Source organism: Cyprinus carpio, chromosome B1 (assembly GCF_018340385.1).
Source record: "Cyprinus carpio isolate SPL01 chromosome B1, ASM1834038v1, whole genome shotgun sequence".
Taxonomy (NCBI): Eukaryota; Metazoa; Chordata; class Actinopteri; order Cypriniformes; family Cyprinidae; genus Cyprinus; species Cyprinus carpio.
In genome coordinates this window covers 6,025,472-6,169,650 of record NC_056597.1, presented here as the reverse complement: position 1 = coordinate 6,169,650, position 144,179 = coordinate 6,025,472, and the positions used below count along the sequence as shown (strand labels likewise).

At 36.8% G+C, this 144,179-nt stretch overlaps 2 protein-coding genes across 2 annotated transcripts; both read right to left on the bottom strand.

Annotated features, from left to right (window-relative positions):
- Window positions 1–43,983: 43,983 nt before the first annotated feature.
- On the bottom strand, window positions 43,984–128,582 carry LOC109102000 (transmembrane protein FAM155A-like). Its single transcript, XM_042716347.1, has 3 exons — window positions 127,272–128,582; window positions 52,693–52,864; window positions 43,984–48,923 (listed from the first exon to the last, which is right to left on the bottom strand). The coding sequence occupies exons 1-3, from the start codon at window positions 127,956–127,958 to the stop codon at window positions 48,643–48,645; spliced, it is 1,140 nt and encodes a 379-aa protein (XP_042572281.1). The 5' UTR covers window positions 127,959–128,582; the 3' UTR covers window positions 43,984–48,642.
- A 5,841-nt stretch (window positions 128,583–134,423) lies between these two features.
- Window positions 134,424–138,517, bottom strand: lig4 (ligase IV, DNA, ATP-dependent). The gene is made up of 2 exons (XM_042716346.1): window positions 138,303–138,517; window positions 134,424–137,432 (listed from the first exon to the last, which is right to left on the bottom strand). Exon 2 carries the CDS (start codon window positions 137,418–137,420, stop codon window positions 134,688–134,690), a length of 2,733 nt encoding a protein of 910 aa, XP_042572280.1. The 5' UTR covers window positions 137,421–137,432; window positions 138,303–138,517; the 3' UTR covers window positions 134,424–134,687.
- Between the last annotated feature and the right edge of the window lie 5,662 nt (window positions 138,518–144,179).

Below are 144,179 nucleotides of genomic sequence, written 5' to 3'. Positions count from 1 at the left end.
TAGTGAGAAGGCAAGTGCTGATGATGGGTTTGCACTGGGTTTTGCTAGGGGTGTATCTTTGGTAAAATTGAAAATACTCCACTCAGAAGGACAGTTAGGCCTAATATTGGTTCCCCTTTTTTGTAACTGGTATGAAGTTGGTGATAAAGCCCAATGTTAAGGTACCCCCTTGTTTCAGAGGGGATGGATCTTACAAATTAACAGTACATGAGTGGGAGGAACTCCTGGATGTTTATCTGAGGAAGAGAGGTGTTCTCTTAGCTGAAAAAGCTTATAAAATTATGTCATACTTAATGGGCAGATCCAAAGATATAATAAAGATTACTCTTCATAGCAATCCTTCACTGCAGCCAAAAAAAAAAATGTTGTCACAGACATACTCAAGCAGCATTTCAGCGACTTGACATATTCTTATATGCCACTTGCTGATTTTTATGGTACCTTCCCTGTTGCGTGAGAGAATGCCATGGAATATTGTATTCGGCTCAATAAAGATGTAGATATAGCAGATGAGTGTTTGAGGAGACAGGGTCGAAGTATTGAAGATCCCAACCTTGAAGTGACGATGTTTGTTAAACATTGCCCTGACCAATCTCTTTCTGCCATCTTAAAGTTTAAAATTGCGGACAAGTGGACAGCTGCCGAAATACAAGAACATCTTGATGAATATCAATCTGAGAGAAGACCACAAATGAAGTCACAGGCTAACCATTCTGCCTTTGTGAAGACTGTAGCCGCTAATGCCCAAGCACCAAATTTAGATAATGGAACATTTAGGAATGAGCTGAAAGTGTCAGCAGATCAAGGTTTGTTGCCAGTTACACCATCAGTTCAGACAAGTGACAGTTGCACTCAGTTCCTTGTCAGTTTGCTCGATTGTGTGCTGAAACAAAACATGCAAGCCCCCTCTGTACCCGCAGAGTCCTTTAGGCATGAGAATGCAAGAAGGAAGTATTCTAAAGTGTGCAGAGCCATGAACCATTCTATAGTAGCACATTGCAGAAGAGAAGGTTTGTGCTTGTCTTGTTTTGAACATGGACACAGGAAGAGAGAGTGCCCAAATTGGAATAATCAGCAAAGTCTGGAGGTAAACTATTCGTCAAGTGGAGCTGGTCCGTTAAACAATTAGACCCACATTTGGTGAGGGGATGTGTGGGTGAAGATGAAACCCTCGTAAGTGACCTGGAAAACCAGTATGAGAATGCATGCCATACAGCATTTGATGGTACTTGCATGATATACACAAACAATATGCAGAAAATAAAGGCTTTTAATGATTTATTCTATACTTTTAAAGATTGTAAATGACCAGTTTCACTTGAGAGGAATGCTTGATGGAATGCTCCATGTCTTGTACCCTAAGTGAGGCAGCTGAACAAAAGTTGTTGGCTGAAAATGCTGTTTTGGAAAAAAATTACTTCCTGAGAACATCATCATTTTTATGAGTGTTTGGGGGCAGGACTGCACAACCAAAATGTTTGTATGATTTCACTATGAAAGTGTATGACATCAGCTGTCGAGTTCCAATTCTTGTTGTTCCAGGGCAACATGATGACTTCATTCTTGGAACTAACCTGATAAAGCACATTGTGAGCCAAATGAAGAACACTGATGAGTATTGAGACTTCATATCACAAAGTGCTACACAGTTACCACCAGAGGGTGAATTTTTTGGATATTTTTTGGATGTGATGTCGAATCTCACATGCTGGCGACATGATGAGATCCCTCGCAAGAGCGGAACAGTAAAGCTCCAGCATGCTGTTACTCTTGCTGCTAGACAAGAGCTTTTAGTGTGGGGAAGACTGCCTTGCAATATTCCATTGTCCCTTGGGTGCACCATTCTGGTTGAACCAACAACCTCCAAGACTATGCCAAGAAACATCATGGTAGCTTGGGTGATATATTCTTTGTGGGGTGATTGGTAGGTACCTATGAAGATAACCAATTTATCAGACCAACCTGTCACATTAAGAAAAAATCATAAATTGGCAGATGTTTCACCTTGTCTGGCTGTAGAGTATATTACGGTCTTGCAGGGCACTGGAAAGATACAGGAGGTTCGTTCAGAGACACAGGCTACTCTAGACTGTGCTTCAAATTTGAGACTGCAAGATGTTGGGTTAGGCGAAATCGACACTGATCTCTGCAAAGTAACTGATGCATCCAAAGAGAAAATTGTACAGTTAATGGTGAATTACAATTATATGTTTTCTAAACATTCTCTAGATTGTGGTGAAGCTAAAGAATTTAAACACTGTATCCGACCTACAGGTGAGAGGCCTTCCCGACTGCCATATCGTAGGATCCCTCCTGCTCATTACAAGAAGGTGTGCCAAGTGTTAACTGAAATGGAGGAGCAAGGCATAATTAGAAAATCTGTCAGCGAATATGTTTAGCAGTTTGCTCTGCTATTTGTATGATTTACTTGTGTTTGTGCCTACGGAGGAAGAGGCTTGACCTTGAGTGCATCACAGAAAAAGTGTCCTGCTCACAGGCTCGAGTTTCTGGCTTTGAAGTGGAGTGTGTGCGAAAAGTTCAGCCACTTGCTCAAAGGGCAGACTTTTACAGTTTGAACTGACAACAGTCCACTTATGTACATCATGTCTAAGCCAAAACTTGCCTGTGAACAAAAGTGGGTCTCAAAACTTACTTTTTTGACATTAAACATATCACAGGAACCAAGAATGTGGTGGCTGATACTTTAAGCAGAGATCCGTTTGCGAGAACAGTTAGTCACAGACTCATGAATGTGAGTTACAACCATCTGTACTGAAAACCTGAAGCTGGTGCCATTAGGGAAGAAGGTATACAGGATGTATTTCATTTTAAAGTTGAGTGCCACAAGATCAATGATCGCGTGGGATGTCAGTAGGGCTGCAACAAATGATTATTCTGATAATCGATCAATCTAACGATTATTAGATCAATTAATTGACTAATCATCGATTATTTCGCTGATTAATCAGTAGACATTTGATTATTCAGCTTTTGCAATTAGTTAAAATATTGAGTTATACATATTTTGACAAATAAATTAATCACTTCAGCTTTTGAAAGTCATATTATGTAATTACAATTATACAATAAATTTATACAAATAAATATATTTGCACACAAACTGAGATCTTATTCTTATTCTCCATTTAATTAGCTATATGAGAAAATAGCTGAATGACACATCATTCTGCCTAAAATCTCTTTTTGTAAGTCATATTTATAAGAAACAAAATAAGGTTAAGTGATAAGAAGTTTTATTTTTGGATAAACTAGTGTAGTGCACAGACTATAATCATTGGAAAATTGCTGTTTTATGTTTTTTTTGCACCGGCAATGATACTGTTAATGTGGGGAGTTCAGGACCCGGAAGAGAGAGACGAGCGAGTTAGTCAGGCTGGTGCAGCTGTAAACAGTTGTTCTGCATTCTAATTAAATGTGAATACACAGAAAATCTTTTGTCTGTCATTCTTTAGACATTACACTGGTGTCAGAAGTGGGATGTCAGAGTGCGAATTGGAACGCATCCTGCGTGATCTGAATGGTCTCATCAAGGAGATGTGAGACAAGGTGTGGAGCCAGACTGTTGTTAAGCTGCCCAGGTTTGATGGATCTGTGCCACCTGAGCCCTATTTTGCGCAAGTGCAGCTGGCAGCCTGGCGAGCTGAATGGCGTAAAGAGGATTCACCGGCTCAGCTGGCACTAGCACTGGAAGAGCCAGTATTACAAGTGGTGCCTGATCTTACTCTGGCAGAGCAGAGAGACTATGCGACTCTTACAGGGGCACTTGAACAGTGGTTCGCGGCACAGGACACAGCAGAGCTAAGATGGGAGCAACTGGCCATTAGATGGAGGAAAGAAGGAGCGAGTGTGGGTGCTTTGGCCACTGATGTGTGGTTCTATGTGTGGCGAGGATACCCACAGTGCGCTGCAAATGCACAGGAAGAGCTGGCTCTCCATGCATTCCTGCAAGCCCTGCTTCCAGAGAAGCTGAGACAGCATGTTCGATTATCTGTCCCCCGAACCCTGACTCAAGCACTGGCAGAGGAAGAGTGAGCGGAGACTGTATTCCTGACGGCCCAAGCAGAGTGTGCTGATGTCGACGATTCTGAAGGGATATGTCGTATGGGTGATCTTATGCAACAAGACGAGGGCAGGGAGCGGCTCCTGAACCGGCGAAGGTGCTTAGAGCAAAAGATCCAGGAGATGGAAAGGGCTGGAGTAATCAAGCCATCTAAGAGCCCGTGGGCAGCCCCAGCTGTACTTGTCAAAAAGAAGGACTCCTCCTGGCCATTTTGCGCGGACTATTGTCGCTTAAACTTGGTCACGAGAAAAGACTCTTATCCGTTACCACAAATCGATGAGACTTTGGACTATATCGTGGGGTCTAGCTGGTTTAGCTCCCTTGACCTCCTGGGTCCTGGGTACCTTAGGGTTAGGAGTCAAACTCTCTAACCATTAGACCACAACTTCCCCCTGTGTTACCCACTGAAAGGTGACTGCGAAGTGGTCAACTGCCAAAATTGTCGAAAGCAGGAAGATCAGGAAAAGGCTGCAGACGAAGTGGTAGTGTGGCAGGTAGATGGAGGGGAGGGGGCCTGTGACCCGCTGGAAACTCATGAGTTGTGGTGGCAGCAGGAAGCAGATCCTGCCCTATAGAAACTACACGAGTGGCTAGATGCAGGTCAGTGGCCAGAGCGGTAGGAGACTGTAGCACTTGGACTGGAAGTGAAAGCCTATTACTTCCAGTGGGCCACTCTTACCCTCCATGATGGTCTGCTTTACTGTCAGTAGCAGACATCCGACGGCGAAACCACCTTACTGCAACTGCTAGTGCCCCGTTCCTTGGGGTGTCAGGTTCTACGTCTAATGCACGGTTCAGTGGGGACCCTGTAGAGATTGAGAAGCCAGTTCGATTGGCCAGGATGCCGGGTGGACATTAAGCTGTATGCCCACTGCTGTGATGCATGCACAGACAAGAAGGGACCTACGCAGCGACCTCATGCCCCACTGCAACAGTACCTGGTTGGGGCCCCCATAGAGCATGTGAGAGTCGACATCCTGGGCCCCTTCCCAGTCTCAGAGGCTGGTAACCGTTACATCCTAATTGCCATGGACAACTTCAATAAGTGGCCGGAGGCATACGCAATACCTGACCAGAGCGTAGCCACCATGGCAGAGAAACTGCTGGCGGAGATGTTCTGCAGATTCGAAGCCCCTGATGAGATCCACAGTGATCAGAGACGCAATTTTGAGGCTGAAGTGTTCCAAGAAGTGTGTCGCCTCCTGGGGATACACAAGACACGCACAACTCCCCTCCATCCACAGAGTGATGGACTGGTGGAATGCTTCAACCATACCCTGACCACCCAGCTAGCTATCCTAACCAGTGAGCACCAGTATGACTGGGACCAACACATACACCTGGCACTCTGGGCCTACCGAATGGCAGTTCAAGAGTCTACAGGGTGCACACCGGCTGCCCTTATGTTCGGCCGGGAACTACGAACACTGGTGGAATTAGTTTTTGGCCCCCCACCCAAACCAGAGATTCCTGGGATTACAGGGGTTGGAGTATTTGCAAAAGCTGTGGAATAGACTCCATGTATTACATGAGGGAGCCCGGGACCGACAGGGAGCTGCATCAGCCAAGGAGAAACGGGCGTACGATGTCCACAGTAACAACAGAGACTTTGCTGCTGGGGACAGAGTTTGGGTTTACTCCCCTAAAACGAAAAAGGGTTATTCTCCGAAGCTCTACAGTCACTGGCAAGGCTCATGTGAGGTGATGGCCAAGATTTCTGATGTTGTGTACCGGGTCAAGCTGGGAGGACGATGACGGCGAACAATAGTGCCCCATCGTGATCAGCTTGTCCTGTACCATCCCATGGTCGTGGAACACTCTGACAAGGACCCAGAGGAGGAGGTACCACAGGCAAGCCAGATACCACACAAAGCCTATTCCCCAGCTAGTCCACCTTCTATGGCGGGGGAAGGACGGCCTCAGCGACAGCCGAGACCACCAAGATCCTTAAGAGACTACTACTGTGGAACTGCTCATATATAAGTGCGGATGAAGGACTAGAGCTTTTGCAATCAGAGATTATCGCCCGCTACTGAGTTCTTTAATGGACACTGGGACAGTTGTCTCGTAAGGGAGGGGTAGTGTAGCGCACAGACTTTATAACCATTGGAAAATTGCTATTATATGTTTTTTTGCACAGGCAATGATAGTGTTAATGCAGGGAGTTCAGGACCTGGAAGAGAGAGATGAGCGAGTTAGTCAGGCTGGTGTAGCTGTAAAAGGTTGTTCTGCATTCTAATTAAAGGTGAAAACACAGAAAGTCTTTTGTCTGTCATTCTTCAGACATTACACTATTTTATTCACAACATAATCTCTCTTAAAATACCTTATAGGGTTATGATAATCAAAACACCAAGCTTTGATCTCTGCAAACCAAACTATAACTTTAATGAAACTTTTTCTTTCTTCCACTAATAAAAAGATTTTATCATAAGCTAGCTCCACACTGGAGAGTGCTTTATCACAGAAAATCAAGTTGTAATTCTAGCTGAAAGCGACACTGACACTGGTTTTCATGTTTAATACTGTAAAGCTGCTTGATTTAAGGCTATCTATTGCATAAAGTACTATATAAATAAACATGGCGTGACTGGACTTTACTGAAGTACCGAACTGCAAAGCTCATGCAAACATTCACATCGCTGTAATCAGATGCGTTTTAAACTGCTGCTTTCTCACCGCTGTCAGTTTTGATGTGTTTGTTTTGTTATTGAGAGGAAAGCACAGTTTATATTTACATATTCATCGAAACGCCACTCAGCAGCCTCAGGTTTGGCTGCGTTTGTTCCATGCTCTGAACTGAAGCGCCGTGTCTTCTTCTCTTGAATTGTATCAGGAGAGCTGAATTACAGTCTTGTGCTACAGCGCCACACTGGTCAAATCGCATTACTGCAGGCTTTTACTTTAGGTCATACGAGATCAAACGAGTACTCGACAACAAAAACATTTGTAGACAATTTTTTATTGTCGATGTTGTCGATAATGTCGACTTAATGTTTCAGCCCTAGATGTCAGTCGAGTTATGTGCAGCCATGTGACTTAGTAGCCTTCAAGACACTTTGCCAGGTTCAAGATGACTAGGAAACAGCAACATTTACATGGGCTGTCCAGTTGGTGTAGTCAGTTTAACAGGTTGCAGCTGCTAACCAAGTCTCCCTGCTCGGGCTTTCTCATGATGAGCTGCAAAGTAGTCAAGAACAGGACGTTACCATTTCGTAATTCGTAAAAGGCGCACTTCTAGACAAGAGAGAGAAAAGTTTGACTGTAGGGCTCTGGCACTTATAAAGCAGTGGGATCATCTGAAAGTCCAGGATGGGGTTTTGTATAAACCCATTAGTGACCATGCACCCAGTTAGCAGGCAGAAATGCCACCAGTATGTTCTCCCTCAAAGTATGATGGAAAAGGCCTTAACCAGTCTTCATAATCTTGCTGGTCACCAAGGACAGGCTACAACAATTCACTTGGCAAGACAGCACTTCTTCTGGCCCAAGATGGAATGTGAGATCAGAGAATATGTCAAGTGTTGCAGGAGGTTAATAAATTAGAAACAAACAAACAGATAATTATAAAAAATAAATGAAAATGAATATATTCATAGGTATATTATTTTTGCTTTACACTACAGTAGGGAAATTACAATACTTCTTTCCTTTTTCTTCACTTGGAAAAGATATTTTTGAATTTGAACTGCCTTTAAACTGCTAGCTCTCAGCTATTCATACTATACTTTTAAGCTTTTATTTTGACGGAAATGGCAGTAGAGCTTTTATTTTGAAGGAAAACTCCAGGTTCAGTAAAAACAGGCTTACAAAAACACGTGTGCACTTCACTTTGAAACGCGCAGCGAAAACAGACTTGATGAAAGGATTAAGCCATGTTGTGCTTTCGGTTTTAGTTCATTTTACAGATACTGTGCCAAAGCACAATGGCCCAAAACACAACTTTAAAGACCTTTTAAGTTAGAATAAGAAATTTAAATATATTTCTATCCTTTCATATCATCATGTGACCACTATCGAGACATCTCGATATAACAATGTTAATAATAGGTGTGTTCGACTTCATGCAGCGCTGCGCAGACCTATCGGCAAGAGTTGCCGCTTGCAGTCGGGAGCGGAATTGAAAGCGGAGACATCAAGTTGGACATTTTCTGCTCTCGCGGTGTTTGCATACTCTATCACAGATGAAGTGAATAACATGCAATATTTGTCAAATACACTGACATTTCAGAAACATTTTCATGAGCAAAAGAAACACTTTTTATATACTGCTTGATACTGCGTGATCTGTTCAAGAATAAAGTTCAACATAAACATATACTATTTAAATACTAATAAAGTGGGGGTATATATGCTTTTATCAGTGTTTTTTATTATTATTAAATGTGAAAAAAAAAAAAAAAAAAAAAACATTTACTGTTCTAAAAACAGATTTGTGAGCAGTATTGTAAATGAAGCTGTTAGAAACACTCATCATTGTTGTCAGGTGGTGAATTTGGCCAATCGTGAAACAGCTGTGTCGTCATCAGCGCGATGAGTCAGCCTGCTGCTCTCGAAAAGCTACCGCGGTACTTTGATGCCACATGGACAAAATTTCTAACTGGCATGCACTGCTTCAAGCTAACCGCTGATCGGTCTGCACAGCGTCTCATGAAGTCAAACGCACCTAATATCGTTACATCCCTAATACCATATGAACCATATGTTCCTGTGGCTCAGTGGTGATGCACTGCATCAGCAATGCAAGAGGTTGTGGGTTCAATTCCCAGGGAAGACACATACTGATAAAAAAAAAAAAAATGTATAGCCTGAATGCACTTTAAGTCGCTTTGGATAAAAGCGTCTGCTAAATGCATAAATGAAAATGGAAAAAATGACTGAATGCATCATGAAAATAAAAAAGAAAAGTACCACAAGCCCCCATGAAACACTTTGACTACAACTTCATGTACAGTGTGATAAGAGATTCTCAACAATCATGACAGTAGTACATTGTGTTGAAAAATGTAGTTTTTAAGTTTTAATTTTTTTCTCTTCTCTTCAGAAGGTATTTATTTATACAGTGCCATTTTCTGTCAACTAGAAAGCAAGTTTAGTATATTAACAACAGCACGTTTAAACTATAGATTTTATTTGTTTTGTTGATATTGCTACAAAGCTGAACTTGCTTTCTAGTTGACACTCTTGTTCACTGATATTATACTGTACAAGTATAAAATGATAAGGAAATAATTAAATAAACATCTTTTTGTTCTGGGTTTATTGAGGTTTGAGAGATACAAGCTCTACAGCTCTAAGTTTTTAGGACTTCTGAATGTAGCACATGAGACATATGAACAGAGATGGGAGCATGCAAATTTGATGAGCCGTTATGAATTGCAGTGAGGTGACACCTGTGCCCAGATTCAAAGAGAGAGGCCTGCTATGGAGCTAATATTGAGAAACACTTTGTAAATATGGGAAAGAGTGCCTTTTTTGTTTGTTTCTTACAGTTTTCAGTAAAAGTGAACTTACCATTCACAGCCCCCATTTCCTTCTACAGATACAGCCAGTTGTATCACAGCATAGTATAAACAGATCCTATCAGCAAGTCACCCCCTAATCAGTTTTGGCTTGTTAAATTAATTTATCAGTAATTGTCAGTGTGGTTAGCAGTATACATAATTCACAGAGTGTCAAGTTTCAGTGTTCAGGCACAGGTTTTATTTTTTATTATTTGGTGCCACCCAAGTTTATCTCATTTACCTTTTCAGTATAACACCCTTGTGTGGCACACATGCAGGATGTGTTGTGTTCAAAAGCAGATTCTTTGTTTTTACTCATTTTGTCATCATATGTATTTGCATACCTCTGCGCATCCTTTTGTTTGTGCAGACAGGATACATCATCAGTGCTAGGGATGGGCGATACCACTTATTTTGTCTACGATATGATACAGATACTTTTAAAGTCAAGTATCGTTGATATCGATACCAATACGGTACTTCTAAACTGAACTTTTAAATTAGGAAATGTATTAAATTACTAAGAGTAAAATTGGTAATGATAACCACTTAACTTTATATTTGAAACGCATTTTAACATTCAATAAGCCTTAATTGCAACTTACTAAGTTATATATATATATATATATATATATATATATATATATATATATATATATATATATATATATAAAACATGGTTCATTTTTATAAGTGACTGATCAAGAACATGATCAGTATTATCTTTCAATGTTCAGTTTAAATAAATGTAATTGCACAAACTATGTAGGCTACAATTTTAATTTCGTTTATTGTGAAATAGCTATAGACAGAGCAAGAATGGTAGGCAAACATCAACAACCTGATCTTCCTTCCTGGTTTTGTAATACTTTTACTAACTGTGCTATAAAGTTTTCTCACTGGTGAATGACACATGATGACACATGATCTGCATGCATATATGCGTTCAAGGGGTGTGGCTTTGGACGGCAATTTGTAGGGAGGTTGGGATGTACGCTTTCAGTGCTATCAGGCTAAAGTTAGCATTTTCCAAGATCTCCTACTGCACCTTTAAAGAACTTTCTGTAGGCAGTTTGTCAAGTTGTCAGTTACATTTCATTTATTTATTTTCCTCATAATAGCCTATTAACACTCATGTTATCTCTAACATGAAGTGAAGTAAAAGTAGTGAACAAACACACACACACACACACACACACACTGTTAACACACCCAAAGCAGTGGGCAGCCATTTCTTTGTGCAACATTTTTTGTCATTGGGGGTGTGGTGCCTTGCTCAAGGGTCTCACCTCAGCCGTGGTATTGAAGGTTTAAGAGAGCACTGTACATTCACCCGCACCCCCCACCCCCCGCCCCCCGCCCCCCAAACTTAAAGGATTAGATCATTTCCAGAATAAAAATTTCCTAATGTCATACAAGATCTTGATGTCTTTCTTTCATCAGTCAAAAATAAATTAATTTCTCCATATAGTGGACTTCAGTGGGACCCAAAGGGTTGAAGGACCAAACTGCAGTTTCAGTGCAGCTTCAAAGTGCTCTACAGGATCTCAGCTGAGGAATAAGGGTCATATCTAGCAAAATGATGGGTCATTTTCTAAAACAAATAAAACTGTATACTTTTCAACCAAAAATGCTTGCACTAGCTCTGCAATGCAACTTTACACATTACTTAATCATGTTGGAAAAGTCATGTGTGAGGTAGGTGTAAGTACCCACCCAGTTTACAAAGCAAATGTGCAAAGAAAGTCAAACGCCCATTACAAAAAAAGGTAACACAACGATATTGGATGATTTTGAAGTTGGAGGAGAAAATGAGATGGAGTTTTTCTTTGGAGTTTACCTTTTTGAACTGGAGTACACAGATGAAGAACTAACAATGTGTACTTTCCAATATGATTACGTAATGTCACAGACATTTTTCAGCATTTGTGGTTAAGAAATATATAAATTTTTATTTTTAGAAAAAATCTATATATATATTTTAGTGTTTGTTTCGCTTGATAAGACACTTATTCCTTGGCTGGGATTGTGTAGAGCCATTTGAAGCTGCATTGAAACTTCAGTTTCGACCTTCAACCCGTTGGCTCCAATTGAAGTCCATACTGAGAAAAATCCTGAAATGTTTTCCTCAAAAACCTTAATTTCTTTTCAACTGAAGAAAAAAAGCCATGAACAATTTGGATGACATGGGGGTGAGTAAATTGTCAGGAAATGTTTATTCTGGAACTGAACGAATCCTTTAATATACACATGCAAAGAGACATACTTACAGACAAGATATTATTTATTCAAACACATACCCAGTTCACACAAGTTTTCTCTCTCTCACTTTTCTTATAAATATTGCAAACTGTTTAGATGTACCTCATGCAGTTACATTGTTTTAATTTCACACAATTAAGAGATTAAAGTGGTGTAAGTGTCAGTAGACAGAGTGGTCATCATCTCGCTCAAAGGCCGTTTTGACATTTTTCAATCAGCTTTCAAGTAAGGTCCTCTGTTCAAAAACAGTGACTCACTGTACTATTTCTGTCCTGACCTTCAGAGCAATTCAAAGTTCCCATATCTTTTTGAAGTATTCATGGTCACAGGTTGTCAGTCATGATGTTATGTTTCTATAGGCTTGAACGTAATGGAAAATAATGATGGGTAGAAAAACGTAATTTCTTTAGAAAGACATTCTTTACACTTTTAGGAACTTCAGTTATCAATATCTAGAGTCAGTGTCCTCAATGTAACCTGACCGTCATGCTCAGATATAATTGCACATAAATCAACCAGTGGTCTTTGAATAATAATGGCTAAAATACTTAATGATTGATGCTAAATTATGCACACTGTTCAATGACTTATGACCGATAATGAATACAGCAGTCAACACTGTCAATCACTATATTCCTCATGCAGCTTAAGATGAATTGCCAGTCTGTCACCTATTGTTCAACTAATGAGGTCTCTGTTTCCTTTTATCTCATTAAAGACATGCACAGTGAAATTGCAAACAATGCAGAGAACAAAGGTTTTGTGTCTTTCCCCAGCTTGTGCTGCGCTGTCATTAGGAGTTCATACACTGAACAGCAGGATAAGTAATCAATTGGTTTTGAATTTTAACTATATGCATGGGTCTCCTAACAAGGAACCCTCGATGTATTTGTAAATTTATTAATTAAATGTACTACAGTGATGTGTGTTTGAGGGATAGTGTGCTCACTTTGAGAACTATACGTAAAGCATTTAAAAGTACCATTGTTTCTTGAAAGATATTGGGAATTTCATTGTTTCCACATGTTTTAAGATTCATATAGGCCTATTTATCTTTGTGATTGATAGTGATAGGCAAAAATGTAATTCTTATGAGCGCAGATTTGTGAACTTTGCAAATTTATTTAAAAAGAAAAAGAAAATAAATAATTATGCCCTTTTCTTGGACACTTGAAATTTAGCTCAGGAACTTTACAATATTGCTTGCAGATTTTACTACACTTCGAGAAGAGTGTACCTGTGGCCAATTCATTTGAATGGGTTGGAAAGGCACACACAACTGTCAATAAAAGGTCTAAAAGCTAAAAAATGCATTTAGCAAAAAAACAAGCCCTGAGGTCAAAAGAACTGCCTGTAGTACTCAGAGACAGGATTGTGTCAAGACACAGATTTGTGCAAAAGTGCAGAAGAAAAAAAAATGCTGCATTGAAGGCTTTATCCTTAATGGAAGAAGTTTCAAACAACCAGGACTCTTACTAGAGCTGGCCTCTTCACCAAAATGAGCAATTGATGAAGAAGGACTTTGATTAGAGTGGTGACCAAGAAGCTTATGGTCACTCTGGTTGAGTTCCATGATCATATATGAAGATGGGGGAAACTTACAAAAGAACAAACATCACTGCAACACTTCACCGATCTGGGCTTTATGGCAGAGTGGCCAGACTCAATCCTCTTTTCAGTGAAGATGAAAACAACCCACTTGGGGGAAAAGCACCTAAAGTACTCTCAGACTGTGAGAAACAAGATTCTCTGGTCTGATGAACCTCAATTCCAAGCATCGTGTCCAAGCATACCGTCCCAATGGTAAAACATTGTAGTTGTCAGGTAGCATCATGCTGTGAGGATGTTTTTCAGCGGCAGGAACTGGGTGACTCTTCAGAGTAGAAGAAATGCTCAATGCAGCAAAAATATAGAGATATCTTTAATGAAAACCTGGTTCAGAGCATTCAGAACCTCAGACTAGGTAGAATGGTTCACCTTAATATAAAACTGCAACATAGCAAAATGTGAAAAATCAGGAATCATATACAGTATATTTGTTTATATATCATGCATCCCAGGACCAAAATCATTAATGACCTGAAAGGTGATTTACCTTTTATGGTAACTAAAATGGTCTCATCACCACAAATACTCCAAATAAATTAAGTTAAATACAGAAGTGCATGTCCTTTTACTGTAGAAATACTTTTCCTAGATCAGCGGTTCTCAATTCCAGTCCTCGCGACCCCCTTTGTCTCATTTATCGCTTCAGATGTTTGTTCTATTCAAACGTGAGTGCCCTGCGAAGTGGACATCACAGGATATTCCGTCATGATTCCAGTTCGAAGTGAACGTATATGTTCCATTCAAAGTGCATTGAAGTGTGCGAGACGTGAATTTAAATTGTATTTATTTACAGAGGTATATGATATCACACTTCTCCGTGTGTGCAGATGTTGCGCAGCGCAAATCCATGAATGGATGTTCTGAAGTATAGTAAACTTCAACAGATTTCTCCTGCTCAGGGAGTAGGGAGCAATGAACACTGTGTAGATGTTCATGCACGGAGCTCACTTCTAACGAGCTGATTATCTGAATCGGGTGTGTTAACAAAGAGAGACATACAAAATGTGCAGAGCAGGGGGTCACGAGGACTGGAATTGAGATTGTTAGATTGTTGCTTGAAACTGTCCTATAGCTTAAACAAAGCCTATCTTAAGTTTTTAATTTAATGTTAGCAGTAAATCTTGTTTGGCTTCTCAAGAAGCTAAAACCAGTTTTGACTACATGGCTGCTGGTAATGTGAGCCAAAACAAATGCATCTTTTCATTGGCACAATAAGAATTCTCTTTTAAAATGATTTCCCATTGCTGTCCTTATTAGATGTAAACCCCATTCTGTGAATCTAAAAATGGCATCTAGTGTGCATGAATAATGATGAAACAATCATCAAACTGGAACTAAGATGCCCTGTGATAGTTCTGAGTCAGCCAAGATAACAGTGCAACCCCCAGCCTCCAGCATTTGGATTTCTCTTCTTTTAACTTTTCATCAGCATCTCATTTCTCCATCTCATACATCTCTGTTCTCTCCCGTATTTGCACCAGTTTCCCTTTAGCAGGGTTTTTGGCAATATCAGGTTGCTGTGGTAACTGTTTCATATCTTCACAGTGTGTATTCTAAAAAACACCCCTGCTAGGCTGGGTATCCCTCTATTGAGGGACATTTGGAACTCAATACGACATTCATGTGAATCTGTTATTCTATAGGAGGGGTGCTGATGTTGCTGTCTTGAGTCACTGTGACTCACACAAACAGGATGTCCAGTCTGATGTTCATTACGAATGGCTTTGTGCTGTGGTAACACCATCTGAACAGTGAATCTTGAGGGAGACATCTTCTAGAGTTAGAATAACAGTCTGAGTGAGTAAGTTGTCTGTGGGCTAATGGGGACAACAAACTGCAGGGAAACATTAGACAATACATCATCTAGTCCACCGAGGCCATCCAACACATGGAGAGACTATAATTGCATGGACAGCTGGACACAGTAAACAATGACCATGCGTTGTATGTTTGTGAACAGAGACCAATTTATGGAGCTGAGATTCAAACAAATAAGCTAAATTCAACATTGTGTCACAATACAAATCCAAGACATCTGCATCATCACTCACATCACACATGAATGACACGTGTGGTTATCCTATGATTTATGATGAGCTTGATTTTTTCTGCCCCCTTTAGAATTAGACAGCCATGATCCATGAAATCCGATAATAATTAATTTATCTCCAGCTAAGATGAATTACATATGAGTGTTGCTTGCAGCATTGAGAGTTGCAATTGATTTTAAATTATGGCTGTGTGTTTCCTTCCACAAACAATGTGCTCTGGTTTAATATTTAATGACTGTAATTGAGGGAATTCCTGTGAAAATGGATGATTTCATTAGTTTTTGTTCAATGGCTCATGCAGAAAGTTTTTTAATGTCTATGTTATCGTCTATATATAAGAGATATATCAGTGATAATGTGAGGCAATTTTTACTTTTGTCTCTTCTGAGTAAAATTTTGACAGATGTAAATGAAATATAGCTACCTTTATTTTTAAGGTTTTTGTTATCAATAATAATAAGTGAGAAATAAATCTATGAGAGAGAGAAAAAAAGAGGAAGAAAATGGATTGATCAGTAACTTCCACACTCTGCATGAAAACTTCGAAAAGCACCTAATGTAATAGCATGATTTTATTACAGTTAATCCTAAGGTTAAAACTAGTGGCAATGTAAATGTTAGACTACCAACATGTTTAAAATGATAAAACATGTTTGTTTTGTTTGCTGTGACAAATAAAGGTGATTAAGCCTCTTCTATAAATGAATGTGTTTTAGTTGTTTAAATTTATGTTTACGTTGATTCAGTGATATAAAATAATATTTTTGGCAAAGTCAAAAGAATAGTTCACCCAAAAATGAAAATTCTTTCATCATTTACTGTATGAGTTTTTTTCTTCTGATGATTGGTAACCAAACAGCTGATGGTAGCCATTAACTTCCACAGAATGAATGAATGAATAGATAGATAGATAGATAGATAGATAGATAGATAGATAGATAGATAGATAGATAGATAGATAGATAGATAGATAGATAGATAGATAGATAGATAGATAGATAGATAGAATACAATACAATAGAATAGAATACAATACAATACAATACAATACAGTACAGTACTATGAAAGTCAGTGAGTACCGTCAACTGTTTGGATACCAACATTCTTCAAAATATCTTCTTTTGTGTTCAGCAGAAGAAAGAAACTCATACAGCTTTGAAACAAGTGGAGGGTGAGTAAGAAAGAATTTTTGGGCGAACTATCCCTTTAATTTGGATTAACTTAAAGGGATAGTTCACCCAAAAATGAAAATTATGTCATTAATGACTCACCCTCATGTCGTTCCAAACCAGTGAGACCTCCGTTCATCTTCGGAACACAGTATAAGATATTTTAGATTTAGTCCGAGAGCTTTCTGTCCCTCCATTGAGAATGTATGTACGGTATACTGTCCACGTCCAGAAAGGTAATAAAAACATCTTCAAAGTAGTCCATGTGACATCAGAGGGTCCGTTAGAATTTTTTGAAGCATCGAAAATACATTTTGGTCCAAAAATATCAAAAACTACGACTTTATTCAGCATTGTCTTCTCTTCTGGGTCTGTTGTGAGCGCGTTCACAACACTGCAGTTTAGTGATATCCGGTTCGCGAACGAATCACTCGATGTAACCGGATCTTCTTGAACCAGTTCACCAAATCGAACTGAATCGTTTGAAATGGTTCGCGTCAACAAATGACTTAAGCTGTTAACTTTTTTAACATGGCTGACACTCCCTCTGAGTTCAAATAAACCAATATCCCGGGGTAATTCATTTACTCAAACAGTACACTGACTGAACTGCTGTGAAGAGAGACTGAAGATGAACACCGAGCCGAGCCAAATAAAGAAAGAAACATTGATTCGTTCGCTAACCGGATATCACTAAACTGCAGTGTTGTGAACGCGCTCACAACAGACCCGGGAGAGAAGTCAATGCTGAATAAAGTCGTAGTTTTTGATATTTTTGGACCAAAATGTATTTTCGATGCTTCAAAAAATTCTAACGGACCCTCTGATGTCACATGGACTACTTTGAAGATGTTTTTATTTCCTTTCTGGACGTGGACAGTATACCGTACATACATTCTCAATGGAGGGACAGAAAGCTCTTGGACTAAATCTAAAATATCTTAAACTGTGTTCCGAAGATGAACGGAGGTCTTACGGGTTTGGAACGACATGAGGGTGAGTCATTAATGACATAATTTTCATTTTTGGGTGAACTATCCCTTTAATTCAGATTTTTTGACCAGTTGATTAAGACTTTTAGGTTACCATCTTCTTTCAGTGTAGCTTTCATCAGACTTGTACTTTTTTCTTATTGCCTTCATTTTGTGAAAAGTATCTAGTATAGTACAATACTTCAGGATTAAGATTGTGTTAATCATTCATGACATCATTTTTTACCTGAATAAATGTGCTTTGCCGCAACAGTGATTAAGCCTTTAATATAAAAAAGTACTGTGGCCACCAACAAAATTATTATTATTATTATTATTTTTTTTTTATTTTTTTTTTTGTGTGTGTGTGTGTGTGTAAAACATGCTTAGCTCTATTCCCTTGAGCTTCTCCTCTTCCCAGCCTGATAAAATGATGAATACCTCCTGCTTATATGATCACATGACAGAAAATATGCCTGGATACAAAGGGTGAGGCACTTACCTTAAGGTTCATCCTTCCTTACTCTCCATTTGACATGCATAAATAGTTATTTTATGCAATATTTCCAATAAAAAATATAAATATAATGGAAGTAAATCTTTTATTACTTCAGTGGCTGTCTTCACCCCAACCAACAGTCTGCCCTTACAGATGAATGGAAGCATTTTCTCATTGCCATCCTGAGATATAAATGGCCTCAATGTAATCCCTCCCAGCAACAGCTCTTCGCAACACTGGGTTCCACATTATAGAGGCTCAGAACACCATGCACATGTCTCTTCTTAATTAAAAAGTCAACTAAGGTCTAATGGGGGTTATTCCAGTTTGCATGTGCAATTGCATCCACCTCACAAGTACATTCTGATGCTATAGTTAGTAAATTATCCATGAGACAGTGTGCAGCAGGGGCGTTTCCTCCGAGGAGGCAAGTGGCAAAATGAATCCATATTAAAAACATAAAGCACAAATATTACTAATTATGCCATTAAAAGTATAAAAGTCACTCGTTTTTATAAAGTAACACTGTCCAACAGCGACACCCACAGGTAAAGTTACTGCAGAGGCTTGCCTCCCTTCAGTCCATAGACTTACAACAGAGACCCCTTAGCCTGCCATGACTTCTTTGGGTTGTAATTGAGAATGAATGTGGGAAAGTCATGTGAGAGGAGGCAATGCGCTATAATTGGATATGATCGGTTATGATTGAATGTGATTGGTTCATGTGATAAATCCCGCCTCTTGTTCAAGCTCTCTGCCTGAATGAAGAAAATGATGGTGTTATTGACTAATTATAAAGTAAGTAAATAACTCTACCGCTTAGATACCACTACTTTGTGTCACGTCAATAAGGTGTCATTTAATGTGTTAATTGACATGAACAAACAATGAATGTTTATTACAATATTTATTAATATTTGTTTACATTGTAATACAAATACTGTTGTTCATTTTTAGTTCATGTTAGTTTCCAGTGCATAAACTAATGTTAACAAACACAACTTTTGTTGAAATTAATATTAACTAAGATTAATAAATGCTGTAAAAGTAGGCTATTGTTTATTCATGTTAACTAAAGTAGTTAACTGATGAAACATTATTGTAAATTGTTTCCAAAATACTGTTCAAATTGTTACTGCCTTTAGTTATTATTTTGGAATAAATATAAAAATGGATAAAACACTATGAAATGTATAATTAGTATTAAAATATTAAATAAACTAAATAATAATATTAATAAAATACAAAATAGAATTATATTTGTTCTCTTTTTTATGTAATATTTATTTAACCAGGAAAATGTGACAACATTAAGTGTAACAGGGACACACACACACACACACATATATATGTATGTATGTATGTATGTATTTATATATGTATGTATGTATGTATATAACTGCCTCCTCATTTTAAAACACCACTGGTGTGCAGTTACCATGGAGTCATGGTAGGAAGTGATATTTACACTTATTTACACAGGCTTGTTATGACAGACTCTTTGACACTAGCTAACTCACAAGGGGACACCCTTTGAAAAATGATGTGTTAAAATAATAAATAACCCATACTAGCCAAATACTGTAGATTTGTATTATTACCGCACTTCTTTTGAGCTAAAATTTTGGATAATTTACACCGATTTAGAAATCTTGCACTTAGTGGAATTTGTTCATTTTGAAATGCTCCTGTTTACATTGAGACCTCTGAGTTATGGTTTCTTAAGATTGAGCATCCTTGTAAATAGACTGTAGCCAAAAGCTCTTTTGAATTATTCAACAGGCGCATCTTAAAGAAGGACTTTGCTTATGCATTCACCTCTATGTGAATGTCAGAGTCTCCTCTGTCTCTGGTCTGTTATCTCCATTCTTCCTGGTGAATTATGCTCTGGATGAAGCACTGAGGAAAACTGCTCTGCCCAATTTGGAGGGCTAAATTTAAACAGTCAGGGTTCTGTCTGAATTGTTCTTCATTCATAGCATGACAGTTTAATAAATCCCTTTTAGTTCAGTTCCCTCCTCTGACTTCAGAGCAGCATTGTTCAGACTTCAGAGATTCACCGTAGCTTTGCTATCAAAACTATTAATTTGTTGTATGGGAAGTTTTGCATAATAGAACATATTCATCAAAGACACATTTGTATCATAATTCATCATTTCAAGATAAAGAGAAACATCTCTTTGGGTAGCACTTAACTAATTGCTTAAGTCTCTCTCTTCTTTTCTCTGTTCCACTTCTGATCTTGCTTGCATACTAATCTAGCTCATACCTGAAACTTGGCATTCAGTACTCCAAATATTGTTGGTTCTTATGAGAAATTGCTTGGGATCTTACTCAGTTGTAAATTGCTTGGAATAAAAGCATCTGCTAAATGAATAATGTTGCAAAACAGAATGTTAAATTGTATAACGCTGGCTAGAATTGGTAATATCCATGCAGTCGGATGGTGAGAGACTTACTTGAAATCTTAAGCCCTACTTATTTTTTTATAATGTCACTTTCCCTGAGTGTGTCTGGAATGTGAAGTCATGATAAAAAAAATCTGCACTATTCTTCACTTAGAGAGTGATAACAGAAACTCTCCTGCTATGATGCCTAAATAACCTCAATGAATTGAATTTTTTTAAATACATTCGTGTACACACACAGATAGAGACATGGTCTCTAAATGACTATCAAAGCAATACAGTGCCATCTTCAGGGCAATTCTAAGTAGTAACATTACTAAGACACTTGTTTGCCAGATAAAATGTGGCACATTTTAAATATATATCTAGTATGTGAAGTCATGGATTGAATGTTCAGATCAAGCTGTTTATTTTTGTGATTGGATTGTAGTGTTTATTAATCAAATATATATCTTTTTTGTACAAACACTAATATAACATGTTTGATACTACTGGATAAAATGTTATTAAGACCTAAATGTAGCATTTCACCAAATGTCTAAAAGTATAAATGCACACTCCAAATCAGAGAGCAAGCTGGAGAGCACACTGAAAACCTGTTCTGTGGTTCAGGTTTAACAGCTCTCTGAGGCTTCCCAGATGAGCCTGGAAACAGCTTTAAAGTCATTTTCAAGCAATTGGTAGTCAATCACTCAACTCTGCTTTAGGGTTTATATATATATATATATATATATATATATATATACATATATATATATATATATATATATATATATATATATATATATATACTGCACAAGACTACAAAGATATGGTTGTGCTGTTTCAACCAGCAGACACTTAAGGAAAACCAGCATAAAAACACAGTAAAACAGTTTGAAGTCTTATATTGGACTAAGTCAACCTTCAATTAATTCACCTATCTATATTTTGCAGTGGCTTTTATTGTAGTCCATTGGTGTGTTTTAGATACACATACCCATTTCTCTCTTGTTCCATCCTGTGGCCACACATGCTTTAAGGACATTTGTCTGATCCAGCTGTCAGCATTGGACAACCCTGTGTGCCTGATGAAACCTGGATAGTCACTATGTGGCACTGTCAGTCTGACTCGTTGGTCATTCCTAGGTTTGATGGATGAGCAAAAGGAGGTGTAGGGAGAAGAGTTAGAGCAGGGTCATACATGAGTCAGGATGCGCTTGCTAAATGCATTTGATTCACATGTCATTGTGTGTTTGTGGTACTGCTTCAACCTTGCAACATTCAGCATGCAGCTATGCTTACATGCATAGTTATTTGAGTGAAGATTAATTGTTTTTATTTTTTAATGATATAAGTAGAAAAAAATTAATGTCAAATATGAAGGTATTGACATTTTCTTGCAGCACATTTTGCACAATGATTATCCTAAATGAAGGTTTTGAAGAAGAGCTTCTCAGTTACAAAGATACAGGCCTTGTGACATTTATTTCTAGTAGCTCCATAGATTCAAGTCTTTTTATCCTCACCCACACAACTGGGCACAGTGTTTGAAGTGTAGCTGTTTAACTTAAACAACACTGGCACTACACCCTTTTACCAAACCCCCTGACCCTCTGATTTACCATTCAAGATGATCGGGGCGAAATGTCTGCTGCAGACCTTTGTGTGAAAACTTAATGTCCTATTAAATTTCAAAGAAACTGTACGCAACAGAGTTCAGGATATTTTTAGTCATGACTGTGAAAATGTCAGGATGTGAAAATCTTCTTGCAGACACAGATTTTATGTTGTGTCTTGGGAATAAGGTATTACAGGTAACTATATTCACTAATAACAATAGGAAATTGGATTTGCCAGTCCATTCAGTTTCTTGTATTCTCTAGTCTATTTGTTTGATAGTAGCCTACACACATTCAGTTTCTATTTAGATTTTGTAAGGTTTATTATATTAAGAATTATGCTTCCCTAAAAACCGTGGCATGCAACATATTCACAGAATTATTCTCAGCACAGGGCACCACCAGATATTCTCTTAATAAAGGAAGAGATGCCAACTTGGACATATCTATCACTGCAGAAAGCAATGATCAACCTGGATAATATGCAGCAAGTTAATTATGTAATGTCCTTGATGTCAATTAAAATGTCATTTAAAAGTTCATAATTGTATTTTTGATAGAATATATTTACATTATTTAAAGTTCAAAAACACATTGTTTTTCTTCTCTACCATTTAGAGTGCGTATTAGAAATGTAACACCCCTTACCATAATCAGGTTTCAAATCCAGAGTCTTCATGAGCATCTAGCTATGGCATTGGTATCTAACTAATGATTTTGTCCATGTAATGTTTTTTTCTTTTGTTGTTGTTTTTTTGTTTGTTTGTTTGTTTTGTTTTGTTTTTGCCCTCTCAGCAAAAATCACATTATGCAGATATGTAACATGGTGACGATGTTAAGTCATGGAAATAATGGCAAGGGCTACAAACCAGGATGTTACGCAAGAATGTTTTAGGTTTCGATCAAACAATTAAATATATGTAAATGTTTTTGTAATTTCAGACGCATCTGAAATGTGTCATACCATTCATATTACCTAAGAAGTTAAATACATTACAAAATTGCGTGCTTTCAAGGACGCACATTTAATAGCCTACATGGGCAATGTAAGATTGCTTCCCGTCAGATTGTCCTACCAGGGTTTACTGTGCATGTGCACATCAATATTGCATAATTTTTCTCATGCTGAACAACACATAATTACTGTATTTGCATTACTTTAATGCCTGTTTGTTCTGCACCGTATGCAGTTCATAAGCAGCACGGACCCATTGTGCTTTCACACAGGATGCGTTTGCAGTCCACTATACTGATCCACGGCTGTTTAGGCCACAAACACAACATTTATCCATTATTTTGATTTCAAATCAAAATGCTGTTACTGAAAAAGCTTTTTCGGCATTGTAATCCTCCTTTATCATGGTATTATTCATGCATTTGACTTCTAGGTTTGTATAATAAGTTGCTCAAGCAAGTGGCAACACACCAGCCACCATAGTCCAATGTTTACCGGGAGCCAGAGCGACTGACATCTTAGCAAATTTAAAAGTGCTGGCTAATGCTAAACGTAAATACAGTAAGATTGTTATTCATGCCGGCGCTAATGATGTTCGACTTCGCCAGTCGGAGATCACTAAAAATAACATTAAAGAGGTGTGTGAACTTACAAGCATGATGTCAGACACTATAATATGCTCTGGTCCCCTCCCTGCTTACCGTGGTGATGAGATGCATAGCAGATTGTCATCACTCAATGGCTGGATGTCTAAGTGGTGTCCGCAGAATAACATAGGTTTCATAGACACTTGGATGAGCTTTTGGGGCAGACCTGACCTGTTGAAAAGAGATGGTCTTCATCCCTTCTAGGGTGTTGCCACTCTTCTCTGTAGAAGTATGGCACATAGTCTTAGAGTTTGTACTTGACTAACTGGGGCCCAGGTCAGGGAGCAGACAGACTGGCTAAACTGACTGTCTGCTAGCCGCCTCGCGTCACAGAAGTCAGTTAATTCTCAGCACATAGATATCACACTATAGAGACTGTGTCTGTTCCCTGGGCTAGAAAATACAAAAAACGTCCAAACTAATTTAAGAGCAACAATTTAACTGAGGTTCAACAAATAAAAAACAGATGCGATACGGATAAACAAATGATAAAGCTTAGCTTATTGAATATCAGGTTCCTTTCTACGAAAGCACTTTTTGTAAATAATATGATCATTGATCATAATCTAGATGCACTCTGTTTGACAGAAACCTGGCTTAAACCTGATGATTACATTATTTTAAATGAGTCTACACCCCAAGATTACTGTTATAAACATGAGCCATGTGCAAAAGGTAAAGGGGGAGGTGTTGCTTCAATTTATAACAATGTTTTCAGGATTTCTCAGAGGGCAGGCTTCAAGTATAACTCATCTGAAGTATTGGTGCTTCATATAACATTATCCAGAGAAACAAATGTTAAAGATAAATCCCCTGTGATGTTTGTACTGGCTACTGTATACAGGCCACCAGGGCACCATACAGGCTTTATTAAAGAGTTTGCTGATTTTACATCTGAGTTAGTGCTGGCTGCAGATAAAGTTTTAATTGTTTGTGATTTTAATATCCATGTTGATAATGAAAAAGATGCATTGGGATCAGCATTTATAGACATTCTGAACTCTATTGGGGTTAGACAACACATTCCTCTCATTCCTACTCATTGTCGAAATCATACTCTAGATTTAATACTGTCACATGGAATTGATGTTGATGGTGTTGAAATTATGCAGCCAAGCGATGATATCTCAGATCATTATTTAGTTTTGTGCAAACTTCATATAGCTAAAACTGTAAATTCTACTTCTTGTTACAAGTATGGTAGAACCATCACTTCTACCACAAAAGACTGCTTTGTAAGTAATCTTCCTGATGTAACCCAATTCCTTAGCATATCCAAAACCTCAGAACAACTTGATGATGTAACAGAAACTATGGACTCTCTCTTTTTTAGCATTTTAAATACAATTGCTCCTTTACGCTTAAGATAAGGTTAAGGAAAACAGTCTGGCACCATGGTATGATGAGCTCACTCGCACCCTAAATAGAGCAGCCCGGAAAATGGAGCGCAACTGGAGGAAAACAAAACAAGAGGTATTTCGTATTGCTTGGCAGGAAAGTAATATATCCTACAGAAAAGCATTAAAAACTGCTAGATCTGATTACTTTTCGTCTCTTTTAGAAGAAAACACAAACATAATCCCAGGTATTTATTCAATACAGTGGCTAAATTAACGAAAAATAAAAGCATCAACAAGAGTTGACATTTCCCAACATCACAGCAGTAATGACTTTATGAACTACTTTACTTCTAAGATCTATACTATTAGAGAAAAAATTGTAGCCATGCAGCCGTCAGCTACAGTATCACATCAGACAGTGCACTATAGATCCCCTGAGGAACAGTTCCACTCATTCTCTACTATAGGAGAGGAAGAATTGTATAAACTTGTTAAATCATCTAAACCAACAACATGTGTGTTAGACCCTATTCCATCTAACTTCCTAAAAGAGGTGCTTCCAGAAGTTAGTGTGCATTAGCATGGTTTAAATTGTACTTATATGACCGCCATCAGTTCGTAGCAGTGAATCAAATGTGCATTATAATTCTTTAGCTTGGGTTAAACTAATTAATTTTACTTGGCTGGAACAGCAGCTATGCTAATTATGTCTCTATTTGTTTCTCTGCTTTGCCTTTACACAAGCTCCAGTCTGGATCCAGAACACCTGAGAAGAGATGATGCCAACCCCTCAGAGGACCTCAGATGATGCTAACCCAGAGACAACATACAGAACTACCACATTTTGCTATAAGTTTGATTGCATAATTGCTGTTAATAGTGTTAATCGTCTGTTTGTTAACGTCTTTTATTGATTTTCTGAACATTTCTGCTATATGCACATGAACTGACAGTCATCACTGATAAGCTACTACTAAATATTGTAGAAACTTAATTTTCTGTAAGGTTGCTTTGCAATGATTTGTATCGTAAAAAGCGCTATACAAATAAACTTGAATTGATTTGAATTTAATCTTGATTTGTGTTGAGTTGTATTGTATGTAGAGGTTTCATTTTGGAGTACCTCAAGGCTCAGTACTAGGGCCGTTACTCTTCACCCTTTACATGTTACCCTTGGGAAATATCATCAGGAAACACGGTGTTAGCTTTCACTGTTATGCTGATGATACTCAGCTCTATATTTCTTTGCGGCCCGGCGAAACATACCAATTAAAAAAACTAACGGAATGCATAGTCGATATAAAAAACTGGATGACGAGTAATTTCTTACTGCTAAATTTTGAAAAAACAGAGGTGTTAATTATAGGACCTAAAAGCTCTGCATGTAATAACCTAGAATGCTGTCTAAGATTTGATGGCTGCTCTGTCAATTCTTCGTCATCAGTTAGGAACCTAGGTGTGCTATTTGATAGCAACTTTTCCTTAGAAAGCCACGTTTCTAGCATTTGTAAAACTGCATTTTTCCATCTCAAAAATATATCTAAATTATGGCCTATGCTCTCAATGTCAAATGCAGAAATGTTAATCCATGCGTTTATGACCTCAAGGTTAGATTATTGTAATGCTTTATTGGGTGGTTGTTCTCCACGCTTAATAAACAAACTCCAGCTAGTCCAAAATGCAGCAGCTAGAGTTCTTACTAGAACCAGGAAGTATGATCATATTAGCCCGGTTCTGTCAACACTGCACTGGCTCCCTATCAAACATTGTATAGATTTTAAAATCTTGCTTATTACTTATAAAGCCCTGAATGGTTTAGCACCTCAGTATTTGAATGAGCTCTTGTTACATTATAGTCCTCCACGTCCGCTCCGTTCTCAAAACTCTGGCAATTTGATAATACCTAGAATATCAAAGTCAACTGCGGGTGGCAGATCCTTTTTCTATTTAGCGCCTAAACTCTGGAATAACCTACCTAACATTGTTCGGGAGGCAGACACACTCTTGCAGTTTAAATCTAGATTAAAGACCCATCTCTTTAACCTGGTTTACACATAGCACACTAATACGCTTCTAATATCCAAATCCATTAAAGGATTTTTAGGCTGCATTAATTAGTTAAACCGGAACCGGGAACACTTCCCATAACACCCGGTGTACTTGCTACATCATTAGAAGAATGGCATCTATGCTAATATTAGTCTGTTTCTCTCTTATTCCGAGGTCACCATAGCCACCAGATCCAGTCTGTATCCAAGTCAGAGGGCCACTGCAGTCACCCGGATCCAGTATGTATCCAGCCCAGATGGTGGATCAGCACCTAGAAAGGACCTCTACAGCCCTGAAAGACAGCGGAGACCAGGACAACTAGATCCCCAGAGACAGAGCCCCTGTGAAGACCTTGTCTCAGACGACCACCGGGACAAGACCACAGGAAACAGATGATTCTTCTGCACAATCTGACTTTGCTGCAGCCTGGAATTGAACTGCTGGTTTCGTCTGGTCAGAGGAGAACTGGCCCCCCAACTGAGCCTGGTTTCTCATAAGGTTTTTTTCTAAATTTACATTTACATTTACATTTACATTTACACATTTAGCAGACACTTTTTACAGTGCATTCAGGCAGACATTTTTTTTTTTTTTTTACCTAACGTTTCTCCATTCTGTCACCAATGGAGTTTTGGTTCCTTGCCGCTGTCGCCTCTGGCTTGCTTAGTTGGGGACACTTCATTTACAGTGATATCGCTGACTTGATTGCAAATTATTGCACAGATACAATTTAAACTGAACTGAGCTGCATGATGACATCACTGAATTCAATAATGAACTGCCTTTAACTGTCATTTTGCATTATTGACACACTGTTTTCCTAATTAATATTGTTCAGTTGCTTTGACGCAATCTTTTTTAAAGCGCTATATAAATAAAGGTGACTTGACTTGACATTTAAACACAACATATAGCCTACATTTCTGAGAAGGGTCTGGCTGCAGACTTGCACTTGCATTCTCAGACTTGCATTCTCAGACTTGCACTCTCAGACACTTGCGGTTCCGCTAGTGACATCCGTCTTTTTTATTTTGTTCTATTTATTGATTACTTTTTATTTGAATCTCTCATCATTTTACAACAGTAGCCAGGTGGTGAAGACAAGAAAAAAGAAACAAAATTACGAAGTCACTTGCACTCTCAGCTACCTGCGACGTCACTTGCAATCGACACAAATCATATGTGTTGCCAGTGGAGACAAGACGCTGTGGTGATTAAACGATTAAAACTAATTTAGTACCGTAACGTACAGGGTCCTGCAAGAAAAAGGCAAGACCCGCAAATCCGCGGCCACAGAACAGCAGAATATGAACGCAATGCACAAAGTCTCTCGTTAAGCGTTTCATTTCCCCCCCGTAGAAAATCATTATAAATAAAAAACATAGCTTAATGGACAAAGACAAAGAAATAAAAGAGCTGTAGACAGTTATTCTATATGGAAAAACACTTAACGCGAAACTTTGCATGTTGCATTTATTCTGGGCTCACCTGGTTGCCTGTACATATTGTTTATGTATATTTTAATAATGAAGAGGAGCATATTGAGTTTCTTCTTTATCTTCTTAGTCTATTATTATGCCACATTATGTCATGTTTTGCGCCTGTTTTGCCATGTTTTATACATTATTCGTTTTATTAAGAAACTATATTGAATTTGATATTTGAATAGCATCTTAATACATTAAGCCATATTAAGTGTTTATGTTTTCTACGGGAGGAAAACGCTTAATGAGAGACTTTGCGCATTGCATTCATATTCTGCTGTTTTGTGGCCACAGATTTGCGGGTCTTTTTTTTTTCTTGCCGGACCCCTGTACGTGATGTTACTAATTTTGTTTTAATCGTTTAATCACCACAGCGTCTTGTCTCCATTGGCAACATGCACAATTTGTGTTGGTTGCAAGTGACATCGCAGGTAGCTGAGAGTGCAAGTGGCGATTGCAAGTGACTTCGTAATTTAGTTTCTTTTTTCTTGTCTTCAACACCTGGCTACTGTTGTAAAATGTTGAGAGATTCAAACAAAAAATAAATAGAACAAAATATAAAATAAAGACTGCAAGTAATGTCACTACCGGAAGTGCAAGTGTCTGAGAGTGCAAGTCTGAGAGTGCAAGTCTGAGAATGCAAGTCTGAGAGTGCAAGTGCAAGTCTGCAGCCAGACCCTTTTGACATTTCTTGTAAAAAGTAGGCTATCACAAATATTTGAGACAAGAGATTGAGCAGCTGGCTGTCTGGTGCAGTCTTAACAACCTGGAGCTGAACACGCTCAAAACAGTGGAGATGATAGTGGACTTAAGGAGAAACCCCCCTGCACTCCCCCCCCACTCACCATCATAGACAGCACTGTGACTGCAGTGGAGTCATTCAGATTCCTGGGAACCACCATTTCTCAGGACCTGAAGTGGGACAATCCCATTGACTCCATTGTTAAAAAGGCCCAACAAAGGTTGTACTTCTTTTGCCAGCTGAGGAAGTTTAACCTGCCACAGGAGCTGCTAAAACAGTTCTACTCGGCCATCATTGAGTCTGTCCTGTGCACTTCAATAACTGTCTGGTTGGGTTTAGCTACAAAATCAGACATAAGAAGACTACAGAGAACGGTTCAGACTGCTGAAAGGATTATTGGTGCTCCCCTGCCCACCCTTCAAGAACTGTATACATCCAGAGTGAGGAAAGGGCTCAGAAAATCACTCTGGATGCACCATATCCAATTTATCTACTTTTTTGCCATCTAGCCGGCGTTTCAGAGCAGCAAATACCAGGACAGCCAGGCACAAGAACAGTTTCTTCCCCCAGGCAATCTACCTCATGAACAGTTAAATGTTCCCCACTTATGCAATAAAAATGTGCAATAACCTTATATTTATTTGTTACCACCTCCATCCTAGTACATCCCTGCATCTCACTCTATTCTATTCCATTATCATCCATAGCACAACTGTTTATACAATTTATTTATTTTTTGATTTATTTTTCAATATTTGTCTATTTATATTTACCTTTGTGTATTTTTTTTATTTATTTTTTTTGTCTGTGTTGTTACTGTCTCTGTGTACTGGAAGCTTATGTCACTAAAACAAATTCCTTGTATGCGCAATCATTCTTGGCAATAAAGCTCTTTCTGATTCTGATTCTGATTCTGTTTCTGATATTTAAAATTAAAACTCTCCACTGACAGAAACAGTCAGCTCTCATGCCTTTTCTTTTGCATTTAAATCTTTATTACAAGCAATCCCGCGGGTCTTAAAGAACTTTGTTTTTCTACCACCACATGTGCATCTATTATGTTGCCTCGATTATCTAAAAGTGCACTTTTCCTTGTTTTAAACCTAGACAAAAGGCCATGTGTTGACTGTAGACTTTTATTATATCAATTTACTGTGAAATTACTAAATTTCTGTGAAACAGGTGTAAGGGTATGTTTAGTGTTGGGGTAGGTATACATGTTTATAAACCACAATTTGATAGGTAGTATTTTCTGTTGTCGTATTGTGCTACTGTACTTACTGTTTTAATGGGGGGGGGGTGTAGCACAAATCATTAGAACACTGGACGACAAGAGCCACACCACACTGCACCCAGTTCAAGACAGCGGTCCAAATCAGTTAATATTAGTTCACTTCAGGAATTAACAAATTTGCTTCAATGAGTTTTCACTGTGTTTAACAGAACAGTGCAAACGGAAAGAAAAAGCGCTATCTATATTAACTCTCTATATACAGACAGAAAGACGAAAGTGCTGAAAGATGCACAATAAACAATCTTCTAGCATAGGATGAAGTCAGTATGTACATTAACAATAATTTGGGACAAATATAATGTGATTTTATGGTAAACTATGTGAGTGGTGCTCTGTGGTGTAGCAGGATTTGGAACACCATCCAGCGTAGGCTTTAACTTTAACTTTTGTTAAACTTCCTGTTTATGTAGTAGTGGAGGCTCGTGGGTTTTAAAATAGAGGAGGCACACTAATTGTTTAGGTCTAGGGATCCCTATTGAATATTATTATTATTTGCTTAACCACTTTAAAATGGCTTTTTGGTTGCTTTTAGTCAGAACACGTAAAAAAAAAAAAAAGACACACATACAGCAAGATAATATAATTTAATTTACCTGGCCTATCACTTGAAGTAAACGTCCATTCCTTCTTAAAAATCTGTTAAAAGAGAGCTGCCTGTTGTGCTATTAAATTAAGCCGACTGCTGTAGCCTATATTCAGCTTAGGCATGTTCTCCATTTATTTTTAATTTGTATATATACTGTTTGAATGACAGCTTGAATCTGCTGGCAGTCAAATATTCAATATCGCTACTCATCATAAGTACTTGGTACATTATCAGCACAGCGCGAGATGTTCACTAATATCAGGTAATTTAAGTCTCTATGGTGATTGGTTGATATACCAGAAGGGAGGCTAGCCTCCCCTACGAGGTTTCTTTTCTCAATACTCCTCAGCACTGAAAGTGAACAGTCGATGCTGATTGGCTATTTTTTTTTTACCAACAGAGGCACGAGAGCTAGGCTCTCCCCCGGCCTCCCCCTCCCCTTCTCTATCATCTAGCGGTTGTAATACATCAGCAGATTCGGCACATTCGTGATAGAAAAGCAGTGCTTTCTAACTTCAGTAACATGTTATGGTATTACAGCTGTGAAATTACAAACAAAAATACACATTCTGAGACATGAACTGAAATGAATTCTGGTTTTTAATAAGATTAAATTGTCCTCCTCCCATTTTCATCTCAAAATTTTGGGGAAGCTGTGCCTCCCCTGCCTCCCCCAATGAACCGGCACTGTTTTGTAGGGTCTCTGCTGTTATGTCCCCACCAATGTCAAAAGCAAACCTACGCCCTTGGTTTGGAGAGACAAACTCCCTTTGTGCTTTGTAACTTTAAAGATCATTTACATGCGCAAACAACTATAGGCCTATTACACACTAAAGGAAAGATAAAATGTAAAAAATGCACAATAGGTCCAGTTTTAATGCTTTCAAAGCATTACAGCTGAAAGTCATTGTTTCCAGATATTGTAGTGTCACAAAATGAATCCTTCCTCTTACCTCCAGTTAATACCAGTTAAGCTCAGTTAAGTGGTTTTCAAACCTTTTTTTTTAGCCCACCCATGGTGTTAGTGTTGCTGTTGAAGGGGAGCAGAGAGTTCACAATTTAGTAGCAATGCTGTCCGCTGAAGCTGTGCTATACCTTCTATGGCCACGTACAAAGTTTCAGGGGTGACAACTGGATATAAATACTGAAGCATATCCCCTAAATTCATGTGTGTATGAAAAAGAAAGCATTCTCAAAATTGCGATTATTGACACCGATGTAACTAGACCAATGGTTTGTCATCTTGTGTGTTTGGTATCTGCTATTTTTGTCCAAAGTAATATTACAGCAACCAAAGACTCGTTATGTTCAGCAATTGTATCTAAACCATCGTAGGCAAAGCCACTGTGCTTTGTTTAAAAGTTTGCTTTGTAATGCTTATTAATCATGGTTGGGCTCAGCTCAGAAAGTGATCCAGTTTTTAGAGTTAACAAAATAGGTGCAGGTTATGATATTTTGGTATGTGGCTTATTGCCAAGATAACGCGTTTGAATTTAAGTTTATTATGGGCTTCTTATTTTTTTCTCAGTAAAATCTAGCACCGCTGATGTGCACAAGATTAATTACTAAAAGGTGAACTGCAAACAAATTTATCTGCAGTTTGTATGACAAAATGGCATTCGGTGCAAAGGCAGAGAATCAACTAGTATATTATGTCAAGTTGGTTTAAGTTTATTCAGCATTAGTTTGATTCCTGAAATTGAAGAACAATGTCACAGATTCATGTTTATTACTATACATATGCTTTGAAGCAGTCTATATAAAATGCTATATATGTAGAAATGTGACTTACCTGTAAAACTGAGGCATCTCCTCCACTGACTTACCTTAAATCAGCATGGCTCCTTGTCTCCTTGTTGGTTATGCATTTTAGCTTAACCTTGGAGTCCACCCTCTGAAGAAAAGCAAAAACAGATATTTAAATTTGCTGAATTTTTTTATAACATTACTCTTTTGCTGTACTTCTGATCCATTAAATGCGGCTTTAGTGAGCATACACATTTTCTTTTCAAAAACATCAAAACACTGCTGATTCCAAACTTTTGAGTGGTAGTGTATAGTATCATAATAAAAGTAGTTCTGCTTTTTTTCTTAAAAGGGTATAAGGGTATGCCATCTTTTATCTTGCCTCAGGCACCACCAGATTCTAGGACTCCCCTACCCCCAAATTCCTAATTTAAACCTGTATAAACACAAGTACAAGTAATCCATTATGATATTGTGGTGTTCATATGTGCTTATCTGGTAAATTCATTCATTCTCACATGATTTTCAGTCAGCATACAATGCAACTGAAAATGTTTCTTTTCTTTTTTCTTTTTTTAAATATATTAAGTAATTCATAAACGTTGTTCATTAGTAAGTTTACATATACAGTGTTGGGGAGTAACTAGTTACATGTAATGGAGTTACATAATTTAAATACAAAATAAATGTAACTGTAATCTGTTACAGTTACTGAGAAAAATGTGTAGTTAAATTAGTTGCTTATGAAAATGTTAACGATTACAAAGGGGTTACATCTGAATATTTTCAGACACACGCACATGCACATTTGATTGCTTTTATTTGGATCTAAAAGACATTACAAAGAAAACAATATCCAAATACTTTGGGAAGGGTCTTTTGCAAGGTGATAGATCTACAATTCATGGCTCACATACTTGTACAGGTTCTTCCATTTATAATACTCAACACATTAAGTATAAACAAAACATCTCCGTCTCCATATTTGCATGCTCCCTATGGTGGCTGAAACAGAGCAGAATTTTGCAAGCCTTTTTGCTTCCTTTTTTTGCACGCACGCGCACACACACACACACACACACACACACACACACACACACACACACACACACACACACACACACACACACAAACAAAGATTTCATTGATTTATTTCCAAAACTAGGAACCAGAATAGGACAAATGGTTTTTCTATAACTGTCTTATTTCCTGTTTGGGTTTATGTAGATTATATCCTTTATTTAGTTTTTATGTTTTTTTAATTATTATTACATTGCATTGTTAGATGCCAGTGTTACTGTCATATGCAACAGTTTTGATTTCAAAAACAGTATCATAGCTATTAAACTATATCTTGTTATGATTTTAAATCTGTATTTAACCTCAATATGATCTCAAAGTAAAAAGAGGTGCTTAGTCTGATTTTGTGGTGGCTGTGCTTTAAAGAAAAAACTTTTATAATCTTAATTCGAGTGATTTAAGGATTTTAAAAGTCTGAGAGTAATAAGTGTTGAGTACTACTGTAAGGTTAACACTGCTTGGTTTAAAGTTTTTTTTTTTTATTGCTTAGGCACTAAAATTGATACTTGAGGCCCACTTAGTGGACCATTCAGTCTTACAGCATACCTAATCTTTAGACCAAGTCTGCAAAACTATAAGCACATTACATGCTTTAAACTCGGTTTGATATTGTAAAACAAACTTTTATCAAAGCTCCAAACACAGTTTTCTACATTACACACATCATTCGAAACTAACAGCACTTTTGATTATTTTTGGAAACACTGCCATTTTAATGCGACACTCATTTACTGATGACCTACAGTACACACAGTGATCATGTGTGAAAACACTTATACATCATTTGTTCACTTAATAATCAAAAGTTGTTTTTGTTTTTTTAGAAAGAAATTACAAACCCGATTCCAAAAAAGTTGGGACACTGTACAAATTGTGAGTAAAAATGGAATGGAATAATTTACAAATCTCATAAACTTATATTTTATTTACAATAGAATATAGATAACATATCAAATGTTGAAAGTGAGACATTTTGAAATGTCATGCCAAATATTGTCTCATTTTGGGTTTCATGAGAGCTACACATTCCAAAAAAAGTTGGGACAGGTAGCAATAAGAGGCCGGAAAAGTTAAATGTACATATAAGGAACAGCTGGAGGACCAATTTGCAACTTATGAGGTCAATTGGCAACATGACTGGGTATAAAAAGAGCCTCTCAGAGTGGCAGTGTCTCTAAGAAGTCAAGATGGGCAGAGGATCACCAATTCCCCCAATGCTGCGGCGAAAAATAGTGGAGCAATATCAGAAAGGAGTTTCTCAGAGAAAAATTGCAAAGATTTTGAAGTTATCATCATCTACAGTGCATAATATCATCTAAAGATTCAGAGAATCTGGAACAATCTCTGTGCGTAAGGGTCAAGGCCAGAAAATCATACTGGATGCCCGTGATCTTCAGGCCCCTTAGACGGCACTGCATCATATACAGGAACACTACTGTAATGGAAATCACAACATGGGCTCAGGAATACTTCCAGAAAACATTGTCGGTGAACACAATCCACCGTTGCCAGCTAAAACTCTATAGGTAGAAAAAAGAAGCCATATCTAAACATGATCCAGAAGTGCATGCGTTTTCTCTGGGCCAAGGCTCATTTAAAATGGACTGTGGCAAAGTGGAAAACTGTTCTGTGGTCAGACGAATCAAAATTTGAAGTTCTTTTTGGAAAACTGGGACGCCATGTCATCTTGACTAAAGAGGACAAGGACAACCCAAGTTGTTATCAGCGTCTGTTCAGAAGCCTGCATCTCTGATGGTATGGGGTTGCATGAGTGCATGTGGCATGGGCAGCTTACACATCCAGAAAGTCACCATCAATGCTGAAAGGTATATCCAAGTTCTAGAACAACATATGCTCCCATCCAGACGTCGTCTCTTTCAGGGAAGACCTTGCATTTTCCAACATGACAATGCCAGAGCACATACTGCATCAATTACAACATCATGGCTGCGTAGAAGAAGGATCCGAGTACTGAAATGGCCAGCCTGCAGTCCAGATCTTTCACCCATAGAAAACATTTGGCACATCATAAAGAGGAAGATGCAACAAAAAATACCTAAGACAGTTGAGCAACTAGAAGCCTGTATTAGACAAGAATGGGACAACATTCCTATTTCTAAACTTGAGCAACTTGTCTCCTCAGTCCCCAGACGTTTGCAGACTGTTATAAAAAGAAGAGGGGATGCCACACAGTGGTAAACATGGCCTTGTCCCAACTTTTTTGAGATGTGTTGATGCCATGAAATTTAAAATCAACTTATTTTTCCCTTAAAATAATATGTTTTCTCAGTTTAAATGTCATCTATGTTGTATTCTGAATAAGATATTGAAATTTGAAACTTCCACATCATTGCATTCTGTTTTTATTCACAATTTGTACAGTGTCCCAACTTTTTTGGAATCAGGTTTGTATTTTTACCCCTTGCATTTTTGTTTACATTGTATCTATATTGTACAAAGTGCTTTATAAATAAAGCTGACTTTCTGACTTGGCTTTTATGCATATAGAGTGTGTATATGTATATATGTATAGATACACACCTTGAATATGCATCTGTGTTGTATGCATGTTCATTATCTATCTATCTATCTATCTATCTATCTATCTATCTATCTATCTATCTATCTATCTATCTATCTATCTATCTATCTATCTATCTATCTATCTATCTATCAAGCCAAGTCACTTCATTTCTGTAGTGCTTTATACAATATAGACTGTTTTACAGCAGCTTCTGAATAGTATCAAATACACATTCTGCTGTAAAGCAGCTCTAACAAGTCAATGGTGTCATTCTACAGCTCAAGTCAGTTGAGTATTGATTCAGTTCAGTTGTATAACTGTAAAATTCATCAGTCATACATACTGTATATACAGTATACAGTGTATATGTGCATATGCATGTACAGCATGTGTGAATGCTATGACAAACTGTGCTCCACTGCACTCTGAACAAGCAAAAGACACACAAGAGTAGTGTTCTACATTTTTCACATCTGCGTGTAGTTTGGCGTGTATGTGGCTAATTATTTTATGTTTGTGTGTAGAGTTACTATGCAAAAAATAAAATGTTTAGAAAAGTTAAAACAGTTTTCAAAGAAGTGTTTGCATTTGAAAGATGTGTGTGACATTTTGTATGTTGTGTGTGTGTTTTGTTGCTTTGGGTGTAGAGTTTTGAGAAATGTAGCCATAGTTTCAAAAACTGTAAATGTTTGAAAATGAATAACAGTTGAAAACATTCATTAGAAATTTAGGAAAGTAATCAAAAAGTAATTAAATGTAATCAGTTACATTACTTTAATAAAGTAATTGAAATAATTACACTATTACATTTTAAATAGAGTAACTTGTAATCTGTATCCATTACATTTTCAAAGTAACCTTCACAACACTGCAAATATAGGCTATCAGCAAAAGAATGCAAAGTACAGGTGTGCACATTGAAAACCTAAGCCGGGCTCAGGTGCAGGACTAAAAAAGCAATAAACAAAAAAGGATAGATGTCTGCAAACTGAAATTACAGCTCCAGAAAATGTATTATTAAAACAGCGCAAAGTTTCAATCAGTCAGGTCTGTCTTCGAGTGCCTTTTTTATATACAGTATATCACCACCCCTAATACAGCAGTAGTCACCATGGGTTCATTCTGTTTTACAGTTTTGTTTTCTTCTCTTGCATTGCAGCAATTTAGTGATGAGGATTAAGACACTGGAAATTGCCATGCATATATATTTCTATATTTTCATCAAACATGAAATGGACCCATGGTTGCCGAACTGCTTGGTTCTTTTATGAGACCATTGCAAATTTAAATGTTTTGAGACAACCTTTTCTTATACAGGGCTCTTATAAGGGGCTCTATTTTCATTAACAGATATTTGGAAGATGGTGTGTAGAGCATGTCAGAGTTACCTTAAATCCCTAAGGCTACTGTTAGTTTTTCAGGTGTATGACCTAATTGTAGAAGGTAAATGATGCGATGCAGTGCTAACATTTGTTCTGCATGCTTAAGTTTACCAAGAGTGAGAATCATTTACCATGCTTTACACACCTGTCTTAGCAAATGTTTGCTCAGCAGGTTTTATGTAGGAAATTTGACTGTTTGATGTGTTTTGTTTTCTTAAAATGGAATGTTTTTCATTAAGTGTATACTCCCTACAGGTTCCACTATGTTCAGGGGATTCAAACACTTGATGCAACAGCAACAACTGACTTGTGAATTTCTGCACAAGAAAGTTGGAAGTCTACATTCAATCACCACATCATGGTTTAAATTTGTAATTTGTTAAACTGATGGTGTTACAACTTACCCTGTGGCATTTTACACTGTGTTCAAATTGTGTCAGAACCTTCAACCTGTATGCTTCAATATTTCAGGAAATAATAAAAATTAATACATCACCCTGCTCAATTAAAATTACATATTAAAAACTTAGAGAATTAACACTTACTAAATTCTTAAGATTTTATTATTGCACTATTATATAGTCATTGGGTAAAAGGCATGCTTTAGGAAACTAAGTTGGGTTCAATTCTTACGCTGAAATAAATGATTCATTTTTGTGTGTCGTAAATGCAACTGGTCAGTACAAATGTAAACAAGGGAATAAGCCTAATGTAAGAATTTTTTTGTCAATTTTTAGTTACATTTCTGTGACTTTTTTCTTATTGGTAATCCCCCATATTAAAATTAGCTTTTCCTCCCCACACACTGTGATAATGTATAATTAATGATAATGTAAAAAGTCATACACACAAATTCGATCAATGGATTTTAAATGATCAAGCCTTCTTGTGCTCTCAAAATGCCCACCTCTCTGCCTTTTACTCACCTGTGGCTAAAAAATGTTCCTCTTACACTAAAGACATGTGCTGACATCTAGTGGACAAAAAAACGAATGACGATACGTTTTTCTGCACAGAGCACAGTACTTAAATGTCACATTTCACATGCTTTATTTTTAAGAAATAGTTCAATCACATATGTCACCTGTAAACTCTCACTCACATCACAAAAATACCTATCATAAAAAGTTCATGTGACTCTATTCAAAGTCTTCTAAAACTATACCCTAGCTGTCATGTAACCTACAGACTGAAATGTATACTGAATTAACAGTCTTTTGAAGTCTTTTCTGTAACTGGATCATGATTTTTTTTTTTTTTTTTTTTTTTTTTTTTGACAAAGCAGTATTTTACACTAATTTATAATTTTTCTTACCTGTTGGAAACCTAATGGCATTTTCTGTCTAGATTTTACAACAGTGAAACAGCTCTCTGCAAACTGTGGATGTTTTAGTATCTTCGTTTTACTTAATTTTAGTACTGCAGGGGTGCAGAAAGTTCCTGGAGTGCCACAGCCCTGCAAAGTTTAGCTTCAAACCTAATGAAACTAACCTGATCCAACTAATCATGTCCTCTATGATTTTGGCCTCTACGATTTTGTGCTGTCACAGATGAAAGATGTCAGAAATTTAGGATGACCATTCACGGTGTGTTTGCAGGTACAACCTATACCAACTAGTCAATAAAAATGCAACATCAAATGACGTATTGATCAACACAACATGGTGCTAAAGCTTAAATAAGATGAAGGCGAAAAGAAGGAATAATGGTATGTGGAAACCACAATTGCCAAAGCATGCTTCATCTTGCTCTATTTATTTATAGCGCATGCTGATGAAATTTTATTCTTGCATATAAAAGTGCATGCTCATGATGTTTATTCTTATATACTTACTTGCATCATAGCCTACAATTCAATAAGTTTCATCACCTACATACGTGTTGTATAAAAGTTTATTAAATCAATGTCCCACCCTGTGATTTGTAATGATCTTACAAGACTTCTGAAATTGCACTGTCTGTAGAAGATATTAGGGTATGTGTGTAGTCACGGTACACCCCTCTCGTGATTTTTATCTATTGGCATTATATGGTTCATATTGCAATTACAGAAAAAACTTAATCACTATTCAACAGGCCAAATCTTTCTTTGTCCTGCTTATTCAAGGTGTCCTTCAAGGCTCTGTTCAAGGCACACTTCTTTTTAATATCTGCATGCTCCTACATTATCCTCATTATAGCTACTATGCTGATAACCTTTAACACTATATACTGTACCGTATGCGATCATTCTGTTACAGTCCTTCCTTTCTTTCAGACAATGCCAATATTCACAATTCAACAGAATTAATTTTAAAAAGTCTTGCAATTCAAACCACCATCCCTTAAATAAAATCTTATCAGTGCTTTATTTGTTGTCATAATTGATCCTTATATTACATTTAAGGCATGTATACCTGAATTAAAACTGCAGAATGACACACCTGTCTGCTTTTTTAGGTCCTTTGATTTCAAACTGCTTGCACAAGATTCTCAATGGGTGGTGGATCATTTAGTATTATGGCACCTAAACTCTGAAAATCACTATCACAGAGTCTTCATAACACCTTCATCATCTCTTCCTTTAATTAAAGAATCTCAGATGAAAACATTTATTTTCTCTCAGTATTATCTGCCTTCTATAACTACAAATTGTAATTGTACTATTAGTGTTTTATGTGCTTTCTCTGTGAAGTAAGTTTGAGCACTGCAGAAAAAGCATATGTATTGTCATATGTTTACCTCAAATTTTTTTGACAGTAGTATTGTTTTTCCTATTTTTACCCACAACAGTGTGGCATGACCATTATGGAGTGATATAAACATGTTTCATGCATAATAAAAGCCGAAGGCGATCTAAAGTCCAAATATGCCTTACAAAAGTAATAAAAGGTGATGTTCCAGGAAAACCCTATGGACAAAGGCCTTGAGTTGTCGCTGTACCTGAATATAAGAAATATGTTCTTTGACTGATTAAACATAAAAAAAAATAAAAAATACAGGTTTGCAACAATATATGGTTAATCTGTGTTATTTAAGCCATTTCAGGTATTGTCATAAGAGTAAATTACATTTACAATGCAATGATAATCAACATAGTATTCATCACAGTAGAGAATGCTATAAATAATATATTGATTCATTCTGTGAGATACTAAGAAGCCAATACGATTTATAAAGGCACCTCATTATTAGTTTATTAAGATGTTTGGCCAGTGATGCTTTTTCAAATGCATAAGTATCCCAAACTAACAGGCCTTGCAGAATTGGAGCAGCATGTTTGATCAGGGTTTGAGGTAAACTTTGGCCTGGAGTTGAGGAAATCAAATTGGGCTGTGACTGGACTGTGAAACATCTGCAACGCACCTCAAGTAACTCACAGCCTTGCTTGCCAGCCGTTGCTCTGCCACTCTTCTACCAATTCCTGGCTACTTGGTTCTCTTCCTCTCATTGGCCTCCTCGATACGGTCCTCACAGGGAACTGTGAGTTCTAGGTGGATGATTTGATAGGAGGCTTTTGAAATCAGAACCATGTCTGGCCTTAGCAATAATATGGCAACAGTTTCTGGAGAATTCAATTCCTTCCCCAGGTCAACTTGCAGCTCCCAGTCCTGTACAATTGATAGCAAGCCAGAGAAAGTGTTCCTGGCAACTGGTGTTACCTTCTCCCCTGTCTTGACAAAAGTTATGGTCTTTTTTACTGGGTTTACGTGCTTGCAAAGGGTGATCCCACTAGAAATGGTGTCTGCGATGGCCTTCAAAACTTCATCATGATGCCAGTGATAGCTCCCCTCACACAGGGCTCTTTAACAGCTGGTAAAAATCTGGTCAAAAGTCCCTCTCATCAGGCAAGCTGGTGACTCTGTCTTCCCCCAGCCGAATAAGTTGGAAAGGCTTGGTAGTATGTTGTAGACAGTGTGGATTAAGAATTTTATTTAGTGGGGTTTAGATGTCCAGAGCTAGCCCAAGTGACTTTGCGCTGTACTACTTGTTCCAACCTTGTCCAGGCTGCCAGCTGCCGCATCCGAACCATCTTCTTGGCCTGAACTTCTGGGGCTTGAGTCACTTGGAAGTTCTGAGCACTGTCAGGCCTTTCTACTCCTGTGTCTCACCCAGCATAGTTTCTAAGCACTGTGACTCTTGCATCATCTACATGCATTTCAAACTTCAGGCCATGCGGGTTCTTGCACACCTTTCCACACAAAAATTCCACACTTGTTGTCAAATATTCATTGCCAAGTGTCTGCATCCTTTGGTCTGTCAGTGTGGGATCCTCTTGCACTCTTCCACACTTTGACACTTTCATTGATGTTTCAAAACTTTCAAACATTAACACTTTTAGATCAGGGGACCTGGGGACCACGGCTCTTCACATTTTGTGTGTCTCCTTTATTTAAGACACCTTAATCAGATAATCAGCTTATTAAACACACTGAGTGTGTCAGATAAAAGAGATGTATAAAATGTACAGAGCAGTGGTTCCCCAGGACCAGTATCAAAAACGACTGTTAAGGCATATTTAACTTACATCAAACCAGTTCAAGACCTTCAGAACTTCATCTATCTATCTATCTATCTATCTATATATATATATATATATATATATATATATATATATATATATATATATATATATATATATATATTAGTAGCAAAGTCTTAGTCTAGGACATTTTTAACAACATGTTAAATCATGCTAGCAATATGGTAAAACATGATAAAGCATGGTGGCAATGTGTTGAATCATGTTTTAAAGCATGTTAGTAATATGCTAATCCATGTTAGCATCAAGCTAAAACATATTTAAAAACATGTTAGCAACAGCTAAAACATGTTAGCTATGTGCTAAAATGATAACATGCTAGTTCATGTTAGCAAAGTGTTAAAACATTAGCAACATGATAAAACATGTTAATGTATTAAAACATGCCAGAAAGATGCTAGCAACATGCTAATTCATGCTAGCAAAGGGTAAGCATGTTAGAAACATGCTAGCAACATGTTAAAACATGATAGAAAGATGCCAATAAAAAGACCCTCTGAAGATACTAGCAACATAATGCAAAATCATGCTAACAACATGCTAAAAACATGTTAATTTATGCCAACAAGCTACGCAATATCGCATTCATAATCGCAGATGAATCGCCTTTGATTATGAACGTGATATTGCGTAGCTTGTCATGATCTACGGCTCTGTGTATTAAATGCCGCTCCATTTGAAAGCAGGTGATGGAGATTTACAACTAATTACAGAACTGGCTTAACTGACAAGATGCGCATGATAATGCCAAGAGATTTATCGTGCAGCCCTAGTGGTAACCATGATAACAACATCCTAATTCATGCAAAATGCAACATCCAATTCATGCAACATCCTAATTCATAGCAAAATGTTGAACATGCTAAAAGACACTAGCAATATATTAGCAACATGTAAACCATGGTAGTAACATGCTCACTCATGCTAGCAACAGCTAAAACACGTTAGCTGTGTTATCAACATAATTCATGCTATATGTCAAACATGCTAGAAACATGTTACCAACATGCAATTTAGTGCTAACAACATGCTAAATCATGATAGTTAGTGCTAGCAACATGCTAATTCATGCAAGTCCACATCTGTAGTCAATTTGAGAGTAAAGAAAAGCATATACAGGCAACACAAAATTAATGTAAATGGCTCCTGACAATGTAGGCCTACTTTGAGGTCTTATGAAGTGACATAATCAGACTGTGCAAGAAACTGAATATTATTTACAACATTATTACCTTGAATCCATAGCCTTATGGAAACGGTCCTGAGTATGTTAACAAGAGTATGTGGTGGCAAATTTTCAGCAAATTTTTGGAACTGCCAATTTTCATTTTTGGGTAAACTATCCCTTTAAGGCAGTGACTTAGAGTCCTAGATAAGTTGATTATACAAACCAAATTTTGTGATATTACACCAAAGCATTTGCATACTTTCTCTTGTTAGTTTGCAGATAATCTTTAAAAAAACACACATACAGCAGTTTCATAATAGTTTATATCTCTATTTATTTTCCCTTAGAACAGAACTTTAATAAATGCAGCTGTATTTTCATCTTACCTTCAAAAAAGGTCATGACCAGTGAGACTGATTTATAAATATTAATCAAAGTCTTTGTGTAAAAAAAAATCAAAGAAAATTGTTGAACTAAAGCATCTATTGTATGACAATATGACACTGTAATAATAACTGTTATTTCTATATACTGTATGTCTGTCCATTTCTATGCTTGTAAACCGCAGGTTCCAGTTGCAACCTTTCCAGAGGAGGAGAGCATTCATTGTGTAAATCATACTTTTTGACAAGTGGTCAACAGTCGATTAAAATCTTGATAAACATGACCAACAAAAGTGTCTGAACAACAGAAACAACAACAAAAGCACAGAAAAACCTTAAAGAGGACAGGCTACATTCAAATAAATCTTAAAATTTATATTAGAATAACCAGTTTTCGACAAAGATGGGATGAGGATCGGTTATGTGACTTTTGACACTATGGAAATAAATCCAGGGGAACAAGAGAGATATCTGGGAAATACTGATGGATTCTAGATGGTAAACGGGATCTTATACAGCGAGGCCAGATTCAGGGTTAGATTATATATGAAATGTCTTTGACTTTACAATGGAAATACAGTATAGTGACAGAGAATACATTTGGGATAACTGAAAAAAGGAAATCTCTGATGCTGAAGTCAGCATGAAACAGGTTGGTAATTAACAAATGCCCTACAGCATCAGATGGACTACAATATGTTCTATGCAGCTCTTCCAAGCTGGACATTCATACAATTTCATAGTCTCTTGATAATCTGTGATCATTCATAGCCTGATATTTTCAATTAAATATATGATCTCATTGTATAATCCTATGCAAAGGCAAAACACAGTAACTACAGCAATACTGAGACTGAAATGGCTTGTTTTTTATTTATTTAATGTTAGTATTTTATTGTAACTGTTTTGATATCAATTCAAACTCTATTTTCTATGATTTTTTGAACAGCCAAACCCGTATCTTCTATCATAGTAGACCCAGTTTCAGTTATAACTCTGTTGCTGTGTGTTGCCTTTGCATTACAATGTAAATAATAATGATCATTTAAGAGTTGGTGTTGTCTTCACCTAGTGTAATAGATATTGTGTTGTTATGTTAATATTATACTGGGAAAGTGTAGATGTGTCTCGATCTCTAGATGTAGTGCCCGCAAACTCTGTTAGAGGGCACACCATCCTGTACCTTTTACCATTCTCCCTGGACTCAATTTCCCATAATTCTTTGCCCGGACTTATCGTCAACTGCAATCACCTGCTCTCATCACCTCATCAGTCTCACACCATAAGAATAGCACACATACAAGCTCACATCACTGGTGATTGAATGTTTTTCAATTTGATCTAGAACAGAGTCCAATGCAGTCTTTATTCAGTAAGGCATAGTCACACAGGCAGGGTCTAGTAGCAGCAAACAGTTATGTCCAAGGCAGAGGCAAAAGAGTAGCGGTGGGCAAAGCGAGGCTTCATGAAACACTGAAACAGTCGAGGCAAATGTGCAGAGGCTTCGAAACAATTCGACACCCATCTCTACGGTGACACCGAGTGGTCATTAACTCCACTTTTATACTTTGTGGAAGTTAGGTTAAGACAGAGGTGCGATTGTGTGGTTTGTTCCCAACCCTGTCGATCAAGAGCAGATTCAGATCTCGAAACACTTGTGAAATGCCCTGATGCTTTGAATCGCCTAAGTCACGTGTCATGGGTGTTTCGAATCACACTTCGGAGCAGTGTTTCAAACATCTGTGCTTCAGGATCTCGACATCGTGTCGAAACATCAGTTTCACATCAGCCATCCCTACAAAAGAGTAATCCAGACAACGGGCAATGGTGAGGGCAGACACCAAACAATCAGAATCAATGAAACAGTCCAGGGTCAAAAACACTAAGGCAAGTTAAAACTAGGAAACTTGGAAAACAAGGAACACATAGGAAACTTCGAAAACATTCAATAACCAGCGATGTTAGCTCTTGTGTGCGTTATTCTTATGGTGTGAGATTGATGAGGTGATGAGTCCAGGGCGAATAGTAAAAGGTACAGAATGAGATGCCCTCTAGCACAGCTCACGGGCACCCCAGCAAGAGATTGTGACAAGATGAGCTTTTAAATCAGTGGTGCTCATGTGTTCATCACTCATCTGAATAGTGTGATAAAACAAATACATTAAAATAAAAGGAAAGAAAACAAAATGTTATGCAAGACTTTGTCATGCTGTTCTTTGTATGTTCAATATATATATCTATTACACTGGATGAAGGCATAACGTTTCCACTGAATGATCATTACAATTTAACAAAGTCATCTGTGAAAATTGACATCCTTTAAGTTAGCATTGTACATCATTTGATAGTGAAAAATTAAGAAATTAAGACACTAATGAACAAATTTATGTGGAATAAATGGACACATGTTCTCAAAAACAACTTAGAAACACTGACAGAGAAGATTTAGAGTAAAACCAAGAACATTTAATCACTTGCACAGTTAAATTTACTCTAAAGCAGAGACATACAGAATGTATGTTTTTGGACAATGGCTTTAAAACAGAGAACCAGGGGACCTGTGCATAAAATAGTGCTTGTGTTGCTTTATATGTTTTAATTAACAAGACATCTCTGTTTGACTTTAGAGATTCTGCAATTTTAAGTTTCCAGTTTTGTGAAGTGTAGTATATTATTGTATATTGATATTTCTCAAATTAGCCTATACACACACACACAAAAAAAAATAGTATTCGAAAAGGGGCATTTACTGGTAGTTTCCCCTAAGAATTGTACACCTGGGCCATTGTCACCAGTCACTCTGTGCATCTCTGCTCTTGAGTAATTTGAATTTAACTTTACAAGAATTCATTTAGCGGTAGTGAATTTACTCTTTAAACACACAAGAAAATAATGACCAAAGGAAAGTGTTGAATGCACAGTATACAAGGATAGTCAGAAAATAAGGTCCTGACAAAGGCAAAACAACACATAATCCCTATTAGCCATTACACTCAAACACTGAAGACAACAACCACACAGAAGGAGAAATGTAGAATAAGCCCTTAACTCCTTCTCCTCACACTACTATTTGCTAAGCCCTTTACACAATAGATAGTTATTTCTGACAGGGAAATGATGGTAAAATTACAGTGTAATTGTGTATTATTATGATGGAGCAGCACATTCTGTTCAGCTATTTCAATTCCATTCACACATGAACTGTGGTAGTTAACCTTAGTTAAACCAGCTTCACATATAAACTGTTAAATGAACGCATTCAAATTGTCATGCAATGAGTAAAGATATAAACATTGTTGATGCTAAGAATTACATGAGGACCACATACTGAAAAACTGATGCTTCCACAGAACATCTAAGATGCAATTAATGCAGAAAGGCTGAAGGGTTTAGCACATTATTAAATGAATAAAGTGCATAATAAAGTAGTATCATGTATGAAAATACTTATCATCCTCCTCCTTTACAGTTGTGTGCCAAAGCCCTGTTCATTTGATGATTTTGACCTGTTGTAGACTATATTTGTATTTAAATGAGTACCAACACAATGGGGTCTTTACACTCTGGAGTCTATACACTCTCAGAAAAGAAAAAAAAAAAGTAAAAAAGCTGTCACTAGGACCGTATCCCTAATAGGTTCATATCATTATCTTAAAGGTACATATTAGTACCTTTTGAAAGGGTACAGTGACAGCTTATGTGATTATGTACTTATGTTGTTGTTTTTTTATTTATTTTTTCTGAGCATGTACAAATCATAGTAAGTCATGTACATGATATGGAGATGAAGATGTTGGAATAAACAGAACTATCTCATGGTAGTTAAGATAAACTGCAGTAAACTCATACAGTTCATACAGTTAGGGGACTAATCATAATTTTCTAATATAATGCGAGGTGGCTGTATCTGTTTCTTAGGAGGTGGAGAAGAAAATTGCTGCTTTGATTTTGAGGCTTTGAGTACATCTAAGATAAAAAATAAAAAAAAAATTATTCAGGATGAAAATGAATGCATTTTAAAGAAACATGAATCTGTAGCCTGTATCCTGTCTGAATGGTGCTGATGACTTTGTGGTGTGACACTCACTCTCAAAATACACTAAATACTGGCACGCAACATATAAAGAGAGAATTTGACAAGACCATGGAACCTCAAGTCACTTTCCAGGTTGCTCCGAAACCACTGAACAGAAGTCAAAACCATCTTGAAGTGAAAATAACAGCTGAAACTAAAAGGGAAAAGTTAGATAATCTCCTAGTGCAAAGTGAAATGACATTTTGTGTGTGTGTGTGTGTGTGTCAATGTGTGTTCCAGAAGAGAGTGAGAAGTCTCTGTGGGGGCATGTTCTGGCTCTTCATATTATGTGTATCTTTTGTCCCATGTCTTGTTCGCTGTTTTCCCCAAACCCCACAAAGTGCTGATGACAAGTGTGGTTAAATGTTCTCTGGTTGAGACTGTTAGCATCACTTAGAGCCGGTACACTCAACTTCTCTCTGAGTGCTGGGCTTCTTTACTGACAAGCCCGAAGTGAGATGTGTTGGAGCATGCGGATACGCTAGAGCTGTCCAGCCCAGCATCGTCCAATCACTCTTCTCTAGGGGCGTTGTCGTCCAGTGGAAATATGGCGGTCAGGCAGGTCGAGTTCTGATTGGCCGTCATGGTAGCCACAGTGTGGAGAAGAACTAGGACCAGCAAGCAAAGTTTCAGCCGGCCCTGCCCGTGCCGCGGAGCCCCCGGGGAGGTCACGGATGTGTGCTGGCAGGAAGGGTGAGTTCTTTTTAAAGTGCCACGGGAGCGGTTCTTGGACTTCTGGTCCCACCGCACATCACAGCACTCTGGCTCCTGGTTGATGTTTGGTTTGATCCCTGGGGTGTATGCAAAAACACACATCAGTGTTTTATTTGGAAAATTCTTGAGTTCTGGCAAGATTTTCTCAAAGTTATGAACCTTCGTTCAAAGTTAACATGCCAAAAATGTTGGGACAAAAATAGTTATACAGTACATCATTTATGGACATTTTTTTCTGAAACATTTTTATTCGGATGTTAGTCTAACATTTTATTAACTAGTTTCAAGAAGTTCAGACAACATTCAAAAGTAATGTTCCCTAATTTAACATTCCCTTATTGGTTTTGCTATATACATATTTTTGTTCACTGGTGTTGCCCTAAAAATATTACTTTAAACACTAAGATATTTGTATAAACTGAATATGCATAAAATTGTATGATTAACTATTCCATCTTGCATTAAAAAGTCTTTGGATTAAAAGGTCTGTCCATAAAAATGCATGTTAAAGGCATTTTGTTTGGTTTGTGAAAGGTTTTAATAGGCACTAACTGCTTCATCATAAGCTAAAAAATTAAAGAAGGTTTTTAAAGCTGTTTGAAGACTTCACCATGTGAAGTGTTTGTACGTGCTTTGAAAAGCATTGGGCTGTTTCATCATGAATTAAAGAAAAGTATAAGGCTGCAGTGTTAAATACAAAGATGTTTCTGTGTGCTCATTAATTGCTTTCCATGCACTGACATTCCTGTGACATTGTATGCAAATTAAAGCTGAATATAAGCAGAAATAAATGGTCAGCTCATAAGTAATTAGGGAAGATAAAAGAAGTTCCACATAACTAATTGTAAGGCCAAGATGCTCACACTTGAGAAAAGGCTAGTTTAGTGCTAATGTAGTACATTAACTATTTGTATGCATACGTCTTTGGTTCAACCTCAAAAATCAGCTTCAAAAATGCTGTCACTGCTAATATTGTTGGCACCTATATGCTGAATATCTTTTCCTCATTTAAATACAATCTGCTAAATGATGTATATTGTCACGAATCTGGTCTATGAACTTCCGTTCACTCACCACCCGAGCTCATCCGCTCACTACATGGACTTTTACACTACACAGACCATTACACTCTACTCTGGAATACATTTCCCATCATCCATTGTGCTGATTACACACAGCTGTAACCAATCACACGCTCACCTGAAAGCTATTACACACACTATAAAACACCCACCCAGAGCCTGCTCAAGTAGCCGAGTATTGTTTAGTGTTTATCACTGTTTAGTTCATAGCTACTTTACGGAGCCTGCTCTATCTTTCCTAGTTTATTCATAGTCTTGACTTGCCTGTTTTTTTCCTGTGTTTTGATTCTCGCCTGTGTATTTCGGATTACCCCCTTTGTCTTGTCGTTTGGACTCTATTTGCCCCTGACTGGATTATTGCTGTGTACCTGGATACTCTTTGCCTTGCCCTGTTGGATATTGTTCACCGTCGATTAACCCACGCCTGTTTATTGGACTGCTTATTTGTTTTGGCCGTGCCATACCTGTTCGCTGGTGTTTCGACCCTGCCTGTGTTTGTGACCACATCTTTTAATAAAAAGCTTGCATATGGATCAGCATGTCTCTCGTCTCATCAGCTCCATTACATATAAAATGTTGATTATTAATATTATTATTATCTTTAAACTATTCATTGATTACAATATTATTATTGATTATTGATGATTATAAGAGATTAGGGTGATGTACATGAAGTGCTCACTAGATTGTTATGCGGCATACAGAAATGTGATAAATGGAATATTGCCTTATATCAATATTGCGTGAGAATTTAGTGATATTGCAAAGTATGTTGCTTATAAGGCCATATATAATTTTTATATATACATTCTCTAGTTGAAGATGTTTATAACATCAAATATCATAGTAAAAAAATTATATGTACATACTGTATGTTATATATATATAATATACTGTACTGTATATGATGATCGTTTATACGTAGCAACCATATACAGGTGCATCTCAATAAATTAGAATGTCGTGGAAAAGTTAATTTGTTTTATTAATTTGATTCTAATTGTGTTAGTATTGTTTTATTTATATTTATTTGTTTAAGTAATTAAGTAGTTTAAGTCTTTGTTTCTTTTAATTGTGATGATTTGGGCTCACATTTAACAAAAACCCACCAATTCACTATCTCGACAAATTAGAATATGGTGACATGCCAATCTACTAATCAACTCAAAACACCTGCAAAGATTTCCTGAGCCTTCAAAATGGTATCTCAGTTTGATTCACTAGGCTACACAATCATGGGGAAGACTACTGATCTGACAGTTGTCCAGAAGACAATCATTGACACCCTTCACAAGGAGGGTAAGCCACAAACATTCATTGCCAAAGAAGCTGGCTGTTCACAGAGTGCTGTATCCAAGCATGTTAACAGAAAGTTGAGTGAAAGGAAAAAGTGTGGAAGAAAAAGATGCACAACCAACCGAGAGAACCGCAGCCTTATGAGGATTGTCTAGCAAAATCGATTCAAGAATTTGAGTGAACTTTACAAGGAATGGACTGAGGCTGGGGTCCAGGCATCAAGAGCCACCACATACAGACGTGTCAAGGAATTTGGCTACAGTTGTCGTATTCCTCTTGTTAAGCCACTCCTGAGTCATCTTACCTGGGCTAAGGAGAAGAAGAACTGGACTGTTGCCCAGTGGTCCAAAGTCCTCTTTTCAGATGAGAGCAAGTTTTGTATTTCATTTGGAAACAAGGTCCTAGAGTCTGGAGGAAGGGTGGAGAAGCTCATAGCAAGTTGCTTGAAGTCCAGTGTTAGGTTTCCACAGTCTGTGATGATTTGGGGTGCAATGTCATCTGCTGTTGTTGGTCTATTGTGTTTTTTGAAAACCAAAGTCACTGCACCCGTTTACCAAGAAATTTTGGAGCACTTCATGCTTCCTTCTGTTGACTAGCTTTTTGAATATGTTGATTTCATTTTCCAGCGGGATTTGGCACCTGCCCACACTGTCAAAAGCACCAAAAGTTGGTTAAATGACCATGATGTTGGTATGCTTGACTGGCCAGCAAACTCACCAGACCTGAACCCCATAGAGAATCTATCAAGTATTGTCAAGAGGAAAATGAGAAACAAGAGACCAAAAAATGCAGATGAGCTAAAGGCCACTGTCAAAGAAACCTGGACTTCCATCCCACCTCAGCAGTGCCACAAACTGATCACCTCCATGTTACGCCGAATTGAGGCAGTAATTAAAGCAAAAGGGGCCCCTACCAAGTATTGAGTACATGTATAGTAAATGAACATACTTTCCAGAAGGCCAACAATTCACTAAAAAGGTTTATTTTTTATTTTTTATTGGTCTTATGAAGTATTCTAATTTGTTGAGATGTGAATTGGTGGGTTTTTGTTAAATGTGAGCCAAAATCATCACAATTAAAGAACCAAAGACTTAAACTACTTCGGTCTGTGTGCATTGAATTTATTTAATACACAAGTTTCACAATTTGAGTTGAATTACTGAAATAAATGAACTTTTCTATGACATTCTAATTTATTGAGATGCACCTGTTTGTTTTAGGATGGTTTCAGTAATTGTCCAACAGATGTCACTAAAAAGCTGTATGATAATCCAAATAGCATGTTTCATTTCAGTATTTCCAATGTATTTAATTTAAAGAAGTGCTGAAATTATAATGAGAATTGAACAAGCTCTGCTCTATGAAACAATAACATGATTTTTAAATTATTTAAATCAAACTACACAAACTGTCACAAACTACAATCCAGTTCTGGCTATGTGGAGTTCACAAATATTTGTATACCAACCTGCACATATAAAACTGGGAGTTCCACCATGTATAAGGTCATCATTGTCAGGCAATATGAACGGACACCTCTGCTGGACCTCAAGACAGTACTGTTCACAGGGAATCTTATGACTGCAACCTGACTGAGGACTCTGGAAATACTGAGCGCAGAGCCAGGGCCTGTAGACAGTCTGTAGAGAGAGCAAGAAAGAAACAAACAAATAAATGAATGCAAACCATTAAACTTTTCAACTCCTGTGGGTCGGATTTCACACATTTTGGAAAGTTGGAAATGTTTTCCACTCTTACTCTTATGAATCACTGATGAAATCATCAGGGAGAAATAGGGCAAATGTCAAGATTTTCAGTGAATAACAACCTAAATTTTGGTCTCCTACTCGTACAAAGCTCTCATGTTCATCCTTCAAAAGACTTAAAATAGATGTAAAATAGAGTTTTACGATACTGCCATGGTTCTTTTTGAAGCTTAAAACCTCGGTCCCCATTGAAAGAGCATTGAAATGAGCAATAAACTCTTGAGTGACTGACTTCACTGTCACTACAGTGCCATAACAAGTGTCATTTTTTATTTCATATACCATTCAGTGACACTTTATAGCAAAGGATTTAAACCAATATCACTATCAATCAATTGTGCAGTACTCAAAGTGACCAGCAGATGGGAGAGTTGCTAAGCTCTCCACTTCAGACCTGTTTGCAGATTCATTTGTCTCACAGTTGCCTGTGCTGCCTCAGTGACATACACAGAGGCCCAACCAGGTCACAAAGACCTCATAAAAATGCTGCTGCTTTATGATGTACCTTTGACTGTCTAACCAAATATGCCTACTGCAACATCACTGTGACAAAATGATAATATTATACTATATATGAAGTGAATCAGTAGCAGAATAGTGCAGTGGGCAGTGCAAGGGGCGGGCAGAAGACTCCACGGCGCTATAAGAATAGACTTTGCTCATTTATTTTGCCCTACATAGCACACAGCACAGCCTGCTGTTGAGGAAAGGGAAGATGCCAGAGCATCCACGAGTGTGTGTGTGTTGAAAAAGAGAACAGGAGGCATAGAAAACCAGGTCGTCATTAGCACTGTCTGGCTGTCAGAGAATCCAGTACTGCAGTCTGATTTGTGAAGGCTGGTTTCTAAGAGGATTCTCTCTTCCTCTCTCTCTTCTTAAAAAGTCTTTAAAAACAAGACATCTGTAACAGAATAACAGGAAATGACACGCCATTGAGGGTTGCTGACCCCCATCTCACCCATCGCATGCCAGATGGAAGCGAAAAACAAATGTTTAGTTACTGTAAATCTAGAGCTGTCACATCATAAATTTGCACTTACTGTACGTGTTTAGGAAGAAAGCTTCCTGTGACAGGCGTAACTCAACGTATGAGCCAAAGATAAAATAATAATAATAATAATAAATACATTAAAAAGGTTCAAAATTTCAGTAAAAACGGCGCTGGATTTTCTCCCACATAGGCCCACCACAGCTACAAACAGTTGCTACTATCTCACAATATTACAGTAATCCTATTGCATTTATGGCAGATAACATCACAAAAACCATGGTGACCCTGTTCACAGTTCAGTGAGCTACAGTACAACCAGAACTCAAGAAATGGATCAGTCTCATTCAAGAACAAATTGTTCAGATTGGTTTTAAAGGGATAGTTCATCCAAAATCATTCATCTTTAAAACTCAAGTGAAGATATTTTTAATGAAACCTATGAGATTTCTTTCTCTCCACTGAAAATCCATTCCACCAAAACCTTCAAGTATCAAAACATTCATAAGAACATCTTAAAGCAATCCATACAAATCAAGCTGTTTAATAAGTCTTCTGAAGAGACACTGAATAATTTGCACTGAATAAAGACACTATTGGCTTCTGCTTACAGCTGAAGGGAATGCTTTTCATGATTTATTAACTTTGGAACATTGACCCAGTTATTATTTATTACTTATAATAACTGAATTAAAATTAACTAAAATGAGCTGAATAACGACACTAACATCATCTATAGACCTGAATTATAGTTGAATTGAGTTTGTTTCATAACTGATGAACATGACAGTTACTGAGCTAAACAGAATCAACATTGAAATGTATTGATTTGAATGACACTACTGTCTTCTGTAGAGCTGATTATAGCTGAACTGAACTCATTTGATAATAGATTATATTGATTATAAGTTATTGAACTGATCTGAATCAACGCTGATCTGAATTGAGCTGAATAATAACACTACTGCCTTCTGTCTAGCTGCTTTACTGTACATCTGAAACTGAATTGCTAAATTCTGCAACATTAACATTGTTATTAAGAGGCTTGTTGTATAAAGTGATATATAAATGTGATTTTACTTGACGATGTAATGATGAACAGATTTAATTAAGACTTTTATTCACATATTAACACTGATCAACACACATACAGCTCATCAAATATGTAAAAAGAAGTTCAAACCTAATGGAAGCTGAATTAAAATTTGTATACTGTATATAGAATCAGAAAATACCAATTTGCTACATAAAGTTATAGCGTAGTAATGGCATCCTTAGCATCTGAGATTTTATGTTGTGTGGTTTTTTGTTTTTTTGGCAGTCAGGTCTGCTAGGGCATTTTTGTTATTGTTATTGCAAGAGTGACATGCCACACCCAAGATGGCGGAGCTTTCTGCTGAAGGCCAACTTCTACATATGATGTTTCTATATTATACTGATTTTAATTTATATATTTAATTTATTATACATACCTCATCTCTTGACATTAGTTACAAAAGACAAAGATATCTAGTTTCACCAGAATCCTGTTTTTTTGATGTTTTGAACAAGGGAATGCATGGACATATGAAGAGCGGAGGAACTACAGTCACTCACAGCCTCGTTTTTATTGCTGTCAGAAATTAAATATGCCACTTTACCCTGACTAGGGACTACTGCATTAAAAAGAGCAACAATTAAATTCTTTAAATTAAAAACCATCAACACAGCATTTCTGCAGCTGTGAGATAAAAGTTCTAGGGCTATGAAAAATTTGTGAATCCTCCCACATCATCAGGTCAAAAGGTTAAAGCGTGCAATACCTTCAGGCATTTAGATGGTAAAGAGTGCTATGAGTATCCACCGCAATGCTTCAAGGGATTTCTTATGACCATATGGCCATGAGCCAAGGTTAAGGGTTATGCAGTCATTATCAGGAAAGGCATGGTCATGCAAGTGAACAGCATCAGTGGTGGATTTGAAAAGAAAAATGAATGCTATGAAAGAGGAAGTTGTTCTTTTTTTCATCAAGGAACTGTGGTTCTGTCAAGCTTAACAAGCATGACGGAATTGCAAATTTGACCCATATAAAAGAGACAGAAAAAAATGAACTATTTTGTATGAATAAGCAGCACACTACCTGTACAATACTTGGTGTATATTATGTTGACCTTGTAGACCTTGCAAGTATTATTCATTGACTAACAGAAAGGCATTAATTCAATTTGCAAACAAAATTTTATCTGCAGTGCTATTTAGAACTGAGCATTAGCTGTCAAAACCATATGTTCAATATTCTAATTAAATTATACAGTTTTCAAGAATTCTCCAAGAATTCTAGTACAGTATAGTACAAAAAAATCTATTTCCTTCAAAAACATGAAGAGGTAAAAAAAAAAAAAAAAGAGCATGTTATTTACAAAGCATTAACACTGAAAATGCAATCAGATGACACTCGACAAGCCCTTGCTCTTTGTTACTGCCAATCCAAGCAGAGAACATCGTTTAAATTAGTAATTTTTATACTTTTTTTTTTTTTCCAAATAAGGGTGTCCCCAAAAGGAGGTGTTCAGAGATTATGTTTTGGGAGTACAAATTTGTCCTCAAAATATAGGCATACACACACACACATACTTGCATTTGAACTCTCCATAGGCGTAATGGTTTTTATACTGTACAAACTGTATTTTCTATCGCCCTACACCAACCCTACACCTAAATCTACCCCTTACTAAAAACTACTTTCAATTTTTGAATTTCATAAAACACCGTTTTGTGTGTTTTTTTATGCCTTTTGTTTTACAGGGACACAGGAAGTGTCCTCATAAACCATGTTTACGTTGTAGTACCCATGTCATTATTTACATTTGTGTTCTCATAAACCATATATACCAGAACACACACAAACATTCCTTACTCCCGGAAATAACACTTTACAAAAATGTTTCATTTATCTAAATCCCTTCATTTAGTAACATGATGTGTGTGTGTGTGTGTGTGTGTGTGTGTGTGTGTGTGTGTGTGTGTGTGTGTGTGTGTGTGTGTGTGTGTGTGTGTGTGTGTCTTGTGCAAGCTTACATCTGGGTCTGTCTCTGCACACTCACATGTCCAATCAAACTTCATTAACCATGAGTTTCTCATTAATGATTCAAATCTAATTAAAGTGCTTCCGAGGATCATTATAATGCATCAATGGTAACTAATTACATGGAAAAAAAGACTTGCCACATTATTGCAGAACACGATTAGATTAAGAAACCTGGAGTTTGTGCAATACTGGGTGTGATTCTGAACCAATGATTGTGTAAGTTAACATCCAGAGATAGTCATGTATGTAAAATCAGCAACAGATGGACTTAAAGGTCATGTTAAAGTACTGTAGTTTATCCTATTCCAGTTATGTAAATGTAATGTAAAATCCAGTGTAGGCCAACAAAAATAACAAAATCAGTTAATTATTACTTTGGCTAATCAGATTTTCCACATCCTGTCCAGTACTGTCCTTTAATTTGAGCGATGACAGCTACTGTGCTTGATACTGGCAGCCAGTCACTGCTTTGCTGACCATGGTTGTAAGTATCGATACATCTGCCTTTTCCAATGAGAATTCACAGTAATCTCAGACAACATAATTTTGATGCTTCAATCAAATTCACAAATGCATTTGAATAGCCAAATTTGCCAGAGATGAATTATGATTAGAAGATCTAAGATTTGTCACATAATATCAAATGGGGCCCTGGAGGACCCACAGCAGTGCATATTTTGTATGACCTCCTTATTTAATACACCTGATTCAAATCATAGCAGAGAGTGGTACTGAACTGAGTCTGTCAGATAAGACAGACACAATGTGCTGTGCTGTGGGTCCCCAGGTGATATGCAATACACAGTGAGCAAAAAAAAAGGTTATAAATAGAAAGTTTATTATATAAAGCATATATGTTTTGTCAAAGTTTGTTTGTTTTAACTTATAAAACATCGATTTTGTATGTATATACTTATATATATATACATGATTGTGTGTGTGTATATATTGCACATTAAATATCATTTACAGAGAATGCTGACTTACAACCCCCAGTAAGCAATATAAAAGTCACAATGAGGAGGAGAAAACCTCCCTCTTTTTCTTTCAAATATTTACATTAGGCCCTATATGTCCTCATATACTCAGGTCAAAAACCCCTTCCTGCTCTATAAAATATTTGAAATTGATGACAGTATTATTTAATCACTTGCTTGCAGTTAAAAGCTCTGTTGTCATTACTGTGATGTTTTGCACAATACACATCCCTGCAATTAAAACCAGTAGTTGTACTGCTCAAAAACCTCTTGAACAACACCAGCACTGTCAAATCACCTGACATAACAAACCGACCACGTGAAACTACAGAGGTGACAAAATAAGAGAAACATATATCTTAGGGCAGGCACTTTTGTTGTTGCAAGAACAGCTTCACTGTGCCTTGGCATTGATCTACAGGTCTCTGGAACTCTGCTGGAGAGTTGGAACACCAATCTTCCAACAAATAGAGCTATATTCCCTCATTTTATTTTTTATGTTGACAGAGAATATTGTCTAACATGTCTGCATGCACAACACAAAGACCTGACTAATAGGGGTCGACCGATACATGTTTTTCAGGGCCAATTCCGATACTGATTATTACAGATCAAGTAGAACGATAACCAATATTTAGAACCAATATATATGTCTGATGTAATAATTTAGATTAATGTCAAAATTAAGAATAACAAAATTATTTAAGGTACATTTTAAATCATTGTTTTACAATCTTTTTTTTCATGCTTTAAAGAAGTACACTTATTTGTGTTGTGTGGACTAACATATAAAAGCAGATAATATTATGATTTTAACTGTAGTGTGCTATTCAATGTTATTTTTAAAGTTAATGTTTTAAATATTCTAACATGCAACTTCGTCATTACAAATTTGTAATTATAAATATATGTAAACACATGATATAAAATAAATGAAATTAAAATATATTTTAGTTTACCATAAATGATTGTCAGTAATTTTATAATGCTAATTTAAACTTAAAACTTTTTCTTTTAATTGTAATTAAAATGCAAATAATTGTCCAAAAACCTGACATTCAGATTGCAGTTAGGTATACTTTTTAAAAATATATTTCTGTAATAAGGGAATAGCGGACAAGGGTGTATAGTGTATATAATGTAACCTGTTTGAACACAGTCATTGCATTGTATTATATTGTAATTCTGTTTGGTGCAGAAATTAAATGCTTCACCTCTAACATAATTATTGAACAGCATGCCTGAATGCATAATATAATTCAGATCTATATTATAAACTGTAAAATTAGATTGTCCTCACCGTGAGCTAATGTTTACAGCTGTATGAGCCAGTAAGACTTAGTTGTTTTTACTGTAAAAGAACATAATAACACTGTTGTTCACCTTGTTCATGCCTGTCCACTGAGGCCTTGCTCTGATTAATAAAAAAAGAGAACCTTTTTCTAGAGCTAATTGTATTTATAGTTTTGGTTGCTGGCATGACATGACTAACAACACCTGACATGCCATGCTTGTTTAGATCTACTAATCAGGATGATGTTTTTTTCTGCCCCCTTGAAGCCAGATGAAGCAACATGTTAATGACATTTGTTGTGTGTCCTTGGCTCTCCAGATGTGAGCAGTGCTAGCAGCAGACATCTGCGCTGCTGACTCATGCTGCAGCCCCGGGTGCTGTCAAAAAATTGGCTGGCAATAACACACACCTCTCGCTGAATATTTAGAGCGGCGAGGCTAAGCTTCTTGCTATGTTCTCAAAATAGTGACTTTGAGTGAATTTGTGTCCTTCTGCAACCTGCACTTGCATACTGCACACTGTCAAGGGTTACCAAAATGTCACCAGCATCACTTTTCTCTGAATGCCTAATAAACAATGGCACCCTCCCACATTTCGATAGTGACTGTTCGCAAATCAAACAAACAAGCTAGTTGTGAAATTTCCCTCCTCTCAACCTGTCAGTCTTGGATCTGCATATATATTTTCAAGCCAAAAATGTGAAGATAAAGGTTAAAGACTAGATTCAAAGAACTGTTAAATGGTAGCGAGCTTCAAAGAGCGTCTGTGTTGTTTAACAGAGAATTTCTTCAATTAGGCCTTAATAAATACCAAAGATCAAAGCCCTATATTTTTTCCTTGTTTCGACTTTGAAGCATTAGCAATGACGACTGTATCTTTCTCTAAACGTTTTGAGAATATTCAACAGTTTGATAATGTCTCAATTATATGAATTGTAATTACATTTTGACACTTTGCATAAAGCTGAAAAATATTGTTCAAGGACACAACAGCAGTGTAGGTAGAACTTTAAAATGGATTTGTGAATTTCAAAAGCATCCACTTTCATGATCGCAACTGCTTCTCTAAGCTTTGATCATGGCACTCTTTCAATTTAGGCAGTTCAGTCTAGTGCTGCATCAGGTCAACACACCTCAAATAAGCAAAGTATAGTATTTCACTATTTATCAGAGATGTATTTTGTCTCAAGCACTGTAAATGTGTTCCCACAGATCCCAGCTGAGTTGCTTCTCGAGCTAAACAAAATGTTCGAGAGGTGGTATTCACATGGTGTTTTCCTTATGAATTTCAATTAGGCAGTGGTGTACAGGACAGCAGGCATTACCCAAATACTGCCTTAATGCTCTGTTTTATGTCTCTCAGTCTACCACATGGACAACCCTACTGGCTCTAATTGGATTTGATACCAATGCTGCTTGAAATCTCTCCATTTCACTGTTTGTCTTAACACTCACAAAGCCCTCAAGGATGAAAATGAACAAAAGCCCAAAGCCGAGTGACTAAAACAGTTAAAGTCAAGCTAAAATCATCACAGGACCTTCTGGAGACCTTCACTCTTTTAATATGTAATTGGTAAGACATCTACTGCAATGTAACATTATATTACTGATTTACATGTTGCTTGCAAAAAGTTGTTTTTTGGAACCAGATGGTGTAGAATCTAACTGGACCATGATAACCAGCCAAACCATGACACAAAATCTATAATACAATATGGCTATGGCAGCTGATGATGAAGATTTTTGAGGTTTAATGTACCACAGATTTTTTGTTTAGTCAAATAATACAGAGACTATGACATAGGACCAATATATCAAGAGTGATATTATCATTTTATGTTACCAAAAAGCAATATATAATTTTCACATACGTTACATTTTCTAGGCAGATATACATTTATAACATATATAACATCCTCATAGGAAAACTAGCATATGTACATAAATAAATTTTTTGTGATTTTTTTTTTTTTTGGTTTTGTTTTTGTATGTCATATAATTATATTAAAATTATATATATAATAATATGTATGTGTATGTTTTTTTTTTGATTTTTTAAATGCATATCTATCTTTTATATTTTCTCATATAATATCCACATGTATTGCATGTTTTATGATGTATGTATGTACATGAAATATATCCAAAAAGTATCACATACATAAACATACATATTTGTATGGTTTAGATATTTATGTATATATATGAAGGGTTCATATGTGTTTTTACCTCTTAACTATATATTACACATTTGGAATTTAAATATATGTGCATATCACATTTGCGTATGGGGTGGCCACGAGACATATGTTCTTTGTCATAAAAATAACACATTATATGACACATAATGTCATGACACGCAGTCAAACTGAAGTGGCTGTAACAAGATAATCACATGAAAGACATAGTAGAAGATTGATGCTTGCCAAATGCATCTGTAAAATGAGATAACATGCTGTCTTATAGTGGAGCTTAATGTCCCAATTTGTAGCTCCAGTCATTTTTCTGTAAACAACCGCTGCATTTCAATATTTAATTGGTGCCAATTATTTGCCTGCTTATTTATTAATCTGGAAGCTGCTTATGTGTTTCGGCTGTGGGCCGAGATTCACAACTGGAGTGAAGAAATACAAGCCATCTGCCAAAGAGCATCTCTTTCTATCTCTTTTTCCAGCAAACACATATATACATTGTGGCGGAAGAAGACGCTGCCCACACGGGAGTGCTACCTTCCTCAACCAGGCTCCATACGGTCGGAGTGGGTGGGGCAGGGATTCCTCTCCAGGCAGCTCTCCCTCTCGAACCACGCTGGGACAGAGAAACCGGGTTTTAGTCGACTGCCTCAACCAACCACAGGGTAAATAACAATAGAAGTAACGTAATTTAACCGTTTTGTGGCTGGGAGACCATCTCTGTCATTACTCTCCGTCGCGGTCAAGGTTCCCACAAACTTTTGCGAGCAAGAGGGGATTATGTCATCAGGTGTTGCCCAACTGTGTTGTCTTGGCTCCACTTTGCCCGCATTCTCCACCAATGTGGAGGGAGGAGCAAACGACAGACACAGTGGGTGTGGTGTCAGGCCTCTGAGAGGCTTTTATTAACAGAAAATAACTTAAAAACAGGGAATAAAACTGTCAAAAGGGAAAGGGTATTCAAAATAAACAGGGGATCTGGTGTCCTCGGCATGCTGCGGGGTTCGTGAAAGTGGGGCATTGTTCGGTGAAGGAAGGGTCCTGGTAATCCCTCTTAGTCCGGGGCACAAGGGGCGGTGACTTCTTTTGAGTGCCTTCATCTTCCATGGCCCACAGCGCTTCCCGGGGATAAACAGCCTGGCATCCTGGCCCGTCAGCCATATAACGGGTGCGGCTCTCGGCCTGACAATGGGTCCAGCAGCTCACAGCTCTGGCGGTGCAGGAGTCCCTCTACGCACCCTTCGTGGACCCACGAGGACACCAGCTTGCATGCACGGGGAAGAGACCGGTCTCCCGAGGAGAGGCACACTCGCCATTTAACAGGCCGCCGGTGTTGAGGCTTCAGGTGTGCCTCATCACACACCGCCAGCCCTGGCTATTTCAGCGCCCCTCCTCTCTCACGCACCTACTTCTGTCGGGAGCCTGGCGAATGGCAGCGATTAAGGGATGGGGTGATGCTGATAATTGGGGGGGGGGGGCTGGCAGCCGACTCGCCACAACGTACAAAGACATTCAAACATCCAAAAATAAATGGTGGATTACATTATGCTTTGGCCACTTTGATTCATCAAATGTGTGTTGGAAAAAGCATTAAGCATTTGTGAGAGAAGGAACAGGACATAAATAGAGAAACCAAAAGATTATTTACTTCCTTTTGAAGTTTTCTTTTAAAAATACATTGCCATCTCTTGAGTTTAAGGTATTTAATGTATTCTATTTTATGTAATGCTTTAAACACACGATACATTTATTTAATAAGTACAGTACTTGAGAAATCCTGAAATATTTGTTTTAATAGAGGAGCTCAAGGTGTATTACAAGGAAATGTTTCAGAACCAGTGAACAGCTTTTACTGATAATGAGCAGCCTGTTTTTGAGGGCATCATATACAACCTCATTATACACCCCACAATAAAGGGTAAACAAATCTTCCTGTGGTTTTGTAACTGTCACTTAGGGTTTATTTGTAAATATGGTGCAAATATGGTCTTCATCATAATTGGTTATTTTTCTGCTGGTTTGCCACATGAATGAATGAATAAACCTTTTTTTTTTACCTGGAATAAATTTGAGCAGTCATTCATTAACGCACAAAGAGAACAAAAACAACAACTGTTAAACCTTTATAAGACACCCACTTTTGACTAGCTTACAAACTGATAAAAAAACAAACAAACAAAAAACATTCTAAACCATCGCTGGCAGATCGGCCACAGATGACTCCTGCTCTGACAGAACTGCATCTTCATTTCACAGCCTGACGTGATGTCTGTGTGGATTGCCTCATCACTATGGTTTCAGCCAATTGAGGATGCAGTGATGCATACACCTCACACTAATGACATCAGCAGCTCATTAAAGAAGAATTAGCCACATTCCACGAGCAGACAGGCACACATCCATGGAAAAACAAAGTTGTCTATTGATCACAACATAAACTCATATAGGAACTATGCACACTTACATACTCTAAAACATACATGATAACACACAAGTGTTTCTTAATCTTGTGCTTTTTCTCTTTTGTTTTGTCTTCTGTCCTGTTGCTTATGAGTTCCTGTTCTTCACATTTGCATTTAGATTGAAAAGCAGAGCCCATGACTCCCCCACTCTCTCGTGAGCATGTAAGTGTGTGAGTGTTACTCTCCTTGGGTCCCAGACATGCTCACACGTGCTGTTTTCTTGAAAGCAGTCTTCTAGGAATAAGGAGTTGGGTGTGCATCTTGAAACTTGCTGCCACCCTCCCATCTCCGTCTCATTCTTTTTCACCCATCCAGGGGGACCAGAAGTGTTCACGCTGTTTGCCAAGAGGGAAGAAAAAAGATTGTTGTGCATAGACTTTTCTGCTTTTCCTGACAAGCTTCGACATGTGTATTAGTGCTATGTTAATTGACTAGCAGTATTGAATAATAATTAAAGAATTACAGAATTTCACTGAAAATGCCTGTATGAATGTTACTGTGTACCTTCCTGCAATTAAGCAATTGCATTATTTTTGTTCCACACACACACAAATTAAATATATATTGCTAACATACATAACACTACATATCAAAATTAATCATATTGACATGTATTATCTAATATATGCTCTTATCCTAAAGCTGTCACAAACAAGCCAGGAGGAATGCAGGTAAACAGAAGGGTTTATTGACGCTGCAGATATGGAGAGGACTGAAGGCAGGTGAATATGAGTGGATATTGAAAGTTCTGGGGTTCTTAGCTCTTGATAATCATGGCTTGGTTTGTTGCCGGAATCCTGGGGATGAACGGGTGCTGTGGAGAATCGGGGTCACGGAAGACGTTGGGGAATACTGAAGGTAAGGAAACAACAGGTAAGTAAACAAGTAAGGAGTCTGGTATAGTTCAGGGTAGTGAACGGTAGACCGGACAGTGGAATACTGAGTGGATAGAGAAGATATAGCAGGCTTGACAAGTAAGTGCAGGTGATTAGAATTTAGGTGATTAGGATCTGTTGTGTGTCGAAGGAGGTGACTGTGCTGATGTTAGTGACTGATGTTTCTCTGACATTACCCCCTCCTCCAGGGGTGGCTCCTGATGCCCCCATGCGGCGACGAGGGCGACCGCGACTTCGGGGTGCGGGATGGTCTGGACGCTTGCAGTGGAATTCTTCCAGCAGTGATGGGTCCAGTATATCGTCGCGGGTCACCCAGGACCTTTCCTCTAGTCCGTATCCTTCCCAGTTGACTTGATATTGCAACCAGCCACCCCGTCACCACGAATCCAAGATGTCCTTCACCTGGTACACTGAGAGCTGGTCCAGAATCTCTGGAGGAGGGGGTGCTTCCGGCTCGGTGGATCCTGAGGAGGAGGAAGAACAGGGTTTGAGGAGTGAGATAAGGAATGAGGGGTGAATTTGGTACCTGGCTGGAAGCTGAAGAAGGTAGGTGACTTTGTTGATCTGCCTCTGTATCGGGAACGGACCAATATAGCGGGGACAGGGCAGGCGGAGGCGCAGATCCTTGGTGGACAGCCAGACAAGCTCTACAGGCTGGTAGGTTGGAGTATTGGTACGCCTGGCATCTGCGAAGATCTTATGCATCTGCACTGCTTGTTGGAGAACGACGTGAGCCAAGTCCCACACTCTCTCGCTCTCTTAGAACCAGTGGTCCACAGCTGGAACCTCTGAGGGCTCTTCTGTCCATGGGAAAAGTGGGGGCTGGTAGCAAACTAGGAACCTTTAGGCTTCTCGGAAGTACTGGAGATTCTTATGATCCGTGATCACAGAGAAAGGATGGTGGGCTCCCTCCAGCCAGTGACGCCACTCCTCCAGGGCTAATTTGATGGCAAGTAGTTATCGTAATTCTTTTAATTCTGCTCCGCTGGGGTCAGGTTTCTGGAGAAGTAAGTGCAAGGATGGAAGATTGGAGGTTCACCACATTGCTGCGACAGCACGGCCCCAATGCCGGTGGTAGAGGCATCAACTTCCACTACAAACGGTACCTGGGGATCCGGATGATGAAGGATGGGGGCCGTGCTGAAGGGCTCTTTGAGCTGGTCGAATGCTTTGTGGGCAAGGCTGTTCCAGGACAGGGATTTGTGTTTGCCTCGTAGCAGGGAAATAAGAGGAGCCGTGAGCATGCTGAAATTCTTCACAAACCGTTGATAGAAGTTTGCGAATCCCAGAAATCTCTGCAGTTCCTTCACCGACTGTGGAAGCGGCCATTCCCTGATGGCCTTAAACTTCCCCTGGTCCATCTGGATACCTTCCTGACTGATGACATATCCGAGGAACTGGACTGAGAAGCAATGGAATTCGCACTTCTCCAATTTCAGATACAGCTGGTGTTGACGGAGCTTCTGGAGGACCTGCGTGATGTGGTGGAGATGTTCGGCCAGGTTCCGGGAGTAGATGAGAATATCATCACTGTAGATGATCCCAAACTTATTGAGGAACTCCTAGAACACCTTGTTCTTGAAGCCTTGGAAGACAGACGGTGAGTTTGACAGGCCATACGGCATGACCTGGTATTCAAAGTGGCCTGCGGGGGTGATGAACGGCGTCTTCCACTCGTCGCCTTCCCGGATTCGAACGGGGTCTTACATACTCTGCAGGTCCAGTTTGGAGAAGATGCAGCTGGGACCAGGGGAAGTGGATTTGGCAGCTTCACCGTCTGGGAATTCAGCATGCAATAGTCTATGCACGACATACAAACCCCTGTCCATCTTGCCCACACAGAAGAAACTCAAGGCTGCCGGGGAAGTGGATGGATGGATGAAGCCTTGCTTAACCCTCTGGAGTCTAAGGGTATTTTTGGGGCCTGGAGAAGTGTTTGTCATGCCCTGACATTTGTGCTTTTTTCAGTTTCTTATAAATATCTAAATGGCTAAAGTCTAATCTCACTGTAATCAGCACAAACTAGGCTATAATAATATGTGAGCAGCATGTATGTACATGATTGTGTTTTTGAGAAAAAAAATGTTATGCATGGTTAGTGAAAAACTAAAAATGTTAAATCACTTGAAAAAGGCAATAAAACACATATAGAAAAATTGGGTTCCCAGGAATTTTGAGAACTGGAGCTTGTAGCCTAGAATTTTTTTTTTCTAAATGATGTGAAAATCATCTTGTTTTACTCACTTACAGAAAACAATATATTGATTTAAATTTTCTAAGACACCTTTTTGTTGGTAAAAGTCATATGCGAGTAGGCGTCAACTATCATGAATTCACACCTGAGAAGACAAAGGCCTGCATAATGGAGCTGCATAATGAGCCATTCAGTCAGCTGTGTCACTGAGAGGGATGAGTTACAAGAAAGAATGTGAGGACAAAATAAATCTATATAATTTTATGTTTTGTAGTTATTTAGAATATATTTTAATTATCCCACAACATAATAAATTTCCTACTGTATATTAAAACTTAATTTTTGATTAGTAATATTTTTTGCTGATAACCCCGAAAAGAACTTAAATTACACTTTCAGTTTTTGATCGTACAGATAAGTGCAATACATCAATCGAATCTGTAAAGGGTCTACTTTTTTTTGTATACAGACATAATAACAACTAAACTTTGTGCACTTATAAAATAAAGATAACAAACAAGGAGTGCTGTCTGCAGCCTTTGTCTGCGCTGATCTTCAGATACAAATGCGTCATTAAAATGAACTGTAACTCAGTGAATACTCAACGAAGAGACATGAGAGATATATCTATAGAAAGCCTGACATGTCTACTTTTAAACTAAACAAGTGCTGCTGAAAACAAATATTTTGTGATAAAGTAATCCATAAGAAAACAACGCGATGTCCGTTTTCACGTCTCACTTCATTATCTTCTAATGCGACCACGCCCCCGCGCCGAGCGCGCTTTTTGAGATTCAAATGTTTCACTGAAGCGCGCGGCTTTTGAATACGCCCCACACAACAGAAGACACGCAACGCAGCGAGACTGTTCTTCAAGTTTTTATTATTTTACTGTTTGCTTCGCGATGGGAGGAATAAGACATAATTCACCCCAAAAAGATGTGATGTGGTTGAGGAATTTGAGATTTGGATTTCCTCAGAAAAAAGAATGACGCACTTTATTCAGCAGAGATCATAAACATGAGTAAGTCTCTTTTTATTGATTTATATACTTGTACTAGTTTTCACATAACGTGTAAACATTTTACTAGTTGACTTTTTCCAAATACTTTTTCCAAACTATAATTCCTGACTAAATGTATAATCAAGTGAAATATTATGAAGTTTCAATAACAATATACACTACTATACCATTCAAAAGCTTGATGTAAATAATAAAAGTACCAATAAATGTAACTGTAAACAAATGTAACAATCATTGCTGTTCTTTCAATTTATCCCCCCTAAAAAACCTAAAAAAAAATATTCTCAGCTCTTTTCAACATTAATAATAATAATAATAATAATAATAATAATAATAATAATAATAATAATGATAATAATAACAATAAATGTTTTTTTTGTAGAAAATAAGATTGTTAAAAGGATTTCTTAAGGATTGTGTGACTGGAGTAATGATGCAAAAAATTCAGTTTGAAAGTCAGCTTTGATTTTTTCCTAATAAACTGTTTAACTGCACTCACAAGTGAATATTAAATTATGTTGTGGGATAATTAAATATATTCTAAATAAACTACAAACACAAACATAAAATTATATAGATTTATTTTGTCCTCACATTCTTTCTTGTAACTCATCCCTCTCAGTGACACAGGTGACTGAATGGCTCATTATGCAGCTCATTATGCAGGCCTTTGTCTTCTCAGGTGTGAATTCATGATAGTTGACGCCTACTCGCATATGACTTTTACCAACCAAAAGTGTCTTAGAAAATTTAAATCAATATATTGTTTTCTGTAAGTGAGTAAACAAGATGATTTTCACATCATTTAGAAAAAAAAAATTCTAGGCTACAAGCTCCAGTTCTCAAAATATCTGGGAACCAATTTTCTGTATGTGTTTTATTGCCCTATTCAAGTGATTTAACATTTTTAGTTTTTCACTAACCACGCATAACAGTTTTTTTTTCTCAAAAAACACAATCATGTACATACATGCTGCTCACATATTATTATAGCCTAGTTTGTGCTGATTACAGTGAGATTAGACTTCAGCCATTTAGATATTTATAAGAAACTGAAAAAAGCACAAATGTCAGGGCATGACAAACACTTCTCCAGGCCCCAAAAATACCCTTAGACTCCAGAGGGGTAATATTCACTTGTGAGTGCAGTTAAACAGTTTATTAGGAAAAATCAAAGCTGACTTTCAAACTGAATTTTTTGCATCATTACTCTCCAGTCACACAATCCTTCAGAAATCCTTTTAACAATATTATTTTCTACAAAAAAACATTTATTGTTATTATTATTATTATTATTATTATAAATCTATTATTATTAATGTTGAAAAAAAGAGCTGAGAATTTTTTTAGGTTTTTTTAGGGGGGATAAATTGAAAGAACAGCAATGATTGTTACATTTGTTACAGTTACATTTATTGTTACATTTATATTATTTACATCAAGCTTTTGAATGGTATAGTAGTGTATATTGTTATTGAAACTTGATAATATTTCACTTGATTATACATTTAGTCAGTAATTATAGTTTGGAAAAAGTCTTTGGAAAAAGTCTAACTAGTAAAATGTTTAATTGTTATTTTTTCAATTGGTTAAAGTATATAAATAAATAAAAAGAGACTTACTCATGTTTATGAACTCTGCTGAATAAACGTGCTTCATTCTTTTTTCTGAGGAAATCCAAATCTCAAATCCTCAACCACATGACATCTTTTTGGGGTTGATTTATGTCTTATTCCTCTCATCGCGAAGCAAACAGTAAAATAATAAAAAACTTGAAGAACAGTCTCTCCGCTGCGTTGTCTTCTGTTGTGTGGGCGTATTCAAAAGCCGCGCGCTTCAGTAATGAAACATTTGAATCTCAAAAGCGCGCTCGGCGCGGGGGGCGTGGTCGCATTAGAGATAATGAAGGGAGACGTGAAAAACGGACATCGCGTTGTTTTCATATGGATACTTTATCACAGAATATTTGTGTTTTCAGCAGCACTTGTTTAGTTTAAAAGTAGACATGTCCAGGCTTTCTATAGATATCTCTCTCATGTCTCTTCGTTGATTATTCACTGAGTTACAGTTCATTTTAATGACGCATTTGTATCTGAAGATCAGCGCAGACAAAGGCTGCAGACAGCACTCCTTGTTTGTTATCTTTATTTTATAAATGCACAAAGTTTTGTTGTTATTATGTCTGTATACAAAAAAAAAAGTAGACCCTTTACAGATTCGATTGATGTATTGCACTTATCTGTACGATCAAAACTGAAAGTGTAATTTAAGTTCTTTTCGGGGTTATCAGGAGAAAATACCCCAAAACGCGTATACGCGTTAATCGACTCCAGAGGGTTAAGAGCCTCCTGGATGTAATCCTCCATGGTCTTGCGCTCGGGGATGGACAGGGGGTATACTCTACCCGTAGGGAGTTTAGCCCCAGGCAGCAAGTCAATGGCAGAGTCCCATGGCTGCCTGCTTACTAAAGACATCCTGGAATGCCGCATAGTCAGATGGGACGGTGGGTGTTTCTTGAGGCTCAGGACTTTCAGCTAGGGTGGAAGCAACTTGTGCCTTGATGGGACATGTAAGCGGTACTGGTAGAGTGATGAGACAGTTCCTATGGCATGACTCGCTCCAGCGAGTGATCTCACAGGGATCCCATCTGACTTCTGGAGAGTGGAGAGTGAGCCAGGGGCGTCCCAGGATGATATCCACTGTGGATCCCTCTGTGGGTCCCTCTAGTACCAGGAAGGACTATCCCGCCCCCTCACCCAAGATGAGTGTGAAAATAGATCTTAATTATGAAATATAATGGTTAATTTAAAAAATATATTTGCCAAATGCATAGGCTTTCTAGCAATAATATGATTCTACTATAGCAATAATTTAGGACAGTGTTTCACAAAGTCGCATTTTAATTGTTACTCTGACACAAATTCCCACGCAAGCGGTGCAACTAAGAAAGCAGCACTAAGTAAGCTATGATGAAATATTTGTTTTCATGTTTAATAGAGGGCTAGATGATCGTATAGTTTGTTAATTATTTTGCTGTATTGTTATTGTTTGTTGTTGTTCAAGTTGTTCTAACTTAAAATGATGCATCTGTTAAATGGGTCGCGATGAATGTATTATGTCAGGGAATTGGTTGCAATGAGCTTGTGTTTCACTGTAAAGCAGGCACAATTAAGTATTTCTGGTGGTCACGGTGGTATCACTTGTCTATATTTGTGGTAAAACTGCTGCCTTAAACTGCTCACATTTTTATTTCCTGGATGTCAGATTTGGTGGCTATGTGATTTTGTTTTATTCAATACTCTGCCATCTGTAAGTAGCTAAGTAGCTTTTAATAGGTTAACTCACTCATTCCACTGCTGTACTTTTACATTATATTTCAAAGTAAATGCGCAACCCGACGTCTTGAATGCTGCGCTCTCGTCTCAGGTCTTTAGCAGCTTCTCGCGCATAATTCTCATGCATACATCATTCTAAAACACGGCGCTAAAGTTCAAAGAAATTCAGCTTCTAAAACACGTCTCTAGACCTTGCACTTAAAAAAAACTTCCAATGACTTGCCCCGTGACCAAATCTCTATTTGAACCCTGTATTCTAATAGTTGTAGTAATATCGGCCCGACAAATACGTGAATGGGCCCCAAAAGGTTTTTTTTTTTTTTACTTTTACTCTGTGCTATGTCATCGCCCCCTTTCATCACCTCAGTCGCCCCCTCATCAGTGCTGCACTGGCGCCGGTTCTGCTGACAACCACTGCAAGATGTGAGCGGCTCGTTGCATGAAACTTTCTAGTCTGATGTTGTCATCGTAGATGGCCATTTGAGTGTGAATGAGAGGATCCAAACCTTGACGGTAGGATCTAAGCAGCTTCATTTCAGCTTCATTTCAGCCACTAGTCGACGCTAGTGTACGAAATTGTAGTGTGTCACTGGTGGTGGATGAGCCTTGACACAGGTGCAGAAGTTGGTCAGACATGAAAAAGTTCTCCAGTAGCAGAGCCAAACACTTCCTTGAAATGATTAATGAAAGTATCATATGAATTGATTATGGTACCGCTCAATACAGTGGCTTAATTAATGAAAAATAAAGCATCAACAGGTGTTGACATTTCCCAACAGCACAGCAGTAATGACTTTATGAACTACTTTACTTCCAAGAGCGATACTAGTAGAGATAAAATTGTAACCATGCAGCTGTCAGCTACAGTATCACATCAGATAGTGTGCTATAGATCACCTGAGGAACAATTCCACTCAATCTCTACTATAGGAGAGGAAGAATTGTATAAACTTGTTAAATCATCTAAATCAACAGCATGTATGTTAAACCCTATTCCATCTAAGCTCCTAAAAGAGATGCTTCTAGACGTAATAGATCCTCTTCTGACTATTATTAATTTGTCATTGTCATTAGGATATGTCCCCAAAGCCTTCAAACTGGCTGTTTTTAAGCCTCTCATCAAAAAACCACAACTTGACCCCAAAGAACTAGTTTATTACAGACCGATCTCGAATCTCCCTTTTCTGTCCAAGATTCCTTCTTAAAGAAAAATGGTATCTGTGAGGATTTCCAGTCAGAATTTAGACCGTATCATAGTACTGAGACTGCTCTAATTAGAGTTACAAATGACCTGCTCTTATCATCTGATCGTGGTTATATCTCTCTATTAGTGCTATTGGATTTTAGCGCTGTGTTCGACACTATTGACCTCAACATTCTTTTGAATAGACTAGAAAACTTTGTTGGTATTAATGGAAGTGCATTAGCATGGTTCAAATCATACTTATATGACCACCATCGATTCGTAGCAGTGAATGAAGAGGTATCATATAGATCACAAATGCAGTACGGAGTACCCCAAGGCTCAGTACTAGGGCCGTTACTCTTCACACTTTACATGTTACCCTTGGGAGATATCATCAGGAAACACGGTGTTAGCTTTTACTGTTATGCTGATGATACTCAGCTCTATATTTCTTTGTGGCCTGGCGCAACATACCAATTTGTAAAACTAATGGAATGAATAGTCTATATACAAAACTGGATGATGAGCAATTTCATATAAATTGCTATATAAATTAAGGTGACTTGACTTGACTGTTAGCGTTCCATATTGCTCGGGCCCATTCCAGTGCTTTGTCGTTTAGGAGGGAAATTAAGAAGGCTACCTTTGAACGTTCCGTAGTGAATTTCTGCGGCTGCATCTCAATAAATAGAGCCACTTGCAGAAGGAAGCCGCCACACTCAGTAGCGTCACCAGCATATGAAGCAGGTAGGGCCATGGGACTTACAGAGGCAGATGGTGGGGTAATTACTGGCGTGAGAGAGGCCCGGAGGGTGTTGACCAGTTCCTCCAGGACCTCAGCGGTTGATGGAAGACAGGGATCCATGGAGGTGTTGGCTCCTGGTCCAGTCTTCTGTCACAAACAAGCCAGAGACACGATGAATGCAGGTAAACAGAAGGGTTTATTGACAATGCAGATATGGAGAGGACTGAAGGCAGATGATTATGAGTGGATATAGAAAGTTCTGGGGTTCTTAGCTCTTGATAATCGTGAGTTGGTTTGTTTGCCGGAATCCTGGGGATGAATGGGTGCTGTGGAGAATCGGGATCGCGGAGACATCGGAGAATACTGAAGGTAAGGAAACAACAGGAAAGTAAACAGGTAAGGAGTCTGTTATAGTTCAGGGTCATGAACGGTAGACCAGACAGTGGAATACTCAGTGGAGTGAGAAGATATAGCAGGCTTGATTAGTGATTGCAGGTGCAGGTGATTAGAATTCGGGTGATTGGGATCTGTTGTGTGTCGAAGGAGGTGACTGTGATGTTTCGCTGCATTTAAATATCTGTCAATATTATCAACTTACAGGTAATATCGCTTTAATATATATAGGCCAATATATGTCATATATTACATTTATATTACATCTGTCATATATAACATTTTCATATGGGAAATGGTCACTAGTGGCTTTCCTTCTGAAATTCAAAGGATTTTAATGTGTGACCATGATGTAGCCTGAGATAATTTAAGAGATGTGGTTCAGTGGGGGATTTATGAAAAGGCTGAGTCATGTTGCTAAACATGGAAGTGATGATGGCAAATCTGGAGTGGAACCAACCATACTCATTGAGGTTTAATTTTATTATGTTCTTCATAGCTGCAGACTACTAAATACTGAAGTGATCTTAGAGAAAGTGCTCACAAATTAGATCTTTTTGTCATGGAGTCTCAACGTCAGTCATTATTACATCATTAAAAGTGCACAGGATGGAAAGTTGCTACTAGTTACAAATGTTAAGAGAGTAACTATGTCACTGGTTTTTGAATGAAAATTCTTAAAATTAACTATAAATAATGATTTTATTTTTCACTTAAAAACGGAGGTGCATACAATCAATGAGGCCTACAACAAATCAGTTCCAAAAAGAAATACTAAAGCTGTTGTAACTGAAAGAAAAGATAACATAGTATGAAAAAAAAATACTATGGAAGTCAATGGCTAAGAGCAACTGGTTACCATCATTCTTTAAAATGACTTATTTTGTGTTCCACAGAAGGAAGAAATTCATACTCGTTTGGAACAACTTGAGGGTGAGTAAATTACGGAACTTTAATTCTTGTGAACTATTGTATAACAGTCTATGAAAATAGTACCATATTTTCACCCACACAGTACAATTGCCTGCATATCAGTTGTTCTGGTTTAAACAAACTGATATTTAGTTGTTGTTTTTTTAACTACTATTACTACTTTTTCATAAAGTGAATAAAAACATACAGGGCATTTTACAACATTATAAAAGCAATTACATTTAATATAAGATGACCTGATTTGTGAAATGAAAACTTGGGAAATTTCCTAGTTAAGTCGTCAAAATACCAGTGAAATGTCATTTAATCTTCAAGTGAAAAAACACAAACAATACATTTTCTTACAATTATTATTACACAACTATATATTATAATTAATAATACATTATGATGCCTTTTCACAAAATTCAACCAAAAATCTAACTATGAAAAAAGGTAAATACTAACTACAAATAGCAAACAGATAAAAGCACTTTTAAAAGCATGACATTTTCAGATGGTATTTTACATTTGTGCTTATATGAATAAATGTTAAATCCTTAATTAGGCTAATTAGTTAGCATTTTAGGTTCATTTTGAGCACAAAGTACTTGCTTACTGCAAATATAATTGTTGCAAGTGTAATTGTTTAGTTGATTACTTTTTATTATGCATAGATAATGGGGTGTAATTTAACCCAGGTTGTGTAGTTAGGATTTATACTGATTTACACATACTGGTAAAAAAAAATTTTTTTTTAAAAATGTATAGCCTGAATGCACTGTAAGTCACTTTGGATAAAAGTGTCCACTAAATGCATAAATGTAAATATAAATTTATGTGTGAAGTACTCCTTTGTGATAACAGAACTTTTGAAAACATCTAAAATTCTATGTATGTGACTACCGATACTGGTATTTCTTTTTATAATTGATTATAATAGTTCTTTTTATAATTGATTATAATAGTACATGACCAATCGCTCTTTAGCAGGCAAGGGAAAGAAAGACACAGTGGTTCAGTGCCAGAATCACTGAATCTTTTTATATTTTTACAGTTTACTGTAAGTGTAAATACACTGCTATCTAACCATTTTAGTATACATACCATTTAAAAGAGCTATATGTAGAATTCAGAAAGTCTTGTTTTTAGCAACACTGATGGCTGTCAAATGACTTGCAACCAGCAAATTTTTCGCTCATGTTTGCGCACACGTAACGTACAAGAGACTGATTCAGTGCCATGATATACAGTACTCACTGTGAAGTTCTTTTTTGTTCTCTGCTTAGAAGTACAAAGAAGTTAGAAATATCATTGCAGTGATATTCTGTTAAATAACATACAGACATCTCCCACACTGCTGAGAGTGGCATTTAGATGAATATGTAAATACAGTATGTGCTGCACACTTTCCTCTCAATAACAAAATAAACATACAAGAATGCAATACAATGGTGTGAAAACAGCAGTTAAGAAAGCATCTGATCATAGTGATGTGAAAAAATACAGTGTTATAATTTGATTTTAAAAATATCTGAGACTACAGATTATATATATCTGGGTATTGCATGAACCATGATATTACAGTGCAGAATAGCTTTTTGTTATTAACCCGAACATTGTATAAGAATTTGTTTCATGTGTCAGAAAGAAAGAGAGGCTCTCTTGAGTGTACATAAATGTCACATCCTTTTGATTTCCCCAGCAAAATCGACCCGAGTCCTTCATATAAAAATCAATACATGAATATTTTTACATATACTGTAGCCCCTTTAACTGCCATTAATGTTAATTTATTGGTTTCCTTAGGTTAGAGCATAATACTGTGTGTGTGTACAGTGTGTTTTCACTGTTTAGCTATAGTGTCAGTGTGAATTCTCTTCCACAGCACCTGCTAACTTCAGCTTGGGCATCTCCAGTCTTGGCTGATTTCAAGGACCCGTTAATTAAATCTCCGTCCTGCAGGAGTGTATCCTCAGTGATGGCAGGTTTATCCCCCAATGTGGAACAGACAGGAAGCAATACAGAGAAATGCTAGAGGATGGAGAAATTGGGAGGCAGCCAAACAAGACAGACTCCTGCTGCTAGATCTATAACGGTAATTTAGAAAGAACAATCATGTCTCCTTGAGCCATTCTAGGCACACATACCCTTAGTGACAGATCAGAATGTTAACACACACATACACACGCAGAGAGGAAAGAAAAATTAGACCACACACAAATACTCTGAAGATTTCAAAGGACACTTAGAGAGGGACTATGCCAAAAGACAGAGGGATTTATTGTTGTCAATGAGTGAGCTCTAAACACACTAATATACCATTAAAGTGAAAATTCTGTCACCACTTTTATATTGCAGAACTCAAAAGAAGATATTCTGAGGAATCTTCACACAGATTATTTCCACACAACAAAAAATCATAGATGTTGCAAAAACTTTTGAACAGAATGATGTGTAGCCTATTTTGGTTGGCAAATTTTTTGTGATTTACATAAATATTGGAAATTGGAAAAGTTGCTGCTTAAGTTTTTATAATAGCAATTAGCAAATATACTCCAGAATGTTATGAAGAGTGATCAGATGAATTGCATAGTTCTTCTTTGCCATGAAAATTAACTTAATCCCAAAAAAACCTTTCCACTGCATTTCATTGTTGTCATTAAAGGACCTGCTGAGTTCATTTCAGTAATCATCTTGTTAACTCAGGTGAGAATGTTGTTGAGCACAAGGCTGGAGATCATTATGTCAGGCTGATTGGGTTAGAATGCCAGACTTGACATGTTAAAAGGAGGGTGATGCTTGAAATCATTGTTCTTCCATTGTTAACCATGGTGACCTGCAAAGAAACGCGTGCAGCCATCATTGCGTTGCATAAAAATGGCTTCACAGGCAAGGATATTGTGGCTACTAAGATTGCACCTAAATCAACAATTTATAGGTTCATCAAGAACTTCAAGGAAAGAGGTTCAATTCTTGTAAGAAGGCTTCAGGGCGTCCAAGAAAGTCCAGCAAGTGCCAGGATCGTCTCCTAAAGAGGATTCAGCTGCTGGATCGGAGTGCCACCAGTGCAGAGCTTGCTCAGGAATGGCAGCAGACAGGTGTGAGCGCATCTGCACGCACAGTGAGGCGAAGACTTTTGGAAGATGGCCTGGTGTCAAGAAGGGCAGCAAAGAAGCCACTTCTCTCCAACAAAAACATCAGGGACAGATTGACCTTCTGCAGAAAGTATAGTGAATGGACTGTTGAGGACTGGGGCAAAGTCGTATTCTCAGATGAAGCCCCTTTCCGATTGTTTGGGGCATCTGGAAAAAGGCTTGTCCGGAGAAGAAAAGGTGAGCGCTACCATCAGTCCTGTGTCATGCCAACAGTAAAGCATCCTGACACCATTCATGTGTGGGGTTGCTTCTCATCCAAGGGAGTGGGCTCACTCACAATTCTGCCCAAAAACACAGCCATGAATAAAGAATGGTACCAAAACACCCTCCAACAGCAACTTCTTCCAACAATCCAACAACAGTTTGGTGAAGAACAATGCATTTTCCAGCACGATGGAGCACCGTGCCATAAGCCAAAAGTGATAACTAAGTGGCTCTGGGACCAGAATGTTGAAATCTTGGGTCCATGGCCTGGAAACTCCCCAGATCTTAATCCCATTGAGAACTTGTGGTGAATCCTCAAGAGGCGGGTGGACAAACACAAAACCCACTAATTCTGACAAACTCCAAGAAGTTATTATGAAAGAATGAGTTGCTATCAGTCAGGATTTGGCCCAGAAGTTGATTGAGAGCATGCCCAGTCGAATTGCTGAGGTCCTGAAAAAGGAAGGGCCAACACTGCAAATACTGACTCTTTGGATAAATGTCATGTAATTGTCGATAAAAGCCTTTGAAACGTATGAAGTGCTTGTAATTATATTTCAGTACATCACAGAAACAACTGAAACAAAGATCTAAAAGCAGTTTAGCAGCAAACTTTTTGAAAACTAATATTTATGTAATTCTCAAAACTTTTGGCCACGACTGTACATTTTTCTTACTTTGCCTAAATATCATTTTTTTTTTTTTTTTTTTTTTTTTTTTTAGTACTGCCTTTCAGAGGCTACAGAAGATACTTACATTACCCTGGTCTTCAAATTCAAAAAGTTTTCACCTTCCGGCTCTTAATGCATCGCTTTTCCTTCACAGTGTTCAAATTGGGATCTGTAATATTTTCTAATGTTTTAAAAGAATTCCCTTCTGCTCAGCAAGGCTGCATTTATTTGCATGCCTGATTTAAGAAGGGGGTCTCAAAAATGGCCACAAAATATTATTTTAGTAACTTATTAATCTGCTAGAATGTTAAAAAAATGTTCAGTGTTTAAGTACTTTTAAATTGTTTTGTATTAGTGTACAATGTTTAAAAATAATAAATTATTTTATGTAGTGTCCACTTCATTCAATACTGGAGACATCCATATGTTATTTGACATATTTAAACTTTTTTTTTTTTTTTTTTTAAAGTAACGCAATAGTTACTTTCCCTGGTAATTGTTTTTTAATGATGTAACTCAGTTACTAACTCAGTTTCTATTTGTGAGAAGTAACTAGAAACTATAACTAATTACTTTTTTAAAGTCTGGTCACTACTATTGCACTATAATGCGGCTTCTTGCAACTTTTAACAATAGATTTACACTTCAAATTAGGTAGTCTGTCATCAATGACAATAGCTTATTGGAAAAGGATGAAAAATGCCCTTCATTGTGTTTGCACTAATAAATGCTGCTGCCTGCCAGCTGTAATGACCAATAAAACGTTGTTACATATTTTTTTCTATATCATCATAAATATCATTATCGCACATATTCTTGAAATAAAGAGATATATTATTTTGCGGCTATATGGCCACCCCTAAATTCAACTATTATTTTCTCTTGTGGACTATATGTAATCATCATCTATATATTATGGGGTGTAACAGTACACATATAAATTTTCAGAAATTCCAATATCATATCATTATTATAATATTTGTATGTTGCAGCCTATTCTGGCCTATATGAGGCTCTTATAAGCTATGGAAATACAACACCAAATAAATCACACTTTAAATAAATCACAACTTTGGGTTAAAGGGGTGGTCTACCGGCTTTTTCGAAGGCTTGATTGTGTTCATGGGTTGCACTGAACATGTTCGTGCTTCATTTTAAAAAAAAATACATTATTTTTCACATATTTTACCTTTATTCTACACCGCTTTTCCATTCTTCTAAAAACGGTCTGTTGATTTCCTGGTTCCTCTCTCAGAAATTTGCAATGGGCTCAGATTGGTTAGCTGGCCCATTGTGTTGTGGTTTCAGCCCGAGTCAGACCCAGAGAACATGAAGAGGATCGAGCAGAAAATATGCAAGTGCGAGTTTTACAGATAAGTATGAATTCGCATTTTGCTAAATGGCTAGTGGAGCCAAACAGTGTTGCCCTTTGTTTACATCCTTGCTACGACATAAAATGGCCCCACCCCCCACTATTGAGGGCTCCCGGGGGAAGGGTTTATGTAAATTTCAGGGTTTGTGATGTCACTAACCCAGGAAGTAGTTCATTGTAGTCACTACAAGCTGTTTGTTGTAGGCCTTACAAAGCGAATTCTGTAAAAGACAGTTTCTCCCTTTGCACTCAACTTTGAGTGGCATAACTTTGCAGATGTTGTTTATGCTCAAACACATTACAGACTAAGTAAAGTTGAAAAAGTGAAATAGTAATCTATCACCCCTTGAAAGTGACTTTCAAACTATACATTTTACCATTGTATGTATTGTATGTGTGTTCCATGGAAGCCACTTCGAGCTGAGGAACATACTGTAACAACATGGAACATACAGATGTGCTCTAAGATGTGTCTTCAAAGTTTGACACAAGCCATTTGTCATAAGCCGCCCTCTCAAATCTCTATTATCAATGCTATAAACCTCAAATACTTTCACAAATCCAGCAACCTTTTCTTAGAAGCACACTTTATAACCATTTCCTAAATTCTAAAAAAACGTAAAAATATTAAACTGTCTACATGGTGATTCAGACTAAAGAATGACAAGGGGTCCAATTCTTCAGTTTATTTTTAAACTGTTTTCGATTCTTCTCATTATATTCCAATGTTTCCAAATAGGATGTCCTCATACACAGTCCAGAAAATGCACTGACCACAGAAACACCCCTGGGTCATCATCATTACTTAAAGACAAACTAAAGTCGTGGCCTATTGGTTGGAGAGTTTGATTCCTAACCCTAAGGTTGTGGGTTCGAATCTTGGGCTGGCAATACCACAATTGAGATGCCCTTGAGCAAGACACCGAACCTCCAACTGGCACCGCAGCATAAATGGCTACCCACTGCTCTGTTGGTGTTCACTGCTGTGTGTGTGCACTTTGGATGGGTTAAATGCATGGCACAAATTCTGAGTATGGGTCACCATACTTGGCTGTATGTCACGTCACTTTCACTTTCTGTCACTTTTAAAGAAGTCTAAATAATTACACTCTAAAAAAATTAAAAATAAATAAATAAATGGTTTTAAATCTAGGGATGCATTCAGATTAAGTTCTCTTAACTATTGTCATAATAATTGTATGAAATAACACTACTTTGTCAATTTGAATTTCTTTATCACTAAATGTAAAGTGCCTCAAAACTCATTTATTGTTTTGTTTCTTTTTTTAGCTGTATATATAGTCATGTAAGACGCAGATTATGTAAAATGAACTGTTTTTATCATTACTTTATATTTATAAACCTATAAGAGCTGTGTTTGAGTTTGGGGATACATGACGTATGAAATGGACGTTTGCAAAGACTGTTTAAAAACATGTTTTATTTTTGAAGTTTCATTAGGTAACACAGAATCAGAATCAGAAAGCGCTTTATTGCCAAGTATGCTTGTGCATACAAGGAATTTGTTTTAGTGACATAAGCTTCCAGTACACAGAGACAACAACAACACACAGAGAAAAAAAAATGCAAATAAATAATTTTTATGAACAGTTGTGCTATAGATCATAATGGAATAGAATAGAGTAAGATGCAGAGATGTACTTGGATGAAGGGGTAACAAATAAATATAAGGATATTGCACATTTCTTAGCTGGCAAATAGAGTACAACCTTTGTTTGGGCCTTTTTAACAATGGAGTCAATGTGATTGTCCCACTTCAGGTCCTGATGTGGTGGTTCCCAGGAATCTGAGTGACTCCACTGCAGCCACAGTGCTGTTCATGATGGTGAGTGGGGGGAGTGCAGTGGGGTTTCACCTGAAGTCCACGGTCATCACCACTGTTTTTAGAGTGTTCAGCTCCAGGCTGTTAAGACTGCACCAGACAGCCAGCTGCTCAACCTCTTGTCCGTAAGTAGACTCGTCACCGTCATGCATGAGGCCGATGACTGTAGTGTCGTCTGTAAACTTCAGGAGCTTGACAGAGGGGTCTTTAGAGGTGCAGTCGTTGGTGTACAGGGAGAAGAGCAGTGGGGAGAGAACACATCCCTGAGGAGCTCCAGTGTTGGCGGAGCAGCTGTTGGACATGAATTTCCCCAGTCTCACTAGGTGTTGCCTGTCTGTCAGAAAGCTGGTGATCCACTGACAGATAGAGCTAGGAAAAGAGAGCTGGGTCAGTCTGGTCTGGATGGCTGTTGGGATGATGGTGTTGAAAGCCAAACTAAAGTCCACAAACAGGATCCTCACATAAGTCCCTGTTTTGTCCAGATGTTGCAGGATGATCCCATGTTGATTGCATCATCCACGGACCTGTTTGCTCGGTAAGCAAACTGCAGGGGGTCCAGTAAGGGTCCAGTGATGTCCTTCAGATAAGCCAGAACCAGTTTTTCAAACGACTTCATGACAACAGACGTTAGAGCCACAGGTCTGTAGTCGTTAAGTCCTGTAATCTTGGGTTTCTCTGGAACAGGGATGATGGTGGAGCTTTGAAGCAGGAAGGCACTTCACACAACTCCAGAGATCTGTTGAAGATCTGTGAAAAGATGGGGGCCAGCTGGTCAGCACAGGTTTTCAAACAGGCTGGTGTAACGCCATCTGGGCCTGGTGCTTTTCTTCTTTTGTTCTTCCTGAAGACCTGGCGCACATCGCACAGGTGGTGTTGAGAGGGGGATTGCAGCAGGTGTTAATAGTTGTGTAGGGAGCTGGTCAGAATGGGTGTGGGGTGTTTCAAATCTACAATAAAACTCATTCAGGTCGTTAGCAAGTCGTTGATTTCCCTTAGTGCAGGGGGATGGTGTCTTGTAGTTAGTGATGGCTCTCAGTCCTTTCCACACTGAAGTTGAGTCGTTGGAAGTAAACTGGTCTTCCAACGTTTTAGCGTAGTTCTTTTTAGCCGCTCTAATCTCTTTATTCAGTGTGTTCCTGGCCTGATTGTACAAGACTCTGTCCCCATTTCTGTAGGTATCCTCTTTGGCCTGACGAAGATGTTTGAGTTTTGTTGTAAACCATGGCTTATCATTGTTGAATGTTAGATAAGTCCTGGTAGGAATACATATATCCTCACAAAAACTAATATAGGATGTTACAGTAGGTGAGGTCAAAACAAGCTTGTAAATCCTGCTCTGTTTCGTTGGTCCATCTCTTTACAGTCTTTACTACAGGTTTAGCAGATTTAAGTTTCTGCCTGTTGGTTGGTATATGATGAACCAGGCAGTGATCAGACAGTCCCAGAGCTGCTTGTAGAACAGAGTGATATGCATCCTTTATTGTGGTGTTACAGTGATCCAATATATTACTGTCTCTGGTGGGACATGTAACATGCTGTCTGTATTTTGGCAGTTCACGGGAGAAATTGGCTTAAAGAATGATTAAAACAGAGTCCGGGTGTTGTTGTTCTGTCTCCGTGATCTGATCAGTGAGTTTTTTTTATGAAGGGATTATTTTTTGTTGTTGAGGGGTGTTGTAAATAATCAGAATGATGGACGTGTGAATCTCGCGGCGAGTAGAATGGCTTGCAGTTAATGAAGAGTGTTTCAAGATCTGAACAACACATCTTCTTTAACATAGTTACATCTGTACACCACCGTTCATTGATGTAAAAGCAAGTCCCGCCGATTTCCCTGTTGATTCTGTCACGATCTGCTCTAAACAGCTGAAAGTCCGGCAGATGGAGCGCGCTGTTTGGAATCCCTTACCAAAAAGTAGTATACTTCAAGTTTATTTTATTAAGTATACTTAAGTAAAGTTCAAGTATATTTAGACTTTTTGTAAGTATAAGTCAAGTATACTTAAATGTCATTTTAAGTATATTTCTGAGAAGTACATAAAGCCCATTTCTGAGAAGTACATAAAAAGTAAACTAAAAGCATACTTTCCTATTTTTAGTTTAAAAGAAGTATACTAATAGCACACTTGAATAAACTTCTTTTTCGTAAGTGATGGCATCATTCAGCCAGGTTTCCGTGAAACACAGAGCAGCAGAGTGTGAGAAATCCTTATTTGTCCGAGAGAGCAGAAGGATTTCGTCCGTTTTGTTGGATAGAGAGCGGAGATTTGCCAGATGGATGCTAGGCAATGGCGTTAGAAATCTGCGCTTCCTGAGTCTGACGAGCGCACCAGCTCGCTTCCCCCATCTGCGCTTCTTGAGGCGTTTGATCAGCGCCGCTGCTCCACCGACAACAACGTTCAGTAAACGTCTCTTCCTCAGTATCCGAATAATTGAAATCCGGTAAAAGATTTTGTGGTGTGTTTTGCCGAATGTTCAGCAGTTCATCCCTGGTGAAACTGATTGTGTTTGACAAACAAAAAACTGGAAAAACAAACAAATACAGTACAAACACTGGAGAGCCAAGCACTGAAGCAGCCGTGTGCGGCGCCATCGAGAGCAAGCTAACAGAAACTGCATACACTAACAGAAACTGCATACACCAACTTTAATTCATGCTGCAATGCATGCTGGGAACTCACAAATGCTTAACATGTCAGCAATATGAAATTCTTTGCTGAGACAACTTTAATTATATTGGGAATTATTATGGGAACTGATCTGTTATGGGTTTTTATTAAGGAAAATTTCTTAGCATTTGCCTATAGTAGTAGGAAAAAGTCAAACGATTTTGCAATGTTAAAAGTTCTGAATATATTACTATGGAAATATTCACAGGTTATTAGCATTTACATGCAGCTCCTATTTTCAGAGGGAGAGACGTTCTTTCTGTGAAGAGCTCCAGACCCAGCTGTGTGGGTGGGTGGGTGTGTGTGTGAGAGCACTGGAGAGAGAGAGGAGATGATGTGTTAGAGCTGGATTGAGTTATGGGATGGGGTGGCAGGAAACAGGCCGTCGTGTTAGATTAGATAAGTCTCTTTTTACACATATAGAGCCTGCTCTGTCTCAGGCTATTATACCAAGGGAATTATTAGAGCTATAAACAAGGAACTTCTGGAGTCCGGGACCAGAGAATGACCTCGTATGAAGAGCTACAGAAGGTCTGGTTGGACAGATACTGTACATTAACTGAAAAGAGACAGTAACATATACTAGAGAAAGAGATCACTGTGTGTTTTAACAGGAATCATATATTGTGGGAAACACTGAATCAGTTCATCGTAATCTCATGCAAAGTGAATGCATACATAACACTGCAAGCCTAATGTGAAAACAATGGCACTGTGTAGGGTTTTAGAGACACATGTGTTCATCCCATTACAAGGTTTACTAATGCCACAGCCTGTCAGAGTGACTGTAAATATGAACTTCAAAAGAAACACTAGCTTGGCCCTAGAGTAATCAGATTTTCTAACGATTTTTTATTATTATTATTTCTATTATTATTTTTTTATTGTGTACTAAAAAATAATTTTGATAAATTTTAATGGAACTGAATTATTAATCGATTCTATAAAGACAAATCAGGACAAAACTATTTAGCATTTATTATTTAATACTTTTAAGTTAAATACCCTTATACTACGGGGCCGTTGAATGCTTGAATCTGATTGGCTGACGAACGTTCTGAGGTGTGCAATTATTTTCTGGGAAACGCACGCGAACGTAGCTCCAGGCAGCTCTCTTGACCGCATTACAGTTCCATATGACTTCGCACATTAAAACTATAATAACGATCATGGTTTGCACAAAAAGGTGTTGTCAGCGCTGCCCTGATGATTTTATCAGTTAGCCTATACAGTGTAGCAAATTAAAGGCTACACATGATATTTCTCACTAGAGATGTAATAACAGCGCTGTTTAGAGACGCTGCAGCAGAAGAGTGTTTAGAGACGCACAGAGGTACAGTACATTAGCCTGATTCACACAATCTCTCTCTCTCTCTCTCTCTCTCTCTCTCTCTCTCTGTGTGTGTGTGTGTGTCTCTGTCGCTCTCGATCTCTTTCTAATAACTTCATTAATAACTGCATTAGAATGCTATCAACGTCTCAAGCCTCCGTTACCGTTATTGTTTAAAACAATGTTTTGGTACTAGCAAAAGAGGCATTGGATGAGATGCGGAAGAAATAGTCCTACCCACAATAGTACAAAAACCGGATGAATCCCTTTAAATAAATCATTGGATCGATGTCTTGAGGTGTGGTAACCGTATTATAAGCGGAATAATTGACTCCGGGCTGTTGGATTATTAGAAAAATAATGCACACCCGAGGTCTAACTCCGCTTCGCGTCGTGGCCGCATCACCACCTCGAGTGTGCATTATTTTTCTAATAGTTCAACAGCCTACTTATAGGATATTTATTAAAATACAGTTTAATTTTATGGCTGACTTTGTTTTTTTTAGATGGCTTATCAAAGCTAATTGAGTTATCCAGCCAAAGGCAGTGTTGTTTTCTGTCTTGTATATTTTTGTTAATATTCCCTAATTACTAATTATGTACTGTATATATAATAGTTAAAGGCCTGTGATGAATGGAATTTGCAAATGCCTTTTGTTTTATTTTCATGTTGGTTATTAAAACAGCATAAATTTGATTTTGGACTTTATTTGCTCCAGACGACTGTGTATGGTGAATGGGAGAATAATGATTTAGTTTTTAAATAGTGGTAAATTTTCATCAAATATACAGTATCAGTTTATGGCAGACTGGCCAATTTAACAGAGCTAAGAAACTTGTTCAGTGTATATTTTAAATGGGGTAACTATTTAATTTAAATATACTGAAAAACACTAATTTAAAGATACTAAAAACACATGTATAGTAATTGTTGAAATTTAAATTTATATTTGTTTTACATATTTACAAAATTAGAAATAAATATTTTTTTGATTTTATAATTTTTATTATTTTATTTTATGAATTCTATTATTTATTATATATAAAAAACAAGTTGAACTTGATAAAAAATAATAATAAATAAACAGATGTATACTTTATATGGCAACTTGTGTAATCCTATTGTAGTATTTAATTTCCTGTTCTATTACTAATAACAGAAAAGCAAATGCTATAATTCTATTTTCTACTTTATATGTTTAGTAGTTTTGTCTTATAAACTGTTATTCAGAGACAGTAAAATAATGAAGACAGAAGACTGGAGTTTTGGCAATATAATGTATAGGTCGACCAATACTGACAACTTGAAAATGTACTGTAATGTGTAATAAAATGTAATGAAATCAATGAAATGCACATTACTTTTTTTTTACTTTCGTAGTCACAAAGCATCAGCTCCCGAAGCAGTATAAGTTATTTTGAGATCTTTGATTGTTTAGACCTTTGGAAGGAAGGAAGAAAATTTAGAGACTGGACTTCTTGGAACCTTAATTAAATAACCTGAAGCTAAAACAATAACTACTTCCGAATCCTCCACAACTACACTGTTTATCGCCATGTGAGCACAAGTAGATATACCTGAATAAACAATAAGAAAATGAGATCACAGAGAGGGGGTCGGTCCCAAACATCCCCAATACCTTCTCACATATGCCACCTCATTTTCTGATTCAGTGATCTCTAAAGTCAACACTGATTATGCCTTTTGGAGGGCAACAACCCCAGATAAATTAAAGAATATACAAAGACAGAAAGAGTCACACACACAAACACATTCACTAATTACAAAGAAGAGGAGAGCAGGGGTGCTGCAAATCATTTCTTCACCCCCTGAGTCACTGCTACCCCTAATAAAGTGACAGAACACACACAGAGCACTGTAGCATGTCTGCGCCAATTCAGACAAAATACTACTTGAGAAATGTGTGACAACCTTTCCTGCAAACAATGATTCACCTCTAACAGGATGTGACATTCTACAGAGTAGTTTCTTCTCAGCACCTGAGCACAGGCTGATGTGGGCTGCAAAGGTCATTTTATCAAGTTGTTATTCATCTTGTAATATTTAATAAAGATTTTAGTAAAAGCATTGCATTTAGATATAGAGGTCACTTTATTGTTGATATGTGGTCTCACATGCATTGGTGCATGATGGGAATGATTCTTAGAGGCTTCATTTTTTTAGGAACAGAGGTTGCGAAATATTCAAAATGGAAAATTGGTTTCCTTTCAATTCATGAGCTGAATTGAACTGGACACCCTAGGAGGATGAATCCAAAATTGAACTGACAGGCAGATGAATTTACTGAACTGTAATGTAAAGATTTGAACCCAATGGACAAATGAATATACACAGCCAATTAAACATGATAATTTTAATATACACTTTAATGTTTATGAGTTATAGCCAGAATTCTTTTTTCTTCTGTAACACAGTTATGTCATAATTATTCAACCCCATTCAACGCTGCTGCTTTTAAGTAACTTGTATGGTATGGTATGATAGAAAAATTGTGTTAAAATACGATTAGGCCTTTGGAGACTCTATAACAAAACTAAAGATGAGTAGTAGTCTAAAGAGCTCTCACAAAGGCTATAGAAAACAAATTGTTGTATTATATTAAAAAGTATATGGCTATAAAGAGATGGAGTGATGTGACCTACCTGGAACTTTTTGGAACCATGGATCAGTGGTATGTCTGGTGCAAAAAAGGCAAAGCTTATGAGCAGAAGAACACCATTTCTATGGTCAAGCATGGAAGTAAACCTGTCCTGTTATGGGGGTGTTTTGCAATCTTGACTGTATGAAGGACATTATGGTTTCCTTAAAGTATCAGGCCATTTTGGCAAAGATTATGATGCCTTCACTTTAGAGACTAAAGCTGGATGATCAATGGATCATCACTTTCCTGCAGGACAGTCATCCCAAAGTATACATTCATATCTACTTAAGCTTGGCACAAGGATTGGTCATAGAATGTTCTTGAGTGGTCTGTTTAATCCTCAGATTTAAATCTCATTGAAAATATTTAGTTGAACATGAAGAAAGCAATGACAATCTGAAAAACAAAAATTATCAGTGATCTGGAAGCTTTTCCAAGTGAGGAATGGACCAAGTAGACAGAAGCTTCTAAACACTTACAGGCAGCGTTTATTGAAACTTCTAATGAATAAAAGGGGGCAGTCATGGCCTAATGGTTAGAGAACCTGACTTGTAACCCAAAGGTTGTGGTTATGTGTGTGGTTACTACTCACTGCTGTGTGTGTGCAAAGCACTAATTACTAGTATAGTTCACCACTTGGCCACACGTCACTTCACTCAGTCACTAAAAGATTTGCACTTAATTTTACTTTTGGGGGTTGAGTAATTTTGTACATGAATGTTTAAAGGCAATTTTATCAACTTTACACTCTCAGAATCACTCAAATGTGCATTACAAATCTTTCTAAATAGTTTACTTATGATATCCACATTAACACCTAAAAATAGTAATTAAATTAGTAGTTAATAAATTAATAATAAATTAATAATTCAGCACAAATTTTATTAATATGGCATTCAATTAAGGAACTTTACATTTGCAGTTGTTAAACTGTTAACATATATTTGTAATTTGTCTTTCAAAAAAGGTGTATTTCCAAGTAAAATTAAATACGCTAAAGTCATTCCATTATACAGTCGTGGCCAAAAGTTTTGAGAATTACATAAATATTGGAAATTGGAAAAGTTGCTGCTTAAGTTTTTATAATAGCAATTTGCATATACTCCAGAATGTTATGAAGAGTGATCAGATGAATTGCATAGTCCTTCTTTGCCATGAAAATTAACTTAATCCCAAAAAAAAACCTTTCCACTGCATTTCATTGCTGTCATTAAAGGACCTGCTGAGATCATTTCAGTAATCATCTTGTTAACTCAGGTGAGAATGTTGATGAGCACAAGGCTGGAGATCATTATGTCAGGCTGATTGGGTTAGAATGGCAGACTTGACATGTGAAAAGGAGGGTGATGCTTGAAATCATTGTTCTTCCATTGTTAACCATGGTGACCTGCAAAGAAACGCGTGCAGCCATCATTGCGTTGCATAAAAATGGGTTTAACAGGCAAGGATATTGTGGATAATAAGATTGCACCTAAATCAACAATTTATAGGTTCATCAAGAACTTCAAGGAAAGAGGTTCAATTCTTGTAAAGAAGGCTTCAGGGCATCCAAGAAAGTCCAGCAAGCGCCAGGATCGTCTCCTAAAGAGGATTCAGCTGCGGGATTGGAGTGCCACCAGTGCAGAGCTTGCTCAGGAATGGCAGCAGGCAGGTGTGAGCGCATCTGCACGCACAGTGAGGCGAAGACCTTTGGAAGATGGCCTGGTGTCAATAAGGGCAGCAAAGAAGCCACTTCTCTCCAAAAAAAACATCAGGGACAGATTGATCTTCTGCAGAAAGTATAGTCAATGGACTGCTGAAGACTGGGGCAAAGTCATATTCTCCGATGAAGCCCCTTTCCGATTGTTTGGGGCATCTGGAAAAAAGGCTTGTCTGGAGAAGAAAAAGGTGAGCGCTACCATCAGTCCTGTGTCATGCCAACATAAAGCATCCTGACACCATTCATGTGTGGGGTTGCTCCTCATCCAAGGGAGTGGGCTCACTCACAATTCTGCCCAAAAACACAGCCATGAATAAAGAATGGTACCAAAACACCCTCCAACAGCAACTTCTTCCAACAATCCAACAACAGTTTGGTGAAGAACAATGCATTTTTTTTCAGCACGATGGAGCACCGTGCCATAAGGCAAAAGTGATAACTAAGTGGCTCGGGGACCAGAATGTTGAAATTTTGGGTCCATGGCCTGGAGATCTCCCCAGAGGTCCTGAAAAAGAAGGGCCAACACTGCAAATACCGACTCTTTGCATAAATGTAATGTAATTGTCGATAAAAGCCTTTGAAACGTATGAAGTGCTTGTAATTGTATTTCAGTACATCACAGAAACAACTGAAACAAAGATTTAAAAGCAGTTTAGCAGCAAACTTTTTGAAAACTAATATTTATGTAATTCTCAAAACTTTTGGCCACGACTGTATAAAGCTGGAAAGAGAAATCAGTTTACTAATTACAGGGCGTTATCTTTACTCTGTCAGTTTTCTAAAATATTGAAAAAATTGTATGTTAATAGACTGGAAAATTTTATGGAGTAGCATGAATTGATAGTTGATAGTCCATATGGATTTAGGTCAAACAGATCTACATCCATGGCATTAATGGAGTTAATTGAAGACATTACCAGTTCTATAGAGAGAACAAGAAACATGCTTAGAAATAATAGTATTTATAGATAAAAAATAAAAATAAAAAAAAATAAAACTTTTGCTAAAATTGATCACCATTTATTAATTAATAAATTGGAAAAGTATGGTATCACAGGGGTTGTACTTGATTGGATGAAAAGTAACATAAGTAACAGATTTCAATTTGTACAAATAGGGCAATATAGATCAGAGTGTTTAGATATTACTTGTGGAGTTCCACAGGGGTCGATTTTGGGTCCCAATTATTTATATTGTATATAAATGACATATGTAGGGTGAAAAACCTCTAAAAATTTGAGATTTTTGCTGATGATACTAATATTTTCTGTTCTGGGGTATATTTGCAGCAGCTTTTGGAGGTAGTCTCAGTAGAAATGAATATATTAAAAATGTGATTTGACTTAAATAAATTATCAATACATTTAGATAAAACTAAATTTATGCTGTTTGGAAAACGCAAAACTGACACACAAATAAAAGTAATGATTAACAATATTGAAATAGAAAGAGTATATGAAAATACATTTCTGGGTGTGATTCTTGATTACAAAATCTGCTGAAAACCCCATATTAAACGTGAGAGCAGAAGTAGCACAGAGTATTGGAGTCCTGGGGAATGTACTGAATAAGAAAGCACTTTATATTCTGTATAGTTCACTTTTGTTGTCATAGTTAAATTACTATGTTGAAGTATGGGAAAACAAACATAAAAAAAACACCTTACAAACATTTAGCACAATTAGGATAGTAAATGAAGTAAGATATTATGAGCATACCAATTTATTGTTTTTAAAATTAGATACACACTTTAAAGTTTAAGGATCTGGTAGAATTTAAGACTACACAAATAATTTATAAAGCAAAAAATAAACAGCTGCCTGGAAATATACAACATCTGTTCACAGATAGAGATGGGGGATATAATTTGAGAGGGCCTATAAATATGAAACAACAGAATTCTCAGATAAAGCTCAAAAGCATGTGTATTTCGGTTTGTGGGGTGTTTTGTGGAATATTTTAAATAAATTGATTAAAGAAAGTGCAAATGTTTTGCAATTTAAAAAAAGGTACAAAAGATTTATTTTTGATAAGTACAGAAGTGAGGGGTTTTAGTGAAAATTCAACATTGTTGTTAACGCTGCTTGACTATTGTTTTGTTTGTACTTTCTTATCTTAACAGATAGAAAATGTAAATTGGAGTATCATTCAAAATGGTATGGCTGATTTATTTTGTTTGATTGTGATTTGGTATTGGTAAATACTGGGGGTAGGATCTGATAAGCCTAGGGTTTCTATCCCTTTTCGAACAACTGAGTGATGTTAAAATTATTATTTCATTTATTTTTATTTTTTCTTGTTGATTTTGAATCGCTTACATTGTATGCATTTGTATATTTTATTTTGTGTTTTTTCTTTCTTTTTTAACTGTTTGAAATAAATACCATTCATTCTTTCATTCATTCAAAACACATTCTCAATTCAATTTTGAATGACACATGGAGTCTTCATGCATGTGTGCATATACAGTCTCATACAATAGCACATGCTGTTCTAGAATCATCCAATGAGCAGGTGTGACACTCCTGCACAAAGACATTCAGTCTTTCAGTCAGACAGACAGACAGAGGGGATATCTCCATCTGAACAAACACAACAGCGACTCTTTCTCATTGCCACTTCAAAGGGGGCTCATTGCCATAGACTGACAACCCTGAGATCTAAGCCTATTTCCACAGATCTACTTCTTCAAAAGCAACTCCTTCTCAATTCTGTTGATTAATGTTTATTTGACTGACTTTTTCTTTCCTCCCATCTTTTTTCACCCTGTCACGCAAAGCAGAAAATCGTTTACAATTACAGGGCGTATTTTCTCTGTCAGTTTTTCTAAAATTTTTGAAAAAATTGTTGTTAATAGATGGAAAATTTTAGGGAAAAGTAGCTAAATTTGATTTTTGTACCATATGGATTTAGGAAAAAGATCTCACCAGGGCATTTAAGGGGTTAAATTGAAAAATTTACCATTTTCTATAGAGAAACAAAAACATGTTTAAAAAATGTTTTTTTATAGATAAAAAAAAAATAAAATAAAATTTGATAAAAGATCACCTTTTATTAATTAAAAAATTGGAAAAAAGTATGGTACACGGGTTGTCTTGTTGGATGAAAGTAACATAAAAAAACAATTTAATTTTGAAAAAGGGGAATAGATCAATGTTAGATATTACTTGTGGATTCACAGGGGCGTTTTTGGGTCCAATTTTTTAAATTGTATTTAAAGGGTGTTGTAGGGTGAAAAACCTATAAAAATTTGAGTTTTTGCTGATGAACTAATATTTCTTTTTGGGGAAAATTTTGCAGCACTTTTGGGGATAAGTCTCATAGAAATGAATATTAAAAAATGTGTTTGACTTAAAAAAAAATTTCAAACATTTAATAAAACTTAAATTTTGCTGTTGGGAAAAAACGCAAAATTTTACACACAAAAAAAGTAATTTTAACAATTGAAATAGAAAAAGTTTTAAAAAACTTTTCGGGGGATTCTTGATTAAAAAATCTCTAAAAACCCCATTTTAAAAAATTGGGGAAGAAGTAGACAGAGGTTTGGAGTCCGGGGGAAACAAGGCATGTACTGAAAAAAAAGCACTTTTATTCTGTTAGTTCACTTTTGTTGTTATTTAAAATTTACTTGTTGAATATGGGAAAAAAAAAATAAAAAAAAAAAAATAAACACCTTGCAAACTTTTAAGCCTTAGGATAGTAAAAAAAAGTAGGTATTATGAGCATACAATTTTATTGTTTTTAAAAATAGATCCCTTTAAAATTTAAGGATTGGTAGAATTTTAAGACTACACAAAATTTTTATAAAGCAAAAAAAAACGTTCCGGGAAATATACAACCTTTTCACAGATAAAGATGGGGGAATAAATTTGAGAGGGCCTAAAAAAAAAAAAAGAATTCTCGGACAAAGTAAAAAAGCAGTGTATTTCGGTTTGTGGGGGTTTTGTGGAATATTTTTAAAAAATTAAATTAAAGAAATGAAAATGTTTTGCAATTTAAAAAAAGGTACAAAAAGATTTATTTTTGATAAGAAAAAGAAGTAGGGTTTTAGTAAAAAATTAACATTGTTTTTAACGCTGCGCCTATTTTTTTGGGTTTTGTACTTTCTTATTTTAAACAATAGAAAATTAAATTGGGTTCATTTAAATGGAATGGCGTTTTATTTTGTTTGATTGTGATTTGGGTTTTGGAAAAATACTGGGGGAGGGAATAAAACCCTGGGTTTCACCCCTTTTTTCGAAAAAAACTGGTGATGTAAAAAATTATTTTTTTCATTTTTTTTTTATTTTTTGTTGATTTTAAACGCTTACATTGTATCCCTTTTTAATTTTTTTGTGTTTTTTTTTTTCTTTTTTAACTGTGAAAAATACCATTAATTGTTTCATTCTTCATTCTTTTAAAAACACATTCCCAAATTCAATTTTAAAATGACCATGGATTTCATGCATGTTTTCTTACGTCTCATACAATAGCACATGCGTTTTTTAGAATCACCCCAATAGCAGGTGTGACATCCGGCAAAAAAGACATCAGTTTTCCAGACAGACAGCAAAGGGTTTTTCCCATCTGAAAAAAACACATCAGCACTTTTCTCATTGCCATTTAAAAGGGGGGCCATTGCCATAGAGACAACCCGAGAAAAGCCATTTCCACGTCCTTTTTAAAAAAGAAACTCCTTCTCAATTCTTTTTTTAAAAGTTTATTTGACTGACTTTTTCTTTCCCCCCATCTTTTTCACCCTGTCCGAAAAAAGCAAGACAAAATCGAACACAGTCCCTAAGGAAACTTATAAAAGGTGGAAAAAAAAGAAAAAAAGAGACTTTTCAGATATAGTGGCAACAGAGGTAAAGATGCAGATAATCAAAATTAAAATAATAAAAAATTGAGGAGTAATTACAGTCTTTTTTTCTCTGCAGCAGTGGTTTTTAAAAAAAGGGCACTGAAAAAATGTGCCATTTAATAATTCTTGGAATAAAGCGCAGCATAAAAAAATGGTTGAAGTGAACTGCTGGCTCCGGGTTTTTTGGAGTGTTGCTTATAAGAGGGAAAAAAGCAATTTTGAACTTTTTATGTGTCGGAACCATGAATACTCTGAGGGGTGACATGGAAATTTAAACCCGAAGCCCCAAGGCTCTGTTGTGCCAAAATCAATCTCTTGTAAAAGATGGGCCTGAAATCATTCCCTTTTTTTTACCCTTGTTTTTGGGGTTTGAGGGAAAAAAGAGAATCAAAAAAAAAGATGGTGGCAGGTAGGGGGGAATAGTGGTTTTTATGGAATTTAAAACCTGGCAAGCACAAAAAAAGTAAAGCGTGCCCATCCATTACCTCATTTTCCCCGGGAAAAATACTGGACTACTGTTTTCAACCTTATAAGCAAATTTTTTTAAGTCTTCACACAAAAGCTGTTAAAATCTCGAATCAAAAGCTGGATGAATCGACAGTCAGCATGTTTTAATTACTTGCTTTTTAAAAACTGTAAATAGTCAGAAAGTTTCGGGAAAGCCACATTTCAGAAAAAATATTGAAAATTTTTTTTTTGTACCCAAAAAAAAATACAAATAAATTCAAGTAGGATCAACCCCACGCACAATGTGATTTCATGCGTTGGAATTGATGCGGGGTTTCGGCTGGCCAGAGGAGAACGGGCCCCCCTCAAAATGACCCTGGTTTTCCCCCAAAAGTTTTTTTTCGCTTCTGTCCCGGGATTTTTTTTCCTTGCTGCTTCGTTTGGGCTTGTTTAAGGGGGACCTTAATATCCACGTATCCGCTCGACACAGATCTATTTAAACTGAATGAGCTGGATGATACTCACAAAATTCAATTATAAATCCCTTTAACTGAAAAAATTTTAAAAAGTGTTTTCTTGGTCATTTTGCATATTCACACATATTTTCTTGTTTATACTGTAAAATGCTTTGACCCCAAATATTGAAAAAGGTCTATAAATAAAGGTACGATTGCGACCCCCGAAAAAACAAAAACTGGCTTTCCCTGAATGAATGAGACTGAATCTAAAAGAAAAACCCCATACTACTTCTAGCCCTATATCAGGTGATATTCCCAAAGTTCCTATAAAGGCCTGTTCCACCAAGGAAATAATATAAAAATAGACAAAGATTAGTTCAAAAAAATTTCCAGTATTAAAAAAATAGCAAAGTTCACTCCACAGCTATAATGAAAAGGCACGGGAAAAATGATAACGCGGGAATCAATTTCCAAGCGTTTTTTTTCCACGAAAAACAAAATCCATTGACACCCAAAACCGAATCAATCCTGCGTCCACGGGGGTTCGAGCGCAGACAGGGGTGGTTACAAAAAAACAGACGTATTGTTCACTGGGGGTGGATGCTAATTTGACTTTCGTTCTTGGTGTGAACTGTTAAGACCATATGTATTTTTCATATACCTAAGTCTGGGTAATGAAGATTGAGTTCAAAACAATAAAATCTTGTGTAAAATTGTTTGAACCATTTTGTCAAAATATTATTACTTATACAAAACTTTTTAAAAACAACAGAAACAAAAAATCTGTATTTTTTTAATTTTTATTTTGTACGTACAGACATATATGTAAAAAAAACATTCCCCAAAAAACAAAAAATAACATTTTGTTGGAAATATATATTTAATATATGAAATTTTTCCATTTTCATAATTTTTTTAAGTCAAATGACCGTATTTTATTGGAATTTAAATATTTACATATTTGCATTGCTATGGGCTAGGCTAAAAACAATTTTACTGCACACAAAAGGGGGAAAAGCTAAACCAAATAATAAATTAACAATGTCTTAAAAATGGGGGTTTCTCTCGGGGGGTGGGAAACACCCCCTTAGGGGGCCCAAAAAACGTAAGATGTTGGGAGTGCTGCTTACGGGGGAGTAAAAAAATTTTCTGTGCAAGGACTTTAAAAATTCACAATCATTGTTACATATATTTTTTTCTTTTAATCCCACCGCGGGGAGCACGGCCCTTTTTGTGCACTTTTAAAAACCCTGTACTTCCTATATCAATATGCCAAAAGGGGACTGTGGGGATTAGAAAATGGGGTCCTGAAACCCCTCACTGTCACAACCCAAATAACAGGATATCAAAAATAGATACTCTTTATAATTAGGTGTTTATACAAAACATGGGCTCAGTTACTAGGTGTACACTGGCTTCCAGCTACAGTTGTCGGGCCATCAAAAACCCAAAAAAAAGGAAAAATGCTTCTGATTTCAGGGAAAAAACCAAGTCGAAGGCTTTTAGGGGGTGCACCTTTTGTCGATTTTTGCTTATGGTTCAAGCCTGGACAAAAATTGTCTCTTCTGAAATTCCAAAAAAAAAAAAAAATCTAAAATTAGGACTGGCTTAACAATATTTATTAAACGCAATATAATTTATGTCAAAATGATGCAAGCTCGATTTTTTTTATAAATGTGAATTAATCTTAACACCAAAAATCACACAGCAGAAAAAACACCGCAGCAGCCATCTGTTTCCTAAAGGTTGCATTTGCGAGTCCATTAGAAAGTTTGCATTTTTTTTCTATACAAAACCAAACCAGTACTTTTCCTGTGGTTTCAGTGTCTACCGTCTCACACATAGGGACATGAAACACAAATTTCTTTCCCAAGCTTTTTGCGTCACTAAAATTAAAAATTTTTCACCATGTTTTTTTTTTAACAGTTGTTTTGCAGTATTATTGTATAAATGTATTGTTATATTTTCAGTTAATTGCTTTTTAAAAAAATTTTGGGTTAAACTGTTAAAAGTTGTTTACTTTTATTTCATTAGACAAAAATTTGAGAAAATCTGTATAAAAACCCTAAACAGGAATCCAGAATTTGGGAGAATTTTTTTTTTTTTTTAATTATTTTTTTATGGGGGCTTAAAAAAGGTAGCTACTCTGTGGGTTTAATTTGGCAAAAACAAGTTTATGTTTACAATATTCTTTTGGCACAAGCTGTTAAGTTTTTTTTCCCCCGTTAATGGGAAATTTAAAACTGCATAAAAATCACTATGAAGGAAAAAAAATTAATAGCTAATTATCCTTTACATAAGGTTCCCGGTACACCTTAATTTAAAAAAAAAGCCTTTTTTGGGTTTAATAATGATAATAAAAAAATGAAACATTTTAAGAATCATTTGGATGAAAACAGTACATATGGTCCCCCAATGACAAAAGGTAAAAATTGTGCAAAAAAATTTTTTTAAAAAATAAAAAATTTTTGAAAGGGCCCAAGTTTTTGTAAAAACCGGTTGATGTTCAGATGTTCCCACTTTACCTGGCTTAACAAAAAACGAAAAAATTGCTTTTTAATTTTAAATTTGCAATGTAAACGTCCCTTTTAAAACTTTGTACATCAATAAAATCAATCTTTTCGCTGTTTATAACCCTTTTTTGGGGAAAAAACATTTAAATACACGGGGTTCGCATAAATTTTTTTAAAAAAAAACCTCTTTACAAGGTTGGGAACAATATTAAATTTTAATAAATTGCACCAAGACACTTTTTTATGGAAAAGCCCTTTTACTCAAAAAAAAATGAAACACCTCAAGCAAAGGGAAAAGTACTTCATGTTTTTCGTAGGGGGCCCCCGTTTTAAATATTGCATGAAAAATTGAGGGAGAAGAAATTAAACACTATTCAGCAATAACAAAAAAGGGAACATAAAAGTTCATTTTTGCTCAGAATTGGATCACAGGGCAGTAGCAAAACACGGTTATAAAATGGGATTAAAATCTAAAGGAATTGTCTTATTTTAAAATTTTAAATTTTTGTAGGTTTTTTAAATTTCTGAGTTTTTTTGGCTGTTTTTCTTTTGAGGAATCTGAATTGTTTTTTTGCAGGGGGGGGATGATAAATTCATGTTAATTGTCTAGAACAAAAGTAATATCATGTCCAAACTTTTCCAATGTCCGCACTTCGATTTCTTTCAAAAGGCAAAACAGAGCTGTCATCAAAACATGGAACAAAGAATGGCATTTCTTTTTGAAAAAAGTAAAAAAGTATTTCCTTTTTTAAATTAAAGATAAAAGCATTTTTTTTATAGTTCTTGGGAAAGTTCTTATTTCTAACTTAAGTTACTTGAAGCATTAAACCCCCAACCTGGTGATTTTGCTTCAAAGTATTTTTAAAACTAAAAAATGAATTCTAAGGAAAACAACACTTTGAAGGGCAATTTTTTAAAAAAAAATGCCTTTAAAAAGCATGTACAGAGGTACGGGACAAGGGGGCCAAAAACATACCTGTAAAATCTTTGATAAGATCTTTCTTAAAAATTTAAAACTTAGCCTCACTGCACATGGTAATTCATCCAGTCCAGGATAACTTCGAACTGCGTCTCCTTTTTTCATACTCTGAACATATTAGAGGAAAAGAGAAAAAACAAAAGGGGGGCATGTTCCCCTTTTGGAGGTAGGAGTGCCAGCTTTAAGGGACGCCACCCCAATGCCGGTGCTTTGTTTTTTCCCTCATTTCCAAAACCTCGTTTAAAAATTTTGTTACCTGGGGATTGGCCAACTTCGTTTAGAGCAAACTAGCCTTTGCTTTCAAAAAGCTCAGAACTCAGAAACAACAAATTCTTTTTTATTTTTTTTTTATTTTTTTTGTTTTCTTCCATGGGGCCCTAAAAACTTCAGTGTCTTACTGGCTACCTTTTTTCTGTGAAGCTTGAAGAGATTTCTGATCAGCTTCTGCAATTTCAGAAAAAAATTTCCTTCCCTCTCTCCTTGTTTTCTCTCAATTTCCTTTCAATTTTGATAGGACAGCATTTTAAAGGGGCTGGTCATATAATTTTAAATCTCAAAAAGTTGATTTTTTCCTAATCCATTCAAAAAAGTGAAACTTGTATATTATTTTATCATTCCACAGACTGTAATTTCAAATTTTATTTTTTTTAATTTTTTGATTATAATGACAACTAAGGAAAAATCCCAAATTAGTACTCAAAAAAAAGAATATATAAGACCAATACAAAGAAAGGATTTTAGAATCTCGGCCACTGAAAGATGAACATAAAAAATAGGGCATGTACACACTCATGCTTATTGGGCTCCTTTTGCCTGAATTACGCAGAATCACGTGGCAGGATCGATCGTCGTGGCATGCTCAGGGGTTTTTGAAGCCCAGGGTTTCTCTGATGTTGTTCAGCTCTTTTTGCATTTTTGGGGCTGGATATGCACTTCCCCTTACAAACCCCATAATTTTTTAGGGGTTAAGGCGGGGGATTTTTCTGGCCCAAATTAAAAAAAGGGATACCATGGGCCTTAACCCCTTGGAGCTAAGGGTTATTTTTTGGGGGCCCGGAGGTTTTGTAGACCTGACTTTGGCTTTTTTTAGTTTTTAAAATTCTAAATGGTAAGCTAACTCCTGAAACAGCCAAACGGGCATAAAAAATAGAAGCACATTAGGTACATGTTGTGTTTTTTGGGGGAAAAAAAAGTTTGCGTGGTTTGTGAAAAACAAAAAAGTTTAAATCCTTTAAAAAGGGAATAAAAACATACAGAAAATTGGTTCCCGGGGGCTTTTTTAGAAATGGAGCTTTTAACCTAGAAATTTTTTTTTCTAAAGTTGAAAAACCTCTTGTTTACTCACTTACAGAAAACAACAAATTGATTAAAATTTTCTAAGACACTTTTTTTTGTTAAAAGCATATGCGAGTAGGCGTCAACACATGAATTTTACACCCGAGAAGACAAAAGGCTGCATAAAAGAAACTGCTAATACCATTCAGCCACTTTCACTGAGAGGGGTGAGTTACAAAAGAAAGGAAGGACAAAATAAAGTAATAATTTTTTTTTGTGTTTATTTGAATATTTTAAATTTTCCCCAACATTTAAAAACACTTGTGATGCGTTAAACAGTTTATTAGGAAAAATCAAAGCGCTTTTAAAAAATGAATTTTAGCACCCCTTTCTCAGTCACCCAAAACCTTCAAATCCTTTTAACCCTTATTTTTTACAAAAAAAAAAAAATTATTGTTATTTTTATTTTATTATTATTATTATTTTTATTTAAAGTTTAAAGGTTAGAATATTTTTTCCAGGGTTTTTTGGGGGGGGGGGGGGATAAATTTAAAAAACAGCTTTTTTTTTACTTTATATTTTTACACAAGCTTTTAATTATGTAGGTAATTGTTATTAAATTTAAATATTTCACTTGATTATAATTTAGTGGAATTAGGTTTAGAAAAAAACTTTGGGAAAAGTCAAAGAAATTTTTCTTATGGGTTTTCAATTTTAAAAAAAAAGGCTTTTTATTTTTTTTCTGAAAAAGGTTTAATCCAAAAAACTTCAAATCCCAAAACATACTCTTTTTGGGGTGAATTATTCTTTTTCCTCTCACGCAAAAACAAAAAAATAAAAAAAAAACTTGAAGAACAAACCGCGGGGTTGTCTTTGTTGGGGGTGGGCATTTTCAAGCCCCATGCTTCAAGTGAAACATTATCATCTCAAAAGGCCCTTTAGCGCGGGGGGGGGGGGTCATTAAATAAGAAGGGGGACTGGAAAAACGACACGCGTTTTTTTTTATATGGGTTACTTTAACAGAATTTGGGTTTTTCCACACTTGTTTAGTTTTTAAAAATGCTGTCAGGTTCTATAAAATCTCGTCTGTCTCTGTGTTGGGTATTCACTGGTTTTGTTCATTTTATGACCGTTTTGTAATGAAGATTAGCGCAGAAAAAGGCTGCAGACACCACCTTGTTTTTATCTTTATTTTATAAGTGCACAAAGTTTTGTTTTATAGTTTGTATACAAAAAAAAGGGCCCTTTACAGTTTGATTGATGTATTTTTCTTTTTCTTCGATCAAAAAGAAAATGTAAATTTAAGTTCTTTCGGGGTTTCAGGGAAAAATCCCCAAAAAAGCATAACCGTTAATCGACTTCAGAGGGGTTTTAAAAACCCGGACTGGTATTTGGCATGGTTGCAGGTGCCAAGTCCTGTTGGAAAATGAAATTGCTCTCCATAAAGTTGGTCAGCGCAGGAACATAAAGGGTCTAAAAAATTTCCCGGTAAGGGTGCGTTGACCTTGGATCTCAGAAAAAACCCGTGGACCAACACCACGATGAATGGCCCCCAAACCCTCAATGACGGGGAAATTACACTGGACCTCAAAATGTGGTTTTGGCCTTCCTCTCTTCCTCCCAACTTGGGACCATGATTCCAAAGGGAAAAGCAAAAAATTTTTTTCACAAGAACATAAATTTTGGGCCACCACAGCAGTCCCGTCCTTTTTGCTTTTCCCCGCCCAGAAACTTTGACGCTGTCTGTTGTTCAAGAGTGGTTTCACAAGGACAATAGCACATGCTGTTCTAGAATCATCCCAATGAGCAGGTGTGACACTCCTGCACAAAGACATTCAGTCTTTCAGGTCAGACAGACAGACAGAGGGGATATCTCCATCTGAACAAACACAACAGCGACTCTTTCTCATTGCCACTTCAACGGGGCTCATTGCCATAGACTGACAACCCTGAGATCTAAGCCTATTTCCACAGATCCACTTCTTCAAAAGCAACTCCTTCTCAATTCTGTTTTACATGTTTATTTGACTGACTTTTTCTTTCCTCCCATCTTTTTTCACCCTGTCACGCAAAAGCAGAGACAAAATCAGAACACAGTCCCGGAGGAAACTAGTATAAAAGGTGGAAAAAAGCAAAAGAAGAGAATCATTTCAGATATAGTGGCAGACAGAGGTGAAAGAATGCATGATATATGCATAATTAAAATAAATAAAGAATTGAGGAGTATATCTACAGTCTGGTTTTCTCTGCAGCAGTGGTTTCTTAAGCAAAGGGCACTGTAATAAATGTGCCATTTAATAATTCATTGGAATAAAGCTGCAGCATAACAAATGGTTGAAGTGAACTGCTGGGCTCCTGTGTTTAGGAGTGTTGCTTAATAAGAGATGGCAAAAGCATATGTTGAACACTTTATGTGTCGATGAACCATGAATACTCTGAGGGAAGTGACATGAGATTAATTTAACCGACAGATCAAGGCTCTGTTGTGCCAACACATCAGAGTTCTCTTGTAAAAGAGTGGGCCTGAAATGCATCTCCCTTTTCATTTAATGCCCTTGTGTTTTGGTTGTGAGGGTTCAAAAAAGAGAACTCTGATACTATTAAAAGATGGTGAGTCATGATAGTGAGATATCAGCTGTGTTCAATTATGGATAGTTTCACACACATGCGCACTCACAAAGACAGATAGAAGCGTGCCTCATCCGCTTCACATCATATTCCCAGTGTAAGCTACTGGACTACTGAGTTCTACATCTTATAATGCAAATTATTTATTTAAGTCATATCACACAAGCAAGCTGTTCAAATCTCGAATCAAAAGCTGTGATGATATTCAGACAGTCAGCATGATTTTAAGTGTGACATTGCTTTTAAACTGTACAATAGTTCAGTAAAGTTTACTGAGAAGCCTACATTTCAGAAAAAATATTGTAACTATTTTTGTACCCAAAACAAAAATACAAATAAATTCAAAGTAGGATCAACACCTCACGCACAATGTGACTTCAATGCAGTCTGGAATTGAACTGCTGGTTTCGTCTGGCCAGAGGAGAACTGCCCCCCTCGACTGAGCCTGGTTTCTCCCAAGATTTTTTCTGCATTCTGTCACCGATGGAGTTTTGGTTCCTTGCTGCTGTCGCCTCTGGCTTGCTTAGATGGGGACACTTAATATCCAGCGATATCGTCGACTTGATTGCACAGATACTATTTAAACTGAACTGAGCTGGATGATGACATCACTGAATTCAATTATGAACTGCCTTTAACTGAAAATTTGAAAAGAGTGTTTGCTATTGTCATTTTGCATTATTCACACACTATTTTCTTGTTTAATACTGTAAAATGCTTTGACACAATATTGTTAAAAGTGCTATATAAATAAAGGTGACGACTTGACGTACCTCAGAACAACATAAAGCAGTGGCATTTCTGAATGAATGAGACTGAATCTAAAACTGCATAAACCCGCATACTACTTCTAGCCCTATATCAAGAGTGATATTCCCATATATGTTACCTATAAAGGCCTGTTCACACCAAGGACAATAACTATAAAAATAACGACAAAGATATAGTTCTAAAAATTGTTCTCAGTATTAAAGAATAGCAGAGTTCACTCCACAGCTATAATGATAAAGGCACAGAGAAATGATAACGCTGGAATCAATTCCAGAACGATTTTTTTCCAGCTGATGAATAATAAAATCATTGACACCCAAACAGAATCAATCCTGCTGTCACGAGCTTCGAGCGACAGACGAGCGTGTGCTTACAATAAACAGACGATATTGTTCACTGGTGTGGATGCTAATTTCGTTATCTTATCGTTCTTGGTGTGAACGTGGCTTAAGACCATATGTAATTTTCATATACCTACATTGTCTGGGTAGATGAAGATATGAGTTCAGAACATATAAAATCATTGTAGTAAAATCTGTATATGTAACCATGTATGTCAGAATATATATTACTTATACATGCAACTTTATTAAAACAACAGAACACAGAAAATCTGTATGTTTTTATATTTTATATGTTGTACTGTACACGACATATATGTACAAAAATGCATTACACATACATAAATATACATTTTGTATGGACTAGATATATATCTTAATATATGAAATTGTTCCAGTTTCATATATGTTTTTACGTCAAATAACCGTATGTTTCATATATGGATATTTAATATATGTACATATATTGCATTTGCGTATGGGCTATGCTACAACAATTTTACTGCACACATAAGAGAGCTCAACCAATAATGAATTAACAATGTCTATAGAAATGGGGGTTCTCTACATCAGAGGGGGAAACACACACTCACCTTAGGTGGCCAAAAAAGCTGTAAGAATGTTGGAGAGTGCTGCTTACGTGAGTGGAGATAGACAAATGTTCTGTGCAGGAGGACTTTAAATTCACAAGTCAGTTGTTGACATATCATATTTCTATTAATACCAGCCGAGCATGGGGATGCACTGGCTTTTGTGCACTATTCAAACCTCTGTACTTCACTATATGCAAATATGCCAGAGAGGACTGTGGGTGATTATGAAAATAGGGGTCCTGAAACCCCTCACTGTCACAACCACATAATAACACTGGAGTATCAAAACATAGATACTCTTATGATACATTAGAGTGCCTTATACAAATACATGGGCTCCAGTTACTGAGGTGTAGCACTGGCTTCCAGCTACAGCTTGTCTGGCCATGCAAAAAATTCCTCTATTAATATACGAAGGAATAATCAGCTTCATGCATATTAACTAGGCGATGTAACATTCACCCAGTAGTGCTTGCTGAAAGGCATGTTAGTGGGTGCTATCCATTGTCGATTATTGCTTATGAGTATTCAAGCCTGGACAAAATTGTCTCCTATACTGTAAATTCTCAAAAAAAAAAAAAAAATCTTATAATTAGGACTGGGCTATAAACAATATCATATTGAAACTGCAATATAATTTATGTCAATAATGATGACAAGCTCTTGACATTTTTTACTCTATGTGAATTAATCTATAACAGCCTGAAATCACACAGCAGAAATAAACACCGCAGCAGCCAGTCAGTGCATGTCACTAACAGGTCTGCATGTTCTGCGAGTCTCATTATGAAAGTGTTGCATAGTTTTTCTACTACACAACTCAAACACACGTGACATTCGCTGTGTTTTCAGTGTCTACCGTCTCACACTATAGAGGACATGAACACAGAAACTTCATCTCCAGAGCTTTTCTGACAGTCACTAAATATTAAAAATATTTTTCATCCATGTTTTAATTTATACAGTTGTTTTGCAGTATTATTGTCATAAATGTATTGTTATATTTTCAGTTAATTGCATTTTAAAATATTGGGTTAACTGTTAAAGTTGTTTACATTTATTTCATTAGACAAAATATTTGATGATAAATCTGTATTAAACCATAAAACAAGGAATCCAGAATTTGGGAGAATTTTTTTTTTTTATATATATATATATTTTTTTTATGGGGGCTCTAATTAAAAGGTAGCTACTCTGTGGAGCTTAATTGGGAACAAACAAGTTATGTTTTCAATTATTCTTATGGTCTAGCAAGCATGTTAAGCTTTTTTTCCCCCTGTTAATGGTAAATTAATACTGCGATAAATATCACTATGATATGGAAAAAATATTAAATATGCTAATTATCCTTTACAATAAGGTCCAGGTGCACCTTAATTAAAAAAAAAATGCTCTTTTGCTGTTAAATAATGATAATAAAGAACATGCAAACATTATTAAAACATCACATAGTGATGAAATACAGTACATATAGGTCACAGTGTACAATTAGGTTAAAAATTGTGCATAATACATACTTGTTTAAAATTAAATTATGTTAAGAAAGGGTCCTCAAGTGTTAGTAAACACACTGGTTGATGTTCAGATGTTCCCACTTTACACTGAGCTTAACAAAAATTTACAAAATTGCTTTATTACTATTATGTTATGTAAATAACGTCCATACAAGCATTTGTACATCAATTAAAACTCAATCTTTTATCGCTGTTTCATACAGCCTTGTCTCGGGGGAAAACAACATCCTAAATACACTGTGTTCGTCATAATATTATTTAAAACAACATCTCTGACAAGGCTGAACAATATTAAATTCTAACTAAAATTGCACTCAAAGACACGTTTATTTATGTGAAAGCCCTTTTACATCAAAAATGAAATGAATACACCTCAAGCAGAAGGAAATGTACATTCATGTTTTTACAGTAGAGGGCGCAGTTCAAACTAGTTGCATGAAGAATATGATGCAGGAGAAGAAAGTTAAACACTATTCAGCAATAACAAAAATGTAACATAAATGTGTCATTTTTGCTCAGAATGGTTGAATTGGATCATCAAATGTCAGTAGCCAAAACACTGGTTAATAAAATGGGATTAAATACATAAATGATATTTGTCTTATTTAACATTTAATTATTGTAGGTTTGTATAATATTCTGAGTTTATATTTGACTGTTTATTCATTTTGAGGAATACTGAATCTGTTTTTGTGCAGGTGAGATGAGTAAATTCATGTTCACATTTAGTCTAGAACAACAGTAATATCATGTTCACAGCTTACACAATGTCTCTGCACTTCTGATTTCTTTCAAATGGCAACACAAGAGCTGTCAGTCAATACATGGAATACAAAGTAACTGGCATTACTTATTTGAAAAAGTAACAGATATTTCCTTTTAAATTAAAGAGTAATGCATTACTTTACTAGTTACTTGGGAAAAGTAATCTGATTGCATAACTTAAGTTACTTGTAATGCGTTACCCCCAACACTGGTGATTTTGTCTTCAAAGATAGTTTTATAAACCTAAAATATGAATTCATAAGGAAAGCAACAGCTTTGAAGGACAGATTATTTAAAAAAAAAAATGCCTTCAACAAGCATGTACAGAGAGTACATGGGACAAGGAGGCACAACAAACATTACTCTGATAAGTCTTCTGATAAGATCTCTTCTTAACATTAAAGCTTAGCAGCATCACATGCACATGGTACATTATCAGTCACAGTCCAGGATATACTGTACTGAACTGCGTCTCCTTTCTCACATACTCTGAACACCATTAGAGGAAGAGAGAAAAAACAAAAGGGGTCATGTTCACATATTTTGGAAGTGTAGGAGCCTGCCAGCTTCACAGGCATCGCCACCCCAATGCCAGGTGCTTGTGTTTCCATCATTGTCCAAAACACTCTGTTAAAATTGTGTTACCTGGGCATTGGGCCATACTTCGTTTAGATCAAACATAGCACTTTGCTTTCAAAGAGCTCAGAACATCAGGATCAGACAACAACAATCTTTATTTTTTTTTATTTTTTATTTTTTTTGTTCTTCTTCCAAATGGCCTCTAACAACTTCAAGTGTCTTCATTCTGGCTACTCTCTTTCTGTGAAGCGTTGAAGAGATTTCTGATCAGCTTCTGCAATTTCAGAAATTAAATTTCTCTCTCCACTCTCTCTCTCTGGTTTTTCTTCTCAATTGCCTTCTCAATTTTGATAGGACAGCATTATACAGGTGCTGGTCATATAATTAGAATATCATCAAAAAGTTGATTTATTTCACTAATTCCATTCAAAAAGTGAAACTTGTATATTATATTCATTCATTACACACAGACTGATATATTTCAAATGTTTATTTCTTTTAATTTTAATGATTATAACTGACAACTAAGGAAAATCCCAAATTCAGTATCTCAGAAAATTAGAATATTACTTATGATTATTACAAAGAAAGGATGTTTAGAAAATCTCGGCCAACTGAAAAGTATGAACATGAAAAGTATGAGCATGTACAGCACTCAATGCTTAGTTGGGGCTCCTTTTGCACTGAATTACTGCAGCAATGCAGCGTGGCATGGAGTCGATCAGTCTGTGGCACTGCTCAGGTGTTATGAGAGCCCAGGTTGCTCTGATAGTTGCCTTCAGCTCTTTTGCATTCTTGGGTCTGGCATATCGCATCTTCCTCTTCACAATACCCCATAGATTTTCTATGGGGTTAAGGTCAGGCGAGTTTGCTGGCCAATTAAGAACAGGGATACCATGGTCCTTAACCCTCTGGAGTCTAAGGGTATTTTTGGGGCCTGGAGAAGTTTTGTCATGACCTGACATTTGTGCTTTTTTCAGTTTCTTATAAATATCTAAATGGCTAAAGTCTAATCTCACTGTAATCAGCACAAACTGGGCTATAATAATATGTATGCAGCATGTATGTACATGATTGTGTTTTTGAGAAAAAAAAATGTTATGCGTGGTTAGTGAAAAACTAAAAATGTTAAATCACTTGAATAAGGCAATAAAACACATACAGAACATTGGTTCCCGGGACTTTTGAGAACTGGAGCTTGTAACCTAGATTTTTTTTTTCTAAATGATGTGAAAATCATCTTGTTTACTCACTTACAGAAAACAACATATTGATTAAAATTTTCTAAGACACTTTTTGTTGGTAAAAGTCATATGCGAGTAGGCGTCAACTATCATGAATTCACACCTGAGAAGACAAAGGCCTGCATAATGAGCTGCATAATGAGCCATTCAGTCAGCTGTGTCACTGAGAGGGATGAGTTACAAGAAAGAATGTGAGGACAAAATAAATGTATATAATTTTATGTTTGTAGTTTATTTAGAATATATTTAATTATCCCACAACATTAATATTCACTTGTGAGTGCAGTTAAACAGTTTATTAGGAACAATCAAAGCTGACTTTCAAACTGAATTTTTAGCACCATTACTTCAGTCACACAATCCTTCAGAAATCCTTTTAACAATCTTATTTTCTACAAAAAAAACATTTATTGTTATTATTATTATTATTATTATTATTATTATTATTATTATTATTAATGTTGAAAAGAGCTGAGAATATTTTTTCCAGGTTTTTTAGCGAGGGATAAATTGAAAGAACAACATTTATTTGTTACATTTATATTATTTACATCAAGCTTTTGAATGGTATAGTAGTGTGTATTGTTATTGAAACTTCATAATATTTCACTTGATTATACATTTAGTCAGGAATTATGGTTTAGAAAAAGTCTTTGGAAAAAGTCTAACTAGTAAAATGTTTACACGTTATGTGAAAACTAGTACAAGTATATAAATAAATAAAAAGAGACTTACTCATGTTTATGATCTCTGCTGAATAAAGTGCTTCATTCTTTTTTTCTGAGGAAATCCAAATCTCAAATCCTCAACCACATCACATCTTTTTGGGGTGAATTATGTCTTATTCCTCTCATCGCGAAGCAAAAAGTAAAATAAAAAAACTTGAAGAACAATCTCGCTGCGTTGTCTTCTGTTGTGTGGGCATTTTCAAGCCGCATGCTTCAAGTGAAACATTATCATCTCAAAAGCGCGTTCAGCGCGGGGGCGTGGTCGCATTAGAAGATAATGAAGGGCGACGTGAAAAACGGACACTGCGTTGTTTTCATATGGATTACTTTATCACAGAATATTTGTTTTCGGCAACACTTGTTTAGTTTAAAAGTAGACATGTCAGGCTTTCTATAGATATCTCTGTCATGTCTCTGTGTTGAGTATTCACTGAGTTACAGTTCATTTTAATGACGCGTTTGTAAATGAAGATTAGCGCAGACAAAGGCTGCAGACAGCACACCTTGTTTGTTATCTTTATTTTATAAGTGCACAAAGTTTTGTTGTTATTATGTTTGTATACAAAAAAGTAGACCCTTTACAGATTCGATTGATGTATTGCTCTTATCTGTACGATCAAAACTGAAAGTGTAATTTAAGTTCTTTTCGGGGTTATCAGGAGAAAATACCCCAAAACGCATATACACGTTAATCGACTTCAGAGGGTTAAACCAGGTACTGGTAGCTTTGGCACTGTGTGCAGGTGCCAAGTCCTGTTGGAAAATGAAATCTTCATCTCCATAAAGTTGGTCAGCAGCAGGAAGCATGAAGTGCTCTAAAACTTCCTGGTATACGGCTGCGTTGACCTTGGATCTCAGAAAACACAGTGGACCAACACCAGCAGATGACATGGCACCCCAAACCATCAATGACTGTGGAAACTTTACACTGGACCTCAAACAATGTGGATTGTGTGCCTCTCCTCTCTTCCTCCAGACTCTGGGACCATGATTTCCAAAGGAAATGCAAAATTTACTTTCATCAGAGAACATAACTTTGGACCACTCAGCAGCAGTCCAGTCCTTTTTGTCTTTAGCCCAGCCGAGAAGCTTCTGACGCTGTCTGTTGTTCAAGAGTGGCTTGACACAAGGAATGCGACAGCTGAAACCCATGTCTTGCATACGTCTGTGCATAGTGGTTCTTGAAGCACTGACTCCAGCTGCGGTCCACTCTTTGTGAATCTCCCCCACATTTTTGAATGGGTTTTGTTTCACAAACCAGGGTGCAGTTATCCCTATTGATTGTACACTTTTTTCTACCACATATTTCCTTCCCTTCGCCTCTCTATTAATGTGCTTGGACACAGAGCTCTGTGAACAGCCAGCCTCTTGTGCAATGACCTTTTGTGTCTTGCCCTCCTTGTGCAAGGTGTCAATGGTCGTCTTTTGGACAACTGTCAAGTCAGCAGTATTCCCCATGATTGTGTAGCCTACAGAACTAGACTGAGAGACTATTTAAAGGCCTTTGCAGGTGTTTTGAGTTAATTAGCTGATTAGAGTGTGGCACCAGGTGTCTTCAATATTGAACCTTTTCACAATATTCTAATTTTCTGAGATTTGGGACTTTCCTTAGTTGTCAGTTATAATCATCAAAATGAAAAGAAATAAACATTTGAAATATATCAGTCTGTGTAATGAATGAATATAATATACAAGTTTCACTTTTTGAATGGAATTAGTGAAATAAATCAACTTTTTGATGATATTCTAATTATATGACCAGCACCTATAGTTGTCCAGGTTTTGCAATGTTTTTCTAATTCTATTTCAATGGATTCATTGTGTTGAAAGAAAGATTTTATAATGTCATCAAATTCCACAGGTTCATCTCCTTGAAAGTCTACAAAAGTAGGACTAATATGTGCTATTCTAAGTCTGTGATATTTATTGTGTAATTAAGCAACCTCACTGGTGGATTTGAGATGAACACAGGTGTATTATTTTAACACGCTTAATAAGATTTTATAGCATAATTGAATATCGCATGCAGATAAGTTAAAACTGTTTTAGTTTTAGTTTTTTCAGACAATATTTTCTTACATAAAACAACATCAAATTAGGATAATTAATTTAGGCTTTCACTGGTTTACTATAGGGCTTTTCACACTGTGCTTAACTCCATCATCATTGTTCTAAACCCTGCTTTTAACCCACTTGTAATTTAAAAATGATGCAGCCGTGTTAGAATGTTACAGTTAGATGCTTGGTAACCATCAACCAATTGTGTGCCTCACATTCACATGCTTTGGACAGTTATAGAAACACTATGCATTGTATAAACAATCTTTCCAGCATTTGAGGGGAAAACTGTCAAATGGTGTGAAAATGGTTAGTATACTGTAGTGAAGAACAGACCATTTTATTCTTACCTATATAATCCAAAAAGTCCATTCTGGACAACTTGACAGTACAGTCAGCAGCATATGAAGATGTGCAATGCTAGAATCTTTATGTAAACACGTTGCATGCTTCGTTCGTCCAACCAATTACACTGACACCACAAATAAGAAAGTTAACTTGGGGTTTAGGAATGAACATTGTGAAACATCAGCTTATGAATACCGAGCATATATTAGTAACCCAGGGTTATGAGCATTATATATAGCAAGATAACCCTGGATGCCTTTTAAAAATTAACCAGGGTAACGATTTAAGTGTAAAAAAAGCCATATTTATGCGTCAATCACAGTGATGTTACACCTAAACTACACCAAAAAAACAACAGAGACCTACAGTATATCTAGTGCAGTCATGGGAATTGCTAAAATATTGTGCTTAATCGTTAAAATCCCAGGTTCACTTTCTTTTCTTTGTTTACCATTCTCACAGTCCCTGACTGAACACAGACCTCTGTTGTTCCAGATAGGCTGTTAGTGATTTGCTCTCTGGAGTAGTGACAATAGATATCTGATTTAACATGGTGTAGAGGCCCATTTAGTTTGTCCAGGAGGCTTCATTAAGGCATTGACGCAAATGTCCAGGAAATTAAGCAATAGGGCAATAAGTGTGTGCGTGTGTACGGATGTGTGGCTACAGTAATTGTAGTCCAGTGCCAGAAAGTAACTTGACAATGAGAGCTGAAATGTGCAATTATTTTTCTCAGCCTGTTGCTTCCTCAGTTAATAATAAATTTGGCAGCATCATGACACCAGAAATATCCCCCATTTTTTGAGATACTGGTAAGATAATGCAAATTACAGACCAGTGCAGCCCCATGAGACAGAGTAGACTGAGAGAGGCTGTATGCCATGTGCAAACATCAATTCTTGTACCGCATTTAATCTGCATCACATCATCATTCACCTGATTCAGTTTCACCCAAACCACAAACATTACTTCAAATCAATTAAAAAGCAGCTTCTCGCAGCTTCTCTATGGGAGGAGCCAAACAGAAAACGTTGTGCTTTGTATCTCTCTGCCTAAAAGGAACACTTCACCCCCCAAAAAAGGCATCATTTGCTCATCCCACTGTTGTTGCAAACCTGTATAAGTTGCTTTCTTCTGTTGAACACAAAATACATTTTGAAGAATGCTGGTAACAACAGCTGCTGCTATTCATTGACTTCCACAATATAGAAAAAAAACACAAGGGAAAAAAAATCATATGAATTCTTTAAAAGGTTTTGTTTTTCCCTTCTAAAGCCTGACAGCATACACCTTCATTCAGTTTTATTATATGGAAAGGAAGGAACGATACATTCTTGATTTAATAGAACTTTTTTTAAGGACCAATTCTCACTATTAACTAGTTGCTTATTGGTATGCACATTACTAGCATATTGGCTGTTTATGATTACTTATAAAGCACATATTAATGCCCATACCTAAACTTAACTTCCTTACTAACTATTAATAAGCAGCAAATTAGGTAATTAGCAAATTATTAAAAGTCTTAGTTAATAGTAAATATGTGTTCCCTAATCTAAAGCGTTACCAACATTTTATTAATAATGCTTCTTTTTATGCTGATAATAAAGTATGCATAATTACATGCAAGTAACCCTAAACCAAACCCTATTCCTAACCATATAGTAAGTACATGTAGTTACTTAATATACTCAATACTTAAATGTATTATTACATTGTAACAAGAACACCTTAAAATAAAGTGTAACCAAAAAGACATATAATGCATGAAGTGATCTTGTGAAGAGTTTTTCTTTTTTAATTCTCCAAATCAATATCTGATAACCTCTTTTCACTCAATATCTACTGGCAAACAAGGAAAGAGGTAGGAGAAGTGTTAGGGAAGGAGAAAACGAAGTACAAAGGAAAAAGAGAAAAAAGAGTGGCATACTTTATCTGTATTATGTACTAGTATTTCCATTAACGTATTGTTGTGGAATGTTTTATGTATCCCGAGGAAAATGTTTGCTTAACTCACTTGTTTAAGATCAATTTAATTCTGAAGATCTTTAATCTAACGAGTGTTCAGAATAGTTACACTGAGACCCTGTGCAATGCATAAACAACTAAATCAGTGAACTTTAGGTAATTATTATACAAATGGAAAAAATTAATGCATGTTGGAATGTACATTTTAAAATGAAAAGCTGAGATTGTGAAGTCCTGCAGTTTTCCAAACTTTTCTGAACGATAAACTAATAACTTTGGTCAAAAATAAATAAATAAAGTGTGTTGTAAATAAATAAATCAATTGTGCTGTACTCTGCTATTTTCTCTCTGTGTTTTTTCTTTCATGGTAGAAAAAACAAGAGGTAATTTAGAACTTGCTGTGTCTCAAGAAAGGTTGATGATTCGTCTTGTAAGATCATAAGGCAGAGCTCACATTTAACTTGACCACAACAGAGAGTAGCATTGATGCCCTCAGGCTAGCTGGTGGCTGTACTTATTGAATGCTCTGGGAAGCAGCCAGTCATGAATTAGCTGATCGACCATGCCAGGGTTCAGCAACCAATAATACACAGTAGGAAGAAAAGGGCTCAGCACCAGAATATGCCCATATGCCAGTGTTTCCCATTGACCCAGAGGGGGGTACGCAGCACTGTTTTGCTGTGGCATACGCTCCACTGAGGGGGTGCCAGGCACTGATGGTAGGCTGCCAGAATATTATAAGCTCCACTCACATGGACCTGCAGAGCTGGAATGTTATAGAGGGGAAGGCTTCTATGCCAGCTGTCAATGGCTGCTACTGTTGATTTACTACTGTAGGTTTTTCATGAGTAATAAATCTCTGGGACTCATTAAACACACACACACACACACACACACACACACACACACACACACACACACACACACACACTCACACACACACACACACACACACACAGAGCAAATGATAACTCCTACCTAAAACTAGATGCTCAGGCAACTATAAGTTTAATTTCTGCCAGCCTCACTAAAGCAGCTCATTTTTATCAATAAGTTGTATTATCTTTCTTAATTATATAGTTACAGTATACAGTATGCTTAGAGATGTAGCTAATAGTTACAGGGATGATTAAATACTGTACAAAGCAGCTGTTCCTGTTCTGCTCTCATGCTATTGAGACCATAGACAAACCACTGAAATCTGTTAAATATAACAGCATACTGATTAAATTATATCTTTGAGTTTTGTACGTCAGACTTCCTTCCTTTAGGCATATATTATGACATTGACATTTGCATTCTAAGAAAGAGGGCATTGTGTAAATCACCAACTTGTTAATGGCTTTCTAACATGATCTAAACACTTCTAGTGATATAAATGACACACTTTTCCAAAAAAGCTCCTAGTATGTGTCACCCTGGCACTGGCTACATGCAAACTGTGATGGGTAGCAGTAGACAAAATTATTAATGTATGTCGAGCAGTTCCAGAGATTTCAATGTCTCATTAGCTACTTGTCCTATACATGCCATGTCTCACTCAGAAGGTATCAGAAACTGAAGCAAGCGCCTTGCTAGTCTCTATTAAGATGCTAAAGGTACCCCAGGCATCACAATTACAACAAACTAGCAACTCTTTTGTAATTACATGCAGGTATTTTTTTTTAAATATGTTCAATTTAAAAACATGTACAGTATGTATACAATAAGTGCATTGTATCAAATGATTAATTTAAATGTAAGTACATAGTAGTTAAGACCACCTAATATAAAGTGGGACCCTTTTTTTAGTATAAAACAATTTTAAACACAGAATATAACAGGCAGATACAAGTACAGTCACAGTAAATTACTCAAAAATGGAAAATGTTGAGGCCGAATTGTTGCTTTGTGTGAGAAATAGACCCAAAAAGTAATCGTTATCCGCAGTTTCAGTTGCTGGTCCTCACTGACTTCCATAATATGGAGAAGAAATAAATTATGTAAGTCAAATTCTGAAGACAAGAGAAAGAGGCAAGCAATATATATATGCGACTCTGGACCACTAAACCAGTCTTAAGTCGCTGGGGTATATTTGTAGCAATGGCCAAAAATACATTGTATGGGTCAAAATTACTGATTTTTCTTTTATGCCAAAAATCATTAGGACTCATTAGGATCATAAGTAAAGATCATGTTCCATGATGATATTTTGTAAATTTCCTACTGTAAATATATCTTAAACTTAATTTTTGATTAGTAATATGCATTGTTTAGAACTTAATTTAGACAACTTTAAAGGCAATTTTCTCAATGTTTAGATTTTTTTTGCACCTTCAGATTCCAGATATTCAAATAGTTGTATCTCGGGCAAATATTATCCTACCCTAACAAACCACACATCAATGGAAAGCTTATTTATTCAGCTCAGATGATGTATAAATCCCAATTTTGAAAAATGTACCTTGTGGTCCAGGGTCACAAATATATAAATATATTAATTTTAAAATACTTATCACACTTATTTAAAACAGTTCCTTAGTTACAATTGTTGAATCTAATTAGCAGTGTTTTCATTAACCATTTTCTGCAGATTACATTGTTTTTAAAGTAAGCAGTAAATCAATAAACTGATTGGTTCAACAAAACTCTATTTATTCAACTCATGCTGTTGGTCTAAATATACTCATGTGAAATTGCTTCCTGTGCCATTTCCTGTTCCTGTTTATACTAAAAGGAAATTAAAATAATTATTACTGACATAAGGTAAAATAAGTTTTAAACATAAACTGACAAATTGGAACCAAAATTTTTTTAAATATTGCGTCTACAAAGGACAGAATGGTGCATGCTAACACAGGTGTACACATGCTGCTTCTTTACTCCCACTCTGTCTGAATGTGTATATGGTTAGTCTGTTTGAGGCAGTGGATAGGCTAATCACAAATGTAATCATTCAGATGTACTTATGAGAAGTGTAATAACCCATAACAACTGCCCTCAACATCACCAGCAATATCCTGTAAACCTATTTAAGAGTCTGTACTGGGTATCATTCTGCTGTGCTGAGAGCAGAGCAACTGTAAGCAAGAGTAATCAATCAATAAAGAGAATATGGACCTTTTCACATACGTCTTTGTTGTATATTTTCTCATTGATCTCCACAATACCAGCCAGTATAGGCTCTAAACCGTCTGTAGTATAATGAAATGAAAGAACAGAAGAATAGCAGAAAATATTATTTCTTAACATTAGCTTTGTTATGAGATCCTGGTAGATATTCTTATAAAAAGCTAAACAATGTGGGTGATCTTGATGAGAAACATTGATCAATGGGAGTTTATGCCAAGGAGGCCTGTAATATCTGATGGGTACTCAGTTCAAGATATCAGCTTAGCCATAATAGCAAAGTGACTAATCACTCTGGAGCCTCAGGAAAATAACATCCCAACAAGCTGACAGTGCTCATTGTTTGATGACAGGACTGGTACTGGCTAGCTGAAAGCACAACATGGATGCTGATTGGTTTAAAGCACCACAAGAATACCTTAACTTGTGACTATACTAGTAAGCTGTGAGAGCAAAGCAGCAGAAAGGGATAAATATAAGACCATTTCATGCTCTCGAGATTCGTCCAAATGTCAGATAATGCCATAGAAGTTTATAAAGATATTTCCTTATCAGAACACACCTTTTGAATAAACATTAAATGTTAAATAACAATTAATGGTGTACAGTTACAAGTATAGAGAGATGTAGTTAAGTTAAAGTATGGTTACATTAAGCCAGTCCCTGAAATGGAAAAAAGTGACAGTACTCACCCCAAAACCCCCACCCCTCTATTTTATTAATTTATTTTATATTATATATAATACCACCACATAATCTAAAACACCTTCAGCCAGTGTCCATTATAAAACACTATTTCTTTTAAGCCAAATACACACTGAAAGAATAATTGACTGACATCTGGACATAAGTCACTATTCTTTGCATTATTAGCACTGTTTTGAACTTACTGTTTGAATTTGCTTACAGGATCCTTGGACTTTCCAGGAGTTTGCCGGTTTAAAGCGATTCTTTTAATTTTTAAGGTTTTGTTTCCGTTATAATGTACTGATTCATATTAGTAATCAATAATTAATTATTATTCTACCTCCCATGACATGCTCTTGCGCCCCATAAACTGACAACCAAAACAGAACTGAGTTCTATACTAAAAGTTTTTCTGACTTTTGAATTACTGATTGCAAACAAAACAGTGGAAATGTTCACATTAAGGCACCTGAAAATGCTGAAAAACACTTAACACACACTTCAAAAATCTACTTTTGTATAAAAACACCTTTGTCATACTGTTTTTAATGTACACTGAAATGGTGAAATGGCAACATCTAAATGAACTGGCTTAAGTCAGAAATATTATTTAATATTGCTCAATCAAATTAAATACATTAATTTTAACACCAGAGCTATAGGGGTTAGTGGGATAGTTAATTTATTCACTCTCATGTGGTTCCAAACCTGTATGAATTTCTTTCTAATATTGAACACAAATGAAGATATTCTGAAAAATGTTGGTATCCAAAAAGTTTCTAGTCTCCATTGACTTACATAGTATTTTTTCAACAACTATGGAAGTCAATGGTTACCAGAAACCCACATTCTTCAAAATATCCTCTTTTTTCCAGCAGAAGGTCTAGAATAACTTGAGGGTGAGTAAATGATGATGAGTAATTGACAGAAAACAGATAGCAGGAAGTGACATGGAAGGGTTAGAATGAGCTATTCATAAAGCACTGTTGACTTGCAAAACACTCTACATATAGTAATTACATGAATTGCACTGAAAAGTAGCCTCAAACATACTAAAAATAAAGTAAAAATGTAATGAAAATGCTTCACCAAAAATATAAGCTCCACATTTAAACTTTCTGGCTATCTTGTCTGTTAGGGTTCCATTGTAAGTACATTAATGCATTTTCTTTCCCTTTCATGTTAACTGTAGCTTCTCTCATGTGAAGCAGAGAACCTCAGTCCCTGACATTTCACTTCCTAAAACTCCATTGTATTATCCTTAACTCTTAAAAATTTTACACATGATACACTGGAAACATAAGGTTGACTATTGATTGACTACTTGTTTAGCACAAGGTCAACAGATTCCCAGACTGCTTGACATCATCTTTATTTCGGGTGTCTGTCAGTGAGGAGATCAATGGAGGGAAGAGTGTGAATCATGTTCTCTTCACCCAGTAGGCGCCATGCATGCTGTTTCATTCAAAGCATGTCTGCACCAAATAAAACACATTCTAGGGAGCCAAGAGTGAAATACAGTTGGGTGTCACAACCCTAACACTGTGACCACTGCCTCATTCAACTAAAACAAGCAACTGTACTTTTAAGGGAATACCTATTCCTACACTAAAAACTGGTAAATTAGTGCTAACTCAGATTCAGGCCCCCCTCGTGCCACTTTCTGGTTACATCTTTAGGTCTGTGGTCTCCATCTAGCTGTCTGTAATGTACATTTACTCGTTCTTTTCTCTCTCATCTCTACTTTGCACTCTTTAATCTTTCCATTCAATAATAAGCTTTCCATTAACGCCCTCTGAGGACAGGTACAATGCACATGGGCACAAATTTTGCTCTTAAATAACCTCAAAAACATTGCATTGATCCAGGAACAACTTAGCACACTGTATTTGTAGCATATGTAAAAAATAAAAATAAAAAAAATAAACAAATAAAAAAATGTAATAATTTAAAATTAAAAAAGTAAAAGATTCTACACATTTGTCTTCTACACCTTTTCCTTAGCCTCTAGACAGAACACGTGGTCTGGAAACCTATATTGAGCTCTCCATTAAATTGCAGTCACTGTAATAGTTAAGTAGACTTAAATATATCTCACACCGTTTGTTTTAGCCCCAGATGAATGATCATGCGGTGAGGTTCTATGAGTCACCTCTTTGAACACTGTGTAGTGGATGGAAAGTGTGAAATCGATCATTATCCAAGAAACAGAAGCTCTGTTGGAGGTTGTCAAGCTGCCAAAGATTTGCAATACATAGAGGCTGCAGTTGCAGCTTGTGGTAAAATCACCGGTACTATGATATTCTACAAAACAGCATGTCAATGTCATTTATTCAGGAAATGTATAGCACACTTGTTGCTCATAGTTTTCACAACATTATAAACTAACGGTTCTCATTCACTAAGCATGAAAAAACATTACTCACCATAAATGCACTTAAACTGATTTTAATCTACAAATGAATGAATGAATGAATGAATGAATGAATGAATGAATGAATGAACTGGTTTTGATAACAACACACTTGGCATTGCTTGAGGATCTTGCTGTGTATCTTTCAGGCATGAGTGTGTCTTTAAAGAGCATCATATGTTTCCTGAGAATGATAAAAGACTGTCAAGGAAAGGTTGTGTGCATGGTGCAAATGACTAACCTTGGGCACTCATCCACTCATTTAGAATACTCCAAAAGTATTAACATTAGAACAAGATTAAGAAAAATTTCACGGTGTATGCATGTGTTATGAATTAGGCTGATTTTTTTTTGTGTAAGAATTTCTCCTGTGCATACAGTATGAATGCAAAATAATCCATGCAATTTTTAGTGAAAAAAACACAATTTGTTTTTATGTGATTTTTCTGTACTACAGTATGTACCTGTACTTCACACTGGGGGACCCTGAATATTTCAGTGGATGTGAAAAAGTGTTGGTCATATTTCAAAAGAGCACGAGGCTTTACAGGGCAATGTACATATGACAGGGAAAAAAATAAATTTTTAACATTTCAGTGAAATTGCATTTAAATTTTTCAATTTAATTTCAATTTTATTGAAACTTTACACAAAAAATCAAAATCTAATCCGTTTTTGTTGAAAGACATATTTTTATTAAAATTCTAACAGCTTGTAACATGTAGAAGACTACTTACATATCATTTTATCTCCCAATAATGTCTTAGAAAAAAATTTAAATGCTTAGTTTTATGATTAAAACATAATACAATGCAGTACAATGAGAAGTAAACAAATAAACATTCCTCAGAAGTCTGATATAATTGATACTTAGATTTGAACATTAATTTTGTTAAAAAATAAATAAAAATTATGTATGATAATAATGTAGCCCTAAATTACTTCAGTCCAGTAAGAGTTCATCTTGAAAAATTACTAACAGCATCAAAGTTATTCTTGTCTTCAGCCAGTGTTTTTTTGGAAACCTCTGACTTTAATTGTATGGACAAAACAGCTGAAACATTCTTTGAAACTTCTTGTTCTGTGTTCTGCAGCAGAGAGAAAGTCATACAGGTTTGGAACGAAATGAGGGTGAGTACAGTAAATAATGAAATCATTTTTAGTCTATATATTTTCATTTCTTCTAAAGCAGGAATCAGATCCTGGGAGGGACAGTTTGAGGTCTGGGCTCTCTGAGGTACTTTACAGTCCTTTCTTATGAATTAAAGAAGGTGAATCTGTATGAAAGACTCTTATTGCTGACTGACGTCAAACTCAGGTTGACACTAATTAAGCTGCTGTACGATCTCCTTGGCAACCTATCCTCAAAGGCATTCTGACCCATACAGAGGTATTCTGACCTTCATCACCAAACCAAAGATGTAAGTATGTCAGTGTCTTCCTTTATTTCAAGAAATCACTTTATCAACAGAACATGGATTACTAGATTGAATATTTAAATGTCTATTAAAGAATCATACAAATAATAATAATAATAATAATAATAATAATAAAATGTCTCCATTGGTGGACATATATAAAAGCATATGTGTGTTGGTCTGGCACATTATTTCAGACCATCTTTTGCAGTGGCAGTGATGTAATGGAGATCTGGGACACTGACCTTGGTTGTGGTTGTGTCCCTCACTGGAAGCCTGCTGCAACAGCCCACAGCAGGCTTTTATGAATAAGCAAACACACTCAGCATTCTAATGCTGCCATGGAGACCTGACCCTACCTTCAACCTCTTGGCTCCACCCATCACTGTAATCCCATCCAATCCACTGCTTCATTTCAGTGAACAGAAGTGGCAGGGGGACTGAGCAGGACTGAATGGCATCTCTATGGATGCAGTACTGTGTTTGACTGCTGCTTTTTACAAAAAAATAAATAAAATGCCTTGATGGGGTAAATATAAATCATTATAACTTCAAAATATTACATCAATATATAACTATTTTTGCATAATTAAAACAATTAACCATGAGAAAAAGGATACCCAACCATCTGCAAACACCATTGTGAGGTGTATCTTTAGAATGGAGGATGACTATCCAACCTGATAAGCTAAATGCCACCCATTAGGATGATTAAAAAGAGCCAGATTATGCAAAGCTGGAAATGAATGGACAGTTGCCGAATCCTGTGTGTCTGGCTATTTGTGTGGTTAGTTCAAAGATTGAAAACACATAATCACAATCTCTCTCCTTCCCTTTTTCATTTTTTATCAAATGTGCAAGAAGTTCTAGTAACATTTCTATTTCTATTTATGACTCACTTCTACTCAATTCTGTTAATTCATAATCTGTTCCTAAAAACAAGAATCAAAATATTTTAAACTATTTCAAATTATTTCCAAAACATTTTTGCAAAATGATTCATGTGGGAATGAGGGATTGAACATCCTGGTTATTTTAAGATTAAAAGTTTTTACCTTCATTGTAAAAGATCAATGAAATATAAAGTCTAAAAGCCCTTGATCTTAAAATTCTTTTGTAATAATAAAATTGTATTATAATAGTAACAGATTTGTAGTGAATTCTTGTCTTTAGAATTATTGTATCAGTTGTTTTATTTTTTATATACTGTATGGTCTTTTGTAATATACTTTGATTTAAGCAGTATGAAATCCTGATTATTAGTGATTAGTGATTATCATATTATGTGAGCAGAATTTTTTTAGCAGAGAACAACACTATTAAGTTTATTGAAGGGTTCAATTTACCAGAACCAATAGCCCAAAAACAACACCATAGTAATCCTGGTTCGGACATAAAGTTTTCTTAACTATAACAATAAACGATTGTCGTGTATTTTCCAAGAAGGGAGCACCATGCTCACCTTCTCACTCATACAAATAATTTTTACAAATAATTAACCTCTAAGTGTTAAATGACAAAGAAATATCTAAACTTACATTCAGACAAATGTGATCATCCACAGAGAAAGATTTAGTAGTCACCAATTCTGTCCTCTGTAACTCTGGTTTTATATCAGTTTAGGTGTTTCATGCCAGGATGTGGATAAAGAAAATAACCTTCTGATAGTCATCTTTTGTTGGCTAACACTAATAAAAGCCCTGTTTAAATAACACAGTGAACAGTGATAACCTTCACGAGACACAGAGGAGCATTGTCTGCATTTTCTAGAATAAAAAGAGTAGGAAAGCGAACAAAAAAATGTCCCTTCATAAACATGATAACAACGTAGGGGCTTCTGTTTTGCATAATTTGCATTTCAGATTTTCCAAACCCACTCCATGTGAAGATCAGTGACAAGCAAATCCTGAATCCATTTACAACTGGTTGAGTCAAATGAGCAAAGCACGGTTAAAGGAAAAGTTTGGCCTAAAAATAAACTTTTTTTTATTATTTGATTCTGGCAACATTCTTCAGCCTATCTTCCATGTTCCACGCAAGAAAGAAAACCAGATGAGAACATTAAGAGTGTGAGAAAATGACAGAATTCACATTTTTTTGGGGGGGGGGGCTGTTGCTTTATGGTAATTTAGGAATACTGGATAGAGGATACAAAATGGAAAAATGTGGAAATCTATATGAGGAGATTATTCAATCAACAATTATTCAATTGTATTGCAATGCAGGGGGAAAAACCGAAGGAAATGTGTGCAAGAGACAGAATCGTGATGCCCCAAAAATGAGACAACTTTAAAAGAGATGAACAAATAACTGTGCTAACCCTTGAGGGGATCTTACCCTGCCTAGTGTACTAACACTATCTATGCTCTTAGAGGAATGTTGGACTTGTCCTTATCTATTCTCAGTAAATAGGGTTTCATCCCAATAGCTATCAATTCCATACCACAAGCCTTTCTCTATTGCCAATAAGAGTCAATCAGTGGAAATCACACAGATCTACGCCAAGCATTCAGAAGCTATATTAGGAGGTTTTCATATACATTTCCAATTGAAATGTAATGAGGCCAGCATATTTTCAACTCACTACAGCAAGAAAGAGCAGGTTTCACTGCAAGAATCAAATTATTTTGAATCACAGTGAATGGAAAAGTTAGGGCAAGTAACAAAATGGACTTCTCAAAGTTATTCTGCATGATTAATTAAATACTTGACATAAGAGAACACAGTGTAGTGTAAAAAAGAACATCAAAGGCATTGCACCTTTGAAGAAAAGTACTGTCCACTTTTGGTCTCTGAGACACTAAATGTGGTCCATGTTATCAGTGATGTGATTGCTTTGTCACAGAAGCTGTAACACCAATGCAACAGTGCAGAGCTCAATACAGTAGCTAAGAATAGCACACTATTGAGTAAAACCTTCTTAGTTTATTCCTCTAATCACTACCCCCTCCCTTTGTTCATTTGTTTGTTACCTATTTATAATGTCTGGTTTATTCATAGCAATTGAACTGGACCTTTAGCACATTTACACACAATACAACCCATACACGCAGACAAAAGTCACAGTGTCTTCAACACTCCCATGCAATGTAAGGAAGGTGCCAAATTAAATCAACCTGAAGGCTGATCCGGCTGTCAGAGATGGCGTGTCACAGTGATTACCAATCCTCTCAGTCTCTTTCTGTCTTTCTTTCTGTCTCTATCTCTCTTTGCTTAATCACATCTGGGACTGGCTATCAGTTGCAGCTGCTTGCCAGAGGCTCTGACTGACTCCTGCCACCTCCCTCTGCATTACTCCCTTCATTCACACTCACTGGTAGTTTATCAGGCTACGGTAACATAGTTAGACAGTTACGTTAATGCTTGAAAATGTCTGAGAAACAGAACAGTCCAAATATTGTACCACATGCATCCTTTCCATTTGAAAGCCATAAAAGCATTCAATATAAATGTACTGTAATGAAACAATATCTTCAGCTGTATTGCGCTAGCAATGATGAGCATTTATGTTTTCCTGCACAGAAGAACAATGCTGCAAAACAGTATCGTCCACAATAACACAAAAGACTAATTTGTGGTTAGGTACTGACCAGAATTTCTATCCTCAAACAATACATTGCAAGAATTTAATATAAATAATTGTTCTGTAGAGGCTGTTGCAGAGGGATTATTCATATGGGAGATTTCTGAATAGCAATTCTGTGGCTGTCACTTTGCTAAGATATGGCAAAGGCAAAGAAAACACCACTCACAGGTGCTAGTGTGAATTGTCCTGAAAAAAAAAAAAATGTAACTCATCAACAGGTTGAAATAAGCACACAGCCACTGTCAGCTTCTATGAAATTGTGTTGATACTAACTACATTATTACTATTATTTTGGACTAACAAAACACCTTTTTTCAAGAAAGGCAACTTTAGGACTGCAGGTGTATCACAGATGCAAAGGTCCAATTGTCATAACTGCCACTGGCAATGATGCTGTAGGAAAATACTTATTGCTCATGTAATAATTGTGACCCTGGACCACATAACCAGTCACAAGTCGCATGGGTATATTTGTAGCAATAGCCTACAAATATATCCATACATTGTATGGATCAAAATAATCGATTTTTCTTTTATGCCAAAAATCATTAGGATGTTAAGTAAGATAATGTTCTATTAAGATACTTTTGTACCTTCAGAATCCAGATTTTCGAATAGTTGCATCTTCAAAAAAAATATTGTCCTATCCTAACAAATCATTCATTAATGATAGGCTTATGTATTCTGCTTTTTCAGATGATGTATAAATCTCAGTTTTAAAACATTGGCCCTTATGACTGACTTTGTGGTCCAGGGCCACAATTAAACATGTCCCCTGCATCAAAAGGCCTGCCCTTTCATTGGAGAACTACGCGTGTTTCAGCACCACGGACAGCGAGCACAGACTTCGTGAGCAGTGATCGAGTCCTGTGCCAAATGAACCAGTGAATAAGCAAAACACGCCACCCACTTATTCACCATCTTATCTGCGCCTCCTTCATTTAAACGACAACTTAACATGCTCTTGGTAAATGTTTGACCATTAATTATGCAAAGCAACACACGCGCGTAAAGAACACGGCAAGATCGTTTCCTTATCAGCACACAGCAACTATACACTGTGTGACTTTTTTTTTCGTCGCCCAGGAGCAATCTATTTAAGTTGACAGCGGGAGCTCGAAAATTAACCTTAATGTCAAGTTTATGGCGGTTAAGAGGGCACCCTGTTGCAGCGCGCGCAGAGTGCTGTGCAAACAATACCAATGATAGAGGGAAATACTCTTGTGAGAGATTAGCTGAGAAAGCACCGCTGCCCTATTAGCGTTATTGAAATGTACTCAGTGTGGTGGACTTGAATGAACACCTGGCGGAGCAGCTCTCAGTTCAGAGAGACGCACCTGCGCGCCATAGAATGACGCACGCACGTTGAAAGATTGGCTCTGTGCGGCGTTTTGTGCATTGACACAGTAACCTTGGATCAGCAGCAACATTTAATTTCCTCCGAAATATCAGACCAGAACAATGGATTTTGCGTTGATCGCGCTAGGAATAATTTAAGACACCAGGAAAGGAAAAGTTTAAAAGCATGTCTGATTTTTCACCCTCCAACTGTCTCGGAAATGAAATGACTGCAAAGTTGGCACCACCAACAGATGCGAAATTGCGGGAAAAAACGAATACAATACGAAATTCACTTTTCCGCCACTAAAACATCACCCGCGTTACTGTCACCAGTTACCATGACGACTGAGAACGAAGAGCCAACTCTATTCAGCGAAAAAGAGAGATCCAGATCATAAAGCCCTACCTTGCATTCTTCCATGCACGTCCTTACTGAGTACACATCCGTCTCGTATTTGTCTGCCATCATCTCAAAATCCTCATATTTCTCCTGCGCGTGCAGGTCATAACGCTGGTACGCCTGAACGCACAGACTGCACCTGTTTAGGTCGCCGTCCACGATCACGTCAAGGCTGCAGTTCAAATTGTCCGGACTTAACGAGCCGTAAAGCAAATCCATAAGAGAGTACGAATTACAAAAGGAAAGGTACAAATCGCTTATGTTCATCCCGCGCGTCCCCTCCGTTTGCGAAAGGCCCCTGCACAAGTGGTCAGCGTCGACAAAAGTGAAGCAGTTTTCAGACAAACCATCCGGGTGGCAAGTTTCTAGTTGCCACAAAGGTTTGGTAGAATTGACTACAAAAATAGCATCTTCATTTCTTCTGAGGCTGCTGTGTGTTGAAGGGAGGTCGGGTCTGTGGTTTGCGCTCATGTCCACTGAAGCTAACTTGTCTCGGGTCTTTGTCAGTTTGGCCTCGGCGCAGAACCACAGATGATCAGAAAGCAGAACGGTTAGAAATAAGAGGGACGCTAAGGACAATCGCCATCGCTGGGCCCTCTCGGAGTCGGTGAATGGCTTCTCGTTCTCGCGGGGAGCACACCAAATTTTTAAGCCGTCATCTCGCTGCCGACACTTCCAAGCACCGCTGGTCATATTTTGGGAAAGCGCAGCTCTGGCTGACTCCACCGTGGGGGCTTTTCTGCCACAATAGTCATTGACGGGAGGTCTGCCTTGAGTTTTGCCCACTAAACGATGGCTGCTGACGAGCGGTCGTGGCTCACCTCCGCGATTAACGATCAGTTGCTGTGTTCAGGGGGATTACTGCTTTCATTGTCGAGTCCCCTCTCCCCGTGCTTCACCGGAGAAAAACCCAGCTATCTGTAGCAACATGTCTCTCCCTGCTCGTCTGTCATGGGTTCCGCTCTCCCCTTTTGCGCAGAGCCGCTACAGCGCGGAAAAGCCCGTGTCTCGCCGCTCGCTCTGGTGAAAAGCGCAAGGACTCCTCGTTTCGAAACGCCGAATCTCGCCTCCTCGGTCCGAAAAGGTGGGATCTTTTCTCGCGAAACGATCCACAGTCATTTTGGCCAAACGTTAGGTTGCCGCCATGTTCGTTTTGAAAGAGTTCTTGAAAGAGAGCAGGGTCATTTGCGTCAGCTCATGCGATGTGATTGATCCATCACAGCGACCCGGCCGATTTGCAAACTGTTCATATAGGCTGAGCTGAAACACCAGAGCGAGAGATAACATGGTTGCTGGTCAAGAAAATAAGCCCTCATAATCATCACGTTAGAATCTATAATACGTTTACATCAACAGGTTGAGCTTGTACACTTTTGTGAAACTATTTATTATTGCTTGAAACCAACATTAGAGGTCAGATAGCCTATATTTAATACACTCTGTAAAGTGAGAATGCCAAAATGCTTTCTATAAAGCGTACACTGTAAAAATGGCATTGACATAACTAGCAGTCGGGTAAATTCAATCATATTTCGACTTGAATAAAACCAGATAGACTACATTTTATGTTAACTGACAACACACTGCAAAAAGTGGTAACCTGCAATTATTTTAAAAAAAGAGATACTTCTACATGAGTTAACCCATTTTGGTATAAACTGACATATTTAGGTTGATTCAAGGATATTTATCACTGATAAATATATATAATATATATTTTAATTTAAATAAAACCTGTTAATTTAAATGTTGTAATTAATTATAGGCTTTCAACTCCTGTAATGCATAACATAATAGTATAGTGTTTATTGAAACTAAAATAATTAACAAATTGTCCAACACAATATGATCAATAATATTTTCTTAAAGGGTTAGTTCACCCAAAAATGAAAATTTTGTCATTATATACTCACCCTCATGTTGATCCAGACCTGCATGACTTTTTTCCTTTATGTGAAACACAAAAGAAGATATCTGAAAAACACATCAGTGCTTTATTTTTTATTTTTATGTATTTATTTTTGGTCCATAGAATAAAAGTCAAAATTGTCTAATGTTGTTTAGACAACATGTTTTGTGTTCCACAGAAAGAAGAAAGCCATAAAGGTTTTAAATGATGACACTGTGTTGTGAACTATATTGTACCTTTAAATTCAGTTCAGTTTGCAGCAGGAAAATAAATTTGAAAAGAGGAAAAGGTAAAAAACATCTTGAAATCAAATTATTTGTTTGTTAACAGCCCAACGATGAGCCTCTTTCAAGTGGAGTGTAAGTGCCTTCAAACAAATCAAAATAATAATACAATCATAATTGTAGGTTTATGTAGACAAACTTTAAAGCAAAAACAATACAAGCAGTTCATGAAACAGTAAGATGATGTAACACACCATACTGTAGGTTTGTCAAACCCCCTTTTTCTTTTTTACTTAGAGGTAAGTCTCTGTTTTTTTATTTTGTGTGTCTCAGTGGACAGCCATATGGTATTGTGTGAACCTGTCACATTTGCATACACTGACAAACAAATATTCACAGAGCATGTAATGACCTGAAGCTTGACACATTAAAGCTGTCTAATCATGGCATATGTGTTCATGCTTGCAAAATGCATTTTTCCTTCATCTCCTTTATTCTCTCTAATCAGCAGCATTAGGTTTGATGTGATGAGAAAGCTAATAGAAAATGGGTCACAAATGTGAAATGCATAGTATTAATAAATACAAATATTGTGAACAATTTATTACATGCATACAAAAGATGTAAACAGGATGAAGCTTAACAAGAAGGCAAAAAAGTGCCTAATGTGTATTGACAACACAAATCTAAAAAACAAACAAAGTTATTTGAACCCAATATGGTTCTTCAATAGCAAACTTTCAGAATCTTTGTTTTTAAGAGTGCAAGGAGAATAGTTAACAGGATGCACAGAGAAAACTCTCCACCTTCTCCAAACGCTTCTTGTGAACACAGTGGTTTTGTTTATTTAGCTCCACTATTATTTGTTATTTCTGGTCATTAACTATTATTAGTCAAGCTACAATTAAGACCTGCATTCCACTTTGAAGTAGCAATTAAGAGCATTTTCCTGTTCCTCATTCCAGCAGTATTTGTCTGCTACAGGCCACATGGCCACTGTCGCCAAATGCTTAAAACATGCATTACTATGTGTCAAGTTTTGCCCTATTTATAACACCTATTGCAACATGCTACCAATTGCAAGGTTGCTGAATTATATCACCAATTTTTCAACACCTTTCAATTAGGAATTATCCTTAAAGCCTGTATATTGCAATTAAGAAGACATTGACATAAGCCTTTATAACTACAACATATTGTGTACTTGGGAAATTCATGCATAATTGGTGTAAGGATAAAGTCAGTAGTGTGGGAGGCCACACCTGAAGCTGTTATCTGGGAACAATATCCATAGCAAGGTTCAGAGTCATTTCTTCTATATCAACTGCAGGAAACCACAGATTCAAATTGAATTACTAGTTTTTCTGTGTTAAAGAAACCAAACTGATTGATGTTGAAGCAAAACAACTTTGGGGGATGCATCTCCATTTTATATTCACAGTTACCATTACACTTGATCAGATGTCATTACTGGAAACCCCTCTGAGCTTATTCAGTAATCAAAATCAATAGGATTGTGAGAAGTTGCATTTTCCACCATGATGTACTCTGCGGCATTATTTACTGTAATTAAACTGCAGTCACATACAGTAAACAAACCAGAAATGAGAGACTGAAGCTTTTAGATGAGATCTAAAAAAGTGGACTGAGTGGAACAGGTTGCATATATAAGGTGAGGGAAAAAACATGTGCCTAATGTGTTTGACCTGGCACAATTTACTAAAATATCATGCATTAAAGTGTAAGCAAATACACTGAAAAGACAATAAATAAGGATTGAAGGAATGTCTCTCCAAAAGGAGCTTTTAGATGGCATCTATTTCATATACATGTTACATATGTGCATGCATCTGTTTACACTACTTGGACATAGATGTTTAGGATAAAGCGGCAGGAAAAAGGACACCACTGTGCCACTGAGCGATACAGAACATACTGAACAAGGATTTCATATGAAGCCATTTAGATCAAAACATGCCCTTACAGAGGTGCAAAGTAAAACCTCTCTTCTCTCCACAGCCCTTTTCAAAATGTTTCATCACTTCAAAGCGAACATTCAGAAGCAGGTGAAAGACAACATATAATCCCTCAGTGTGTGGATTTATCCGCCCTTCTTCTGAGACAGGAAACAGACAGAGAAAAATACTCTGATTGAATGCCTTATCTGCATATGAGTACTATCACACTCATTTAAAGGATGTTAGGCAGGGGATCTGAGACCTGCAAACTCCATTCATACCACAGCGGCTGCCCGTATGTGTGCTGAGATCATGACATTAAAACGACAATAGTATTCAAACTGAGCAAACACACAAAGCAAGCCTATAATTCACCAGGTTCTCAAATGATACAGTATGACTCATGTATAAGAATGTAATGTTATGCTGAATTTCCATCAGTCCTTTCTCAAAGTATTATGCATGTTTCCTGTTCTGTTTCCTTATTCATCGAGTCATCATTATTATACCAACAACAATAATTTATCATCATCATCATCATCTCTTCCAAAAATGACTTCATCTCAATAATAACAATCATTACAGTATGTTCTCTGAAAAAGACCAATAATGACTACAGACTAAAATGGATAAAATGAAATTTATCAAGACAACGCTTGGCAGGAAGCTGAGGTGAATTAAAAGGATAGTTCACTCAAAAATGAAAATTCTGTCATTAATTAGTATTCTCATAACTTCGTATAATTGCGGATGAACCACTGATGTCACATGGATTATTTTACAGATCTTGCTATGTTTCTGGACTTGGGAACATTTCAGTTGCATTGCTATCTATGCAGGCTCAGACAGCTCTCAGATTCCATCAAAAATATCTTAATTTGTGTTCCAAAGATGAACGAAGCTCTTACGGGGTTGCAACGAAATGAGGGTGAGTAATTAATTACAGAATTTTCATTTTTGGGTGAACTAACCCTTTAAGCCAGTTGGATATATACGTTATGCAGTGGCCAAGCACATCAGATAATTCAGGAGAAATTAGAATGGTGGATAAATCTAATTTGGCTAGGGTTGGGGGTGGGGGGGACATGTTTTGTCACTGCATATATGATCAGCAGCACTAACTCATGCCAATAACACTGTCCACCTTACATAACTAAAGACAAATTGCTTTTGACAGGATCTTCCTTAAACATCCTGGACCAGTGGCTCTAAACATGTCACCAAAGGGAAGGTACACTCATTTGCAAGGCAAATTCACCATTTTTGAGTCAAGTTTTCTGACTCTCAGTGGGGAAGGGTTGGGGGGGCATGTGTTTCTTTCAAATACATGCAGCCATTTTCCACTGATTTATTTCCAGGAAGACCCAGGGTAATGGATCCTCTCTTCTCTACCTTGTATAAACATCCAATTACTGGTGCTTACTGACTAAGACTTAACTGCTCAACGAAAGACTGGCCATCGGTACGAAAATATGATATGCTTTTCTCTGGAAGAATAGTATATGGACACCATAACACCAAAACACAAATCAATGCTAATTAACCTTACCAAAACCCTGACTTTCAATAAAATAATACTGCAAAGCCTATATCCTACACAATATTAGTGACTAACTTCAAAAAGCTGTCAAAGCTACTTCAGGCTGATATAAACTTTGTCTCTGACCTTTTTCATAGAGGAAGCATTCAACAGTGGGTGCACCAGCTTGCAGGCACTCTGGGACACATCTTCAGTCAGATTGAGATTCATATTACCTTCCGATGTCCTTGTATGTCTTGTCCAAAACCTGTAACAGGTATTTGTTTTTCTTCTTTGGTAGTGTGCTTCACTCTCCCTAGATCTGCATGGCAGGGTGATTTCACAATCAAAGCTTAAAATGTATGTGAAAGAACAAACACAAAGAGGCAATGAAGAATTTGCTCAAAACCTTGTCTTCCCAGGGTTTTCTTTTCAGACTTTGTCTTTATTCAAAATCCCACACTCTGCCAGTGTGATTGTTTATCATAGTAGTCTGTACCTTTTTAATTGATGAGGTCATGTTTATTCTCGTCTTTTAGACTGTATATTCCAATTCTTCTTAAGCCGTACAATAGCTTTGTTTGAAGAAGAAACTGATACTTCAAGTCATTATTTTCTAGAAGTCGTGTTATCCATAACTCTGAGCTTGAGAAAACCAGTATACTACTCACAAATTCATTGTAATGAAAAGAGAAACTAGACATTATACTATGGCAATGACAACAGTTTGATGACAATTTTCACTTTAAAGGTTTGGTTCACTTAAAAGATGTTGTCTATGGCTATACAGACCAGGAATTTCCAGAAAGAAAGACTATATATATATATATATATACACAAAACAATGTTACAAAAGTTTTACCCCTCTGTGGAACAATAAACATTTCCCCTCCCTAAAACACATTACACGCTATTGTCTTAGGACCATTTCTGTCATGGCTCTGCAGCATACAATTCCAAACCAAAGCATCTTCCCACACTAAATGTGGATTTCATAGTACAGTCTAAACACATTATGCTCTCATTTTCAATGAGGGATGGATTTGTCACTCACACACCTTCACAAACTCACACCAATTACCTAGTGTAATATTCCTATTACTCAGATGCAAATCTATCTTTGCAATACCTAGACACACAGTTGTATGTTTGTGTTAATCCTCAATCATTCTATTAGCGCTCTGGAAATTAGATCTCTGGAAGCATTACAGTAACTCCCATTCCAAACAATTAGAAAGCTAGCTCTCACACAATAAATTCAATGTGCTTGACAAGCTGTTCAAATGGAACTTCAAGCTTGTCAGAAGCTCAATTTGCCTGACTGTAATGAGTCACGTTAATGTACAAGAAAAACACTTTTGACAGCTTCAATTAAAATTCTGAATGCTTCTTTAAGAATTAAATTTAATTAGACGTTATTTTGCATATAATTTCCATCTTAAGTAACTAATAGTATAGTAACATCAATGTAATTAATAGGGTGACATATAAAGGCTAAGATTCTTAACCATTAGGTTATAACCACCCCATTTAATGCAGTAAATCCTATAATTTTGCCATTTTTATTAGAACAAAACACAGAAAAATCAGAGACATTTGACAAACATTAAAAGGTACTGATCAGGTACTTTCAACAGTAAATTAAACTCTCCTTATATTTCAAACTGTGATCCTTTCCAGTCCCATCATTTTATATATATTTTTAAATGGTTACCTTTAATGCAACTAATGGTCATCCAGTGTAGTTTATTACAACTAGTATTAAAACACCACAATCCTCCAGTATTATAGTTTGTGTAGTAGCCTTCATGGTTATATTAAGTAGTCAGTCTCGTCCTCTACATGGCCTGCTTTGATAGAATCGGTCACCCAAGATTCTCTAACAATTTTGAACTTCTTAGCATAAAGTCGCCTCAACGTCTTCAAGTCCAGAATTCTTCTTTCACTTTCTACTATGACATGCGAGATTCCTTCCTTCAGTTTCTCCACAACTGTACCACCATGGAATCGGAATTCTAAGGCACGTGTGTCCAAACTTGTACCCCGTATGATGGTTTTTGGATCTCCAAAGTCAGCACACCGGTCAAAGTATGCAGTGTAAGGCCGAAAAATGCTAGTGGGCAAGTCATCCCAGGCATTCTCTGCTTCTATCTGTGCCACAGACGAACATTCAGCTTCTGTGGGGCCAATCCTTTCAAAGACTTCCCTCAGCTGTTGTTCATCAGTGTCAACATAATAACTGTCTCCATACCGATCATACTCTTTAGCGAAGTGGTCCCTGGTGGAAGGTGACATGTGGATCATGTGACGTGGTTGCCATGGTATAACCTGCTTATTTTGCAGACACTCCAGCAGCCAAGTAGGCCACACCACATCATGTTGGTCTGAGGAGATGAGGTTCTTTACTCTCATGTTCTGCAGAGCTGCAATCACACAGTATGTGTCTTTCCCAGGGTTCTGCACAACGATGCCTCCACAGCGGGCCACAACTTTCTCAAGCTCTGCCTTGGAATGTTCATCATTTCCATTTATCACACAAAACTCCACATCTTCAAACATATCCGTCTCTTTGGTGACCGCTGATAAATCCTGAGATTTAAAGTGGTCAATGACTCCGATTGTCTTCTTGGGCTTAGCTACGAGCTTGTGCTTCTTCTTTTCAGGCTGGTCCTCTTGGATATGCAGATGTCTGGATGCCAGCTTTCCAGAAGCTCTGGAGCGGAACTGGCTCAGTTCAGCCAAGGTCATGCACTGATACCACTCTTTGTCTTCTCTGATTCTTTCTATTCTGGGGAAACGTAATGTGCAGTTGGTCTTATACATTTCACTAGAGACGATCTCTGCCGCTTTGACTTGTATGATCACTGAGTTGCGTGGTTCTATGTAAACCTCTGGTTTTTCTGTTCCACACAAGATAGCAGCTGGAGGATTATTTCTGTTGTAAACTTTCCAATGTTTGGCCAACTTCAGACCAAGATCGTACAGTTCTTTCATAGTGTAGCCTGATCCAATGCGGCAGAGGGTGTGGAACACCGTGGGCTTCTCCCCTGGACTCGGCACCTCTGCTACCGCACACAGAAAATGAGAGAGCATCCCGCTTCTCCTGCCTTTACCCCAGTAGCCTCCCACTATCAGCAGATCAAGCTCATCCATCAGACCATCCACATATTCAGGCTTAATTTTCACCCATCCTTCGCCACGTTTATCTGGTTTGTAGATGGACATGGGATCCTTAACCATAATCCCCTCATCCAGATTGTCAATGGCCTCATTGAGAGAATTCACCACTTCTTGCATGGTTTTGCCTTCAGCTTTTGTGACCAACTGGATACGACCTTTGACTGGCGTAAAGATAGTCTCAAGAATTTCGTAGCGCTTCTTTAGAGGTTCATTTGCAAACTTCTGATTGTTTACTAACAAGACATCAAATACACAAAAGCAAGTTTGCAAATCAGAGTCATCCATCAGCCTTTTAATATCAAACTTACTGCCCTTCTGCATGAAGGTCTCCGTTGTAGGGTTATAAGCCATCATCTCTCCATCCAATATGCAGTTAACCACATGAGGTTTGAAGACGTTGTGAATGTATGGTGTGAGGGAGCCCTCTAGTGGAGAGGCCCCAAACTGTTGCGTGTACTCATAAGAGTTCCTGGTATAGTATTTGTAAACATCTCCAGCTTTGTGCAGCTGAATGCGTTCACCATCGAGCTTTGTCTCAATATAGAATGTCCGGTTGCCCATTTGCTTCTCTATCTGTCTGATGTTGGCAACAGCAGCCAGCATTGGTTTAAAAGCAGAAAACAGATCGATGGAGATCTCACTGAGGGACACAGTTGGATCATGAAGTTTTCTGCAGACTTTATTCAGATCTGTGGTGACATTGTAAAGTTCTGGTGCATCTGGATGGAAAACCTGAAGAACTGTCTCCTTGCTAATGCCAAGTTTCATGTCCTTGAGGATCATTCTAATGAGCCACTTCTGTTCCAAAGCTGAACTCTGGGTTATCAGATGCAAAAGGCTTTTCTTCACTTGATCCTTCTGTTTGCTAGCATTGTTGATAGCTACGGAATCCAAGAAGTCATTGACTTCTTTGATGCTTAAATTCCCCTGACTTGTACACCTTTTTTTCAGGACGAAGTAGGCCATAAGGGCAAAGTCACCTGATTCTCCCTGACTTGTGGTTGGAGCTCTATAATTTAGGAGTTTGTTTGCGTCGGGTCCATTTTTAGGTAGGCCTAAAACTTCAATATATAGTTTGGCAAGCATGTTTTCTTTTATACCGTAAGCCATTCGCTCTCGCTCAAATTGAGGCACAATAAGACGCATGGCTGCATAAAATGAATCTGCGGTATTGGAATTGTCCTTGTGAAGCGCTGCATGGAAGTTCCTCCAAGAATCAATAAAATCCTTTAGAATTTTGCCTTTGTCTGGTCGGAGTTTGGTCTTTTGGATGTTCTCCAGAACTGTGCAGAGGTCGATGAACGGAACTTGTGCAGCAACAGCCGTCTGTGGTGTGGCATCACTTTTTGAGGCACCTTCCATCATTGCAGAGGACACCTGAAGGAAAAATCATAGCAGAGTTTATCTAAAGAGTTTCACGTGCTTTTTACTAGCGTTAATAAATAATTCCTTATATATGAAAATGTAATGTTTGCCATATATATGTTACCTACATGGAAATATATAATTTTCACATATGTACATTTCTATTTTTTAGATTTTCTCACTTAACATCAACATATACTGATAGATTTTAGGATGGATATACATGTACATGACAAATATGTGCAAAAATGTATTACACACACATAAGCACATATATTATATGAGCTAGAAATATATGTTAATATGAAACTGTCCCAATGTCTAATCAGTAATATATTGTTTCACTCTAACCCAAAAACATTAAGCAGACCATTACACTCTTTCACATACCAAGCTTTTTTCTTCATCATTTTCATTCATCAATCATTTTCTTTCTTAAATGGAATACTAATTTCTAATAGAATTCACATATGTTTGCTTTACAGAAATTAAACATGTACATGGGCTTGAAGCATATAAAGAGCCTTTCACTGTATATGACTGATTAATTTTCCTTGAGGATCAGTAATATATTGTGTCACTCTAACATAAAAACATAAGCAGACCATTACACTCATACTGAGCTTTTTTTTTTTTACACAAAGTAACTTATAACTAATCATTTACTTTCTTAAGCGGAACACTAACGGAATACTTTCAAAACTAAAATAGCAGCATATTTTAAAGCAACGACAATGTATTTTAATAAATAATTAAAATAAATTCTATACGTAAAAGTGGTGTAATAGTAATAGCATGGGCAAATTTTAAGATTGGGTAAACATTCAAACGCGTCATTTTGGCAAATAAAAATATTTACATAGTAGACAGCATAACATTTACCTTTGAACAAAGACTTCTGAAACGTGAATCAGTTCAAGTCAACTTCCGTGTTATTTACAGGGTGTTTATCAATATATTTTATAAACAATTTCCGGATTTATCTGCATATAATGTGATTTATTTAGCTTATGGTTCACGCTATGTTATTTTATGTATGCAACGAATTCTAACGTCTACAGCGACTGTCAGGAAGTCTTTTTATGTAACAAAAGGCAGTTACTTCTTCTACTAGTTTAATAGACACTCTCTCACAAAGAACGTTACCGCCACCTACAGTACATTAACTAAACTGAACACAGATCTTAAAGGGGTCCTATTATGCTTTTTCATTTTTTCAACTTTAGTTTGTCTGTAAGGTTGCTGTTTGAGCACAAAAAAAGATCTGCAAAGTAGGGATGGACGTATCGATCCGAAGTATAGATATAACGATACTGACGCGAGTATCGAAAGTTTCGATACTCAAACAAAAAAATATCGATATTAAGGTGTGTTTTATTTACCAGTGATTTTGTTTATTTAACAAAAAATAATGCATTGAAATGGACGAATAACCTATGTTATAACCAATCCATCACAGAGAGTGTTCACTCACTTCTGACAGTGCATTCAAACAGGACTGCGATTCCCAAAAGTATCATAAGAAAGCATTAAAGCTTTTGTGAAAGGCAGTCCTGAACAATGCTTATCAGAGGACAGAAAAAAACATGTTTGTTTGAGTTATTTCACAATAAACAAGTAGCCTACATAGTTTGTGCAATTATTAAAATTGAACTCTGTAAGATAATATTGATAATTTTCTATTCTGTAATGTTAATATAAATTATACACTGTCAGAAAAAAAAGGTTGCATTTTATGCGTGCAACAGCCTTTCAGTGCCAGTCCCTTATGAAAATGAACCATGGTTTTACTAAAGTGACCGTAGTTCAACTGTAGTATTTGTAGATTCGAATCATAAACAAAAACCATATCTGAAGCATGTGTAAACAAAAATTTTACCTAATAAGTTACAATTAAGGCGTATTGAATGTTAAAATGTGTTCAAACAAAGTAAAGTGGTTATCATTACCCATTTTACTCTTAGTAATTTAATAAATGTCAAAATTTAAAAGATTAGTTCAGAAGTATCGTATCGATATCGGCGGTACTGCCTTGAAAAATATCGGTATCGAAAACAAAATAAGTCCCTATTGCAAAGTTACAAAGTTCAAAGTCCACTTCAAAAAGAGATATTTTATTTAACTGAAATCACTTTTCAAAAACTACAATGAACAACTCTTTTGGACTACAATGCATATTTTCCAGGATTTGTGATATCACGAATGGGACAAGACCTGGTTGAGCTGCACTAGAGAAGACAACGAGTGTTATCACTATGTCGGAGACATGCTAGCTTTCCCAAGGCAGACAAACTTAGAATGGTTACAATCATCCGGGTTTAAATCACACTCAAATTGATTTGATTTTGGAGCAATATTTACACTGAAGCTGGCAGGCTGCAATGGTAAGGGGCATGACATTTCCCGACCAGGCGCCGAGTGATGCCAATCACAGCACACACTTGCCCAGCTAACCAATCACAGCACATTTCGTATTTCAGAAGGCGGGCCTTCATTTGATACAGGAACTATTTGAGCCGTTCATGCCAGACTGGGGAGAGAACTGTTGTAATAATGTAAAATATATGAAAAATAATTCATTTTTCCAGCAACCTATTATGAGAGCCTTTTCTAGTACACCCTCAAAACAAAATCAAGACTTTGTAGTAGAGCATAACAGGGCCCCTTTAAAGGTCCAGGGGTTACAATGGGTTAAAAAAAAAAAACAGTTACAGAGTTTGACATTATCAATTACAAATGTATGGAGCCCTGCACATGACATGCAAGAAAAAATAAATAAATTGTGCGCACGATTTAGCCTAGTATTTTTTTTCCTGCATGCCATGGGGACTCCGTACAAATGCAACATTTTTTTTTTATTTTGCAAACAAAATGTTGTCTTTAACATTACACTATTTTTCCTCACAGTATAAATAGGCTGTCTTACTTTAATTAGATATTGCTAGCTGCCTTAAAGAGGTGTTGACATAAAAAGGTTTGCTAAACTGTAGTTTTAGTACTTTTTTAGTTTTTAGAACTACGACAAACTTTTTTAGTTTTTAGTACTACAATGACAACAGTCATAGATCTAGATCTATCATGGCCCAATCAGTTGATGCTGCATTTTTTTAATGCCCTAAGGTTACATACGAGGGACAGATTGCCCTAAAATGAAAATTCTGTCATTTACTCACCCTCAAGATGTTCCAAACCTGAATGAGTTTCTTTCTTCTGCTAAACACAAAAGAAGATATTTTGAAGAATGAGTGTAAACAAACAGTTGATAATCCCCACTCTCTTCAATAGTATTTTTTCCATATGATTGGGGACCAACTTTTGGTCATGTGCTGGTCCTAAATTGGTCCAAATTGAGTAGGAGCTATATGCTTAGGACCATCTTAAACCAGCTCATGACCAGCTAAGGGCCAGCTTAAACCAGCTTAAACCAGCAGCTATGCTTTAAAAGCAAGGAAATAAAATTTAAATTGATTTTCAATTGTATTCAATGCATTTAGAAGTCAATACCAAGGTTTGTAAAGACAAACTTTATAAATGACAGCAAAGAAAATGGTTTGCAGACATAGATAGGTACTAAATGGTGTTTTACTAAGGTACTAAATGGTGTTTTACTAAGAAGAAAAAAAAAGAGAGAGAGAAATTGCTCATGGTCATGACTATACAGGCACAATGTTTATGCACTTAGTAGATTTTTGCTCTGAGAATTTGTTTTGGGTTGGAAGTCTGTGCCCTCAAAATAATCCAGTCATAATGCAAACATGAACCCATGACCTGAAGCACTGGAATAGAAGAGCTGAGTAAGGCAGAATGTGAATTTGTCAACAGGGCAGCAGTGTGGAGTTTTATGTTTGGAATTTATATATTCACCACTAGAGGGAAGTACTTTCCTTATGAGCTAGAACTGCACTGCTGGAACTGTGTCATAGTCCTGGCTTGTTTACATCAGTCCTGCAGTAGAGAAACCTTTGACAGGATAGTGCCCATCTTATCCCTCTTATCACCATCATTCAGAAAGACAACATCAGTGCTACCAATGGCTTGACCCTACATATCTCATTGAAAAGAATTACATGCATGAAAATGAGGCACTAAGAAACAGTTCATTACATAACACTCATTGTGTGATTCTGCAGTTATGTAGATGTGTGTGTGCACAAGAGTTAGAGGGAACTGTGATTAAGTGAACCGAACTAGAGAGGGTGTGCTGAGCTGGGAAACAAGTAAACAAGTGACGTCAGCATTTGTGGTGAGGAGTCAGTCTTCAAGTTGAACAATGTGTGTGTGTGTGTGTGTGTGTGTGTGTGTGTGTGTGTGTGTGTGTGTGTGTGTGTGTTTGTGTGTTTGTGTTTGTGTGTTTAGTTGTGTGTGTTTGTGTGTGTGTTAGTGCATGGAAAATGCTCTGTTGTCAGGGAAACTTTAGGTCAGCTGATATCACAAAAACACTAATGGTCCCCTCTCTCTCTCACTTTTATCCACACACATGCATACGTACATATTCCCAGCTGTGAGGCTATTGCTGTTTTAATCTTCATAGGATTACTCACTGCACTGAACACCAAATGACTTTTGCATCACTGAATCACAACCTACAATGCTTCACAGCAGTCACAGAGGCCATGGGGTCCATGGCATCGCCATGACCATGCAAAAAAATAAATAAATTCTGTCCAGAAATGACTATACTGATGTCTCTAACCTGCAATAAGGCAGAAAAGTTTACTTGACATAATAATTTTAAAGTTCTTGATATTTGTTTTCTTCTGTGTCTCTCTCCCTCCCACTAAAATCCCACAATGATGTTGTTTTGGAATTATCTACTGTTTGTACACAGGGTAGGATCAAGCAACTTAACTTCATCTCTTTTTCTAACTAGGACAAAACAAAATAAAACTCTGGAAAATACCCATATGGAAATGTAATATATTATATATATTTTATATATAACATAAAATTCCCTTAGTAAAATGTGTACATTTGTGCTGTATGTTAATAACCCTTACGAAAAAGAAGTTTTTTCAAGTGTGCTATTAGTATACTTCTTTTAAACTAAAAAATAGGAAAGTATGCTCTTAGTTTACTTTTTATGTACTTCTCAGAAATGGGCTTCATGTACTACTCAGAAATATACTTAAAATGACATTTAAGTATAATTGACTTAAACTTACAAAAAGTCTAAATATATTTGAGCTATACTTGTGCTCCTAGAATCTGTGTTTTCATTGTTATACGGTAGAGGGCGCTAGTACACATCTTCTGTACAGAATTTCCAAAAAAAAAAACACAAGTTAAGAAGAAAAAGAAACAACATATACTAACACATGTAATCTAACACGATCATCTGACATGAAACAGCATCAAAACTGTAAGGTTATGGAATAAAATGTCGACTGATGAAGAGGTAATAATTACAGCTTTGCAGTGTTGAACGACTCCATCTACGTTTTGATTATCATTCTGAATCCAATTGATAGTCTTTTTTTCAGCTTTTTGTTCAAAATTTAGTGTGTGTGTGTGTGTGTGTGTGTGTGTGTGTGTGTGTGTGTGTGTGTGTGTGTGTGTGTGTGTGTGTGTGTGTGTGTGTATTTGTTTGTCTCAGGTTTTTATATATATATATGAGATCAAACAGTATGTAAAACAAACATTTTTCTGTACTCTGTAACACACTGTCCAACAGTGACAAATAAAGTTTCTGAGGAAGGTATGCGTCTTGTTTGCCTCCCTAAAGCTCTTTATCCCCCTCTTTTTTTTTATTCCAAGCAACAGTTAACAGAAACAAATGCTTGTTACTGTATTTAGGTAAAGAACCATACAGCATAAGAAAAACTTTCGCATTCCTTGGTTTTAATACATTTAGTAGTATTTTACAATATTTGGTAATATAACATAAACAAATGACAAAATAAACAACAATCAATATCAAATGGATTTTTTTAAATCAACTCAAACCCCAACTTAGAGCAAAAAAAAAAACACTTTGTTGATCTATTAAACCATGAGATGGCAGACATACAGATCTGCACCACAGCATTGCATGTATTGTTGAACCGTCCTTTCTACGATGATCAAAGTATTTTGAAATAAATAAGGGCATGCAGCTGATTCAGATGTCCAAAAAACGTTTCTGTTCTTCCAGTCCATCTTTCTCCCACATCAGCACTTCCTGTGCCCTCTGCTATCCCATTGCTACACGATCGATTAGCCAGATGCAAAATACACAAACCAGTTAGACCTTATCTGGTTGGTATGAAAGTGTGACAGCAAGGGCTGTAGTGGTGATTGCTGTTGATTACAGTAAGGAAAGTTAATACCGGTCAGAGGCACATGATTTCCTCATCATCTGTCTGTCTGTTCAGAGAGACCCAATTCTAAGCTCCGCTTAAGCAGTGGATGTACCTCATACAAACAAACTACAGTTTCTAAATGTTTATGTATAAATAAACAGAAAATGTCATCAGATTTGATCATTTATTTCATCTTTAAAGAATGTTTTAAAGGACTACTTTTAATAATCTAGTCCATTATTTTATTATGATATTAAATATGCAACGTCTGGAAATGACATGAGAACCTGAGAAACATTTACTGAACCTGTGGAAGAATTTGAACCCCACTGAGCAGCTTTGGGTGAATTGGAGCACAGCCTGCAAGCCAGGCTCCATCACTCTATGTCAATCCCTGACCTCACTGATGTTGTTGTGTCTGAATGCGAACAAATCCCTGCAGTCATGTTCCAATATCCACTGGAAAGCCTTGCCAGAAGAG

Excerpts from the sequence above, each read along its gene's own strand:
- lig4 (XM_042716346.1), bottom strand. The coding sequence starts at position 137,420 with ATGATGGAAGGTGCCTCAAAAAGTGATGCCACACCACAGACGGCTGTT.
- LOC109102000 (XM_042716347.1), bottom strand. The coding sequence starts at position 127,958 with ATGACCAGCGGTGCTTGGAAGTGTCGGCAGCGAGATGACGGCTTAAAA. Across the intron at positions 52,865-127,271 it reads CGTGCATGGAAGAATGCAAG|ACTGTCTACAGGCCCTGGCT; the intron begins GTAGGGCTTTAT and ends CTCTCTCTACAG. Across the intron at positions 48,924-52,692 it reads TCCCAGTTTTATATGTGCAG|GGATCAAACCAAACATCAAC; the intron begins GTTGGTATACAA and ends CATACACCCCAG.